This window comes from Lactuca serriola, chromosome 2, assembly GCF_051521515.1.
Source record: "Lactuca serriola cultivar US96UC23 chromosome 2, Lser_US96UC23_V15, whole genome shotgun sequence".
Lineage (NCBI taxonomy): Eukaryota > Viridiplantae > Streptophyta > Magnoliopsida > Asterales > Asteraceae > Lactuca > Lactuca serriola.
In genome coordinates, this window is record NC_136409.1 from 9,210,716 (window position 1) to 9,353,961 (window position 143,246).

At 37.5% G+C, this 143,246-nt stretch overlaps 2 protein-coding genes, 2 long non-coding RNA genes and 2 pseudogenes across 11 annotated transcripts; 2 read left to right on the plus strand and 4 right to left on the minus strand.

Annotated features, from left to right (window-relative positions):
• The first annotated feature begins 1,172 nt into the window (after window positions 1–1,172).
• LOC145085947 (G2/mitotic-specific cyclin-2-like) lies at window positions 1,173–8,269 on the plus strand (annotated as a pseudogene). The gene is made up of 15 exons (XR_013700246.1): window positions 1,173–1,618; window positions 3,258–3,470; window positions 4,075–4,335; window positions 4,991–5,131; window positions 5,491–5,557; window positions 5,679–5,826; window positions 5,947–6,000; window positions 6,088–6,163; window positions 6,399–6,536; window positions 6,628–6,741; window positions 6,863–6,952; window positions 7,017–7,239; window positions 7,336–7,434; window positions 7,582–7,760; window positions 7,906–8,269. The product of XR_013700246.1 is annotated as a G2/mitotic-specific cyclin-2-like (transcript).
• Window positions 8,270–21,164: 12,895 nt separating this feature from the next.
• LOC145085954 (uncharacterized) lies at window positions 21,165–26,843 on the minus strand. Its single transcript, XM_079023657.1, has 6 exons — window positions 26,411–26,843; window positions 24,718–25,383; window positions 23,235–23,909; window positions 21,746–22,579; window positions 21,577–21,619; window positions 21,165–21,437 (listed from the first exon to the last, which is right to left on the minus strand). The coding sequence occupies exons 2-4, from the start codon at window positions 25,303–25,305 to the stop codon at window positions 21,746–21,748; spliced, it is 2,097 nt and encodes a 698-aa protein (XP_078879783.1). The 5' UTR covers window positions 25,306–25,383; window positions 26,411–26,843; the 3' UTR covers window positions 21,165–21,437; window positions 21,577–21,619.
• Window positions 26,844–54,782: 27,939 nt separating this feature from the next.
• On the minus strand, window positions 54,783–72,876 carry LOC145085955 (disease resistance protein At4g27190-like; annotated as a pseudogene). Its single transcript, XR_013700252.1, has 3 exons — window positions 72,213–72,876; window positions 55,787–58,517; window positions 54,783–55,584 (listed from the first exon to the last, which is right to left on the minus strand). The product of XR_013700252.1 is annotated as a disease resistance protein At4g27190-like (transcript).
• Window positions 72,877–73,025: 149 nt separating this feature from the next.
• On the minus strand, window positions 73,026–76,003 carry LOC145085948 (uncharacterized). Of its 3 annotated transcripts, XR_013700249.1 has the most exons (6): window positions 75,636–76,003; window positions 74,951–75,008; window positions 74,585–74,754; window positions 73,662–73,827; window positions 73,320–73,367; window positions 73,026–73,219 (listed from the first exon to the last, which is right to left on the minus strand). It is a non-coding gene; the product is annotated as an uncharacterized LOC145085948 (long non-coding RNA). The 3 variants fall into 3 exon arrangements; XR_013700248.1 differs by lacking the exon at window positions 74,951–75,008 and having other exon boundaries at window positions 75,546–76,003; XR_013700247.1 differs by lacking the exon at window positions 74,951–75,008 and having other exon boundaries at window positions 75,636–76,002.
• Window positions 76,004–82,524: 6,521 nt separating this feature from the next.
• On the minus strand, window positions 82,525–92,709 carry LOC145085949 (uncharacterized). The gene is made up of 2 exons (XR_013700250.1): window positions 92,259–92,709; window positions 82,525–82,852 (listed from the first exon to the last, which is right to left on the minus strand). It is a non-coding gene; the product is annotated as an uncharacterized LOC145085949 (long non-coding RNA).
• A 389-nt stretch (window positions 92,710–93,098) lies between these two features.
• On the plus strand, window positions 93,099–97,570 carry LOC145085950 (cyclin-B2-1-like). 4 transcript variants are annotated; one of them, XM_079023647.1, is made up of 11 exons: window positions 93,099–93,662; window positions 93,773–93,831; window positions 93,905–94,020; window positions 94,445–94,651; window positions 95,631–95,697; window positions 95,866–95,978; window positions 96,099–96,188; window positions 96,279–96,500; window positions 96,597–96,695; window positions 96,883–97,061; window positions 97,207–97,570. In XM_079023647.1, exons 7-11 carry the CDS (start codon window positions 96,126–96,128, stop codon window positions 97,358–97,360), a joined length of 717 nt encoding a protein of 238 aa, XP_078879773.1. In that variant the 5' UTR covers window positions 93,099–93,662; window positions 93,773–93,831; window positions 93,905–94,020; window positions 94,445–94,651; window positions 95,631–95,697; window positions 95,866–95,978; window positions 96,099–96,125; the 3' UTR covers window positions 97,361–97,570. The 4 variants fall into 4 exon arrangements, with proteins under 4 accessions (XP_078879773.1, XP_078879771.1, XP_078879772.1 ...); XM_079023645.1 differs by having other exon boundaries at window positions 94,445–95,697; XM_079023646.1 differs by having other exon boundaries at window positions 93,773–94,020; window positions 94,445–95,697.
• Window positions 97,571–143,246: the final 45,676 nt, after the last annotated feature.

Here is a 143,246-nt window from a genome sequence, read left to right on the forward strand (position 1 = left end):
TTACAATGTACTAAGGCCAATCGTTTTCAAAATGTACAATGTACTACAAGAGCTTTGACTTTTTAAATAAAAAAACCACATACGTATATTACTAGGGAAAAATGCTGAAATAAGAGCTTTGACTTTTTAAATAAAAAAACCACATACACACATTGCTAGTAACTAAATATGTTAAAAAAAATAGAAATTACAATGCACTTCGTATACACTAAACACAGTTACGACAAATCTAAGGAAATTTAGCAATAGCAATTCAAAATATTATAAATTAAAGTCAAAGTACATTGCTATTAACTAAATATGTTAAAACCAAGAGTTATGAGCACATATGTCAAATTAATAGCAATATAATATTGATAGTTAAAAATACTGAAGGGTAAATGGTAATATTCAATCATCAACTACCATGCAATCTAAACAATCTCAGAAAAATTTAATTACGTAAGATACACATACATACATACATACAATTAATCAAAAGTCATTGTGCTTTTCTCATGGGAATTTTATCAAACATGTAGAGTGCAACATCAAATGCAAGGTTAAAAAGACAAAAGTAAAAGTTTGAAAACTAATACTAACATTTATAATCAAGATCATTCATGCATTCAAAGATCACATGCATTCAAAGATCACAGACAAAATACAACACTATTGAGAATAAAAAAATCGAATACAATTAATAAAAATTAAGAACATCATATTAAAAAAGGAATCTGGATGACGAACGTGATGCTGTAAAGGATGATGTTGTTCGAACGTGATACTGCAAAGGGTCTAAAGAAAAAATAATGTACGAACAACAACACATGATTTATATATAACTTTCAACAATGATTATGAAAAATATATCAATTTTTGCATTCTTTGATTCTTTAAAATTGAGCGACAATATCCCGTAATTTTGTAGATACGTTTCATATAATAGATGTGAATTGAAAGAATATACGAAAGGTGACAGCTAAGAACGTGATTTTAATTAGAAAGGAACAAAATTAACTTTCAAATATTATAATGAGGTTTAAATGATTTGAATACGTTCCGATTATAAATTACGTTAACATTAACTAACTTTCAAATTTAATCAATATTAATTCAATTTAATTTAATTTTAAGATGACATCAAAATAAAATAAAGGTGAAGAATTTCCCGTATACCCATGTGAACACAACGTCCCAAGATTCTTCGTTTCCTTTCCCAGGACCCCTCCCCCAATTCTTTCTCTTTCTCCAATTTCATCTCTTCTCTCGTCGCGTTTATTCCCTGCTATTTATTGAATAAAGCACTTTCTTCGTCATTCGTTTCTTTTTTATTAGGGTTCCTTACAAAATATCACTGTTATTGCTCTTTTTCATCTAATTCAAACTAAAGTGTAAACCTTTTGTGGCAGCATTTCAGATAACCCAGCAGCTTGTGGTTTTTTATTTATTTATTTTTTTCTAATTAAAATTCATCGCATATTTATTTGTATTAATCTAACTAATATTGATATATAACGAGTGTATTATATATGTTGTCTACTCATTTTTTTTTTTTTTTTGCAGTTAATTAGGGATGTAATGCTTCTACGGAGATTCGTCTTCAATTTGGGTGAATGGTTTGATGAAGGAAATGCAGGTAATGTAGCTCTGTTGTTGTTGGCATGAAGGTTAAGTGATATATGTAGTCATCTTCCAAAATAGAACAGCTTAAATAGACATGAGCCTTTAATGTGAAATCTTAAATTCTCATAAAAACTATAACTTACTGAGAAAATTCAGTGAAGAGTATCTATACATACCGCTTAGCAAATTTTAAGATTCAAAAGTGAGAATTGACATGTGACAAATGGGTAATTATGGTTCAGTGACGAGTATCTATACATTCCGCTTAGCAAATTTAAAAAAAACTTAATGCATTTCAGATTGATGATTAGATTGTTGCAGTATGGATGTTTGACTTTTTAGTCAAACAGACAAGTTTTGAACAGATATTGCATATGCCCGGCTGTAATTAATTTGAGTAGGAATCATGTATTTCTTTTATCTGAATTTGTAAGAAAATCAGGAGTTGTGCTGTATTTTGCAACTAAACAAGTGCCATGGTACTGTGGCTGTATATGACAAGGCTGTCTCAAAGAACAAAAATGATCTTAGAAATCATTGATATAAGGAAGTTGACAAATGCATATTAATTGATCAACTACTCAAACTCAAGATGATAATAATTGTGATTTACCCTTCTTTGAATCAGTTTCTCTTAAATGAATATCACAATGGACCAAAAAAGTGAGATTTTTTTTTTTTCATTGACCTACAATATCAAGCTTATTTTTGGTACACTAGATACTTTGTCAATGCTTGCATATTTTTTTTACTACATGGTTTGTTAGTGATGGGTTATGGTTCTATCTCGGGTGATAAATCTAATTTCATCTATTTCATGATGTGATGTATTGGTTAATTTTTTTATGGGTCAGGCTATTTTGTGGTAATATGAATTAGGATGGTTACATGTGCGATAAAGATCTACTCCTGTAGAAGCTTATTGTAGTAACTTGTTTTTATTAAGAGAAACAGTAGATGTACAGGCTTTTGATGCATGGGTAAAGAGGTGCTGAAAATGTGATGGTATCCACAAAAGTTGTGTTGCACAAGCTATCTATAAAATCCGATTCTTTTTCAATCCTTTATCACTCGCTCTATGTTCTGTTATTCTTATTTAGATTCAAACATATGTTTAGTTAAAGCAGAGCTTAGCTTATTAACGAATTTAATCCACTAATTAATCATCTTGTTGCTACTTATGTCTTATTTAATTAGAGTAGAGCATGTAATTAAGTAACAAAGGTACTAATCTGCTGTGTGTAAGTAACAACTCAAAGAGCTTCTTTTCCTAAAAAAAAAACAACTCAAAGAGCAGGGAAGTAGTGTCAGTGTAAAAAGTCGTGCAACAATAATCATTTTATGTAAATATTTTAATATATAACTTGTATGTGTAAATTTCCTTGTATAAAAACTATTATGACTAATTTAGTGATGATGTCAAATTTTTAATTTTTTGTGTAAAGTACCAATGGCTGGAAAACATTAAAGTACATTGCTATTAATAGTTAATGTGAGTATGTTGGCATCATGGTAAAAAACTATAAGTATGTTGCTGTTTTTCCTTCTTCAAAAGATTTCCCCCTTTTTGGTGAGTTTTATGTGTAATCTGAATCGAACAAACCAGACCAAACCATATCACTTGTAATTTATTGATGAAATGATTCAAGCAGGGAATGCTCGAAGATAATGGCTAGCTGACACCACAAATCAGGCACAAAGGGAAACTTTTTTCATTTTGATCTGAATCTGATGGAAACTTTCCTTATATTCTAAGGCTTATTCAATCTCATTGTCAGATTCTTGGAATTAATGTCAAACGCTATCAAGGAAGGATGGGAAAGTCAGCTAAATACAGAGCATCTTACTAGCAGGGGGTATTTTGGGTATATATGCTATTTAGTTTGTTACAGGGTACATAGTGCTAAATTATAACAGGGTATCATTATCTTTTGTCAAATCTGGTCTTAGAACCTTTGTGAGAGGCTAGGCTATCATATCTGTAGCAAAATCATTAGGGGTTTCTCTTGTATTTTAGTATCATCAATACATTCAGTGAAGCTTGTATTCCTGTTCTTGTTTGTGATTTTATATTAAAGTCAGTTCTTAGCATTCAATTTATTATATTTTCGGATAAATGCAAGAAGTAGCATCCTATTTTTATTTCTTTCAACTAAAGCATTGTACTTTCAATTATACATTCAGATAAAAGTCAATTGAGCTATATATCTAGAAGTTGCATTGTATTCGTCTAACATTGCTAAATTGGGTGGATATTTCATAGTGTAATATTGTATTTAGAAGAAACATAGGTGGCATACCAAATCGATGGAAGTTCTTAGTTAATTCGTCTATTTAACATTTACACTTTAAGTTGCTGATGATGTCTTTCAAAACGTATTTGGTAATAAACTTATAAAAACATGAAGTCTCTATGTTTATTTTGCAATTATAAAAATAATATTTTAATTACCACTTTCTTCTATGCAGTCCACGAAGCTATCAGTCCATTCAATGAATACGCATCTTCTAAAACTGATTCTTCTGGTTGCAGAGGTTATCACTAACCTCAGGTTAATCCAGTCTCATGTGATTTGTAGGTATTTGATTTTGGGTTTTGGTGACACGCATATAGTTATTTTGGGGTTTGGAGCTGATGATCGTAACAGGAAACATAGAAACCTCGGTGCAGTGCCCACCCTTTTATTCACTCACACCAGGTGTTTGAAATAATGTCTCAGTAAAGTAAAGGTAGATGAGCCAAGGAGTAACGACCCACCCTTTGTTTGACACATATTAGGTGTTTGATTTTATGCCTTAATGAACATATTTGAGAAAGCTAGAATCAATTTTTATTTAGATAATGCGGACTAAATTGGTTACTGTTTTGGCATTTAATTTTCATGAGGAATGAAAATCAACTTTTTGTCATGGCTGATATATGCATTCCACACTTTTAATATCCAACTGGGAAATTGGGTTTTGATATAACACTTATCTTATATTTAACAAACGATGAACTTGATAAACAGAAAAAGAAGAGTAATATTGGGGAAATGCAAACAAACTGCCACATTCAACCACTTGCACTCAGTATATAGAAAGTTAGGTCAAAAATTTAATACCTCAAATCAGAGAAGCCAAATCTATGAAAATTGTGTAGTAGTGCAAAACCTGTGAATTTATTGATCCTCAATGCAGGATGAACTCAACTTGAATAGTTTTATGTATTAATTGGTTAAGTAACATTGTTGTACTTTTTTTTTGTAATTCGTAACTGGATATTCTTAACTGTTACAGTTTGAAACTCTTTCAAACTTGTTGAAGACTATTGAGATGTATTCATTTTCGTATCTCACCATGAACTCTTAAGCACAATTAATCAATCGTCACATTTCTGATGTAGAGCAATCAGGAAAACTTGCAGCAATCTCTTCTATATATTAGGAGGAAAAGATCAGGAATAAGGCTAAAGTTTAATCAGGTTTTTGCAAGTAAGTAGAGTAGCTGAAGATGGCAGAAAATATTCCTTCTACTTGCTTTCATGGTATGTGCTTCAAGGATACCCAATACATATATTTCATCGACCCCTTCGATCGTATTACCATGGAATTATTTTTGTATCGCTTGATTGTCTTTATTTTGTTTCTTGATCGTTGAGTTATGTTCTTCGTGAGTAATTATTTTCACTTTCGTGGGTTTACGATTTCATGAAAACCTGTAGATTTCTCAAGTAATTCAAACACCCAAATTTTTCCAGGGTTTGTTTCTTTTCAATGTCAGTCGATGGATATTGATGGAAACGTTCATTTGATAAATATTTTACAATATGTTCTTCTAACTTTCTATTAAGACTTTTTCAAAGGGTTTTGAATTCGATTCTTTTGGCTTATTGATTCTATGTAGATTGTGAATATGGCTGGTACAAATGAAAATCTTCCAGATGTAATCCGCCCTACAAGAACACAACAAGGTAATTGAAACAAAGATCCACAAGTAGTAGTTCTTTCTACAGTAAATGTAGACGACCTGTTTGATAAAATGTCTGAATAACGAAAAGATTCTTATAACTCTAAAACTTTGATGCTTTACAGGAGGAGGAGGAGGAGGAGGGGGATTAAAGGCAGGATGTGGGAAACCAGTGGCCCCACTTGGTCAAAACAGGAGGGCATTGAGTGATATCAACAAGAACATCATCAGAGCTCCACCAGCATATCCTTATGCTGCTAACGGATTACCAGGGTAATAAAATCAACTCATGTATCTTTGTTATTCACCCATTATTAGCCTCTGTGAACACTAATTAATCTTTTCTTTCCTCAAGTAAACATGTTGATGATATTCTCTATTATTTCTTTCTAGAAAAAAACCAATCGCTACTAAGAAACCTGTTCCAGTTCGTCGACCCATTATTAGGTCTGTTACAGACCTTATTTCTTCATGATTTTGTGGATACAATGTGAACAAAAACACTCATCATTCCCAATTTTACTGTTTCTGCAGGACAATTAGTGCACAAACGACAACCAAACCATCACTTCCCTTGCCCACTGGCAAACCATCATTTCCCTTACCTGAGGTATGCACTTTTTATCTACAAGACTGGGTAAAAATGTCAATAGGGTGCATGTCAAAATAGATCATTCTCAATTAGGATGATAAAATCATAGTTTACTTCATAAATTTGAACATATGGGTTTAAAAGAGATTGTAGGAGTTTGAGTACAGTTTGAGCGACTTTGAGGCCTATTTGATTTGTATTATGTTATATCTAAGTTTTTATAATGTATACATAAACTTCCTTTTGATGACAGGGTAAGAAGCCAAAAGTCCAAATTATCCCTGATGAGATTGACACTGAAGACTTGAACATCATTGATGTTGAAGATGATTTTAATGCACCGATGTTTGTTCAACATACAGAAGCTATGCTGGATGAAATAGACAAGATGGTAATTTGATTTCTCATCTTTTTTTCTAATCTTCTTGTTCTTTGTTTCCTTAAGTTGAAAATAGCTTAAAAGTATTGGATCTTTATTTCAGGATGAAGATGTATACGAGGAGCCTCTTTTGGACATTGACAATGCTGATAAGGGTAATCCTTTGGCAGTGGTTGAGTACATTGATGAAATTTTCGCACACTACCGAAAACAAGAGGTATATTTAATATTTATTTATTCTTTTTTTGTCATTATGATTCTTGTTTTATGTATTCATGTGCATTCACTGATGAAAGATTTGTATTTGAATTCCCATTTCTGATTGACCAAAATTGCAGGTATTGACTTGTGTTTCACCAACATACATGTCACAACAACATGACATAACAGACAGGATGAGAGGCATTCTCATCGATTGGCTAGTTGAGGTAACAACACATTATTACACCAAATGCAAAATTAGAGCAAATACTAATAATAATATGAAAACAGGTTCATTACAAATTTGAACTGATGGAAGAGACGTTATATCTAACGGTCAACCTCATTGACCGATTCCTGGAACGTCAAACCGTGTCAAGGAAGAAACTGCAGCTTGTTGGGGGTGACAGCCATGCTTCTTGCATGCAAATATGAAGAAATCTCAGTCCCTGTTGTTGAGGACTTTATTGTAATTTCAGACAAGGCTTACACTAGATCAGAAGTTCTTGACATGGTAATTAGATTTAGTGATTTACTTTCTGTTACAGGCTATATAAAATATAAAGAAAGTACTTAATTATGATATTTGTTTTTGTTTGATATTTTGCAGGAGAAGGTAATGGTGAATACCCTTCAGTTCAATCTCTCGGTTCCCACTCCATATGTGTTCACTAAAAGATTTCTCAAAGCTGCACAATCTCAGAAAGAGGTTTGTTTTTCTTCTTTGTGTTCATGAAATGTTAATCTTCCATACATACACTATTGCATTTTCAAGTTTCTTTATGCTTTTGTGAAAGAATTAATGTTTTGGGAAAACAAAAGGTTCTTTTTCTTTGATTTTGGTTTTTGAATGTAGTTGGAGCCATTAGCATTCTATTTGATGGATCTGTGTCTTGTGGAGTATGAAATGGTGAAGTTCCCACCTTCTTTACTGGCAGCAGCTGCAGTCTTCACTGCAGAATGCACTCTCAATGGATCAAAGAAATGGACAAAAACAACTCAACTCCATTCACACTATTCTCTGCATCAACTTTTGTATGATCTTTTCTCCCCTCCTTTTTTCAACTTCTGCTCCTATTTTTATCATTTTTTATAAGGAAAATTCTAGGAAATTAGCATAAGATTCTCCTCCTGTTTTGTTTGAAAGGAAATTAACGAAATGAGTTATATATTAATGTAGGGAATGCTCGAAGATGATGGTTAGTTTACACCAAAAATCAGGCACAGGGAAACTTGTTTCAGTGTTCAAGAAATATGGCACTTCCAAATATGGCCATGTGGCACGAACCCAGTCTCCTGCTCACTTCATGTTGGAGCCAAGATTCTGGGATTGATTATGAAAATTTAGGAGTTTGTTGATGTTAAAGAAAAACTGAGGTTTTTGATGTATTCAGAGCAATTTATAGTTGCTCTTAGATTTTTTTAGGAGTTCCTACAACTATTTAGACCCGTTTGTTCTATTTGTGTTTGATGATTTCTTAACTATCTGTGTTTACAATGTTTCTAAGTATTGTTTTAATGCGAGAAGTATATGTTATTATCAATGGTGTTCTTTGTTTGAACTGCATTTTTTTGTGGCCAAACTGAATGTTTGATAGAGAAAAAAACATAATGTTTCAGAATCATGGTCAAAAACATCATAATCCTAAATAAAAAATAGGAAACAGAGACAATCTCAAGAATTTAGAAACATAATTTTTTTTTGAGGCTATAGAAAGAAGAAACACAAAGTAAAGGAGTTTTGTGTGAAGGATGGAAGGGAGGCAACAGACATGGGTGAGGTCAATTTAATGGAAACACTAGATTTATTGGAACTTTTTATTTTCCAACTGAATTGAGTGTGGGTTTGTGGGACCTTTGACTATGGTTGTCGAGGTTTGTGTTTACCAATGCGCCAAACACCTTTGATAGTTGGAAGTTTGGTTCCTATTTCAAACTAAATTAGCATCATTTTTATTCCCTCACACATACACCGTTTGACACGCACCGTTAACCTCCCTCATGCATGCATGTAACATCTTTCCACAACATAACTTGGATACACCTTTTGTTCTTAATTTTCATCAAAACAAAATTACACTCTTTATTAGTCGGGACACAAGATTACGCCCCCTAGCTATCATGATTAACCAAAACAAAGAACAATATAGAATCTAACTAGTACATATCTAACTCTTGTACATGTCCATAGTAGCATCTAACTAGTTGCACGACAACGAAGACACTTACATCGATATATATATATATATATATATATATATATATATATATATATATATATATATATATATATATATATATATATATATGATAAGGCTAGATTGCATATTGTAAAGAAATAGTTTGACTAGGGCTAATCGGGTTTCCATTATTAACTCGAAAATCACTTTAAGAGATTCATTTAAACAAGTTTGGGTTGATTAGTCTAGCCGAGCTAAACCAACTGAATGTTTGAAATGCTACAACTTCCTGGTATACATATGTTTCAGGTTTTGGTTTGCATTTTTATTTTAGAACTTCCTGGTATACATTTGTTCTGGTTCTACGATTTTGGTTTCTAGTATCAATTTTCCAGCAAGGGTTATGATAGGTTGGGTGGTGGTGGTGGAGAAGACGTTGAAGAGAACGTGGAAGGGAAAGGAGAAAGGTGGAAGGATGGTAGGGTGTGGTGGTGTAACGACCCAAAAATCAAGGGTAAAAATTTCATTTTTATTATAGTTAAAACACAGATATCGTTTAATCCAAACATTCCAACAAAATTGCTAATTAAAAACATTTATCAGAGTACTTCCCAAAATCACACATTGTGGAAAACACGGGTGTGTGCGCTGCGATCAAGTCGGGCTTTTTCTTTCCAAACCAATGATACCTAAAACCATTTGGTACATTGAAGTAGTCAGCCACATCATTTACTTCATCCAAGTGCTTGTAGGCATCTTCGTGGTCTTTTCCATAGAAAGGAATTTCCTTGAGTTGAGCGAGGATATGACCCTTTAGCTCAAAAGTAGCGTTAGCGGGAATTGTGGGCTGCACAAGTCCCGGACCAGTGTCATCGCGCATCCTCTTCTTCCATTCCTCTTTGGGGACTTCATCGATATTAGCGATAGTGATAGCTAAATCGTCTTCGAAATCGGATTCGTGCTTGTATGTAGGTTCTTCTTCTTCCTCGGTCTCGTACTCGGTGTCTTCTTTAATTGGGTCTTCGATTGTCAAAGAGGCACTGGATGCTCCTGATTTGCTGCTCCTCTTCTTGCTGAAAACGGATTTGAGGTTCTTTAGTGGCGAATTCTTGGAAGAAGTGGATTCTCCAACGGCTTTTCCTTTGCTCCTCCGTAATGCAGATTTCGGGTCTTCGAAAGGAGGGACCAGAGGTGTATCAGATCCCCGGGTCATGAAACAATTGTAAACAAAACAAAAAAAATACGTGCAAAAAGAACAAAAAATAAATAAAAATTATGACTGTGAACAGCGATGAACTCGTTGAGTCGGCACAAGTGCACTCGGCGAGTTGAAGGCAAAAACAGAAAAAAAAAATCTAATTACTTTTTTAAAAACAGATTTTTATTAAAACTTATACTAATTACTAAATTACCTAAGAGTTAACTTTCTGTTAGATAAATCCCACACAAAGGATCGATTGAACTAGAATTTAGTGCTAATTTAGGACCGCTCCCCGGCAACGGCGCCAAAAACTTGATGTGTGTAAACTCAACTAGTTTTAAACCTACTTTTAACTATAAAATAAACACACAAAGGCAGTGGACCTATCAATTGTGATATAGTTAAATAAGTAGGGTATCGAACACAGTGAACAGTAAATTAAAACTAAAAAACTAATTTTATCTAATTTAGTTAATAAGTAAGGGTTTTCTCTAGTTTTACAAGACTAGAAAACTTACTAACTATCACTTAAACTAAAAGTTAAAAAAAACAAGAATTACTAGATTGAATAATGGGAAGGACTTCTGTTTAGTTCAACTCAATTGATCCTATGGTTGATATTATGGTAATAGTGCAATGGACTAACTCTTTTGTTGGTTACCGATTCAAGTGATTAGATTCGCGTTCACTACACTAACCCTTAGTGAACAAACTACCTCAAACAGTGATTAGTTGTCTAATTTAATTAAATTCACTAGATTAATTATTCGGGTTAATTTAGACTTGCAAAAGTTAACTAATTTGGTCCTTTAGTTAACTTCTTGTTGATGGTCATCACACAAGCTCACACATGAATTTACCTAATTTTCTTATTAATTCTAGTTTCATGTTCATTAATCCTAGACATATGATAAAGTGGTCACATAAACATATGAGGTTGATAATCAAAAGATGTTCATACTATTTAATTACCTTCCGATTAACAGAAAATTAATTATCATTCACACACAAGGTTCTTTAGCAAGCTAAAACTAACAAAAATCACCAACATTGAATTAATCCTACCAATAATCAAACCATAGTCTCAATTTTGTATCCCCAAATAGAAGTTTAAGAGTTTTAGCTCATGATTGAGGTAAATAACAACAAATAAACGAATTCTAATTGTCTAGCCATAATGGAAAACAAAAGATTAAGTAGAATGATGAGAATTTTGCCTCAAATCTCCTTCGGAATTGGATTCTAGTTTGTATCTTCGTTCTCTAGGGTTCTTCTGGCTCTTCAATCGCAGCTAATCTCTCCAGAAGGGTTTTTTGAATTTTTTCTGTCGATTTGAGAAGTTATCTTTATAAATGCGAACCGACTCGTCGAGTCCATTGCCGACTCGTCGAGTCCATCTCTTAATCCCCGTATGCGATAAGTCTCTGAGTCTTTAAGTCTTTATCTTCTCGAATATTCGATCGGACTCGCCGAGTAGTCGACCCTACTCGCCGAGTCGGTGTTGTTTTTGGTGGTTTTCTTCTTTGTTCAATTCCCGAGCTCCCAATCGCTTCTCCTGCTTCCTTTTGCTTCTGAGCTTCACTTTTGGACTGAAAACGTAATTCAAACACTTTTAAGTATCTTTTGTCCATGATATGCGATAATTTAGCTAATAAATGATAAAAAAATCTATACTTAATATGAGCTAAATATGCAAATATCACATACCACATACCACATACCACATAATCAACTAGCATACCAAATAGCAAATAATGGGTCGACGTTGGTGCCTTTGACCCATTGGTATGGTGAGGAGACTCACCCAGAATGCAGAAGCTCCCCGAATGAAATCCTTAGCTACTGCCCCGTCGGCTTCTCGAGCTATCAATACCACTCAATATACCCAATTAGTAATAAGGTCCCATACTATAATCCTTAATCCATACATGGGGTAAAATGATCATTCTACCCCTGGCGCAGTATGATCCAAAACTAAGGCCCAAACCCAAAATAAAAGCCCAACATTATAATGTCCATAAATCCATTAATGGCCCAATTTTCCAAATTGGGCCCATAGCTCTACATGGGTCTTGCCATGAGGCCCAATCCTTCTTTTCAGTCCAACACACTTATATTCTGATGTCCCAATAATAGTCCAAACACTTAAGCCCAAAATGCTAAAAACCACTTGTGGCCAATTGGGCTCAAATCCTTCCGGGACCTTTTCAACATCACTAACAGCCCAAAACCAGATGGCCCAACAGCGCCCAAGACGAACAAGCCCAAAAGCTGGCCCACACCGAAGCCTAATACTCATAATTCCATCTGACTAAGTACGCAGGGTGTACACAGCTATACGCTAAGCGTACAAGCTGTTTGGCTTGCACGCCCAGTGTACTACTCCTTTAAGCCATAGTCTCATTAAGCTCTTAATGCTCGATCCAACAAGTCCAAATCACAGATCTACTTCTAAATGAACGACTAGAACCATAAAGTCACTGACTAGGTGAATTTACATACCGCAAAAAGACCAAATAGCATTCTACTTTCATGGAAATGACTCAAACTCCAACATAGATGGTATTAAACTCTAAAGGTACCAACTTTATGGACCTTGAACCTCAGAAACACTAAGAGGGGCAACTCAAAGCTCCTGGAATGAAATCAAGACCACTAGATCTCATCCTTGGGACCAAAATGAACTAAAACTCACAAATGAGAGATCTAAGATATCAATGATCAAGTTCAAAGCTTTATACCTTCATCAAGTTGACAATGAGTCCCAAAAGCCAGATCCATAAGCTTTTCCTCGATCCCCATCTTTGCATCAAACTCCACCTTCTTGAAAATAGATCATACACTCCAAAAATGGACTTCATAATCTCAAAATGCCACCATGAATGATTAAGGAAGAGTTCTAGGGTTTTAGAGGGTGAGGGATGACTTAGAATGAAGAAAGAGGCTTAACATTATGCTTATATAGGGTACAACCCTTGAATTAGGGTTTTCAACCTGACCCTCGTACGCCCAGCGTACCTTCTCGTACCCCCTACGTACGAGGCTGCGCACCCCGATCCAATCCTCGCATATACGCTACGTGTTCCTCCAGCTACACCCTGCGTAGTTCCTTCTCTTCGGTGCCCCCTACTTACCACTTTGGTACGCCCCGCATACTAGGGCTTTTCCCAAAACCCTAATTCTTCTGAAGGCTATAACTTACTTGATACAACTCCGATTCCAACCATTCATATATCCATAGAAAGGTATTGAGATGCTCAACACTGTTATCGATTCCTGCCTACCATAAATATTCCAAACTAAGATCCACTTTCCACAAAGGTCGGAGTTGATAAATTACCTAAATACCCTTTGGTCCAAAAACTCCAACTGAGTACCCTTGAACAAATGTTCAAGAACGAGAAGGAGTTCGAGGAGTTGTTGTTGTTGGAGTTTGAGCCAGACATCTGAAAATGAAGAACAAGTTTTGATTAGATAGGAAATCCTTAATATAACACCCAAATGAAATATTAAGGCTAGGACCCGACACAATAATTCACAATTCAGAAAAGGGATATCGTAATCCAATTGTAAATTATTTGAAGGTAGGTAAATGACGATTTACCAATTCCACCATGAAAACGAAATTTTAAAATGAATTAGGTTTTGAATGAAATTTCTAGATCTTTTGAGATTCATTGAACTATTTAGTGGCATGTTTAATCTCGATTATGCCCTTCAAATTTGTGACTGTGATACCGAGAATCACAAATAAGGTGTGAATAACCATGAAAATTAGCTTGGTACTCTCGTTGTTATTTACCACCTAATCAATGTGTTGGTTAACAATACATGCTCCATTGATCAGTGATAATTTACGAGTTACCCATTGTCACCTTTTGTTAGTCCAAGTTAGTGTACCGGGTAACCACACACGCTCCACTAACAACTTGCCAAAGTGCAATGTGCAATTTCATGGATTAACATCAAATTCACATTTTCCTAAAGTAACTAAGATTGAGAATTTTATAAAAACATTTAGTTACTTTAAATTTATCATTATACTTATTAATGATGATTTAATGTCTTATCCTACCCGTTCAGCTAACGATCCTCCACTAGTCAAGAGTGTGGTGGGTAAGAGTGGATACCCAATGGCTGTCATTTTATAGGTTGCTTCCTTAAACACCCCTTATAGACCAGCTTCGTGAATGAGGTATACTAACGGTAAGACTAACTTTTCTTATATATATATATATATATATATATATATATATATATATATATATATATATATATATATATATATATATATTAAACTTCTAATTTTATTAATAGTATAAAGATGTATTTTAAACTTTTAAAATACTAGGGTTCTAGAATTTAAGATTTCAAAATTAAACTTTTAGTTAAATTTTAAATTCTTCAACCAAAGGGGTATTATTGAAACTTTTCAAAAAATACAAGATCAAATTTTTAAATAACTAAATTAATCAAATAATTTTTTTCATTATCTTAAAATTTGACCAAATCTCTTAATTTGATAAGGATATACATATATATTTCCAGAAATTCAATTTTAGGCATTAAAAATGAATTTTGGTAATAACCCTAATCAAACCATGATATGGAAATCGAAAAATCAAGGATTTGACAGCCTGACTCGACGAGTTATTACAATGAACTCGTTGAGTAGGCTCAACTCGTCGAGTCCCATGAGGAACTCGTCGAGTCTGATGAACAGAGCGACGAAGCTGTTCCATCCTCCTTTGGACAATTCACAGAAGCATCAAATACAACTAAAAAACAACCTAGGCTCTAATACCACTGAAGCGTTTTGAGCATAACTATGTGTTAATGCAACCCTAATTGCTTTAGATCTATGTTTTTCACTAGTTGAACATGTAATTGAATACCAAAGCAATATAAACCTAGATCTAGCATACAATTTCGAAAAATCATATAACAAAAGGGTATTTGATGATTACCTTAACTTGTTATGTAGATCCTTGACTTCTGAAAGCTTAGTACCAACACCAGAGCTTCGCACAATCTATGGCGAAGGGTCTCGAATGATGCCTGCTGCTCAGGTATCGAATGAGCTTCGCACAATCTCCCTTCCGGGTCAATCTGGTGAGAGGAACCGTAATCTTGGAGAAATCCTTGATAAATCTCGTATAGTATCCAACTAATCCCATAAAACTCCTAATCTCGGATGGGGATCTCGACATCTCCCATCGCATAACTGCCTTAAGTGTTGAGGCGTCCGGTCAGAGAAACTGGTTCGACTGGGATGGCCAAAACCGACCAAGTTGCGGTTCACCCATAGCTATTTGTCATACCCGTTCTTCTTAGGGGATTTCTGGTTTATGATGAATGCATGGCTGTCCCACCGCTAAGAGAACGTATGCACGCCAGACTGGGTAGAGGAGTTGAAGTAGTATTTGAATGCCCAAAACTGAGGAAGCGTGCCCAAAGCTCGACATGCCATCTCGAAACCAACTATTTTGTTGACGACATTCATATTCACACTGATATGTAGACCATATTCATATCTCCATTCGTCTCTCCTTCTACGTTCATCACATCTACCATTTATGGTCATTGTGTTTCTGGTATCACTCTCACTCTCTCGATATCTCTCTCAATTGTGTGTATTTCTATGTTTCCGATTTTGTTAGGTTTAATTCCGATTTTTTTTTTCTTTTATGTGGCTGTGAATCTCTATGATTTGTCTTATGACAGTGAGTTTATTTGTTTTATGTTAGTTCCTCTTGTAATTTATTCTTCAATCAGATAAGGAAATCCATTGTAAATGCTTCCAAATTCATTATCTTAAGGCTAGAGGGAGCGGTAACACTCCTACCATATCACCTTTTTGAGTGCCACATTATTTTTTTTTTGTCTTAGCATTTCATATCTAGTGGTAACACTACTAGCATTTAATGTTTTTTTTATTTTCTTTTTCAAATTTAATTAAAATATATTTTTTTAATACACAAATATTTAATATTACATAATTTTTTTTTAATACACAAGCATTTAATATTACATAAATTCTATTTTTTAAAATACAAACACTTACTATTAAAATAAAAAAAGGTTACACTAATTTAAAATATAATACTAAATAAAAAGGTTTCTATTTTTGGATTTCAAGTTGTTTAAACTTTGGGACAAAAAATACCAAATTACTGAAACTTTAAGGACCATATATGTAAGTTCTTTATCTTTCTTCCCCAATTCTCTCTTTAAACGCACCAAATTTTAGAACAAAAACCAAAGCTTCAACACCTCCCAACAGCCAAAAACGTAGGGATTTTTTTTATGAATTTGTCAAATGTGAAGTGGGATCCGCTAGCACCAATCACTGCAAACCAAACCCTCTCTCTCCTCTCGCTAGACTCCTAGCGACTCATTGGTAGCAAGCCCCTAGCGCACGCTAGGGGGTGGTGTGCAACGTGCTTAGCGAGCACTTAGCGAGCCTTCGTAGCGTCCGACTCCCTCCAGCCTAAATAGTTCCTTAAGCTATCAGACTTGTTATGTATCAATTTAAGAACGTGGTCTATGTTTAGGTCACACACAAAAGCTCAAACTGTTATGATTTGGGTAACCAAAATTTCCCTATTTTGGTATAAATGAATATCATATTCTCTTGCAAAATATCATTTTCATTGGATACATTACCTGTGTATGTAGTTCTACACTTTGTAAACTAAACTGTTTCTGGAAATCTATTTTGGTGGTTGTTGATTGTTTTATTGTTTTTGTCAACTGACGCTTTTATAGATTATGCTATTAACATGTCATTATTCTGAAAACTCTTGTTTCCTCTCTGTTTAGACCAACATAACTTGAAATTATCCGGAGCGATGCCCTTTGCTCAGCTTTAGATTAAGTTATTGCTTATTTTAACAACCCCAACTGAGTTTTCTAAACCATTTTCATTATACATTTTTGCTATTTTCAGGATTTTTTTCTTTTATCTTAGCATATGGAAAAGTCTTGTATGAATATAGTTCGTAGGACAAAGGACCCAAGATTTGAGTTGGGTGTGAATGAATTCCATAATTTTGCATAACATGATAGAGAAGTGTTGTCAATAGTTCCATGTCCTTGCAAAATATGCAATAATTTTCAACATCATAACCAAACAACTTTATTTTCACATTTGATGCAAATGGGAATTGTTGTTAGTTATGTTAGGTGGATATATCATGGTGAGTCATATGATGCGTCCGATGATGATATATCAGTTGATGAAGTTGATGGGGCTAGTGATGACTTAAATGATGATGACCTTGATGAGATGTTAAATAACATAGGTCAACGTAAGTTGTGTGATAAATTGCAAGCTACTGGTGATTCTTCATGTACCTTAGATAAGGATGTAGAAGTCCTCCACAGATTATCTACAAATATGTTTTTCTATTTTCCAGGTTTAAAATCTTTAAATGTTTATCATTGTGCTCGATTATGTTTCTTTTGGAAGCTATGATTTTGGTTCATATTGAAATGAAGACCTAAGAGTTTAACCCGTAAGCATTTTCCATCTATATAATCTTTTATTTGAATATATTTTTCCTTTGAGTTCCCATGTTTGAATTTCTATTTTTTGCTTAGGAGATGCTGAGGTAAAATAGATAAGGTCGACCCTTGGAAGGTAAAAATATTTTATGTTTGATTAAATTTTATGAATTTGTTTATTCCCATTAATTGGAGAAAATTTACAGGAAAAAACCTAGAAATTTCTTTGCCAAAAAACTCACAAGAAAGCAAAGGACATGCCAAGAGTGGGAAATTTGAACGAGCATAATGTTTTTGGCTAGAAAGTAAACAAGAAGTTAAGACCTTTTTTGAAGTTTAAGAAGGTAATAAGTATGAAATTTACTGCAAATGTACTTATGGGGACATCATTAAAGTAGAGTGAAAACTATACATTCTATGTACATATAATATAATAATGGAAAGACGCAATAAATAGCATCACACGTTTGTTTATTTGTGTATTATAGCATTTAGCTTCCATTTCTTTTTCTATAACAACATTGTACTTTCAACCTATTTAAAATGTACCTTGGTGAACAGGACAAATTATTCCGCCTACTGGCAACATACGTGATCAAAATAGGTAACAAATGCATAGTTATAATGTTGTAATATTATAACTATAACAAGATATTAAATATATGATTGTATGAGTTTACATTTTTAAGTTTGCAAAGGATATTGGACGTGTAGATAAAGATATGGGAGGTCAACATGAGTCATCTTCCCTTCGTGATGAAGTAAGTAAGTCTATCTTATAAAATTTAAAAGTTACTTGCACTTTGAATTATTTCTAGGGTATTTTACTTATTGGAAATGTGTATATGCTAGATCATCCAAATCAATATAGCTATATGATATAATGTGGATTTAGGATTTAGTGTAAGTGTATAAAACTTGAGTTAAATGAAGGAAACTTGTTCTATTTGTGTCATCCTTGTTCTTTGGTGCAATTTTGTGGTGTTTAGGTTTACTGGAACAAAGTACAATACCGATGAACGACTTGGTGCGAAAATAAAAACAAAGGGCATTGTTGTCTTTTGTGGGTTACTGTTAAATGCAACATGTATATTCAAGACTGTATAAAACACCGTGACTATTGTTGGCAAGGGATTAGAAAGAGTTGGTTTGTTGTTCTAAAGATCTGGTATAATAAAAATTCCAAGGGGTATTTTGGTCCTTTTTTGGAGTTTAATGGATCTAAGACCTGGTGTAACTATAATTCTAGTCCTCTAGTTGTGTTAATTTTGATTTTGGATGCAGTTTGATGGGGATTGGTTTCATTAGAAAAAAGGGTATCCTTATAGTTTACAAATTTTTTGAGTTTGACATAAGAAAAGTTTATAGAAGATATTTTTTGGGTGAACATGCATTGCACTTCCAATTTTTTTTATAACCATTCTGCCCCTGCTCAGAAATTAACCATTACTTTACTTTCTACTTTCTTTTTTATTAAGGTGTTGTGCTTTAAAAAAAATTAACCAGTAAGGTTAGAAGAAATGTTACTTAAAGCAAAGTGCATGGGTTGAGGCTGAAAAAGCTTATTCAAGCCCACTAGAGGATAATCCACTTAATCATGTGAGATTCTAAATTTACTTAATTAGAATATATATATATATATATATATATATATATATATATATATATATATGGTTCATTCCATTTTAATGAAAAAAACTTGTTGAATGAAAAAACCATTTTGAATTTGCTGACGGAATGGAATGTGAGCATTATAGAGGAAATGTGATTCCTTCGTTTTTGTTATTTTTCAATCCTTATTAGAGGGGGTGATTTCTTTTCATTCCATCATTGAATGGAATGAAAAATTGCAATATAACGAGTTTTAACCGTATAATTTTTAGCGATTTAAATCTTTGTAAAAGAAAATTAATTCTTTTAGCCAAACTATAATTTTTAATTTTTTTTAAACTATAAAAATATTATTTTTGTCATAACTTTATTTAGCTGTTCCGTGTTTGAGAGTGTACAATAGGCAACATGATTCTCCATTTGAATATTATTTTGACATTAATTATTTGTGATGATGATTTTAGCTTGTGGTGGGGTATCAAATACATGTGAATTATCTTATATAGATTGTAGATTGACTTGGGGGGATTGCTTATAGAGGTTGCAAACAGATGAGACACTTCGTCTTGAAGCAAATCATGTTGTTTGAATAACCCGAAGAGTTGAATTTTTTTTTTTTTTCGTTTTTTGTTTATGTAATTTGCTGGAAAGTTGTGTTAAGGTTTTATTGAGGACATTATGTAAGTTTGCATGATAATTGAGACAATGCCAAAGGGAAAATAATTACCCCCAACCTTTCGTTTTTATAATTTGAGGACAAGTTTTATATTTTTAAATTGATCATGGAATATCTTATCATTTACCAAGTTCCATGCTTGTTACTTAAATTGGTTAAATACAAAAAATAACAAAAATCAGTGACGAGTTTTTTTTGTAACTAATTGGATAAATCAATGACGACTTTTTTGGTCACAAGTCGGATAAACTGGTAACAACTTTTTATGGTCACTAATCGAATAAGACAGTGACAACTTTTTATTGTCACTAATTAAGTAAAACATTTCATTGATTAGTGACAACATTAAATGACGAAATAGTTTGTCACATACTTAATGATTAGCATATTGTAGTTGAAGATGGGAATAAACCAGTGTTGAAATAACTCTAAAGCTTAATTAGATTTTTGCAGGCAAGAAATGGAAACTATAAGTAGTTGAAGATGGGAATAAACCAGTGTTGTAAAAATCGGTCTAGACGGCCGATTAATAGGGGATTAATCACTAGGCGGTCTTCAACTGAATAGGATTAAGGCTAATCGGTCGGCTTAATTGGTTTTGGTCAAAAGGGGTCAAAGTCGGAACTAGACGGTTCTAATCGGTCGTAGGCGGCCTAATCGGCCAAATTTTCAAATTTTTAAATATTAAACCAAAATTAAGTTCATAGTATTTTAGTGTTCAACTAATATATAAAAAGTAAAAATTAAAATTTAAAGTTTTTCTCCAAAATTGTCAAAATTTCTATGTTTTCAAATATGCAAATGCCTAAATTTACTTCTTTTGTTAAGATATATTAAAATTTGAATAATTTTTCTTATTAATTGGATGATAAATTGTTGTGTTTGTTAAACTTATTATTAAACTTTTATGCTTATTTATTAATATTCTTATGATTAAAGTTAGATTTATAAATTATTGAATAATTTTCTTAATAATTAATGGTCCCCGATTACTCCCCGCCTAACCGGTTAATCCTAGACCCCAGTCCACCAACTAGCTAACGTCTAACGTTTTCTAGACCCTTGGAATAAACTCTACTTCTAGTTACTCTCATGTCCACCAACTAGCTAACGTCTAACGTTTTCTAGACCCTTCGAATAAACTCTACTTCTAGTTACTCTCATGATATGTGCTTCCAAGATACCCAAACAGTATGTTGCATTTATTTATATACTATAGTTTCATAATATTTTCATTGAAAATCTCAATCCTACTTTTGCATATATTTTTCACAAGTCATTCCTAATTTTCCATATTTGTCCAACATTTACCAACAACATAATTTAGGTTAAGTCACTCATTATCCCATTAACACTATTGATAAGCCCGTATAATGATACCAATGAATTTGAAATATTAAAATCAACATCCTCAACCAACAAACTTAGATCATTAAGCAGCTTGCTACTTGATACATATGTTTTCCCAACATCTTCATAGCATCCATGTTCTTTAATGTCCTTCATATGATGAACAATTCTTCCCTTGAATATTCATCCTGACATAGAGTCAACATTCAACCAAACAATGAATGGGGTATTAGAAGATTCACCTCATCATGAAGAATACATCCAAAAACCATGAACTAAAAGGCCATTAATTAATAGGCAACCAGGAAACATGAAAACTTAATGTACCTTTAATATTTACTTCACATTAATAAGAGTCTTGTTTGAAATCCTGCATAAAGTACATAAATATAAAGTTGTAAATATAGGTTGCGACTTCTGACAAAAACAAAAAAACTTACATGAAACTTTTCAAATGTAGTTTAAGAATTATTAAAGCAACAAAGATCTGATTTACCTATTGTTTGATCTTTATAATAGAGGAGTTGATGTCTTCCCCTGCATAAAACGAGCCAAATCTTGTTTCTATTTCTCTTAGTTGTGGAGTAGCGGAATTTCCCTTGGTGAAGGTGGTTATTGCTGGGCATTTGTAGATTTCCAAAGTATCCAATAATGGGAATGAAAAATCCTCCTTCCCCAAGCTAAACCCCTTAAGACATGGAAGGCATTTTAATTTCAAGGATTTTAGACGAGGTAACACAAGTATCTCCTTATTCGTCTTGCCATCAGATTCTTTCTCTTTGTCTTCTTCAACAGAAACATCTGCATCCTTAACAATCACCTCCTTCATCTGACTGCAGTCCCATATGCGTAGCTCTTGGAGTTGCAATAGGCTACCAACCATGGAACTAGTAAATACATGTTCTAACCTTTCACAGTCCTTAATTGTAACTGTTGTTAGGTTTGGAAACTCAAATGCTGTCCACTGATTGCTCTTCCATATATACCTCAGTCTCCATAGGTTATCTAACTCCAGTTGTGTTAGGTTTGGAAGATTGACAAGAGTAGTAGTAGTTATTTGTGACGATTCATCAAAACCACTTCCACTTCCACTATTTCCATTTCTCCCTGCTGCTTCCAATGCAGTTTCAAATACCTCCTCTACCTTATCACTGTACTCAACATGAATCTTTTCCAGCTTTTGCAGTTGCAGCAACTCACTGGATGGAATAATCTTTTTAACGACAAAATTCCATCCCACATATAATTCGATCATGTTATGAAAAGAGCAAGTTATCCCTTCTGAAGTAGCAGAGCATGAGGTTGCACTGTGTAAACTCGGGAATGGGGTCTGCAAGTTCAATAAAGAAAGCGCCAGCCAGAGGCAAAAATGTGTCAAACAAAAACATTTGAAATGTCATATATTTGCTGTACCAATTTTAATGAATTAATACAAGATATTATAATTATTAATCATAATGGTAATTGTAAAATGGGTTGCTATTTTTGATCTCATAAAGTAGGTTAGTTTTGACCTTTTGCCCTTGTTGAAAATGGAAAAGCTTGATTCAAGTGACAACATGCTATGAAAATAACAATCAAAAGAAGTAACAGATGAGCCAATAACTCACTTAGAACCATGAAGAACAACAATCAAATGGAGTAACAGGGAAAAATTTTGTCATTGAAAATCAAAAGATTAAAAGGGTTTCTTGCTGTTCGAGAGGCTAAGAAAAAATGATTAAGAAACAAGCAAATCAGAATAATAATGCTCCCACACACGATTCCAGGTACTAAAAAGCCTGCAATAACAACTTTTGACAGAAAATACCTAAAATACCCTTTCCACCAAAATACACTATTTTTTCCCTATCTTGCTTTCCCATTTTGGCCTTCCTAGAACAACATAAAATTAGACTGAAACTAGTGTGAATGTGTTTGAAGTAAATTTACTTGGCATGATATCTTTCTTAATTAGATGATGCCAATTAAAGAAATATATATACCTGATGAAAGTTAAGGCTAAATTCTTGATCAAGAGCACGTCTGCCTAATTTTGTGTGTATATAGTTGAGTTGGGGAGCTGTGGACCCACCAGCTGCAAACACCATCATTTTTGGGCATTTGTTGATGATAAGTTTATCTAATGAAGGCAACTGGAACTCATTCATCCCTAAGAAGAAACCCTCCAGCTCTCGTAGACCCACTAGTTCAATGGACTTTAGACGGGGAAAGACCACAACCTCCTTTGATGGTAGATTGAATAATGCATCTTCTTCTTCCTTCTTCACAATCACTTTCATTCCGAAGCAATATCTTACCGTTAACTGTTCCAGCTGTCTCAGGCTTTCAATTGCAGAGAATGTGAATATATGTTCCAAACCCCCACAATTTCTGATTTCTAATATCTTTAGATTGGGAAGCATAATAACATTGTTATTTACTCTTGGAATTCCTTCATCACCTGCACCACTCTTGTTGTTTTTGTTGCTGCTCCTCCCTAATTGAGTTTCAAATACCTCCTTCAAACCATCACAATACTTTACTGTCAGCACTTGAAGCTTTTGCATTTGTCCTGCTGCATAACATGGAATCACACTTGACAATGCATGGCAGTTTTGTATATTTATCTCTCTAGCGAATTGGCATAAGCTCCAAGAAACACCACCTGCTTCAGATAACTGCAACACCACATGGAAAATTGATGTAAAACTAATTAAACTATAAACACAGCTTTTGTATAAGAAAGTTAATTCAAAATCTAGCTTTTTTATATACTAAATGATACCAGCGCTCTCCACATCAAAAATGTACTTCTGTTTTTTTATTAATTAATTTCGGGATTTATTGAAGAGACAATCACTTTACCACCTAAAATATATGAATACAAATTCAATGAAATCAAGAAAGCACATATTTAACAGAACAACCTTTGAAAAAATAGTTTTGGGTAATATTATATACTGTTCTATTCTACAATATCTGTCACCAGATGACCCCTAATGTCTAAAATGTTATATTTAACTAAATTCTGGGTACAATGACCAGATTTTCACAAAAGGTGATATTCTCCCCTCCTACTGGCCACTACTAGCTAAATACTGCTCCAACAGAAATAAAACCTAAATTGCCTATATTACCCATCAAAGATGCCATTATCATTTTATTGAACTTCCATAACTGCCCTTACTAGAGTTTCTGAAGTGTAGCAGTGTCATGGCATCCATCCCTTTAGGTAATTATTATCGTAGTATAGTGGGTATAAAATGCATTATATGCCTCCAAATAAAAGGTAATTGATATGAAAACTTGTTCAAATGAGTGTAACTTTATATGCCTCCAAATCCCATTCTTGAGTCCACATGGGTGTTAAATAAAAGTTTAAATCTCTTATATGTGATTTGGTGATTTTTTTTCATAGAATATTGCAAAGAAAAAAGGAAATTAACAAGGAAATTAAATAAGTAATTGAATACTCACAAAACATACCTTAAACTGATCATGAAAAGTGGTTGTTGTAGTGGTATTGCTGAAAGATATTTCATTGCTCTCCTCATCCTTGGCACCACCTCCACCAATACACTTCAAATTCTTCAGGGTACATAGATCGAGAGAATCAAGATGAGGGAACAAAGTGGTGCTCGTATGGGCAGATGTAAATGTAGTCATTTCCTCATCCTCATCATCTCTGTTTGAAACAACTTCTTCAATACCACTACAGCTATATATCCTGATTGTCTTTAGGTTGGAAAGAAGTTCTGCCATGAGAGGTGAAAACAAGTACTTAATGCTTTTACATTTGTAAATAGTTATGGCTGTGAGGTTGTGGAATGGGGATTCTAATTGTTGTTTTGGGAGAGTGAAGAATTTATTCCAGTTGCTGCACTTCCACACATGACTCATGTTGTCCATATAACATAGAATCAAATGCTGGAGGTTGGGAAGTATAAAAGGCTGTTGTTGGTTATGGTGAGTTGTTACCAATTCTCTACATGTTGGACTCTCTATCTCAAACACTACCTCCACTCCTTCGTAACTACACAATCTAAGCCTATGGAGGTTATGAAAAGAGTGCATGAGACAGGATGGAAATACAAGATTTGAAATACTGCCAGTGGCTTCTTGTAATGTCGCTTTCTCTGATAGAATTTCAATCTGCACAGCAAGAAATGTAATTAGCAATTTGTGTACTTAACTGTGTTAATGATTTATGATTCCACGTCCATTAACAATTCTCTCTTAAAATTTAGGATTTGAAAATGGTTATTTTGATTTTAGGTATTTTTTTTCAAGAAACAGTTGCAAATGATGGAAAATGCCAACAGATTAAAAATAGTTGGATCTTTCACCTTCAAATAAATAATTAAAAGATGCTAAGGATCCTATGCAACAAGATAATACAAACATAAAGATGCAACTTATTTTCAAACAAGAATCAGAATTTAGCTTGAAATCGAGTTAATAAGAAAAAGGTAGGTTAATTGAAGGGTTAATTTTACTAAATTTATCTGCCATCCAAGTCACGGAACTGTTTCCAAACAACCGAAGTCCCTATTTGACTGGTTGGGAATAAGAAGCTGACACTGGTATGGAGGTACCCCTTCTTAAATTAAAAAAATAAATAAATAAATAAATAAATATTAAAAAAAAAAAAAAAAAAAAAGTGTTCGGTTTTGGGCATCACAATTAAAAAACAAAGAGAGTAAACTGTAAAAATGGTCACCATTAAAAGAGGACGCTTAAATACATATAAGATGACCATTTTACCCCTTGTTTTATATATTTATTTGTTTATATAAATGAAACTCGGCCAACCATAAACCATCCTCAACCCCAAGTCACCTCCTCTGTAAATCACATACCCCTTCCCATCGCTCCCAGGTGTAACTTATCCACCCCACATACCATCTTGAACAGATCAAGAAAAAAAGAAATGGGATGAAAGCAAATTTGTTTAAAATAAAAGATTCCTTTACCAGACCCACCAAACGCACCTGGACCTTTTTTTTCAAGCTAATCTAATTATAATGTAGATTTTTATCAATTTGAAGTAGAAAATCATTCCACTTGCTATCAAGATCAAGAAAACAATTGATTAATCCAGAACTTAGGAGTTGTTGGTCAATATTTGATCCAAATCAGGGTGTTTCACACAACTGGATTCTAAAAGATCAAATGGTACCTGGAAGAAACCTTGGCCGTTGGCCGTTGTAAAGAGGCTACGTATATGGATGGATTATAATTCCAAGCATTATAGTAATAATGCATAATCAAGAACCTAAGAGATCTATAATACAACGGTGACACCTCCATTTTATCTTCAACCATGTTTATAACCACCTGCAGACCAACATTCCCGTTCTGCCCAAACCTCCACTCAAATCCATCAACAAAATCAAAAATTTGACAAGATTCGTTCGATTTCACTTCCAAATACTCACCCTTTTGATCAAAAACTTTGAAGTGATCGATAAATTACAAATATATGGATATTCAACTTTTCGTTATTGTAATGAGAAGCAGCAAGGGATCGTAGGCAGTGAGAGAGCGACGTAACGCCATCGTAAGTGAGGACTAGTGAGAGAGAAACTGGGGAGACTCGCAATTTAGGGTTTTGGATTATGTTGTTATTTAATTTTAAATGCATAGATCACAACAAAATATTAAATATTATAAAAAAAAAAAAATTAGATTAACCCTGGTTTGGTTGTCATTCTTTTACTTTTACCGTTCTACTTTAAATTTTGATATGATGTGATACAAATTGTCCATATTTTTTATTAATATTGCTAGATTTTTATGTTAAATCTAATATATAAAAGACTTTTTTTCATATCAAAAATATATAAAACTTATAAACTAAAATGATTAAATATATAAATTACATTAAAAAAATACAATATTTAAGACAGTGTCCCATTTTCCCAATAGAAGTATCACATTCCTCTCTCTCTCTCTCTCTCTCTCTCTCTCTCTCTATATATATATATATATATATATATATATATATATATATATATATATATATATATCGCAAGGGCGGTTCCACCATAGTGCCCATAGTAGCACCGGCAACCCATCTTTTTTCGGACACAATGTAAATTTTTTCGATTTTTTTTACTATTGTGCCACTACGTAAAAGAAAAAAATGTGTCATCGGCAATGTAACATCCTGTTTTGAATCATTTCCTAATTCGGAGTCGCGACCCGAAGATCAGTTATAATAATGTTTTGGGCCTTGGGGAAGGAGAGATTTAGACCCTCTTTGGGTGTGAATAATATAGATTAGGTGATCCAAGAGTTCAGTTAGAGTTTTGGAGCCCAAGGGTATAACCGTAAAGTGATAATTCGGGACTTTTATGAAATTTGGATTAGAGTTCGAAAAGTTTTATGGTAAGAGTGAGTTGATAGAAGTGTAGACTAGGAAGCTTAGATTATGGTTTGGACCCCATTAAGTCATGCAAAGTCACAGGAACTTTATGACTTCAGTAGTGGCGGAACCTCTATAGGGGCCACGGGGTCATGACCACCCTGTTTTCTTGCCTTATTAATACCATGTATACGTGTAACTAAAGCAGACTTCGAAGACAAAGTCTAAAATAAGTGGGGGGGATTTGTAACACCTGGTTCCTGGTATGTATTCAAATTTAAGTAATTGCATGTTTTGCATTGGGACTCGGCGAGTTGGAGGCCCAACTCGTCGAGTAGACTGGATTATGGACGCGGGTTTTAAATGACCTACTCGACGAGTCGGGAGCCCGACTCGATGAGTAGGGCTGCCTGGATGAAACCCTAATATTTAGGGTTTGCCCCCTATTTAAACATTTTTTCTAGTCTTATTTCAGCCTCCATCGTCCCTCTCACTTCTAGAAAGCCCTAACTCGAAACCCTAAAGCTTTTTGAGTGTTCTTGAGCCATTTTTGAGTGTTTAAAGTTGTTTGAAGCTTGAAGGAAGAAGTAGAAGCCTGAGGGTTCTTGAAGAAGCAAGTGTTAACTTCAGATATGGAACCATTGAGGGTTCCCATGGCATAAAGGTGCCAACTTTATGGCCATGGGAGTCCTATGCATCATATAAACCCCATTTTAAGGCCATTTGAGCCAAATCCGCATGGACATCAAGTTCGTAGCTTTACGTGTAATATGGACCCTAGGAGGTCAGATCTATGCTTTGGATGCAATGAGCCCAACGGAAATCAACTGCATGGTCATGGACTTTGGGGGACTCGGCGAGCCAGGTAAGGGTTCCCTAACCTTTTCTGTTTCTAAGGAATCGGGTTGAGTCTAGAAGAGGAATCAACAAGATAGACACGATTATGGACTTGAAGATCGAAGGACTCGATGAGTTCAAGGATGAACTCGACGAGCTCAAGGCAATATCCCAACTGTATGATAATGCACTCGGCGAGTTCAAGGAAGAACTCGAGGAGTCAAGGACTAAACACTCCAACTTGTATGAAGCTGGACTCGACGAGTTCAAGGATGAACTCAGCGAGTCATGAGCAAAAGGTCCCGATTATGTGTAAGGGAAACTCGACGAGTTCTTGAAAGACTCGATGAGTAGGATCAAAGTTCTTGAAGTTTGTGGATTACAGGACTCGACGGGTTGGTGGACCAACTCGGCGAGTTGAGTCAACCAAATGTTGACTTTGACCATGGTTTTGACCTTGACTTTGACTTAGACTTGAGTTGACCCTTGAAAGGGTTATGAGTATGAAATGGTAATTGAGAAATTTTGTTGTGTAGGAATTTGAGGAGTTGAGAAGAGTTGATCCCAGTACCGAGGACAGTGCAGATACTGTTGGATATAGTGTCTAAGTCCATGACTATATTTGGTATGTACTTGACCCGACCCGGCATGGTCCATTTGGTTGCACTTCACCCGAACAATTTATGGAAAATCTTTTGAGAATAGTATAAGTTATGATTTATTAATATATTATAAGTTCTAATATATTAATATAAAATCATATTATTTAATTAGTATTGATCTATAATTAATTTAGAATTAATTTAATGATAAAAAATATGACTAATTAAATATGGGCTCTTGTATTTATATAGTGTGGCTAATGCTTATTTGGAATGGGCTAGGCTTGCAAGTAAAGTCCATGGAGCTTTAACCCATGGATCTCATGGAAATGAAAAGACATGGGTATTAGGGTTTACATGGATGTAACCCTAATCCACAACACTATATAAAGGAAGCTTTGGTTTCTTGAAATTGCACTAGTTGTTGTGTGAGAACTAAGAGGGCCGATTTAAAGAAGATAGTGACTATTCTCTCAAGGGTCCAAGTTTGTGGTGATTTGTGACTTCCATTTGAGGAATCCATATTATTGGTGCTAGGCTCTCAAATTCCAAGCAATCAATCACTACTAAAAGGTAAGTAACTCTACTAGCTTTATTTGATTCAAGTACCCCATGCCATGCTAGTTAGGTTAAGAACCTTGGAAAAATAATTATTTGCATGTATCTTAGTCAAACATAGATCCAAGGTTTCTATGGCTGCATGTACACCATAGGAGTGTTAGAATGCTCAAAACCCATCAGTGGTATCAAAGCCTAGGTTTGTTTACTTGATACTTGATGCAAATAGCTTGAAAATCGAAGTTTTTTGTTCACTGCTCGTATGAACTCGACGAGTCCATGAAGAAAAGCATGCTACTCGTCGAGTTAGTTCATGCACTTGACGAGTAGAGGCTACAGTGTCCAATTTTTCGAGTTTTGCTGCTGGAAATGGACTAGAAACATTACCCTAAACTGTTTTGGTATTATAAAACTTTTTTTAGTTGGTGTGATGTTTATGCTAACTCATTTACAATGGCTATTATCAAAATTACAAGTTTTAGATAAGTTATTTATGATTCTTGAAATTGTTGATAATCATGTACTTGAACTTATGAGTTTAGATGATCATAGGAATTATTTGTAACCTCCTTAGTAGTTTAATTCTTGATTATTATGTGTTTTAATGGAGTCCATAACTTGTCTTCAAGTTATTGATAACCAAAAGTCACACTTTAATAAAAACCCATTATAAGAACACATGGGTTAAAAAAATGAAGAGTCTTCATTTTTAATACTCAACTAACTCATAAGTTATGAGAAATGAAAATTTTTGAAAGTTTACAAAACTTGTCCTCAAGTTTTGGAACAAGTAAAGTCATATTAAAACTTTAGTTCCAACCCTTAGAATTTTAAAAAATTAAAATTCAACCCTTATACTTTGTAATATTATAAATTAATAATATATATATATATATATATATATATATGTATGTATAAGATTAAAACTCGTCTTACCATTAGTAGGCCTCATTCACGAAGTCGGTCTATAAGGGGGGGGGGGGGTATAAGGTTGATGCCTATAAAATGGCAGCTTAATGGGTGTCTATTCTCACCTACTGCTTCCTTGATCGGTGGAGGGTCGTTAGCCAAAAAAAGGTAGGACAAGGACTATAATTCTCATTTAAGTATGATGAATATAGTAAAGTAACTAAACCATTTATTAATTCCCAATCTTGGTTACGTTAGGAAAATGTGAATAAGGTGCTAATCCATGAAATTACACTTTGCACTTTGATTAAGTCGTTAGTGGAGCGTGTGTGGTTAACCGCACACTAACCTGGACTTAACAAGGTAGGCAAAGGGTGACTTAAAGTTTATTATAGATCGGTGGAGCATGTGTGGTTAACCGGCACATCAATTAGGTAATAAACATTAAGGGTACCAAGTAATTTGCATGGTTACTTCACACCTTTTTTGTGATCCTTGGCATCCTAGTCACAAAACTCGAAAGGGCACACTCGAGATTGAAACATGCCATTGAAAAGTTCAATGAATCTCAAAGAATCTAGGAGTTTCTAAACCAATTAAAACCTAATTAAATATTTCGTTTTCATGGTGGAAATTGGTGAATCGTCATTCACCTACCTTCAAATATTTTATAGCTTGGATTACGGCATCCATCTTCTAAGTTATAAATATATTGTGTTGGGTACTAGCCTTAATATTACATTTGGGTGTTTTATTAAGGACTATCTTTATATCTAATCTAAACTTGTCTTTTTTCTTTTCAGATGTCCTCAAACAATGCTTCTGGCTCAAACCCTACTGACTCTTTTTCTCTCATAAATCTTTGTGGGGAGTCATCTTTGATTGTTCCAAATTTATGGATCGGATTCGAAACATCAGGATGGTTACTCATTACGAGGACAAGGAGTATGTCCTTGATAAGGAGCTAAAGGAGATTGATGAGTCTACTGCTACTCCAGAGGAGATCGCTGCATTTTAGGCACAAGAAAGGGATGCTACCAAGGTAGCATGCATCATGATGGTCACCTGACAGCCGAGCTCCAAAAGCCCTATGAGGACCATTACCCTTTTGAGATGTACATGGATTTGATGGACCGCTACCATCAAAGTGCTCGTCAAGAAAAGTATGAAATAATCTCCTCCATGATAACTACCCGAATGAAGGATAGTGAGATCATCACGACCCACATGCAGAAAATGCAAAGGTTTGTGTACCGTTTGAAGAAACTAAATGTTGACTTTCCTGAGGAGATGACAATAGATATCATTTTGCACTCCTTTCCTTCATGTTATGATCAATTTTGAATGACATACCACATGAAAAAAGGAAGAAGTTACTCTTAGTAAACTTCAAGGACTCTTAAAAACTGTAGAAAGTAGTCTTAAGGGTAAGTCGGGTGTTACTACTCTAACTCCTACTACGACTTCTGTCTTGGCAATCGGGCAAGGCAAAGGAAGGAAGAGGAAGAACCCTACTAAGGGTACCAAGGGTAAGACCCTTGAAGGCTCCTCTTCAAGCAAGACCAAGAAAGGTTTTGTCACTCCTTCTGTTAACCCTAATGAGGCTAAATGCTTACATTGTCATGAAAAGTCACACTGGAAGCGAAACTGCCCAAAGTACCAGCAATATGTTAAGGATGGGAAAGTAAAACCCAACCAAGCAGGTATATACACTATATTGTCTAATAACTCACCTCATTCTAAGTCTTGGGTCCTTGATACAGGTTGTGGAATTCACATATGCTCTGATTTGCAGGGACTAAGAAGTGAGAATGTGGAATATGGAAAGATAAACTTGATCATGGGGAACAGGAAAGCTTCAACTGTCACCAAGATAGGAGTTTATTCTTTATTGCTAAGTAGTGAGTTTACTTTAGATTTGAATAAATGTTGTTATTTTCCAGAAATGGCAAGAAATTTTATTTCCTTTCATGCTTTGTACAAAGAAGGTTTTACCTTTTATTTTGATGACAAAAATGGTGGTATTGATGCTTTCTTTAATAATGTTCTTTATTTTAAAGCATTATCTTGTGATGGTGTGTATGAAACTGTATCTGTTGTAGATAACCTAGTAAATAATGTGTTGTGTATTGATTCTTCCACTAGCTTAGATAAAGCATCTTTGTGGCATTGTCGTCTTGGACATGTAAGCAAGAAACGCATAGGCCAACTCCAAAAGGATGTAGTTTTGGAGTCATTCGACCTAAAGTCGGATGATAGTTGTGAATCTTGTTTGCTTGGAAAAATGACAAAGTCACCTTTTACTTGCACTTGTGCTAGGGGTGAAGGTTTGTTGGATCTCATACACACGGATGTGTGTGGACCCTTCAAAACTGCCACAAGAGATGCTAATCGCTTCTATGTGACTTTTACTGATGATTTCAGTAGATATGGATATGTCTACTTAATCAAGCATAAGTCAGAAACCTTTGAAAAGTTCAAAGAGTTTAAGCAAGAAGTGGAGAATTAGCTGGGCAGGAACATTAAGATGCTTCGATCCGATCGAGGTGGTGAGTATCTTAGTACTGAGTTCCTTGACTATCTTAAAGAATATGGGATTGTCTCACAATTGACACCTCCCAGGACACCATGGTTGAATGGTGTAGCTGAGAGGCGCAATCGGACCTTGTTGGACATGGTTCATTCCATGATGAGTCGAGCTTCGCTACCAATCTCATTTTGGGGGTATGCCTTAGAGACTGTCGCCCATATCCTTAATCCAGTCCCTACAAAGAAGGTTGCCAAAACACCTCACGAGATGTGGACTGGAAAATTTCCCAATCTAGACCACATCAAGATTTGGGGTTGTGAGGATTTCGTGAGACGCGAGACTCACGATAATCTTGAACCTCGAAGTGAGAGGTGTATTTTCATCGGCTACCCACATAAATCCTTTGGTTACATCTTCTACAGACCCAATGATAATATGGTCTTTGTAGCAAGAAGAGGAGTCTTTCGTGAGAGAGAATTCATAAGCCAAGGAGACAGTGGGAGGCAAATTGACCTTGAAGAAATTCAAGAGTCAAGTGGTGAAGGAACCTTAAACCCTAGCCCTCAACCTGAGGAGAAAACTCTTGTTGAGCCGACTGAAGAGTCTGTACCTCTGAGGTGTTCCACCAGAGTTAGGAATGCACCTGAGCATTACTATGGTTTCCATATTACTGCAAAGGGTGATACACTTATCAGTGATAACACATTGGTAAATCTGGATGAGCCTAACAACTACACGGAAGCCATGGCAGGCCTTGAGGCTGCTAATTGGAAAGAGGCTATGAACAGCGAGATACAGTCCATGTATGACAATCAAGTTTGGAACTTGGTTGACAATGTACCTGATCGTAAGACAGTTGGGTACAAATGGATCTTCAAGAAGAAGACCAACATGGATAGTAATGTACACAATTATAAGGCGCGACTGATTGCAAAGGGTTATTCTCAAACTCTGGGAGTTGATTATGATGAGACCTTTTCTCCAGTGGCCAAGATTAAGTCTATTAGGGTTATGTTAGCCATTGCTGCATTTCATGATTATGAAATATGGCAAATGGATGTCAAAACCGTTTTCCTTAATGGAAAGTTGGCTGAGGATGTTTACATGGTTCAGCCAGAGGGTTTTGTCAGTACAGAGTACCCTAATAGAGTGTGTAAGCTTGAGAAATCCATATATGGATTGAAACAAGCACCTCGCGGATGGAATCTTTGTTTCGATGAGAAAGTCAAAGAGTTTGGCTTTTCGAGATGCGAAGATGAATCTTGTGTATATGTCAAGGCTAGTGGGAGTATAGTTAGCTTTTTGGTATTGTATGTGGATGACATAATATTCATAGGAAGTGACATCCCAACCTTGTAGGAAGTGAAGTCCTGGCTTAGGAAGTGTTTCGATATGAAGGACCTTGGAGAAGCTGCCTATATCCTAGGGATAAGGATTTTGAGAAACAGAAGTAAAAGACTAATTGGACTTAGTCAAAGCACCTATGTGGACAAAGTGTTGAAAAGTTTCAACATGCATAACTCCAAGAAAAGTGAGTTACCTACCCAGTGTAATGCTAGACTGAGTAAAACTCAGAGCCCGAGTACAGAGGCTGAGATAGCTGAGATGAGTCGAGTACCATATGCTTCCGTTGTAGGCTCGATCATGTATGATATGACTTGTACTCGTCCTGATGTTGCCTTTGCATTGAGCATGGTCAGCAGATATCAGGGGAATCCTGGCAAGGCTCACTGGACTGCGGTAAAGAATATTCTCAAGTACCTATGGAGGACTAAGGACTGGGTCCTTATCCTTGGTGGGAGTGATGAGTTGAAAGTAGCAGGGTATAGTGATGCTAGCTTTCAAACTGATAGGGATAATTTCTGCTCTCAGTCGGGCTAGGTCTTTACCCTAAACGGAGGAGCAATTACTTGGAAAAGTTCCAAGCAAGATACAGTGGTTGATTCAACTTGCGAATCAGAGTACATAGCAGCAAGCGAGGCAACAAAGGAGGCTATATGGCTAAAGAACTTCATCGGAGACCTTGGAGTTATACCAGCTATAAAGGATCCAATGGATATTTTCTGTGACAACAATAGTGCGGTTGCCTTAGCTAAGGAACCAAGAGATCATGGGAGATCCAGACACATTGACAGAAAATATGACTTCATCAGACATCGAATAGAAGAAGGAATCCTCGTGGCAAAGAGAGTATCATCGGATGAGAACCCAGCAGATCCCCTCACGAAGGGACTGAGTAGGGCTAAGCATCTTCAGCATGCAAGGAGCATAGGGCTAAAGGATGATATTAGTTTTTAGAAGTTAGATAATTTTGAAATTTGTAAGGTGTAATTGACATTTGATGATGAATAAAAGTTGTGTTTATTTATGAGTAAAGTGTTACTATCTCTTGTCAGTCGTTTACTATAATTTCTTTTTGCATGTTCTGACTTCCAGAATAATTATGTTATGGTATATATCATATTATTCAAACTCTCCACAGTCGGTCATATGTTGGAAGTAGATATGAATCAAGACTGTCATGGGTTGGCTTGTAGAGGTCCAAGACGTAGGGCAAAGTGGTACTACAACACTCATGAGTGCTCATAAGTTCTGAGTATTGGATTCAACCCACGCTCACTTGCATCACTTCATGGAATTTATCTCGAGTGATCGTGAGACGGTAATATCATATAAGTCTTCAAACTTAGAGACATGATTTGTTGCCTATGAGTTGGTTATACATTCATTTTGCGTAAACGCATTTGTAACTTGATGTTATAAAACGTACCTTTATGTGTAATTCAACAAGTAGTAAAGCAAACATATGAGTCGAAGTTTATCTGTTCCTTCTAGGATTAGAAGCGATATCTGGTCCCCTCGATGATTCTATTTTGACCTATGTACCGGGCCCGGTCAGAACTAAATTGATGTGTTCAGTTAAGTTCTATGTCAAACAAATCGGAAATCGGGAAAAAAATGCTGGACAATAAGCAAGACCATGTTCCATTTATTTGTCCGGCTGGTATCTAGAACAGAGGGTTATATGATCACTTATCTAAAATGACGCTTCATAGTTCAACAGTGTTTTAAAAGCTACAATTGCTGATCGGTTCATGAAGTCATACTTGCAACTATAGTTATTAGACTTATCCAAGTAGGAGATTGTTGGATATAGTGTCTAAGTCCATAACTATATTTGGTATGTACTTGACCCGACCCGGAATGGTCCATTTGGGTTGCACTTCACCCGAACAATTTATGGATAATATTTTGAGAATAGTATAAGTTATGATTTATTAATATATTATAAGTTCTAATATATTAATATAACGTCATATTATTTAATTAGTATTGATCTATAATTACTTTAGAATTAATTTAATGATCAAAAGTATGACTAATTAAATATGGGCTCTTGTATTTCTATAGTGTGGGCTAATGCTTATTTGGAATGGGCTAGGCTTGCAAGGAAAGTCCATGGAGCTTTAACCCATGGATCTCATGGAAATGAAAAGACATGGGTATTAAGATTTACATGGATGTAACCCTAATCCACCATACTATATAAAGGAGGCTTTGGTTCTTGAAATTGCACTAGTTGTTGTGTGAGAACTAAGAGGGTCGATTTCAAGAAGATAGTGACTATTCTCTCAAGGGTCCAAGTTTGTGGTGATTTGTGACTTCCATTTGAGGCATCCACATTATTAGTGCTAGGCTCTCAAACTCCAAGCAATCAATTACTACTAAAAGGTAAGTAACTCTACTAGCTTTATTTGATTCAAGTACCCCATGCCATGCTAGTTAGGTTAAGAGCCTTGGAAAATAATTATTTGCATGTATCTTAGTAAAACATTGATCCAAGGTTTCTGGGGTTGCTTGTACACCATAGGAGTGTTAGAATGCTCAAAACCCATCAGATACTACACGACAATGAGGTGAGTTACCTTCTAGTAGAGGTGGGTCTACGACCACAACGCCGGCCCACCAGGAAGAGTGTTGATAGATGATTGTCTTTGTGATAATTATCTAGGTTTGCTACTACCTGATGTGTCTTATGTGCTAGCATGATATGTTATATGTGATAGTGGTAGTAGGAGGGGAATAGTCCCCAAGTTCGGTCGTTAGGATCGAAGGGTAGGTCGGGCACCCCAGATATGTCTGGCAGTATGATTATGATATGTTGTTGTGTGGTAGTAGTAGGGGTGAAACAGTCCTCGTAGCTGGTTGAGATAGACTGGAGGGTAGGTCGGCACCCCAAAATGGCCTAACATGGGTAGGTCAGCACCCAGAACTGCTTGACATGGGTTGGTCGGCACCCCAAAACTACTTGATATGGGTAGGTCAGCACCCCAGAACTGCTTGACATGGGTAGGTTGGGCACCCCAGAATCGCCCGACAGTATGTATGTTGTATGGTATGTGGTATGATGGGGGGAACTTATTAAGCTTTGTGCTTATGGTTTTCAGTTTTGGTTTCAGGTACTTCTTCGTCAAAAGGGAAAGAGTCGGCAGTGTAGCAGCGCATCGCACACACATGATTTCCTCATTTGAGATCCATGGTGTGACAACCCAAAATTTCCATTCTGTACAAGCCATATCAAGTCAGTAGAAGATTAGAACAGTTACAGTGAATTTTCAGACTTTTGGTTATATGTTTGACAGTTTTTCAGGATTTACACTTAAGGAGATATCAGAAGAGTGGATGCACTAGGGTTTTGTGCAACACTGTTATTCCAAAACTCTATGATATTAGAGTTCATTTCAGGAATAAAATATTTTCTGCCAAAAATCCCAGGACTATATATAGAATTCTGAACCATATTTATTCATTAGTTACATTTCCAACTAGAGAAAAGCCATTTTCTCTCTCACGGATCTTCGATTTTTCATCCTAAATCGTGAGTACCTCTCTCTATTTGTATTATATAGCTTATTAAGTACCTAAAAACATACAAATCATATCAAAACAACAAGATTTGGGAGTTTACCGCCCAAAAACATCTTGGAGAGTAAACTCTTATATAAGGGCCAAAGTGTGCCCAATGTCCCTCCAAGCCTTGGAACTGAAACTAGAAACTACCAATGGCTTGTTTAAACATCAAAAACATTAAGAATCAAGGAAAAAAGGTGAGTTCACGGCCAAGGGTGTTCTTGGGCCGTGAACTCCATTTTTAGGTGCCAAAACACCCTAAAAGCCTTCCTTAAGTCAAGAGACTAGTTTAGACATGTACCCTAATGTGTTTAGGACTAGAAAACACCATTATAACCCCAAGAGTAAGGTGTTCACGGCCCAAGAAGTTCCAGGGCCGTGAACTCCAAACAATAGGGCCAAAAGTGCTATAAACTCTTCTAAAGCCTTGTACACTAGCCTAGTTTAGTTCCTAGTTAAATTAGGGACTTGAAAACACCAAAAACACCCATCCAAGGGAGATTACAGTCGTAATCTCCATGGGATTTGGTCCCAGGGCCGTAAACTCCTAAAAGGAGTTATATAATGCCCTAAATTCTTCCATAGACCAAGCCATGAAGTAGAAATGCTTCTTAGGGTCTTGTAGATCATCAAACACAAAATGGTCACATAAGTATGAGCTTACGGCCGTAAACTCATGAGTTTACAACCGTAAACTCATTTGGTAGTGTCATTAGGGCCGTGAACTTCATGGTGGAGTTTTCCTTGAGCCCTACACACAATAGCTTCCCCTACAAACACTTAGATGCAATCCTAGAGGCTAATAACACTTGATAAAGGTGTTTAGCATGTCCTAGGGTGTCTTGACTTGTTTATTAGCTGTTTATAGACTAATTTGTTACATATATATATGATATTATATGTTTACTAGGATCCTAGAGTGTGTTCAAGACTCCACTTGACACCTAGCAGTCCTACCTCTTCAGTTCATCCGTATCACCCACAACAGTTGAGTTCATACCCCTTAATCAATGTTTTAAATGTTTTATGGGAGGGGGGATACAAGTAGAGTAATGAAGTAGAATCATGCTAGTTATTATATCAATCACATGTGATTAATAAGCAGCATTCAAATGATTTACTACTCATTAGCCGTTTTACCAAACGGATTTCTTCAAATGGTTTTCATAAACGTTTTATATGTTTAAAAGTCCTTATTTTTACATTGTATGTTTCATTTCAAACTCATGTACAATTTTGTTTCCACCAAATGCTTTCTTTATACTAAAACTGTTTATCAAACCTATGTTTTTAACCCGTTTTAATAGATTGACATCAAGTCGATCTTTTCTTAGATAAGAATTATGTTCAAAGGTTTTACAAAACTTAGTTTATGCTTTTATATTATAAATTTCATGCCTATGTATGTATAGTTATATAAGAAATGTTTAAAAGACTTAGGAAGGTCTGCTCGCCCTATTTCCTTTTCGCCGTTGAGATGTGGTCTGGTGGGACATCGGGTATCCGTCCAAAGGTTGTCTAAATATTAGTTATATATCATGTGTACATATATAGTCATAAAGGTTCTTTCAGTTCAATTCAATACCCTTGGGTAGCAAGGGTACACGCCCATGTTCATTTCGTACCAGTTATATTACTAGTAAGCTACCATATGGGTAGTTTAGGAAGATACTAGAACTATTACTAGAATGCGATATCATTCAATGAGTCAGTTCATTCATGAGTCAATACTTGCTAAATAGAGAGAGAACACACATTACATCTAGCACACGCAGAACACACAGCTACATTACTATATTATTACATAGATATGTTTACATGATTACGCTTACATGATTACATTTACATATATACGTTTACATGAGTGTGTTTACATATACGATAATAGGACAGACATCACCAGGTGCTATAGCATAGGAAAAGTTCAGGATCTAACTATACTGATGAATCACAACACATTGTGATAGTTATATCGGGTATACATGATCATAGAAATGTGGATGTTCACGGCTTGCATATATGCAAGGGTCGTGTAAAGGTCCCAAAATCCCTTTGACAGGGGAGCGTTTAGCCTGGGATCTAGCCATCACATTAAGCCTTATCCCTCAAATAAGGCAATAGGAGTACAGAAGTAGTCACTTATTACAAATACTACAGTACTTATAAGAATTACTCTAGACTGAGGGTAATTAGTACGGTTGTAGTTCGACACTACACCATAGTAATATTTCATTTTCCCATTACATTCACTTCATGAACATTCACACGACGCACGGTAATGTAGAAGCTATATTTTGGATAATGATAGTCGGATTTGGGAAAATACACACTCTTACAAGAGACACACACACAGACACTAGATGCCTTGGTAGAAGGATATGATTAGTAGGAAACATAGGGCTTCCTAGGATCATTCAAAACATTTTCAATACTTCAGTTCATATACATTTTCAATACTTACATTTCAAATACATACAAATACTTACATACAAGTTAAGACACTAAAATACTTATGATCTCACCAGCTTTAAAGCTGATACTCTCTTTCAAAATAACTTATATCCTCAGGTCAACCATAGACAGGTACCGATGCAAGGTTTAGAGAAGATGGTGCTCGTTCAAGACTCATCTTTCATTTTGATTTGTACTTTAGTGTTGATCATAATTTTACAGAACACACTTGTATTAAAATTATATTATTAATGCAATGGATGATGTTGTTGCTTGTTTACTACTTTTCATTGTTGTGATACTGTACATGACGTCCTCCGCCCTAGAACGTTTCCACCGTTCATGGTTTTGGGGTGTGACACATGGGATTGTACTCTGACATTATTACTATTTGATGATACGATTTGGATACATGTGACTGTGATTTTATGGTGTGCTATGATATCAATGATGTTTTTCCATGAACTATTTTATAAGTAACATAATTAAAAACAAAATTTTTGGTCTCGATTTTTGGGATGTTACAAGGTGGTATCAGAGCCTTGGTTTGAGGGATTCGGACACACCTTCGGGGGTGTCTGGACTCAAATTGAGGGCTTGAAAGATTTTTACGAGAAAATAGTTTTCTAATATTTAAAAATAAGGAGTTTCGAGAAAGAACAAAGTGTGTGATGCGTGCGAACGGCCGAGCTCAATTAAGTTTTCCCAAGATACCCATACATGTTATGTTATGTTATATTATATTGTATGATTATGAGAACTGCATGCTAGATTAGGGCTAAGGATCTAGGAAGGATGCCTTATATGCCTACTGTATGAGCTTTTTGAGTTGTATGCTAGGGTTGTTTAGTCAGCAGTATGATAGCCTGATTAGGTTATGCTTGGTTATGGTTACTCAATGCACGAATGTTGCTTGCTTTGTGCTTAAAGAGGTTCTAGCTAGCTTTAACTAACTTGTAAACGAATATGTAATAGTATTTGCAATCTAATTATCGAAGGATGTCGGGAACTCCTTGTGCAATTGATGGCGGAGAGTAGGTCGGAAAGTTCCCTAGGACAAGCCTAGGATGAGATTAGCTTGGAGAGCAGTATTAATAGAAGGGACTTGGCGAAGTCGAAGAAATCCTTGAGGAAAGTACGAATAGATGTGGAAGGTAGTATGCGCCCGTACTACTGAAAGTAAAGGATCCATACTCGAGTCAAGGAGGGCTAATATAGAACCAGGGAACTTGGAGAGTGTGTGAGACCTCTCGAGATTATAAATGACCCTGACATTTATGTATTTTGTTTCAGAATGGTGATGATTACGCGTCACGGGGCAGGAGGTTCAGGTTCTGGATCAGGATTAGGTTCAGGCTCGGGTGTGGAATCCGAGCAGGTTGATGACAGACTGCATGAGTTTATTGCGTCAGAGATTATAAAGGGCATCCTTGAGGTGACCCCAATGATTTTCGGGTCGATCAAGGAGGGGATTATTGAGCTGATGGAGGATCGCCTCAGGACGTTCAGGAGTGATATGGCGTCCAGCCAGTCAGGGATGCACACACTGTCCTTCAAGGACTTCAGGGGAAGTAGTGCACCAGACTTTCACGGGGTGAAGGACCCTATTACTGTAGGAGATGGATTGCAAACATCGAGTCTGCACAATTGACGAGTTTCTGCCCGGAGGGGTCGAAGGTCCACTATGCTGCCGGTTGTTTGAGAGACAGAGCTAGAGATTAGTGGGAGTCGGTTGGTGACTCACTGGGAGCCCCAACCCTTGAGGTTATGACTTGGTCAGACTTTGTGACCAGGTTTAGAGCTGATTTTGCGCCAGCCGTAAAGCTTCAGCAGCTGGCCAGGGAGTTTCTTGACATGAGACAGACTACTAAGTCGGTGGCGGAGATTTCCGCTAAGTTCCGAGAGAAGGCCTTATTGGTGCCTCAGTATGTAGGAGATGAGAAGATGCAGAAGACCCACTATCATGACAAGTTGAGGGTTGATATTCGGGAGAATGTCAGCTACTCAGCATGCCCGACCCTAGATTCCATGATTGCCAGGGCAAAGGAGAGGGATATTGACTTAGAGCACCTCAGGAAGAAGAAGGCAGAGACATAGCAAGTTACTGGGGTTTCGAGGAAGAAACCCAAGGGATCCGACACTAGGTCGAAGGGCCAGTCGAGCTAGAGCTGATGTAGGAAATGCAGCAGGTCACATGAGGGAGCTTGTAGCTGCTACACGTACGGCAAGACTGGGCACTTGGCAGGGTTGTACTGCCCCTACCCCCATCGTTCAGACATCAGAACTGATTTGCTTTCATTGCAATTAAAAGGGCCATAAAAAGCTTAACTGCCCTAGATTGTCAACAGTAGCAGCGGCGCCAGCTCTAGCGACCATGCGGATTATGGATGGCTGGAAGGTCAAGTCAGAGGCTCCAGTGGTGAGGAGTCGAGCCTTCCAGTTGACTGCCGAGGAGGCACGCGCCGCACCCGTTGTGCTGACGGGTATGATTTCTTCTCCCTAACTCTTATTATATGTCGCTTGTGATATTGATGTGCCATGTTATATGTTTTGTTTAGGATTGTTCCATGTGAACAGTATCCTAGTTCTGGTATTGTTCGATTCGGGTGCTACCTGATCATTTGTCTCTCTTGCACTTAGCAAGAGGTTCCCTGAGTCTTTGGGCATGTTGGATTGCCCTCTAGAGGTCGAGATTGCGGACGCTCGATCAGTGCGAGCATTAGAGGTTTTCAGAGATTGTGTATTGAGGCTGTACGAGCAGTGCTACTTGGTAGATTTTGTAACATCCCGTTTATCATAAGTTAATTAAATAGTAAACCCGGGACCCCGAGAAGTAATTTCATATTATTATTTCATACTGTTATAGTCTGAAATCAAATAATAATTAGTGGGGTGTTGGCTTCGGGAAGCCAAATGACGAGACTTGAATTTCCGAGGGGTTAAAGCGTAATTTTGGTACTTAATTTGTAAAGATTTTCATAAGTCAAGGGGTGTTTGGTATTATTTGGACTTAAAATGAAAGAATTTATGGAAGCGGGGGCTGAATGGTAACATATGGATTTCATTTGAAATGTAGAAGAGGGGCTGTTTGGTAACTGTTGGACCTAATATGAGAGGAATTGTGGGAACCAGGGTTTAAACAGTAAATAATGGGGTGAATTCGAAATGCTTTTGAGAAGGGAGGGACTATTGTTGTTTTAATGGGAATTAGTTTGTAAGGTACCGGGTATATAACTTCCTTACCCTCTCAAACCCTAACCCTAAACCGGTGGTTATGATACAGCTGTCACCCTCCTTCTTCTCCATCGTTCAACCGCCGCCTCCATTCCTCACCCTGTTGTCCCGATCAACTAGGAGCACCGACGACATCCTCCACGACAGGAAATACCGAAGAGAGACGGGGGAATCACGGGAGAACCGAGAACCACAACGGTTGTTGTCATTTTCCAGTGGAGGCACGACCACTACAACAAAAGATGAAGATTCGCCGACTGCCATCGTTGTTCGCAAAGTCGAGATTGTATCTCCTTCTCCCCGTTCTTTTGTTGTAGCGAAGTCTGGACCACCGCCCCTCTGATCCATTGTGGAAGTTGGGAATCACCAACCCGACGCTGCCATTGTTTCCACCGCCCAACGCCTGCCATACGCCACCATGTCATGGTGGTCGAGTTCATGATTGTTATGCGATGGCGTGTGGGGAAGGGTTCTATTGAGTGAAAGGCGTGAAGAACCACCATGGCAGCTGGCCATGGTGGCTGCCACCGTCAACGCTGTTACTGCCCGCATTGTGGTGTCGCCGTCTGCCGCCATAAACCACCTTGGGTGTGTGTGTGTTATCAGTGAGTGTGTATGTGTTTATTAGTGTGATTGTGTGTGTTGGTTAATTGGGGTTTAGCATTGTAATTGTAAACAAAATAGGAATAATGAAAAGAAGAACCCTAACCACCACCATATGGTGGTGGCTGCCGCCACCGGTCGCCGTGTCGGGTGGCCATGTGCTTGATTGCGTTTGGACCTCGTTTGGGGGATGTTTGGACAATGTGGGACCAATGAAACCCTAATGGGCCCAAAGAAACCCTAGTAGGCCCAATGGAAGTCCTAATTAGCCCAATAAGGCCCAATATGACCTAAAAGCCCAACCAATGAACTAATGGGCTAGTATTGTGTTGGAAAACCCTAATAGCATAAAACCCTAATTTTTGGGAATTGATCGGCACGCACACGAGAATTATTTAATAACTTGAAATAATAAATAATAGTCATTGACAAATTAATTTAAGGCAATAATCGACTTAATAGATTAAATCCTTAATGGGTTAAGTAAGAAACACTTAACCCTAATCATCATTTCATGTGAAAGCTCTAATCTTACTCGGGCCTTGAGTTGGGCCTTACTATTGGGCTTTGGTGATTGGACTAATAATGGGCTTTCCAAGAATAAGTAAATGGACTAAATAATTTTATGGGCTTAAGGACAAGGCCCTTGTGAGAGCCTTGGGCCCAATTTGGAAAATTGGTCCATAGATGGGCCATATTTGGGCCTTTATGAGTATATGATATTTGGCCATGGAAATTGGATTGGAAAAATTAGATGAGCCTTAAGGAAAGACCGTGTAGAGGTTTGGGCCCAATTTGGAAAATTGGGCCATATGTTGTACTTTGGCCCATTACTTGACCTTTTGGGTCTTTGGAGTGTGAGTTGGACATTGGACTTGGAACCAATTATTAATTGGGTGTTGTTTGATGTTGACAGTTTGCGAAGCTGTCAACCAGCAGCTGGAGTTTTATCTACGGGACTTCAGCAGTGCCAGGTGAGTTATCCTCACTATATCAACAAGGTCTACGGCACCAAAGCCGACCCTTTATGAATTACATCCTGGTTTAGGATGGTTGCTATGTTATCGATATGCTAGAGTACATCCTGGTTTAGGATGGTTGCTATGTTATTGATATGCTAGATTATATCCTGGTTTAGGATGGTTGCTATGTTATTGATATGCTAGATTACATCTTGGTTTAGGATGGTTGCTATGTTAATGATATGCTAGAGTACATCCTAGTTTAGGATGGTTGCTATGTTATTGATATGCTAGATTACATCCTGGTTTGGGATGGTTGCTATGTTATTGATATGCTAGATTTCATCCTGGTTTAGGATGGTTGCTATGTTAGATTTCAGATAGATTGGTATCCTGGTTATAGTATGCTTGTAGGCTGTTATGATCAGTTAGATCGGTATCCTGGTAGATAAGATGTTGTTATGCTATTATGATTGTTATATCGGTATCCTGGTATATAGGATGATGCTATATTAGTGACCTGGTTAGGTCAGTATCCTGGTTATATGATGTGGCTATGATTAGTGATCTGTTAGATTGGTATGACTGTTATATATATGCAAGTGTATGACATCTATGTACACATGCTTGTTTGAGTTGGGGTTGGGTTGAGGCAGTCCTGCTTTGTGCTGTAGGCCAACATACCCAAGGCGGTCCGGATAACTTGAAGGCCCTACAAAAGGGATTCAGTCAAACCGAAGGCCCGACGAGCGGTCCGGATAGGCTGTAGGCCCTGCGAGGCGGTCCAGACGTGCCGAAGGCTTGGAGAACAGTCCACATAGACTGAAGGCCTGTGAGGTGGTCGAGTCAAGCTGACGACTTATTATGCATGATGTTATGTATTGGTTATATGATATGGTTATGTTGTATGGTGTTGGTATTTTGGGGTAACTCACTAAGCTCTCGGGCTTACAGTTTCAGTTTATTATTTCAGGTACATCAGATGATCGCAGGAAGGCAAAGGCGTGATCGTACAGCTCCTCATATTTTATGGCCTTATGAATTGATTCTAAGGATACTTTGATGTCTAAACTATTTTGAAAACAAACTATAATAACTTGATGGTTTTAAAATGTATTAGAAAGTTTTAATTTGGCTCAAATTTTATGGGTGTTACAAGTTGGTATCAGACCCTTGGTTTGAGTGAATTGGAGGAACATTCGTGTGAATCCAGTCTCAAATCAAGGAAAGGTTTTCAAAGTGATTTCTAAAATGGTTTTCAAAATAAGTAAATCAGGATGCATAGTGTACGATCAGCCGGAGCCAGCAAGTAGACCCCAAAATACCATACATTTATTTGATTATGTGATATGTTAGAATAACATGCTATTACTAGGCTAGGGATCTTCAGCAATTGCATGCTAGAATTGCATGATTACATGATGCCTGCTAGCCTAGGGTTCCCTTATATGAGATTGACATCATTACTGTAGTTGTTTAGTGTATGCATCACGATTGTACTTAACTAAGATCTTATAGCCCAAGAATGTTTGATTTGGCCTTATGTTCTGGTCTTATTGATTGGGGCTTAGGGTAAGATTGGATATTCTAAAGTCTATAGGATTCAGCATTATGTATGTCTGGCATACACTAGTGCTACAGGGTTGGTGGAAGTTTCATGGATGGGTGGGTTGTGTGGGACCAGTAGACCAGTTATGAGATATTTGGCAGTCCTTTAGGGGTGAGGGTCGAGCGCTCACTATGTTTATGTTTATTGTTAGGGTGTTGTGGTGATACTTGAGACAAATATGGGTAGGTGTGGAAGGTAGTATGGGCTCGTACTACTGAAAGCACAGGACCCATACGTGTAGCAAGGAAGTCACAACCCCTAGGTTTGGTTGGGAGTAGGTCCCCTGTCATTATATAAGTTATCATAGACCTTTTTGGTGTCTTACCAGAATGGTGGCTACAAAACGTCTTGAGACCGGATCCAGGTTAGGATCTCGTATTGTCAGAGGATCGTGTTAGTGAGATCAGGGAGGAGATGACTGAGATTGTCCAGGGACAATTGTTGAAGATTTTGGGCCTATTAAGACTATCATGGTTGAGTATTTCGATGAGCGCTATGCAGCCATTACTGAGACGGCTGCCGCAGTAGCTTCAACACCTGTAACGACGGCAAGAGAGGAGCTGGTCGAGCTTTCCAGTATCGGGACTTGTTATCGGAACATATTTTGGTGAGCAGAGGGCTGCAGTTATCTGGGATCAGGGAGATGTTTTGTACTTGTTACATTCCGCGAGATAAGCGGGAGAGTCTGGCACATGCATACTAGATTGAGGCTTCGGGGGTTTTACTCGAGGCCAGAAGGTGAGTCGCGGGGACTCCAGAAAGGAGTAATGATTATGTTCAGCTGGAGTTATGCAGCTGGATCTAGAATGGTTAATTGATAGGGTTGGAATGTTGTTTTCTAGGGCAAGGAATGTGCCCTTTATGTTTACGAGCTCGAAGGATTGAGCAGGGTTGTGACCCCAGGATCAGGTTGTATTCCAGCTCGGGGTTAATTGGTCGCCAGGATTGGCGATAGTAGTTTAGCGTTGGTAAGCGCGAGTGGGTAGATGTGGCATAAGTATTTTGGAGGTCCATTTCACCTTGGATCTCTTGTATCGGACGACAAGGATTGATTGTGCGATCTATTGCACTTTTGGGATTGGAGACTATGTCTTGGGAGTAGTTGTGGCCCGGTTTAGGGCAAAGGTTGTTTTAGTTACTACAGTTCAGCTGTGGATGATTGAGCTGGTGAGTGAGTCAGGGTGTGAGACCCTGAATGATATGATTTCTAGAATCGAGAGCGGGAGATTTGTTGGAGCACCTTGGGAAGAAGGGTATTATATGGGAGGTTTGCGGACAGGGTCCCACATGAGGATTATTCAGCATTGTCAGGATTCAGTGGTTTTAATAACCGTTATTGATTGGTAGATGAAAGCGCCAAAGGAAGTAGCTCGTTGCTCATGTATTAGTGGGAGTATATGTCTTCTGGTCTTCAAGATTTGAGTGTGGGATCATTCAAGTATCAGGGACTGTCAGTGTCAATAGGATTCAGGAAGTGTTCAGCTAGTTCTTAGAAGTGGGTGATCACTTGTGATTGCCTAGTTTTGGAGCACTAGTTGAAAGGAGTTGGTTGTCATCAGATCGATCATTAGAAAATGAGAAGAACTGGGAATTCTTTGATTTTCATGTGTTGAGAAGACTTAGTTGAATCTAAGTGGGGGAGAATCATCCCGGAATGCAGAAGCAGAATCGGTTTTGAAACTGGGATAAGTTTTGCGTTGTTTCCAGGAAGGAAGACAACCCTAGTGGTTGCTTGGTTTGAGAGTTGTGTGAGTTGGGAGTTCGGTAAAAACCCCCTATCATATGAATCGCGTCTTCTCGGTGCTTGATAGCAGGACTTAGGGAAATCAGGTTGGGATTATAGCCATGAATTAAGTTCAGTGGTGTGTTAGGTCGAGCGCATGTTTGACTGGTATGGAAAGTGTTGTAAGACTATGGGGGTAGCCGTAGCATTCACTAGCGATCATTTAGTATGGAAAGTGTTGTAAGATTGCGGGGGTAGCCGTAGCATTCACTAGCGATCAGGTAGTATGAAAAAAATGTTATAAGACTGCGGGGGTAGCCGTAGCATTCACAAAGTTAGCAAATAGGGCTAGAGTGATGTAATTCTGTGGGGGTGTAGCCGCAACATTTGCTAGGTTGGTAGATAGTATGAGCGCGTTGCTAGGACGTGGAAGGGGCAATAGTAACCACCAGTTCGGGTGTAGCAATGAGGATATGGAAATCCATGGATTGGCTTATGGGTTTTTGCAGAGGGATTAGACCTGGTTAATCCAGTGATAAGACCGTAGGAACGTCACTATAGTTGTGAGATCAAGGAAGCAATAAATTGCTTAAGATTGCTTGTGATATATGGCTACCATTGGTCAGGTAACAATCTTTTTTAGTCGTATATTTGGAAACGACATGATTCGATGCATGGATCCGACTGGTTGGATCAGGAGGTTGTTAAAGTCGCAGTGGCATGATAAACTAGTGGTAGCAAGTTCCAGTGAAGGATTTCGTTCGGAAGTCGTGTGAGGCAACTATGTGGGAGTCCATTAGCTCCGCGATCGGGCCGGAACCTGGTATTTTGGATGATTGGTGAACGAAATGAGACCAGGGAGACCTTGTTAGATTTTGGAAAGCAACCATGTGGCAGCATACTGCTTCAGGCAGATCAGTGTTCAGACAGTTTCTGTGTTTAGGGCAGTATTGACAAATTAGGTCTTCATGTGTATGAGAAGTATCTAGATGATGGAACCCCCAGATATCAGAAGTTGCATAGTTAGATGAGAGACAAGTGGATTAGGCTCAACAATGGTGATTTGGTATAAGAGGTCTGTCAGGGAGCCAGGCCATCTCGAGACCTCAGGTTCGGATCAAGTAAATGTGATCATATTGCAAGGGATTCGTTTATTTTCAGATTTTAGAACCCTTCGAGAGTTAGTTACGTTTGCCTTGGAAAGGCTAGGGTTATGCTCATTGTTGTGGCCGTGTTGCTCAAGTTGTCTGGCGTGTAATGAATGATAAGAAACGATTTCGAGGACGAAATCAAATTTAAGTGGGGGAGAGTTGTAACATCCCGTTTATAATAAGATAATTAAATAATAAACCCGGGACCCCGAGAAGTAATTTCATATTATTATTTCATATTGTTATAGTCTGAAATCAAATAATAATTAGTGGCGTGTAAGCTTCGGGAATCCAAATGACGAGATTTGAATCTCCGAGGGGTTAAAGCGTAATTTTAGTACTTAATTTGTAAAGATTTTCATAAGTCAAGGGGTGTTTGGTATTATTTGGACTTAAAATGAAAGAATTTATGGAAGCGGGGGCTGAATGGTAACATATGGATTTCATTTGAAAACAATTTGTAGAAGAGGGGCTGTTTGGTAACTGTTGGACCTAATATGAGAGGAATTGTGGGAACCAGGGTTTAAACGGTAAATAATGGGGTGAATTCGAAATGCTTTTTAGAAGGGAGGGACTATTGTTCTTATTATGGGAATTAGTTTGTAAGGTACCGGGTATATAACTTCCTTACCCTCTTAAACCCTAACCCTAAACCGATGGTTATGATACAGCTGTCACCCCCTTCTTCTCCATCGTTTAGTCGCCACCTCCATTCCTCACCCTGCTGTCCCGATCAACTAGGAGCACCGACGACATCCTCCACGACAGGAAATACCGAAGAGCGGCGGGGGAATCATGGGAGAACCGAGAACCACAGCGGTTGTTGTCGTTTTCCGGTGGAGGCGCGACCACTGCAACAGAAGATGAAGACTCGCCGACTGCCGCCGCTGTTCGCAAAGTGAGGGTTGTAACCTCTTCTCCCTGTTCTTCTGTTGTAGCGAAGTCCGGACCACCGCCCCTCCGATCCATTGTGGAAGCTGGGAATCACCGACCCGACGTTGCCATTGTTTCCACCGCCCGACGCCTGCCGTACGCCACCATGTCATGGTGGTCGAGTTCGTGGTTGTTATGCGATGGCGTGTGGGGGAGGGTTCTATTGAGTGAAAGGCGTGAAGAACCACCATGGCAGCCGGCCATGGTGGCTGCCACCGTCAACGCTATTGCTGCCCGCCTTGTGGTGTCGCCGCCTGCCGCTATAAACCACCTTGGGTGTGTGTGTGTTATCAGTGAGTGTGTATGTGTTTATTAGTGTGATTGTGTGTGTTGGTTGATTGGGGTTTAGCATTGTAATTGTAACAAAAGAGGAATAATGAAAAGAAGAATCCTAACCACCACCGTATGGTAGTGGCTGCCGCCACCGGTCGCCGTGTCGGGTGGTCGTGTGCTTGATTGCGTTTGGACCTCGTTTGGGGGATGTTTGGACAATGTGGGACCCATGAAACCCTAATGGGCCCAAAGAAACCCTAGTAGGCCCAATGGAAATCCTAATGGGCCCAATAAGGCCCAATGTGACCTAAAAGCCCAATCAATGGACTAATGGGCTAGTATTGTGTTGGAAAACCCTAATAGCATAAAACCCTAATTTTTGGGAATTGATCGGCACGCACACGAGAATTATTTAGTAACTTGAAATATTAAATAATAGTCATTGGCAAATTAATGTAAGGAAATAATGGACTTAATAGATTAAGTCCTTAATGGGTTAAGTAAGAAACACTTAACCCTAATCATCATTTCATGTGAAAACTCTAATCTTACTCGGGCCTTGAGTTGGGCCTTACTATTGGGCTTTGGTGATTGGACTAATAATGGGCTTTCCAAGAATAAGTAAATGGACTAAATAATTGTATGGACTTAAGGACAAGGCCCATGTGAGAGCCTTGGGCCCAATTTGGAAAACTAGGCCATAAATGGGCCATATTTGGGCCTTTATGAGTATGTGATATTTGGCCATGGAAATTAGATTGGAATAATTGGATAAGCCTTAAGGAAAGACCGTGTAGAGGTCTGCACCTAATTTGGAAAATTGGGCCATATGTTGTACTTTGGCCCATTACTTGACCTTTTGGGTCTTTGGAGTGTGAGTTGGACATTGGACTTGGAACCAATTATTAATTGGGTGTTGTTTGATGTTGACAGTTCTGGAAGCTGCCAGACGAGGCCTGATGAGTGTATTCTGTGATGGATGTATTGTATGTGTTTGTATGTATACTGGGCGGGGCCTGATGCCTAACGAGGACTCAAGAGTGTGTTGGGCGGGGAACATCGCATGTTACTAACAGATCTGTGCCGAGCAGGGCCCATTGTGTGTATGATATGTGGTATTTTTAAGGAACTCACTAATCTTTGTGCTTACAGTTTTATGGTTATGGTTTCAGGTACTTCTGGCTCGAAAAGGAAGGGCTCGGCTTGGTCACAGTGTATCCACCCATGTTTCTACAACTTTATGATTTTGGGATTGTACTCTGATAACTATTCTTACTCAGTTATACTTTTGAACGATTGAAAAGGATAAATGGTGTTTATGGTCGATTTAAAAATGAAACTTTTACCCTATAATTTTTGGGGTGTTACAGGCAACACCTATGTGCCACCAGCAACACCTACTATGAAATCCTACATTTTCCCCTGTGTGTGTACAAGAAAAATGGATTGGTCCTCTTTAGTACTTACCTTTGTCACTCACCCTTTATATGTTATTTTTTTGGCTTACTGAATAATGTTTCCATCCCATATTGGTACAAGGAATAAAGGATGGGTGGACTACAAACCTATAAGGGTGGGCAGAGTAGCTCAGGAAGACGGAAAATGGGTAGGCGGTATCAATAGTACCGTCAGGTGCTTGAATGGGAGAACGAGTTATCTCTTTGGCAGGTTATGTAGCCCGTGAGTTTGGTGAAGAATCTCGATGAAAGGTTGCATCAATTGTCCTCTTTGCTCTATTAATAGGTCAAGAGTTAAAAAAATTCTTCTTTTTTTTAAAAACTTTTTACTTATATATTTCTCTCAATTTGTCAATCTAATTTCATCAACTCTTATATTTTCTTAATTCATATATCTTATTCCATTACGCACCCCTTCAATTCCGTTCAATGGATTCCAGAGGAAAATCAAAAAAGACGATCCTGTCAAAAACACAAATCGAAGCATGGCGGTTCAAGTCAAGAAATTCCATTTTATTCTCCAGGATCCCAAAACTACCAACAAAACCCAAACTACAACAATACCCAAACTATCAACAATACCAACACCATCAACAAAATTCAAATTAAACAAAACCCGATGCAACAAAGCTACAACTCATTTCGTCTTACACATGTTAATATGCGTTTTACTCAATACATGCAGTATCATCAAGGGGTTCCTGAAACCAGATTCCAAAGTTCTCCACTCGAGATATCCTATTATCGTGATAATGAAAGCTTAGAATCATTAGATAATAGTGACGATCCCGCTCCCAGACAAGATATCGAGGTGCAGTAACTAGTTATCGGGAACAAACGCGACTACACATAGCGCCAAAAGTAAAAAAAAATGGGTGGAAAAGGAAGAGGTGGCTTCGGCTATGGTGTATGTTGATGTTTTAGAAGATAAAAAGCGCAAAAATCACCAAATTTCGGATGCATTTTAGGAGCGGGTTTTAGAACATTTTAATGTTCAGTTGGGTGGTATGGATCGAACACGACATCAAGTAAACTCAAATTGGAAACATCTTCAAAAAAAATGCAACGATTTCAAATGCATCTTTAATCGTAAGATGAACAGTCTTGCTAGCGGGAGATCCGAGGTAGATGCTCTAAAAGATGCACAAAGCAAGTATCAGAGGCTTAGTAACCAGAAAGCTTTTTTTTGGGAAAAAGCTTGGGATGTTTTGAAATACCATGTAAAATGGTTGCATATACAATGCATAGACGAACCAAAACTTCTTCAAAACGAACAAAAACTTCTTCATCCAATGCATATACAACATCTTCAGATGCACAATTTCCACTAGGGTTCGACCAACAACACCAAAAATTGAACTCACCGCCTCGGAGACAACAAAAAGGAAAGAAAGCAGCATCTGAAGCATCAACACCAAATTTAATCGTTGATCCGGTCAACGAAATTATCGGCATCCACATTGTGAACAAAGTAGAGGTGAAGAGAGAAAACGATATAGGGATGAAAAATTGCATCTTACACGAAAAAAATGAAGAAAAGAAAGCTAAATTGTTGGACCTAAAGATACATGAAAGAGAGATGCAGTTTTTTCTCAACCCGCATGATCACTTGACAGGAGGGATGCTACGAATGGTGTTTGAACGGAAACGACAAATTGCATAAAAATATGGTTAGGGGTTTTAAAATTTTCTTGATTATTATTTAATTTTAATTGTCGCTTTTTTATTTTTAATGCCGCTGTCTTTTTTTTATTATGTTTTTTTTTTCTAATTATGTTTTTTTTTATCGTGTATTTTTATTTGTATTAATGCTTTTTAATTAAAAAATGTTATGTTTTATTTAGTTTTATATTTTCTAATTTAATTAAATTAAAAATAATAATGTGACAGTGAGTTGAGTGTGTTGGAAAAGATGTTATTTTTATTTGTTATGGGTTTGAAAAGATGAAAAAAAGAGGAGAAAGATAAACAGATGTAAAGCTAATGTGACAGTTGGTCTACTAGATTGAGTGGTTTCCACTCCTACCACAACAAATCATTTATAGATACAACTATACATGACTGCAAAAAAATAATATTTTACTATATATCCCTTTGTGATACAAGAATTATAAACTTAATTTCAAATTTTAATTTTGTATAACAGATATAAAAATCTTTTTAGTTTTAATTATTTACAATCTTGTTTAGAAAAAAAATTGCTCTCAGTGAATGTCAAATATTTTCATTTTAGTTATTTCAAAATACGGGCTTTTTCGAACTAAAAAGTTTTATTATTATTATTATTATTATTATTATTATTATTATTATTATTATTATTATTATTATTATTATTATTTATAGGGAATGACATTTTTAGTTGATAATTTATTAAATTTGTTATTATTTACTAAAAAGTAATTAGTGATATTTCTAATGATTTATACATGATCTATAATGAAAAAACATGTTTTGTGTTTATTTTATAAATACTAAAAAGTAATTAGTGACATTTCTAATGATTTATCAACAAAAGTTTGGTGATGAAAAAAATTAGTCACATTTACACATGATCTATAATGAAAAAAAAACATGTTTTGTAGTTATTTTATAAATAAAAAAAAGTTAGTCACTCTTATACATGACTTGTATTGCAACATTTCGTCAAGAAATGGTTTGTACCTTTTTTATTAAAAAAGCAAGGGCTTAATCATTAATTAAGTAAGAGAGTGAAATTGAAATCCATACCTCTTGGTTACTCTCGTCCGATTCATCATTTCGTCTACAATCAATTGAAATCTCCAAAAGTGCCACCAGATCAAAATTGGCGGTGATAGGTGTGAATATATTTCTAAACCTCTTACATCCCAAAATACTTATGCTTTCAACAGCTTCAAAGCCACGGACGAGGGGACGAGAGTTATCTGCACCTTTTATCCTCCACACCTCTCTTAGCTTCACTAAATTCTCCACTTTGATGTTTCTTAAGCTGCTGTTGTTGTCTTCTTCTCCAATTACACCGGCACAATCCAAGTTGATGTTGAACAACTCTTCAATGGAACCACATTTCTTGACTATAAGCTCTTCAAGATGATGCAGCAGAGACATGGGATTATGCGGAAATAGATTCACAAGTTTATCACAATTTCTCACTTTAATCTCTCTCAACTTCACTTTCTCACCTCTACTAAGCTCACTAGGCCATATTTCCTTTAAATTCTCCATGTCATAAATTTCAAGTTTATCCAACTTAGGAATCACAACCTGCTAAATAATCATCCTTTAATAGCCACATCCAAACACTAACACATCATACAATCAAATTACATATATATATATATATATATATATATATATATATATATATATATATATATATATATATATATATATATATATATATTTTCTGAAACTCTTAGTTGAAAAGATTCTTTAAAATGTATTAACATAAACCATATATATGTACCTCTTCCTTCAACAAACTAGATGTTTCCAGCTTGTTTCGCGGATAAATTCTTGTGAAACCCGGAATGCTGTAAAGTTTCATCTCCACAAGTTCTGGTAGCTCAATTGTGTTGACATTAAGACACAAACCCAATAGGTTCGGCAGCCCATGCAAAGATAAAAGCTTCAGCTTGGGGAATGTAATCGTATCTCCTTCACTACCCCCGATATGTATGAGTTCTTCCATATTATCGCATTTGTAGACTTCAAGATGCTCAAGCTTTGACAAAGTGTTTGCAACACCAAGTGTGAAGAGGTGTTTCAGCTTTGCACACTCTGAAACGACAAGGACTCTTAAATTGTAGACCGAAGAGGACTTCACCTCAACATTTGAAAGATCATTCATATCCCCCACACTTAAATAAAGCACCTCTGTTTTCTCAAATAACTCATTCATTCGTGATTCTAATAGTTCGCCTTTGTTAATGACCAACTTCAACGTGTTTTCGTATGAGTGCCTGCTTTTACTGAAATCTCCATGTAAAGAACATCCCACTGAGATCTTGAATCGTTCAAGATTCTCAAAGGATATGTTCTTTGGTTGGGCACTGTTTCCAAAGAACTGAAATTCTAATGCCGAAAGCTTTTTTAACCCTTTGGCCATTTCATTGCAGTTTTCATCAGTGAAGCTAATGGCTTTTCTATTTCGACCACCAACTAACGTATAAAGCTCTTCAAGCTTGACCAAATTTTTTAATACACCATTATCTATACGAAGACCTCTACAATTTGTCAAATCTAGTAGCCTTAGCTTCTTCAAATTTCCAATTGTAGATGGTAACCATTCAATGCCAGAATTAGCAAAGCTGAGCACTTCCATGTTAAGAAGATTACCAATTGAAGAGCAATCAAACATCCTTAATGAACATTCATGGAGATGAAGCACTCGAAGGTTGGTGGAGTATTCAAGTGATGCGGGAAGCAATGGATACATCAATTTATCATATGATATTACCTGAACCTTTTCCATCATTCCATAAAAGTTTTCAGGAAATCTCAACGACTTACCTCCATGCATAAGTTTCAAAATCGAAAGGTTTGGATAGTTGAGGTCTTTAGGAAACTTAGACATACCCTTGCATGTTAATGAAATTCTTTTACAAGAGTTGCTGGTATCATTTTTCTCTGGCCACTCTGACATGTTACCATGGTTGACAATTGAAGCATGCTCGACTTCTGAAAACATATGCAAAACAAAATCACGCACCACATCGTGCATCTTGACGCACCCAAAGTCATCACTTCCAAATAGCAAATTTGTCTCCTTAAGCCGCTCAGTGCAGGTGTTGAGCCTGTTTCTTGCTTCTCTTATAGCTTTTGCTTCTATAAATAATTTCAAGCCCCACCCATACCTCACCAACTCCTCAGTAGGAATATCAAAATCTTCAGGAAATAAAGCACAAAGTAAAAAAATAGATTTAGTTACCTCATCTTGGAGATTGTCGTAGCCAATTTTAAAAACTTCACGCACAACTTCTTCACTACCAATCTTATGGTTCTCCAAACGAGAAAGCGCATGGTCCCACGCAGGCTTGCTTCTACCTTTAAGACTTAAGGCAATGGTTTTGATGGCAATGGGCAAACCTTAACATCTACTTGCAATACTATCTGCTATCCTATTGAAAGCAGGATCCAGGTCATCATCACCCGCATTTTTAGCAAATTGGCGGAACAAACTTTGTCCTTCTACATCTTTTAAAACTTTTATATTAAGAATTGAATTGGCTTCAGCTCCCATCAGAGTGCAAACATGTGAATCTCGTGACGTCAACAAGACCTTGAAGTTGACATCTTTATTTGGTAGAGGACTTAAACCAATATCTTCAAGATCGACAAACTGCCATACATCGTCAAGTATTACAAGGAACTTATTCTTTCCTTCATCGGCTTCGAACCATTTACGAAGCTTATCAGCTCTTGCTTCTTTAGTGTTTTCTTTCAGCTCTATAGAGAGGTAATCTGCTACAGCTTGCTGAATAGCAATAGGGTTTGTCTTCTCTCCTATGACCACTTGAACAATAATATTGAACGTTTTCTTTTGTTCCACAACCTCCTTCAGCTTCTTCATCATCGTGGTCTTCCCCACTCCGCCCATCCCCCATAAGGCTATCATGTGGGATTTTTGGACGGGTTCAAGTGCTTCTAGTGCTTTCCTAAAAATTTGCTCTCTTGAAGGGAAGACATCGTGATGATCACTTGATGCTGCAGAGGTGGATGCAATCATGGAACCAACTCTTCCCAGGGGAACAGGTTCATCAGTCCAGATAATCAGCGAGTTTTGTCTCGTTAGACTTTCGATCTGCTCAGTTATCTTGAAGGCTTTCTGTCCAAGCTTGTGCCTGATCCTGAGACTACAACAACTGATGACATCGCTTGGAAAGTTTTCCACATTTGCTTTGATCTCTTCTACATCGTCCAACCAATCCTTAATTTGAGTTGGAATCTGAAGATTATTTCTTTTGTTTCGGCTAATGTGGTCTTCTACACTGATTCTTGCAGCATTCAACTCTGTCATTTTGGTCCTCATACCCCTTACATGTTTTTTGCAAGAAATCATATAGCCCATGTGGTCAGTGACGGGAACCAAGGCCGTCTGAGCAATTGGGTTAATAATGGCACCAGCAATCCCCAATATTGGGTCCACAACAGAACCAACAATCGACATTGCTCAGTATTTTTACTTTTAGTTGCCCCTACACATATAAAAGCAACCAAATTAGAAAGTGAATTCAATGCAACTTGATACGTGAATCAGAGAAAGTACTAGGGTTCACAATCAAAGCAAAATTAATAGAAATTACTTTAGCAAGCCCAACATCGAACCAACTGATGTATCGAACCAATCAAACCCAACAAGAGAGCATCCATTTCAAGATTGAAAAATAAGATTATTCGTTGATCCCTGTGCTACCGAAAAACGAAAAACGAAAAAAATATATGATATATTATAAGAAACCTGATATCAAATGATTTTACTAAAATGAATCCTCAAATGTAGTTGATCAGGTTACATTTATTCCAGTGTACGATTACATAACTGCCCAGGTTTGACTGTAGTGCTCAACATCCGAAGACTTTTATTATTGTTCTCCTTGTGATAATTTTGTTCGAATGTTTAGGTTCTTGATGTTCTTATACTTTGGTAAAATATGGTTATATTTTAAAGTATAATTCTTGGTCAGAGTGTTTTATCCCTTTTGTATTTATAGGCTGTATATCTTTTATGAATTGATATACTTAGCTCACTATAAACAATGCTCTGATACCAATCTGTCACACCCCAAAACCGGAACGGCGGAAACGTTCTGGGGTGGATGACGTCATGTCAAGTATCACAACACATGCATTATAGTAATCAAAGTACAACAAAACATTGCATTAATAGTAATAGCTTTACATGGTTTACTTTACAATACATCAAGGTAATACAAGCAAATATAATAAGAACAACATGGTACTAAGCTATCTTCACCGACAGCTCTGGGGATGTACCTGTCTAATGCTGACCTGAGAATACAAGTTATTTGAAAAACGAGTATCAACATTTTTACAAATGCTGGTGAGTTCATAAGTATTTAGTGTCATTTTATCCAAATAACTTTAATAAAAGTGGTAGTTTTAGAGTATTCATTACATTAGTGTCTTTTCCAGAAAATCCTATATTTTCTTTAATAAAAGCAGTCTTCTACCAAGACTGGACGGAGTTAGGTGGTAGAAAGTAGTTTTCCCTTAATCGCTATCATCATCAAAATACAGAATTTGATTATTAAAGAAAGCAAGAGAAATCAGGGAAATAACATATGCCTCAGCAGTGAGGACTGCTGACTAAGGCAAAGGAATCATAGACTCCAGGAGAGTATCGAACGAACGACACAACTGGCTCAGTCTAACAAAAGGAGACACAGACCCCATAAAGTACCAAATGAAAGGTACAGCTAGCAAGGTCTAAAAACAAAGAATACAGATCCCAGACAGTATCAAATGAAAGATACAACTAGTAAGGTCTAAAATAGAGAATGCAGACCCCAGACAATATCAAATGAAAGATACAGCTAATAAGGTCTAAAACAGAGGATACAGACCCCAGACAATATCAAATGAAAGATACAACTAGTAAGGTCTAAAACAGAGGATACAAACCCCAGACAGTATCAAATGAAAGATACAGCTAGTAAGGTCTAAAACAGAGGATACAGACCCCAGACAGTATCAAATGAAAGATACAGCTAGTAAGGTCTAAAACAGAGGATACAGACCCCAGACAGTATCAAATGAAAGATACAGGTAGTAAGGTCTAAAACAGAGGATACAGACCCCAGACAGTATCAAATGAAAGATACAGCTAGTAAGGTCTAAAAACAGTGTGACTCTGAAAGTGGGTTCCTAGCATACAATGTAAATTACTGGTAAGATACCGTTACCTTAAGGCCATGAATTATAAGGCAACCTGGGATACTCGTAACCATACTAACCGACACTAGAGTACCAGACGCCCTACAAGCGTCTATAAAATATGACATTTGTCACCCCTTGGCTTGGTAGGCCATGGACTGTAGCTAGCAGTCAGGGTGAGGGGGTGTCAATCCTATATAGATCTATACACACAATGTCCGCTCTCCCTACAGGAGACTCTGGTTACCAACTAGACGACAGAGAAGGCCGTGTCCTGAAGATGCATCCCAAATAGTGGGTAGAGACTTCCAATTAGTGGGTAGTGTGTTTCTAATGTAAGTGTTGAACTAGAGGTAGAGACTCATAACTGGACTAACTAGAGCATACCTGTACGTCCATACTCGTACACATAATATATAACTAATGAATCAAACGACCTTCGGATGGCCATCCGATCCCACCAGACCACATCTCAATGAAGAAAAGGAAATAGGGTGGACGAGCCTTCCTAAGTCTTTCAATCATTATTTATATGTACTTATACAAGCACAGACATACATCTAACTACGACTGAGTGTGTAACAAGTAGGAGTGATTCTTGTGAAGTAAGAGTGTCTAACGAGTGAAGTAAGCGCATTCAACAAGTGAAGTAGGAGTGTCTAACAAGTGGAGTAAGAGCGTTCAACAAGTGAAGTAGGAGTGTCTAACAGGTATAAGCGTATCATGAAGTAGAAGCAACATCAAGTGGAGTAGGAGCGTATCGAGTATAAGTGAAGTAGAAGCGATATCAAGTATAAGTGAAGTAGAAACGTATCACTAAGTAAGAGTGTGAACAAGTATAAGCGTTCATCAGGTATAAGTGTATCACAAAGTGGAAACGTTATCTAAACATAAATAACACAGTGGTATCTTAACCAAGTAGAAGTATAAAAACATAGACGTAAACTTTGGAAAACCTTTATATATTAAGAAAATCACGATTTGGTATTCCTTTGTGAAATAAGTTTGATTTAAAACCTTTAGAAATTCTTTGGAAACCTTTCATAAATCAGTTTGAAGTGAAACTTTGATAAAGCAGTATAAGTAAGAATTTGAACAAATGAAAACCTTTTTGAAAACCATTTATAGTATCCTACTCGGTAAAACAGTGTACAGTGTGGTAAATCCTTGTGCATGCGGGTTATCAATCACATGTGATTGATATGATAACTGGCATGTTTAACTTGTATTCCCCCGTATAAAACATGTAAACACATTTAAAAGGTTCATTCAGGGGTATGAACTCACCTGGTGTAAGTGGATCCGACGGGGGTGCCAGTTGGGTGCTCGGTGTCAAGTAAAGACTTCGACACACTTAGTGACCTATTTAACATATGATAACATATGTTTACATACAATTAGTACATATAATACTAATTAAACAAGTATACGCACCCTAAAGAGCGGAAAACACTTTGGTTAAGTGTTTGGGGTGTCCCGGGTAACAACTAAGGGCTCAAATGGCTTAGGAATGGAGTTTGCTCTCCGAGAGTAAACTCTCTACACTTAGTTTACAGCCCAGGGACAACTCCCCATGAGTTTACGGCCGTAAACTCATGGCGAGGGGTTCTAGTGTGTTTTAAAGGCTCAATCTTGTTCGTGGGATTTTTCTAGGTCCAAAACTTAAAGGTATGAATGAGTTTAAGGTCTTTAAGGGCTCCATTATGGAGTTTACGGCCTATGAACCATCCCTAAGGGAGTTCACGGCCGTGAACTCCTATATCATGGGTTTATTGAAGTTTCAAGCCCCTAATACCCTCCTAGTAATTTATAATGAAGTGTAAGGTCATTTAGGGGAATTAAAACTAACATTTTGGCATGATTGGGGGTGTTTACAGCCTTGACATATGTCTGGGCCATAAACTCCTTTTAACCCCTCAAATCTTTGTGTTTGAATGATCTAAACCCTAAATACCAAGTCCCTAAATTAGGTATGAAGCCTAAGGGTGGTTTAGGAGTGTTTTTGGGGGCATTTTAGCATGGATTAGAGGTGTTTACGGCCTAAGCATGTGCTTGGGCCGTAAACCCTCTTTTATGCCTTAATTTGATTGTTTTAAATGAGCAAACACTCCTAGGATAAATCCTCAATTTATTTCCAAGCTTTTAGGGAGAAGTTTGGGTCTTTTTGGCCTCAAATAAGGTGTTTACGGCCTAAGGAGGATCTTAGGCTGTGAACTCCTTCTCAACAGCTTAAATGGTCAAATTCTAAGCTATAATCACGAGTCATAATGTTTAGAACAAGCTAGGGTAAGTGGACTTACGATTTGGAAGCGTTTGGTTGCGGATTCGGGTCCAAAACGAGTCTAGAGAGAGAGTATAGAGAGAGAGGGTGGAAAAGCTCAAATGGAGTTTACTCCCCCTTAAATATGGGTGGGAGTTGGAGCTCAGTGATATTCTACCCGATACTGTCATTTAACGGGGCTTTTGGTCGCACCCGATTTAGTGGTCGTAATAATAAAAACTAACTTTTTCAACTAAATGGAAATGTGTAATCTGAGTTTTTATTTCTCTTATCACGACTTAACGACATAAATAAATGAAATATTTATTTAATTGGCGACCTCTAATTAACGGAACTTTTTACAAAAATGGAATATTCCGTTAACGGTAACGGGGAAATGTAACGGAACAAACTTGGGTTGTCACACTATTTTAGGAAGTCATTTGTAGTCATGAGTTATAACTGTTTTTCTAATAGATTCATAAACTATTTGCAGTAATGATGAGGTTATAATTGTTTTTCTGTAACTTCCATAGTGTCAGCTAGTCCACATGTAATAGGTATGCGGGTTCATTTGACCACAAATCTGTGAACCAAAAGTTACAACTTTACACACAATAGTTGTGCACCCAGGCACAACAAGTTCGCACCCCAACACCACAACTTCAAGTTTGCAACTATTAGTCTTGGTGTAAGTTCCAACTTTTACACTAACTCACCGCTTCTAAACATGTTTTTCCACCATCAAGGGCTCTACCCCTTGGACCCCGCAAGAAATGGGTCTCGACTCCATATTTAGTTGTACTCACTTTCAAACTCGTAATATACAAGTATACACTTAGAGTATGCTTTTGCTCTTATTTGAAACTAGAGTAAATTCTAGTTACACTTAACTAACAAAGTGATCTAAAATCACCCACATTTTAACCCTGTTCGCAATAATAATTCTAAGTTATATTTCTTTCTTTCTCGTTTTTGTTTTAAACCTTTCTAATTTTAATATGTGAACTTAGGCAAGTTGTTTTTTTATTACAATTTATAGCCAAATAATAAAAGCAATTTTAAGCAATGACCTAAGTTAATGGTCCATTTTTTAAAATATAATTACACTTTTGTAGCAATATACTTTCATATTTTTAGCAAATTAAAATAATATAGAATCGTTTAATAAACTTTTAAAAATATAGTGGTCATCATATAAGTCGTACAAGTTGGTTAGGATGTTTCCCCCTTAGTTATGTCGTATTGATGATAGTTTTGTATGTATTTTTGGGGTTGAAATATTCATAAGATTGGTTACATTAAGGATGTTTAATTTGCCAACGCCATTTTTTAATTAAAATTTTTTTAAAGCTTTTTGTTGTTATATTTGATAAGCCAACAAAATAGTTTATAAAGTAAACTATGGAAATCGTCCCTATGGTTTGGTCAAAATTACATATTTGGTCCTTAACTTTATTTTTTCATTCGGATCGTCATTGTGGTTTTATTTTTTTGTGTTTTTCGTCCTTATTGTTTGGTTAAAATTGCATGTTTGATCCCTAACTTTGTGTATGTAAGGGATAAAAAACGCAACAAAATCAAACTTCATGGACGATCCAAGTGCACAAATAAAATTAGTGACCAAACGTGTAATTTTAACCAAACTATATGGACGATTTCAGTAAAATCAAACTACTCAGCCTAGCTTTTTCAACGAGTGTATGAAACTTTTTGAAAATTCTTCCAAATATAACATTTATGAACTATAAAAAAAATACCCCATTCAAAATACATCCTATATAAATTATAAATAAAGATATTTATGTTTAACCCTACATTTTTAATCAAATATGTCTTCAACATTATATCATTTCTTACTACCCAATGAGTGTTATGTTGAAATTTGAAAAATCTAATGTATTTTTCACAAAGTTTTAAACCTTTTTTAATTTCACAATATTGGTGTTTATATTTTTATTAACGTTATAAAATAACATTTTTATATAGCTTCTAATCATATAAATTAGACCATATAATAAGTTCATACACTAGGTTTTATATCTCTAATCCAAATTTTGAAACATTGTGGATTCCCAAGAAAAATAAGAGTTTAAAGCTTAAACTAATCAAACATATCATTTCAACAACATGCATTAATTATAATCTCATAAAATTAAATTTTATTATTGTTTGATAGTTTTGATTTCATATTTTTTCAAATATATTCTCTATTAATGATTAGAACCATTAATAACATTTAATTTTCACATTCTCAAAAAAAAACTATTTCATGTCTTGTAGTTGTGATATTAGAAGGTGAAGTCTTAAATTAGTAAGATAAGTAGAATATTCTTATAAATAATTCACTTAAACGTAAAATATTATGTTTGTACTAATTTTAATTTAATGAAATATATTATGGGGGTGTTTGAGATTCCTTTTTAAAGCCAAAAATCATTTTTTATAAAAGTTCTTTAATAAGTAAAAGTTAAAAATTTGTTTTAAAAAATGTTTGGATGAAATTTGTTGACTTTGGAATGCTTTTTACCTTTTAAAATGTCAAAAGTCACAAAAAGATACAATTTCATGACTTTTGAAAAGCTCTCTTATCTTCTTTTCTTGCAGCCATCAATGAACATCGATCCTCTCCTTACACCTCGTCGGACTTCCGTCTACCCTCGTCGTACACTGCCACTGTCGCACTCCCCTTCTCCCTCTCACTCATCTCCAATTGAAAAGCTCCGTATGCTTCCCTTTTTGATCTACAACCTTCATGTGCCTCCCTCTCCGATCTATAACCTCCATGTGTGTTCGTCAATTTCAGTCAGAGGAACAATAAGAGGAGAAAGAAAGAGAGCACGACAAAGAGGAAGATCGAAATTTGGGAGGGCTGTAGATAGCAGATAGCAGATGCGACTAAAGGCATTAGGGATGTGGTGATGTTCAGATGGTAATAGGTGGCGTATGGAGCGGAGGATTGTTGGGTTGGCCGGAGTTAACAAGGAACAACTCCCTAATCAAGTTATTGTGTGTGATTGATCATTATGAAGGTAACCTTTCAAACCCTAAAAGATTTGGATTGGGTTTTAAGTGTTGATGTATGAAGAAATTTTGATAAAACATGTTATTAGTAGCATCAAGGTTCTGAAAATCGAGCATCAGCTATATTAGGTAAAGTTTTTCTTTTTTTCTTGTTCTGAAAATCGAATATAAGTTCAAGAATTTCTTTTTTCCCTGTGAAATTCGAGTATAAGAGCTAACTTTTTTTTTTCTGAAATTTGATGACGATCTTGATGCTGAAATGATTTGTTTTTCATGATGTTGGAATATGATGTGGTGATGTTTGGAATTCTTGAAATGATGAAATCATATGTGGTTTTCTTTTGCTTAAAAATATGATCCGGTGGTAATGTGATGATAATGCTTGAAAATTTGATATTATAATGTTTGAAATGCGGAAATCGTATGTGGTTTTCTTTTTCTTGTCTCTGTTTTATTTTGAAATGTATAAGAGCATATGGCATGGGCAACGAGAAGTGGTATTTTTGCTGATGTGGCATTTCATAACATGGTCATAACACCATGAACACCAATTCCCCCTTGGTGTTATGACATATCTTGTTGGCGTTATGGCATATTGAAACGGGAACATTGATTGGCTGCACATTTCTTCTCTCTCTATTTTTCTCCTCTTAACCTCCTCGTAACATGGTCATAACACCATGAACACCATTTCTCCCTTGGTGTATAAGGTGTTATAACACCACCTCAACAGGGCCCATAACTAATGCTCTAATTGACTTGTTATAGAGGTTATTGGTTTTGTTTTTTTGTTTGTCGCTTTTTTTTCCTCAAAATCAGATGCTTTTAAACTCTAATCAGTAGATGTTGGTAAATCCTATGAAATCTTTTATTTTCAGCATAGAGGAAGCGACTTTGAACATGTCAATTGTCATGGCTGCAATGATTTTTGGGTTTTGTAGGCATGTTTTCAATGAGGTTCAAATTGAATTTGGTGTTGAAGTGAATTAGTTAATGAGCTTAAAGTTCAATAAGGAACTATTTTAAACAATGGAACCAAGGAACCAATCTTATCCATAGGTTTTCACTACTTAGGGTGGACATGTCGGATTAATGTCTAAGTCCATAACTATATTTGGTATGTACTTGACCCGACCCGGAATGGTCCATTTCTGTTGCACTTCACCGACACAATTTATATGGATAGTTTTTTGAGAATAGTATATTTATGATTTATATTAATATATTATAAGTTCTAATATATTAATATATAATCATATTACTTAATTAGTATTGATCAAGTATTAATTTATAATTAATTAAATGATCAAAATGAACTAATTAAATATGGACTCTTATATATATGGAATGGGCCAAGTTCATTTAGGTTGGGCTAAGCTTTCATGGATAGTCCATGGGGTGTTTAACCTATGGATCATATGAAATGAAAGGTCATGGGTTTAACCCTAGTCTCCATACTATATAAAGATGTCATTGGTTGGTGAAATTGGCACTAGTATGGGTACACAAAAAAGGGCTAGCCAATTTCACTAGAGAGAACCAAAGTATTCTTATTCTCAAAGTCTTCCAAGGTGTTTTGGTGATTTGTGATTCCACTTGAGGCTTCCACACTATTGGGGCTATGCTCTTAAAGCTTGAAGACATCAAGCTACACCAAAAGGTATGTCATCTAACTAGTCTTTGTAGTATAGTTGTCTCATAGTATGCTAGTTCGGATTAAAGCCTAGGAAAGTTCTTATTTGCATGTATAATAGAGAAAATATAGATCCAATGTTTATAGGGTTGCATGTACACCATAGGAGTGTTAGAATGTTCAAAACCCAACAGGACATGCATTCACCGTATCATAAAAAAAGCCCAATTTTTTTCGCTTTTTTTTTATTTTATGACTAATCTTTTATCGAAAAAAACCGAAGATATACAAATTCATATTTTTTTGATCATCTTTCCATAGATATCTATATTGATATACAAAAAAGTGAGCTTTTTTTTTTCTTCAAAAAAAAAACCCACTTTGTTTTGTAGTTTTTTTAATATTTAAGCTTATTATTTATCGAAAAAAATAAAATAAATATATCATAATTCATAATTTTTGGTACTCTTTAAATAGATATTCTCACGGATGTAAAAAACTTCCAAAAATTTAGCTAAGATTCACGTTGTCAATGCTAAAAACTGAAGTATATATATAGTTCAGATTCATAGTGTGGATAAAAGTAAGTCCTATTCATATATATATATATATATATATATATATATATATATATATATATATATATATATATATATATGTGTGTGTGTGTGTGTGTGCGCGCGCGCGCGCGCGCACGCGTGTGTCCATTAGACCATTTTTCAGTTTTCAAGTTTAGTTTAGAACATGAAATTATGTTCTACTTTTGATGCAAAATACTTTATATCATTTTTGTTTCCAAGACTAAGGGCATTGGTGACGATCTGTTAAATAGATTCTCATTAATTAGTTATGTTAAAAAATGTCTTTGTATTGTGTTGTGGTAGATGCTTAATAGTCCATGTACAAAATATCATTAAAAGGTCTAGGAACCATGGGAAACCAAAAATATTGTCAATGTTCTACGGTTTAACCCCACATTATAAGCTTTGGGAAGAGTCCGACATGGATCACCCAAAGGTTGCAATTTATCTTTATTTTTATTATATTTGTTGTTTTAAAGATGTTATCTTTATTTTCATTGTATTTATTGTTTTGTAAAACTAAATACATAACACTTAGAAAAAACAATGAGCCAAAACAAAAAAAAAAATTATTATATTGAATCCAAATAATCAACATATTAACTTAGTAACATTGGAAATCAACTCAATAAAACACAAAATCAGTAGTCTATTTTCACATTCATACAGGAAAAATTAAATGTAAAACCACAAATATAAACCACTTAGACTCAAAGCAACATGAGTTTTTAGTGAGCTTGTTTGGTTAGAAAATAGTTAGTGATATGGTCATATTTAACTATATATTTTATGTCATTATCCTTAGGGATGACAAAATGCCTCATACCCAATGGGGAACCCGAAACTCGCACCCGTTTTGATTGGGGAATCCCCAAGTTGACCGGGGATGGGGAATCCCCGAATAAAAGAGTGGGGATGGAAATGGGGATACCCCTAATCCCCGACCCTGAACCCGGCCTCGATAGATATTAATATATAAAAATAATACAAAACATATATTTATTATAAAATTTACAATACATAAAATTTGATCCAAGCAACCTAACTCATTAGTAATTACTTGGTTGAAATTATATTTTTTTTCTTTTATCTAACTTAAACTCGTGTAGAATTTTTTTTTTCTATTTGATTTATCTATTTTACCTCAAATCACTCTGATAACTTTTTCTACTTGATTTTCATGTATTTATTTAAATTTGTAGAAAAGTTGTTTATATTTTCTATGCAATCTAAGGATAATTTTATATTTTGGAAAATCTTTAAACTTATGCTAGAAAAACTGAAACTTAGAGTTTTTCTTTACGAAAAAGTTTTCATATTAAAAGATGAAAAGAAATCTATAATTCCCCGTTGGGGATCCCCGGTCCCCATTGGGGGTGGGGATGAGGGTTTATTTATATTCCCCGATGGGGATGGGGATGAGAATGGAGATTAGAATGATAATTCGAGGATGGGAATGGGGATTGGGGTCCCCTGTGTTCCCCGCCCCTGTTGCCATCTCTAATTATCCTAATGTATTTGAGTAAAAATGTTATATTTTAAGATATATAATATTTAATATACTTTGAAATGTTCAGTTGCAATTAACATGAGAGTTGTAATGCAAAAGAGGGAGAAAGGAGCTAAAAAGACGCAAAAAAGATGTTGTTGTCAGCTTGACCCCTCGTCAGTGTTTTAGGCATATCTCATGACTCGTAACTCCGATTAACGAGATTCAAAATGTTTTGAAAACTAGACAAAATTTCGAACAACTTTCGTGTTTTGAGAAAATGTTGATTCCCAGTCACCACGACGTGGTGCATCAGAAAATTTTCGGGGACGGGAAGAAACAATCTACCACGACGTGGTAAACTATCACCACACCATGGCGACGTTAAAAGCTATAAATAGAAACAAAAATTACCCCTAATGATATATCTTCAACCCTAGATCGATTCCTGCAATTATAAACCCCCAAGGAGCCGTTTTGAGGGTCTAAAAGGCGGCCAGAGGGCCGTTAAGCTGATATAGAGTGAAGATCTAAAGGATTCGAGAGCTAATTCATGATATGAATCATTCGGTTTGATGTTCTGGCCATGATTAGCATTCTAACTATTTCTATTTATGTTTTTACTTTCTGAATTCAGGTGTTAAAACCTGTTGCTTTCGTTTATAGTAGATGAAACTCGATTTTATGTGTTGATTTCAATTATTTTGGATTTTATTAGTTTGGTTATTAATTGTGTTTGATTGATCATCCATGATATGCTTTGATTAATTGTCATGACCATTGATTAGAAATCACTAGATCATATCTTTCATATTCCAAATATATTAAATTAACTACGTGTTCACTAATTGCATGATCATTGCGTTAGTTATTCATTAATTATCAGTACTAGAAAATCTGATCATGATAACTAGTCACAAAAAAATTCGGTAACCAACAAATAAATTCATTGCACTATTAACAAAATTAATCATGATTTTGAGAAGTAATTCAATCTAAACTTGAGTACCTGAAGTGATTCGTTTCCAATCAATTTATCTAGTTAGCTTGGTTGCTGATATATTTGAAGTTTAATAATAAAAAACCCCTCTTTTATCACTTTTGTTTATTTAGTATAACCTATAATCAAATATTATAATATTAATTCACAATCGTTCCCTTTATGTTCGACACCCTTGTTTATAAAAACTATTCTATACTCGATCATCAGGTTTCATTGCCTGCAAAGTGTGGTTTAAATGCGATAGACTAGGAAATGTAAATAAAAAACTAGTGCATATAAATAACACATCAATTGGAATCAAGGGAATCTTGATTACTAACATTATTTATTCGAAGTTGCTACACTAACAAACAACAATTCATGTTTTATCTATATGTTTTTTATGAGAATAAAAATAATGATATCAAAGGACATTCACTAATTAATCTATTTATGTACATACTTTACCTTTCTAATGCCAATTTTTGTCACACATCCCGACACATATGAAAACTTAGATTCAAAAAATTAAAAGTAAAAGAAAAGGCAACGGTGAATGGCATAGTTCATTTTAGCATATACCCTTACAACATAAGTATCTAGGTTTACTTTAAAAAAGACTCCCATGTTTCTTTCCGTCACCAATTGTTCTTTCACAAAACCAATATTTAAAAAATCCATGGAAGAAAGTGAAGTAATTTAAATTAGCTGACGAAACCATTAAGCAAGCAAAACAATAACATATATGAATTAAAGTTTTGAAAACAAGAATGCAAAACAAATAACCAAAATAACTCTTTGATTAATCGGAAACTAACTCAAAACCGATGTTTTACAATCTATTCTCATAATCATAAACTCGATTATAGATAGGTATATATAGCCTAACATACCAACTTGTATTAGACTATGAAACTTATGACCAACTTGCCATAAACTAAAATTTCCATAAATTAGATTGCTTGGACCCCAAGACTTAGGATTCCAACAATCACCCCCGAATCTCTAAGTCCTTCTAGAGAATTCTTCAACCCCGATCAAGCTCCGCATTTCCTTGAACTTGGTTCGAGCTAATGGTTTCGTAAGAATATCTGCCCTTTGTTCTTCACCGGGAATGTATTCCACCTCCACTAGTTCCCTTTCGACACAATTACGAATGAAATGAAATCTTGTGTGAATGTGCTTACTCCTTCCATGAAAAACGGGATTCTTAGTTAGTTCGATAGCCGACTTGTTATCTACTTTAAGAATAACTTTCTCTTGTGCTTTGTTCATGATTTCCCCAAGCAAATCTTGAAGCCATATTGCTTGACATGCACTCGCAGTGGCTGCCATGAACTCAGCTTCACAAGATGATAAAGCAACGGTGTCTTGCTTTTGTGAACACCATGTAATTGGTGATGACCCATAGTAGAAAATGTGACCGGTTGTGCTTCTTCCATCATCCGCAAAACGAGCCGAATCAAAGCTACCCGCTTTATGTCTTCACGTTCATTTATTATGTGCCTCCGGTTAGTCTCTCTCTCTCTCTCTCTCTCTCTCTCTCTCTCTCTCTCTCTACTGTAGAACAAGCCCGATCAAGAGAAATCGGAGCTGCTATTGAGATGCTTCAACTCGCGCTCAAAAACAATCCACACCCCCTTAAACCGAACCCAATTTCCGCTGTGTCTGCCCCGCAATGAAAGACTACAGTTTTCTTAAAACCGACTCTCAAACCGGCACCGTCTTAACCTCGCTCTGATACCAATTAAAGTTTTGAAAACAAGAATGCAAAACAAATAACCAAAATAACTCTTTGATTAATCGGAAACTAACTCAAAACCGATGTTTTACAATCTATTCTCATAATCATAAACTCGATTATAGATAGGTATATATAGCCTAACATACCAACTTGTATTAGACTATGAAACTTATGACCAACTTGCCATAAACTAAACTTTCCATAAATTAGATTGCTTGGACCCCAAGACTTAGAATTCCAACAATCACCCCCGAATCTTGTGAATCAATAAATGAAAGAGTACCTGTGTGAACGGTCTCTTCTGATCTTCCCTACAAATATGAGAACTCGAATTTTTTGAGAATAAAACTTTGAATCGTGAAAAAGAAATTAATGTCAAATGGCATGATATATACTAATCTTTTGTGAGGGGAAGGGTATGATTGTAATTCTGAGATGGTCCAAGCTTAGTATTTTCTTTAGAGGGTTAAATACATATTTATAGAATTACTTATCAAATATTTTGATATGAATAGTACTCCTAAAATTTGTAGGTGTAGTATAGCACGATAACTGCTTTTGGAAGAAGGAAAGCATAGCCACTCATTTTGTATATGAAACATAACCATTCAAAAGTCAGTTTTATCATTATGAGGAGTTCCAAAATTAATAATGCCATCTTTTTTAAATGCTATATATCACTTAAGTTAAATCTCCTAGTTCTCATAATCTAATCAGAAAAATGAAAGAAGTTTTTTTCACATTATTATCTCACTTAAACGAAATAAATTTTGTTTCTGAGTAAATTTTTTGTATTTCCTTGCTTTTACATAAGTACTTTGATTCGCAGTGACCCTCCCTATTAAACACAAAAACATAACGTTGGAGTTGATTTGATAACAACTAATACGAATTATGCATTCACGCTTTAATGAATTAATAATGTTATAAGTAAAATATTGTTAACAAAATAATATTTTATGCAAGAATGAAACATAGTTGAATTTCATTTAAAATTCATGTTATATATATATATATATATATATATATATATATATATATATATATATATATATATATATATATTAGAAAAAGGTAAAATGACAATACACAAATATATACTTAAAGAAAATTATTGATATAATAAGGAGACCCCAAGTCGTCGGGGGTGGGGTGCGGGAGAGATGGTGGTCATGCAAGTGGTGAGGTAGCCGACAACAAGGTGGGGACTGGGGAGTGTGATGATATGGATTTGTGTGGCTGTCTTGTGCACATATCAATTACCTCATACCATAAAATATGCTTTCAAAACTACAATAAATATATATATATTATTATCATTGTACATGAAATACAATTTTGTGATTTTTAAATTATGATAATTAAAATATAGTAGCCTCAAGATTTTAACCTGATAACTTCATATAATAACTATCCAAGTATTATTCTTCGTTGTTTCCTGTGTTTTGATAAAAAGTTTTCAGAAACATAAATCACATAGAGTGGACATCGGGGAAAAGACTAAACAAGTTGTCCATATATAGTGAGCCAAAAAAACCTCAATAAGTCTTTACATTTAAAGAGAGTAAAAAGACGAAACAACCCACCTCCTTTTTAACATGTTCTTCAATCACATTCCTTTACCATTTTCAGTTTGTTAAAAAAACTGGAATGCAAATTTTTAACAGGTTTATAAGGGCAATTTGGTCTTCCAATAAAAAACGAATATGGAAATTCCATTCCTAGTTCTTACCACCCATCCCACGAAACATCGATATGCCTACACATGGATTTTGAGGAATCCTCCAAAATCAAATTCCGTTCATTTGGCAACCAAAAACCCAACGGAATGGAATCCAAGATTCCAGTACCTTCGGATTCAATAACCAAACATGCAGATGGTAGATTGGCCACCATAACTGTCAGAATTAAAAATTAGAACATAAGTAAAAATATCAAGGAAGCTTCCAAGAGAGAAAGTATACTTACAATAATGTGAATGTACGGGAAAGTTTAGACACAATTGAAATCACTAGGGCTGAATTTTGACTCTCTAATCTACTAAATGTGAAAATCACTATTCATATTCACATGATAATTCCATAATTTTAAAATCATCTATACTACTTGGATAGTTTATCTTACAGTTAATCTAACAAAATATAATTAAATAATTCTATCAATGAACTAGCTAACTGTTATGACACGTGTTTACCAACCTGAAGCTTTGTAACCATTTTTTGTTGCAAGTTCCAAGTATACCAATCTAAAGATTTTGAATCTATGACACAATTTGATCACATAAGCTTTAACATATATGATCCTTCTGTAGTATGGATGTATTTCATCCTCCACCCATAAAAAAAAAAAAAAAGAACACAGTCTCACTCTCATATGTACAAAAGTCATGAATGCCCAGATCCGTATACATAACATTGGAATAACAGAGACATCATCATATGCATTCACACAAGTTTAGAGTCTCAATCATAGCACTAAATGGAACAATTTTAGTTGGACTAATCAAGCTAGGAAGACGAGAAATTAGGTTTATCCTATAATTTGGATTGACAAATTAGGTTACCCTGGTAGATGTGAAACGAGTTAAAAGATTTCCTTTCAGTAAAAATCAAGATCCAAATCACAATCAATGCCTTCAATTTGTATCCCAGTTACCTTGAACCCGGTTTATAACAGTATCGTTCATGGCCCATAAACTCTATACCCCAGCTTTGTTGCAGCATCAGGACATTAATTTCCCTAATCTTGCATTTACCACTTTGTTTGCTATCAGCATTATATTATGAAGGTCTGACTGGAGTAGTCCAAAATGTTGGGGTTGTTTTCTGAAAAATCATATAATACAGAGGTCAGAGGTCTCATAATCTCTAGAGAATATTTATTTATTCAAAACATGTAAAGGGGCTAGCTAGAGAGTTAATGATTTGGATGGTTGTTAGGAGGATTGTTGGGATTTGGTCAGAAATGGAAGTGCAATAATAATTAGTAATAATCATGATTTGGGAGGATAATGACACACACCTCACATTGCTGCCTAGAATAAACACATGCTCAAGTTGTGGCCTCTAGAATTACTGATCTAGGACATAATTAAGGAAGAAAAATTAGGATTTCATATATATGTCCTCCCCAAAATCCCAAGTGATAAGATCTCTATGGTTTCACCCAAGATAATAGGGTAAGGGTTCAAACTTCACACCCTTTTTTCACCCAACAAAGGTATATATCTTTATTAAATTCTCAAATCATTCAGCTTCTCCTAAATAATAAGTATCCTTACCTATGAAGAATAGGTCCAAGATATCCTCAACAATCACAAATACACCAACAACTAAAGTTCACGCCCAACATAAAATATGATCAGTTGCCATGACAACTTTTATCGTTACTTCCTTTGTTTACTCCTAATGATACTGTTCTGCATCTTGGAGTTATTGTATATAGAAAATGTCAAATCCTAAAGTATACAAACTATTGTTTTTTAAAAAATAAATGTACTAAACTACTCGCACTAATTAAGCCAGTGCCAGGCAGGGGCAGGGGTACAAATATTTATGTCAACCCAAAAATTATCGTCATTTGTAATCAGTAACTATAATTACGAGATACAACTTACCTTACACTGGTTTTGAGCATACTTTTTCCATTCAACAAAACTCCCAATTTGATATATTGGCGTACCAATATTTAGGGTTACGGATTTTACCTCAACAATGGTCTCACACTCTTGATTCCTCATCTTTTAGCTGATTTCTCAACCAGTCGAGCCTCTAACTTGATACTCGATCTTCATTTTTGCTACAATTTGGAAGTTACATTCGATTTTCTTGTCGAAATTAAATCATTTACGCACACACAAACACCGAATTTGGGAGATAGAGGTGAAAATTAGAAAGTTCTTATCCTATTAGTCCCCATCACTGCCCATTTTGCATAAATGTCCCCAAAATTCCTACAGTAAACCAAAATAAACCCTCACCAAAATACAAGCTACTTTCTACATTTGCTTTCTGAGAGCAACTCCAACCATAGCTCCATAAAAACACTAAAATCGTGTTATTTTAATATACAAGTTCAAATTCAACCATCCACTAAAACTTATATATATAATCTTACTTTTATATTTTAATAATTATTTTTAATAAAAACAGTCTTTCTTTCTAGTTCCTTCAGAATCCATTATGGGTTTTCATGCCAAAAAGGGTAATATCACCTACAAAATCCCATATAATATTAATATCTTCATTTTGCCGGAGTGAATAGTAGACTGCCAAATTTGGTGGGTCGCTATTTATTTACACCATTTTGTCGTTCAATTTGCAAGTCGATTGGAGAGATTTTCACCTACAAGACATAATTTTAGTGGTCGATATCCATATTAAATGCATATAGAAGGATAAATAGGAAGATAATGTATGAAGATATTTAATTTTTCAAATATAAGACTAAAACCTAATTTCTCAAATATAAGACTAAAACATAATCGTTCAATCATTCAAATATTCAGGCCGGTTATATCATGTCGTCTCATTTTCTATTATAGTTGTTGATCATTTATATTCCTAGGTTGCATAATATTATAAATATTTTGTCAAGTTTGTTGGCCTAACAAGTTTACAATTTTTCATGAAAAGAATTAGTAAGCTCTAAATTTTGTGTGTATTTTATATATACAAACCATTTTTTGCCGATTGCATCTTGTTGTTGCATGATATTCAAACCCGGCCCATACAGTGAACAATAGTGGTAACCACCTCTAGCCTATCATTTTAAGGGACCCAAATTTTTTGCAAGCCATGTAAATTATAATTAAGTTTTCAAGAAAAATAAGATAAATTATAGTTCAAATGCGTAAACTAGATACGAGATTGGATCCTGGAGCGGAAGGAAGCACACTCGATTATTGTTGATGTCTCATTTTGTGAAAATCCACATCAAAATGTAGGTGGGAGCGACCAAAAATGTGGATTAAGTTATCCAACCTTCGATGTTTAATCCTAAGGTCCGAATGGTTAGAAATTATTAAAAAAAAAAATTGTTAGAAAAGGGTTGAATAACTCTCAAAGTTTATACATCTTAGTTTTAAACTGGTAAGTCAAATATGATTTTCTTAATTGTCTTTGTTTTACAAGGTGCTGGTGCTGGTGATGGTGAAAACGTTACAAAATTTCAAAAGTAAATTGGAAAATTAATCTATTTAACAAATATTGGACCATATATTTCTTTTAATGTTCAAGTTCTTAGTAATATATGCATGCCCAGAAAATCTCATTTGAAAATTACTATTCAGCTTTTACATTATTTGAAATGTAGTCCGATGTTTAGGTGTTTTAATTCCCAAAAATGACGCTCTAGGTTTGACAGTTTGGTTAGATGTTGTTGATTAGGCTAAGGTCCCGTTTGATAGTTGCTGACCGAGAAAGTGCTGACTGAGAAAGATCTGTCTCAGTAAGAAATTCTGACTGAGTAAGAAATCTGACTGAATGTGCTGATTGGTGCAAAATGATCAGTTTACCCCAATGTTCTACACGTTTCTATGCAATATGAGGATGATGATGATGATGATGATGATGATGATGATGATGATGATAATAATAATAATAATAATAACAACATCATCAACAACAACAACAACAACAAAAACAACAATAATAATAACAACAATTACAATAATGATAATAATAATAATGATAATAATAGACATTAATAATAATAATAACAACAACAACAACAACAACAACAACAACAACAACAATAATAATAATAATAATAATAATAATAATAATAATAATAATAATAATAAACTTCCAGCATAATAAACATTAAATATATTATTTTAGAAATAAAACACGAAAATTCATTCATCTTGTTGGTAAACACCATCTCTTCTACAAGGGAGACCTAAGTTCTAATCCTATAACCTTCATTAGCTTCGAATTTTTATCCAAGCCAAGGGTACTATTGGAAACACTCACTTTCTTTCTGGGTCAGCCATCTCCCAACTTCTTTCTCGGTGAGACCTTGCTTTCCGAGTCAGACGTTAAGATTTTGTCTATCAAACACCTTTCGTCTGACCGAAAGCCAAAAATGTTTGTCGGTCAGATGCATATCAAATAGAGCCTAATGTCTTGAACTCTTGATACTAGCCACTTAGTTATTGGTTTGCAGTGTTTTCTTTCTTTCTTTTTTTTTTTTTTTTTGGGGGGGGGGGGGGGGGACCACTCATTTACCGGAAAACCAATCCAAAGACAGTTACCAGGTCTTCTATTGAGGCCGGATATCATGCTCTTTTACCATTGACTTATGAGGTTCTTTGGATTTTAAAAATTATGCAAGATTTAAATATTAAAAATTTGTTCTTTGTTACTCTTTTTTGTGATAATTGTTTGGTTGTCTTCATTTCATCCAATCTCGTGCTTCACGAGAGGACGAAACATCTTGATATTTGCATTCATCTGGAAAGATACCAAATGTTTGATGGTATGAAAGTGGAGCAGGTGGAGTCATTGTGCCAAGTCGTTGATATCTTTATAAAGCCACTTGGGCCCGAACAACATAATCTTTTATGCTCTAGATTATGTCTTTTTAATGTTTTCCATATGTCATTTGAGGGGGATGTTGAAAATATGCTCTTTAGTGTCACACTAAATTTAAAAATCATTGTTGGTTGATAAATTTCTAACTTATATAGTTTTGTGTTTATTCAGTAACTTTAGAGATAGTTGGCGGGGTTGGTCTAGATGTTATTTCAGAGTGAAGTTGTTGTAAAGGACAATTGCTCTAAGTTGATAGGTCATATTCACATTTGTCTGTAGGTCTTTCTTAGGTGAGGGGTTAGCTAATATTTTTTTGGTATAGGTATTTGAAGGAGAAATCAAAGATTGAACTTTCTTAATAATTCTCTTTTGTCCACAAAAAACATTTTCTCTTTTTTTTAACATCAAGAAAGAAATGTTATTAAAAACTGTTGAGTCATGTTTTGTTGTGATATGTCGAATACGTAGTTATCTCATTGTCGAATAGTCTATAAATAACGAGTGTTCTCAAGTCGTTATTATGTAATGTATTTACTAGGCACTTTGTAGATTCGCAATGTAATGTCGAGTCCTATTATTTTTTTTGTTTCTGTGAGTACCCTATAAATAGGGTAAGTACATTAGAGAGTCACAACATCTTTGACACACTTGTACGCTTAGAGAATTCTCTCTTGTACTCTCTCCATAATATATTTCAGCTCAAACCATATCTTATTTAGATTATCGTGTCATCATGTTCATCTTACTCTGATTTTACTATTGATTGATCAAAACTTATTTCAAACAACTTTACAATTGGTATCAAAGTAGAAATCATTATATCGATTGAAGAATTCCATTTGTGTTTTCACTTTATTGAGTCGATTGTTCCAATTCAATATTTCCGCAAAGTGAAGTAATAATTATTTGATTAATCATTGTGATTGATCGATTTTGTGTTTTTTTTGTTAGTCGCTTAGTTCTTGAATTCAATTTTCTAGATTTTATCCTCTTTTCATACCTTGATTCAAATCAAATTTGCGATTCAATGGCAAATATGAATGTTAACACCATGATGAACTTCATGAACTTGCTTAGATCTGCTACAAAAGTTCCAATGTTGATTCCAGATTCCAGACTACTACGATTAATGGGCGGATCTTATGGAAGACTATCTCAATCGAATTAATGAAGATCTTTGGCGATCTGTTGTATGTGGACGTTGGAGAGATGATCATGTTCAAGTTGTTGGAAATGTTTGTGTTGTTGAAGATATGATCACACAAAACAAGAAGAAGGGGAATGACAAAATATATCTCTGTAAAGTGCGACGAGCTCTTTCACCGGTTTTTTACAACTATGTTCGAGGTTGCAATTTAGTAAAAGCAATTTGGGATTTTAACATCTAAAAATTTCAAACCAATTTAAACTTTTTATACATATCAAGTTCATCAAAAACATTACAACTTCGTTTTCAAAACATTAGTTATCAGAGTTTTTCCCAGAAACATAAATATAATAGGAGGAGTTGTATGATCACGCCTTCTCCTTGCCGCAATCCCCTGATATACCTGAAACAATAAACTGAAACTGTAAGCCTGAAAGCTTAGTGAGTTACCCCCAAAATACGGATACACATACAGTTCACATAGCAATATCAACATTAGCATATTATACCAATAAAACAGAACAACACATAACGGGTCCTCATCTCTACAGAATGAAATACCCTTGGGCCCACAGTGTGAGTCTGGAATGCCTGTTGAGCCCTCATCTCACATCTAGATTGCCACCAAGACCTCAGTATGAGTCTGGAATGCCTCCCAGGCCCTCACCTCGTATCTGGAATGCTCCTGAGTCCTCAATATGAGTCTGGAATACCTACCGGGCCCTCAGCTCATATCTGGCATACTCCCGAGTCCTCGGTATGAGTCTGGAATGCCTACCGGTCCCTCAGCTCATATCTGGAATACTCTAGGGTTTTTTGGCTACCGCATGGAGCAGTGCAACCTCAACCCAACCCACATAACATATAATCATAACTACTGGGCATGCAATAATCATATAACATTACAGGTAGTCCTACAGGTCTACCTAACTGGCATAACCACTAGCATGCAACACTACTAGGATAACATATCCAATGGGCCGGCCTTGGTGCCTTATACCCCTTTAGTATAGTGAGGATAACTCACCTCGCAACTGCTGACTGAAAAGATAAGGTCACGCTGCTCCCACCTCCAATACGAACTCCACCACTTATCAATACCAAAAGGCTGAACTCAATAGATACCAATAATTACCAAAATACCCCTGGAAGTCAACTGGTCAACTCATAGTCAAAGTCAAAGTCCTCAGTCAAAGTCAAACTTCCTGACTAACTCAACTCGCCTAGTCAGCCCGCTGACTTGTCGAGTCCCTATGCTCTGAAAACTCCCATATCGCGACCCAACTCGCCGAGTCGCCCCAAGACTCTCCGAGTCTCACGAACTCTGAGTCCCTTCATGCTTAATGATGGGTTTTGAGCATTCTAACACTTTCTAAGTGTACATGCAACCCTAATAACCTTGAATCTATGTTTTCTCTATATACATGCAAATTTCTTTTTCAAGGTTATTTCCTAACTAGCATGGCATGGGGAATATATGAAACATAAAAACTAGTAGAAATACATACCTTGTTGTTGCTTGGATTCCTTCAAGACTTTGTGAGCCTAGCACCCCAAATGTTGTGCCTCAAATGCTTCACACAACACCACAAAACTTGGAATAACTTGAGAGAATACTTCTTGCACTCAAAATCGGTTATGCCCTCTCTAGTAACCCTCTAGGTTCGATTTTGCTAGCCAAAGGGTTCCTTTTATAGTGTTGTCACAATTAGGGTTTTCACATGAATACTCTTAATTGTCATGACTCTTCATTTCTCATGACCCATGGATTTGTAACTCCCATGGACTATCCATGGAGCTCCAAGTGGTTACATCCATAACCCATAAACCATGGATCATTAATCCACCATATAAGAATTGATGATTGTCATAATCAACCCTATATATTTAATTAGTCTCACTTTGATCACCAAATTAATACTAGATTAATACTTGATCAAATACTAATTAAATAATACTATTATTAATATATTAGAACTTATAATATATTAATAATCATAAGTGCCTTATTCTCTCATTTAGTCTATCCAAGTATTGCAATGTTGTGCAACCCAAATGGACCATGTCGGGTCGGTTCAAGTTCATGCCAAATAAAGTTATGGACTTAGACACTATATCCAACAGTCTCCCACTTGGATAAGTCTAATAACTATATTTGGAAATATGACTTCAAAATCCGACTAGCAATCATAGGTCTTTCAAAGTCTCTCGGAACTGAGATGATGATGATACGCCATTTAAGATAAGTGATCATATAATCCTCTGCTCTCATGATATCAGCCGGACAAACACATGGAACATGGTCTTACTTATTGTCCAGCATTTGTTTCTCGATCTCCGATTTGTTTCGACGTAGAACTAAATTGAACACATCAATTAGGTTCTAACCGGGCCCGGTACATAGGTCAAAACCAAATCATCGAGGGGCCCAGATATCACTTCTATTTCTAGAAGGAACATATAAACTTCGACTGATATGCTTGTACTAACTACTTGTTGAATTATTCACAAAGGCACGTTTTATAACATCGAGTTACCAATGTGTTTTCGTACAATCAATGAATAACCAACTCATAGTCAACAACTCATATCTCTAGGTTTAAAGATTTATATGATATTACCGTCTCACGATCACTCGAGATAAATTCCATGAAGTGATGCAAGTGAGCGTGGGTTGAATCCAATACTCAGCCCTTATGAGTACTCATGAATGTTGTAGCAACCATTGCATTGTCTAAAGCACTTTAGACAATTCATACAAGCCAAATTCATGACAATCTTAAATCAATACTTACTTCCAAAGTTTGACTGGCTGTGGATGGTTTGAATAATAACATGATTATTCTAGAAGTAAAAACATGAAAAGTTGAAACATAGTAAACAATCAACACAAGATAGTAACACCTTACTCATAAATAAATAACAACTTTTATTTATCATCAAATTTCAATTACATTTTACAAGTTTCAGGAATCTAATTATTGAAACTAATATCATCCTTTAGCCCAATGCGCCTCGCATGCTGTAAATGCTTAACCCTGCTCAATCCCTTTGTGAGGGGATCTGCTCAAACTTTTCATCGAGGCCATATTCTTTGTCCTCGTAGCGTGTGATTATGCGAATATACCTCATCCACTCGTTGAAGTTTGAACCATCAAATCTCACTTTCTGACACAAGTTCATCAACGAGAATGACCCAGAAGCGTTGTTGTTGTTGTTGTTGTTGTTGTTTGCAGACATCTGAAAAAGAAAGGAACAAAATTTGATTAGAAATGAATCCCTAATTAAACACCCAAATGAGAAATTAGGGCTACAATCCAACAACATTATTTACAACTTAGAAAGGGATACCATACTCTAAAAGTAAATAATTTGAAGGTAAGTGAATGACGATTCACTAATTTTCACCATGAAAAACGAAAAAGGCAATTTAGGTTTTAAATGTATTGAAAACTCCTAGATCTTTGAGATTCATTAAACTTTTCAATGGCTTGTTTAAATCTCGATATGCATTTCAAATTTGTGACTGAGATACCGAGGATCGCAAATAAATTTGTGAATAACCAAGCGAATCAACGTGGTGCACTCAATGTCTTTATCACCTAATCAATGTGCCGGTAAACCACACACGCTCCATTGATCTATGACAAGCATCGAGTCACCCTTCGCTACCAATGTCATCCCCAAATTGATGTGCCGGTTAACCACACACGCTCCATCAACGTTTGACAAGGGTACGAAGTGTAATTCCATGGATTAGCATCATTTTTACATTTTACCCTAAAGTAACTAGGAATGAGAATTTATAACACATGTAGTTACTTTATATTTAACATTATACTTTTAATGAGGAGAGGGTTGCCCTATCCTACCCGTTCGGCTAACGACCCTCCACCAGTTAAGCAAGCAGTAGGTGTGAGTGTACACCCATTAAGCGCCATTTTATAATAAGCAACCTTATACCCACCTTATAGACCGACTTCGTGAATGAGGCCTACTAACGGTAAGACTAGCATTTTAAGTTATACATACATATATATATATATATATATATATATATATATATATATATATATATATATATATATATATATATTAATTAAACTTGTAATAATATATAATAGTATAGGGTTGAATTTTAAACTTGTAAAATTCTAAGGGTTTGAAATTTAAATTACTCAAAATTAAACTTTTAATCATAAATTCAAATTTCAAAACTTGAGGGAAAGATTTTTTGAACTTTTCAAAAAACAAGGGATCAAATAACAAATAATTCAAATTAACCAATTAATTTCATAATTATCTATATTTGACCTAATCTTATTTTAGTCATTAGATAATTACCAAATAACTTTAAATAATCCATATTTATCATATAAACAACTAAAATTTAAAAGATTTGAAATTATCTATTGTTTTGGCAAGGATAATCACTTAATTTAGATAAAATTCAAATTTTAACTTCATAAAACAATTTAAGCATCAAAACCAAGTCAAAACAGCAGCTAAAACCCGAAATACCCTCTGCCTGACGAACTGACTCGCTGAGTCAGACTTGGACTCACCGAGTAGGGGCCAACTCGCCGAGTCCAGATACTGACTCGCCGAGTTGAGTCGGGAAGAGGCCAAAAACTCGATTTTCAGCAAATAAAATAGTTAAGCATCATATACAACTGAAACCAATCAAAGCTTTGATACCATTGATGGGTTTTATGCATAAGAAGCATTCCTATGTGCTCATACAAACCCTAATGCTTGGATCTAGGTTTCTCTATTGAACATGCTTTGATTCCAAGACTTACAAACCCTAATCTAGCATACAAATAACAAAAATAACATATAGAATCAGATCTAGATGTTTACCTCTTCAATTGTTGTCTTAGATCTTCTTTTTCTTCTTCTCTTGAGCTTAGAGTCACAAATGCAACTCCTCTAATGGTTCACAAACCCCACAAGCAAGAAGGCAATATGAGAGAGGGAGAGAGAGGCTAGAAATCGGCCTAGGGATCTCTTAGAATCAAGTGGTAGCCGAATTCAATGCCCTAGGGGTCTTATTTATACTTACAGGTTACTAGGGTTTCAGTCTAAACCCTAATGGACAGCTTAGCCACCAAGCAGCCCAAGGAACCTTCTGGAATAAGGCCTTGGACGAAAATATGATGGATACCCATCATAATTTCATTCCCCCTTAAGCCCATTAGGTTTCCTTAACCTAAAACTCAACTATCATACATTTGACAGTTTATACCCCTTTATTCAATTAATCTCTTTTGATCACCAAATTAATTCCTAATTAATTTATGACCAATACTAATTAAATAAATATGATTTCTCCTTTAATATATTATTCTTATAATATATCAATAAATCATAATACTCTCTCTTTCTCCTTAAATTACCTTGTCAAGTTGCTTTGGAGAAGGCAACCCAAAAGGACCATGCACAACCGGGTCAAGTACATACCAAATATAGTTACGGGCTTAGACACCATTCCAACAGTATATAACTAGAATTTCGCTAGACGACAGATTAAGGCGAACAGCCTTTTCATAACATATGATGTCGGCACGATGTAGACTTAACCAATCCATGCCGATAATGACGTCGAAACTTTTAATTGAGACCGGCATAAGGTCGATTGAAAATGAATGACTATCTAGAGTTAGAGTAAATCTTATGTATATACTGCTAGTGCTCTCAATCTTTCCGTTAGCCATTTCTACAGTGAATGGTTCTTTAATTGCTAGTGATTTTTTCTTAAGTAAGTGAGCAAATTTTGGTTCACGAAACTCCTCTCCACTCCACTATCAAATAGTATACATGCATAAGAGTTATCGAGGAGAAATGTACCAGTGGCCACTGTGGGGTCGGCAACTGCTTCCTTGTGGCCTATAGCCAGAACCCTTCCTACTCCACCGGAATGCCCTGCCTTAGGGTAGTTCCTTTTGTAGTGGCCCACCTCGCCACAACCGTAGCAAGCCTGGCCCACACCAGCGCCGGGGACTTGGTTGATTGGCCTTGCCGAAGCTTTGTAGAAACGGGCAGTGTGCCCCTTTCTGTTTCAGTTAGAGCACTGCATTTCCCGACAAGGTCCATTGTGGTGGAAGTTGCATTTGTTGCACTTCGGCAAACTTCCAGCATACTGCTTTACCGGTGCAGTAGCGTTAGGTGCTATCGCAGCATGAACCACTACGACATGCTGCTTTTTGGCAACTTTCTGCGCATCGTTCTTCTTCTTGGCATCCCATAATTTCCACTTGTTATCAGCAGCTTTAGAGGGTTCTGAGATGGCTAGGGTTGTTGCGGTTGAGGGGGTACGGACCCTATGGTCAATGAGTCATTGTGCCAATCGCTTGGCACTATCGAAGGTAGCGGGGTTTGAAGCTAGAACATTCCCCTGAAATGGTATTGCTTCAGAAGGGACCATTCCCGGACATCGTGCTACCAGATCGTTGAATTTGGCAGTGTAGGAGACTATGTCGGAGCCCTTCATGGTTAAGCTCTAGAGTTCTTGCTCCAACTTCTGAACTTTGCCCCTTGGGCAATACTCTTCGATCATGAGCTCCTTCAGAGCTTCTTAGCAGATAGCATTTGCCACTATAAGAGATAGTGACTTGACATGGCTATTCCACCATGTCAGGGATCGGTCCGCGAAGGTGCAAGTGGAAAATTTACTTTGCTCCCTTCCGGACAGGAGCAGATCTCAAAGATCGACTCCGTTTTCTCGAACCATTGCGAGAGGGAAATGATTCTGCCAGTTCCATTGAAGGCTCTAGGTTTGCAGCTGGTGAAGTCTTTATACGAGCACTCCCCAACACGTACTGGAGCATTGCCCTGAGCAGACTGGGCAGTTGCACCACCACCACTAGTGCCGCTATTGATGAATTGCGCTAAGGCTGTCGCAACAGCCGTGGATACTGCAACTTGGAGGGCTGCAAAATCGTATTGTGGAGGAGCTAGTGGTTGAGTTGGAGTTATCGAAGTAGTGTGCCTCGTTGATCGAAGATGAGGCATCTTGTAGCTATAAAATCACAAAGATGAAGATATTGGTTAAGAATTTAATAGAGAGAGTTATTAGAGTGACTCATGGACTAACTCTCCATTGCCTAACAACACAATGAAAGTATTACTGAATGTAGATCTAGTACTAGAAAGATGAAAGCACTTGGATAATAATTTCCATGAGACTAGATATCTGTCAATAATATTGGTATTACAGATGTAGCAAGTTCGGGAAAAATGACCTAGGAGTAGGTCCTACATCACACCAAGATAGGAAAATTTTGACAGAACTAAGACCTAACAAGACTTAACAATTTCAAAGTCTTATCATAGATAGGAAACTAAAACTAGAGTTTTTACATAGACTTAAGTTATATCCAAAAGAGAAAGTTGAGTAGGCTCTATCTACGACGAGAACCACTATAATGAGTCCTTGTTCTGACAGATGGCGCTCCATGTCTCTCATGCGCCTTTCATATGTTGCTTGATGAGCTCGAAGTTCCCTGATTTTAGCTTGGGTTGCAGTAAGATCTCTCTGCAGGGCCGCATTTTGGTTCCAAGTCCTTTCATAAGCAGACTCTAGATGGCGAATGCGAATGGTATCGACTCCTGCATCGGCATCAACTTCTATGATTCGGTGGATGGCCGCTCTACCTTGCTCATCATTTCGAGCAATCCTCCAGACCAGAATAGGCAGGACTCTGTCCGTTGAGCCTCCCTCGCTCAAGTTATAGAAGCTTCGGTCTCCGTTGTAAGGTAAGGGTTGTCCCTGTTCGTGGCTCCTTCTGTTCAAGTTATAGCCTACAGAGGTGTGGGGCCTTGAAATGCTGGACGAGGGTTAGGGTTCGGGATTTGAGCCACTGGAGGTAGGTTATTGAGTTCGGGTTCGGAGTTAGAATCCTCTGAAAAGTTCTCTGTGAAGTTGTCATCCAGGGGGATTGGATGATTCTCTTTTGGCTCTGCATCGAGCCATCCTCCATTACCTTGGATGGGAAAGTACGGATCGTCGTGGGGATGGAATCCTGCCATGTTATCTACGCGAGACTTGGGATAAAAGAAATAATTAGTAGACGTACTAATTAAGATATTTATAGGATGATCCTTATCAGTTACTTCAATAATTGCATCGTTCATACAAATCACATGTAATCAAAACAGGATTGACTTTCGAATAAGTAACCCTAACTCCAAATCCACAACCAAACAAGGAACATGAAATAAAGCAAAGATCACAGATGCTAAGCCTATGACACCTTAATCACATATAACCTAAGCGTATCCACCAAGCAACTATTGACCTACCAATAAAGACCTTTAGTTCTCAAATAAGAATTATAGTAACACATAATACTCCTATAGTATTTTAAGTTTATGTTCTGTTCTAATGTTTTCATTGTAGTGGTGTTGGTAAGTTTTTAGACTTGCTGCAACACCACAACCATTCCTAGGCACATGCTAATCACTTCTCGGAAAGACATGGTTGATCAGGCTATATCACTCCCAGATCTGATTATATGTCCCTAAGCCTAGTTGCGCTGTCCAACAACCGTAATACTTTTGTTCTTTCCTAGTGACACTGATTTTAATATGAATGCATGTATGTTACTTAGTTAAATATTTTATTATTTAAAAGTATAAACTCTTGGTCAGAGTATTTTAATCCCGTTAGTGTTTATAGTTTGTATATCTTTTATGGGTTGATATACTCGATTCACTATAAATAGAGCTCTGATTCTGTCACACCCCAAAACCTAAACGGCGGAAACGTTCGGGGGTGGAGGACGTCATGTACAATATTACAACAATGCATAATAGTAAACATGCAACAACATCATCCATTGCATTAATAATATAATTTTAATACAAGTGTGTTCTGTATAGCTTATAACACACCAAAAATGTGAATCAAAAGAAGAGATGAGTCTTGAACGTGCTCCATCTTCTCAAAACTTGGTCATCGGTACCTGTCTACTGGTGACCTGAGAATACAAGTTATTTTGAAAGCGTAGATCAGCATTAAAGCCGGTGAGTTCATAAATATTTTAGTGTCGTTGCTTGTATGAAAGTGTTTGTAAATGTTTGATGTAAATGTTTGTATCTCCTATAAAATCCTATATTTCCTACTAAAAGTAACCTTCTACCAAGGCCCAAATGTTCTGTGTGTTGTGTTGTTTGTAAAAGCTTGTATCTTTCCCAAGTATGATTATCATTACCAAAATATAGTTTACAATACTGTTTATGTGAGAAGATCACAATGTGAATGCAATGGGAAAATAACAGTGTACAGTAGTATTGTATGTAAGTAACTACCAATGTACTAACTACCTTAAACAAGTTTGTTAATTAAGGAAAATGTGATATGATTATAACCATACTTGATAGACTAGTATAACACAACACTCTAAGGCATCAAAATGGTATGACATTAGTCACCCGTAGACCTGCAGGTCCCACTGTAGCTAGCAACAAGGTGTAGGATAGTCAATCCTGTATAGATCTATACACCAATTCACGCTCTCCCTCCAGGAGACTCTGGTTGCAAAACGTGACACAACAATAGATTACCATGCCATGAAGTAGTGGCTCACATTAATGTTATAGTGTTCTAGTGTTTGTAGAGTATGTTCTAGTGTATTGTATGTTCTCTCTGTACTAGTGTATTGTATGTTCTCTTGGTTTCTCATAATAGTATGTTGTCTTTGTTTCTCATCATAGTATGTTCTCTCTGTTTCTCATCATAGTATGTTCTCATAATAGTATATTCTCTTTGTTTCTCATAATAGTATATTCTCTATGTTTCTCCTAATAGTATATATGTATTGACTCAGGAATGAACTGACTCTTGTATGTTTCATTGTTCTAGTAATAGTAAGTAGTGACTTCATAAACTATACCTATTATAGTTTACTAGTAATGTTGTTTGTACGAATGAACATGTTTTCACACCTTTGCTACTCAAAGGTATTGAACTGAATGAATAACTTTAATATCTATATACATACACATAATATATAGCTAAAGATTCAAACGACCTTCGGACAAACAACCTATACCCTAAGTCTACAACCAAACAAAGAACATGAAATAAGGCGAGTTATCAGTCCTAAGTCTTTTCAATCCTACTTATATAACTATATCTATATAGACATGATTTGATAAAGTATAAGATTAAAAGAGTTTAAATAAAGTATTGAATATGTAAAAGAGTTTGTAAAACTATTTAAAGCAATTTGTTTTGGAAACACAGGTTGAAGTATAAGAAATCTGTCTGTTCGATAGTTATTAATCACATGTGATGGATATAATAACCATATTGTTTCTACTTGTACCCCCCACCGTAAAAGCATTTAAAATCATTTAAAAGATAAGTTAAGGGGTATGAACTCACCTGCAGTGAGTAATACGAATGAAAGATCGGTTTGTAGGATGCTAAGTGTCAAGTGAAGACTTGAGCACACACATCCTATTAAGAATATAATGAAACATATATGTACATAATTAGTGTTTATACAACTAAAAATGAAAGGAAAACACTCTAGGGCTTAGGAAACATTTAGATTGAAATGTTAGAAGTACAAAGGGTTGTATAAAATGGGTGTACGACCACACAAGTGTGTGTACGACCACTTGGGTGTACGGCCTGGTGTGTACGCCCATGGAGTGTACGGCCGTACACACCTTCAAGAAATGGTCAAAAAGTGTATTCCAAGGCTATAACTTGCATCCTCTAAGTGTTCTTGATCATGTGCTAGCATAGAACATGAGTTTGAAGCCAATAAGCACTTATCAAAGGGGTGTACAGCCACATGGGGTGCGTACGGCCATACACTCCTTGATGATCATGGTTTGGACGATTTCTAAGGAGCATATCTAGTAAGTAACAAGCATAAGAAGGAGTACTTACAATATAGAAGCCTTTTAGGGGTGTTTGAGGTCCAAAAACTTAGTAGGTGTTCTTGGTGAACACTTCAAGATCTACCAAAATGAAGATTTCATGGATGAAATCAATGATGCATACAAGATAGTGAAAGGAATCAACAATCCAAGGGAAGAAACACTTACAACTTGAAGATCTAGATGAAAAATCGGATGATACTTGAGAGAGAAGTCGGTTTCTTGGCTTAGGAGTCTGAAAAGAGGTAAATGAAGGCTAAGTCTCTCATTTATACATCAGAGTGTACGGTCTGGGGTGTACGGCCGCACACCCAAGTGTACGGCCGTACACTCCTCATGTTGGAGTGTTTGGCCGTTTTGGGAAGTGGTGAACTTGTATAACCCAATTCTAAACCCCAACTTTGAAGGTACTAGGCTTAGAACACTCTAATTGACTCTAAACAATGCTAGAAGATAGCAAAAACAAGTCTGACCTTGATTGATATGAATAATTGTACAAGATAGAAATTTCGGGTTGTCACAAGGAAGGTATGTCTCCTTGTTCACCAAAAATCTGAAGTCTCTCTTCATGAATTTTCAAACGACCCACAACCTCCTCCATAGTCATGTTTTTTAAGTCTCCAAATTATTCAATAAATGTCATAATTTGCATAAATCGTGATGGGACGGCTCGTAGAAATTTATTCACCACCACAAATTGCTCAATTTTTTCGTCTAGAGATTGAATACAAATCACAATGATATTTAATCTCATGAAAAATCATACGCCCATTCACCATCTTTCATCCGGATAACCTTGAAGTCACTTCTCAAGGCTTGTACTTTAGCCGCTTTTCCTCGATCGACGCCCATGTGCATCATTTTAAGTGTATCTGGTGCTTTTTTAGTTGTGTCCTTCTTAGCTAACGTAAGTAGCACATCTTCTGGAATTGCTTGATAGACAACAACTAGAGCCATTCGATCTTTCTGTTCTTTTACATCTTTATTTTCAATTGCATTCCACACTGCTTTGCTTGCAAATTTACTCACATTTTTATAGCCCACAGAGTAATTTAACTTCGTAAGCATTGGATAGTGTAACGTAACACTATTATTCTTCCCAGATTTTTGAGCACCTTCATAGTTGTCTGCCATCACTAACCTTGGCATATACTTTGGCATACAGTACCCTGGCTCTTATACCACTTGTTGGAAAATGAGGATATGATTGTATGAAATATTAAAGGTGTTTTCATCGTTCACAACATTGACTAATAAAATGCATAGAGGCGGAAGAGAAGGCAAGGCAAAGTATTATAAGCTTAAAGCTTAAGTCTTTATTGGAAGAAAAACAGACAGTTACAATTGGAAAAAAAATAAGGAGCAGCTGACCACCATACATATTTATAGCCTAACAAAACTAATATAATAATAAGAGAAATCTCAGAAATCATTGAAGGTAAAGTTTTACCTGATAATCAAACCATAAAAGAATTGTACCCTACAATTGTATATTAACAAGAAAAGATACGCAGGGAAAGAGAATCCACTTTTCTATCTTACTCTTGCTTTTTCTATTCTTCTGCTGAGAGAAAGAAACCTACTCTTCCTTTCTATTCTTCCATAAAGCTATCCATCAATTCTTTGATTGTGAAATATATGTATTCTTGATGGAACAATAGACATGATCGGTAATCACATATAAAATCACAATTGTGTATCATTCAAATCATAGTTGGATAGAAGCAGAAAATAGTTGTCAAAGACGAACCTGAGATGAAGTGTTGCTGGACAAAAGAAATGAACCAGAGCCGGACCAGAGAAGACGAACCAGAAGCTTAAAGAAGAATGAGTCGAATGGCAAATAACGATCTATGGGATATATAATCGATGGGGGCAAGTACGTAATTGTAGAAGGAATATTGCTAATCGTTAATTTGATTGAGTTTTAATTTCAAGAAAGCGCATCAGTTGTAAGGATACAAGGGCAAATTTGTCAACTTTGTTATTCATAAGGAATGGAATCAAGTTTCACGCTATTTACCTAAAGAATTGAAAATCATTTACCTGCCGATTTTAAAAAGGACGCTTGAAAATTTAGGTCATCCAAACACATTTAAGGGATGAATTTATTTTCCAATTCCTCCTACTTCATCCGGAATCTAGTGAACCAAAGGAGGCCTAACTGATGAGAGTGATTACTGATATTTTAATCAAATGAATTTTTTTTACCCAACTATAGCAGTAGGAATTGCATTGTATTTACATTATTATAATGGCATTATGAGACAAACAAAGGACATGCTGATATCCTTCTTAATAAATGAAGGTTTTTTTTTTGCCACATGTCAATCTCTTATAAATTTTGACACTTATCATTTTGTGGTATTTTTTGAAATAAATACTATCCACTTGTCAGTTTTTGGTTTTTTCAATTTTTATAATTAAAGTCATATACTTATATATGTAAAGTATTGAATATCATATATATATATATATATATATATATATATATATATATATTAAATTGTAATAAATATATTTCATCATTTCTTATTTTAAAGTTGTACATTAAAAAATATTTTATGTTACACTTTAATGTTTAATCTTTTTTTAAATCAACCCGTATAATATACGGGTCTCACACCTAGTTCGTAATATGCTGCAATTATTGGTAAAACAGTACCAAGGAAGGATGGGAAACTCAACAAAATACAGAGCATCTTATTAGTGGGGGGTATTTTGGGTATATATGCTATTTACTTTGTTACAGCATATATAGTGCTTATAAGAGGGTATCATTATCTTTTGTCAAATCTGGTCTTAGAACCTTTGGGAGAGGCTAGGCTCTCGAATCTCTTGCAAAATCATTAATTAGGGATTTCTCTTGTAAATTTCAGTATCATCAATACATTACATTCAGTGAAGCTTTTATTTCTGTTCTTGTTTGTGATTTTATATTAAAGTCAGTTCTTAGCATTATAACTTGCAAATACAAAGAAATCTTTGTATGCCCACTGTTGGTAATTTCAGACTATGATGCATATACAAGAAATGAAATTCTTGGTTCCGACTACATATCTTCGGATAGCAGCAATTTCTCAAAACTGCTCAATCTCATAGTGGTGCGCCCTTCATTTTGAGCTAGAGTTAATGATTTTGGACAAAAAATTAGGTAAATATGTTTTTTTTCATGCATGTTCAAGAAATGTAATCACTCTTTCAATTTATTATATCTTTGGATAAAAGCAAGAAGTATCATTCTACTTTTATTTCTTTCAACAGAAGCATTGTATTTTCAATTATTCTTCGATCAAGGCATTATACATTCAGTGAAAGATCTAGTAAGCTTTATATGTGGAATTTGCATTGTATTAGTCTAACACTTCAAGTGAATGATGATGTCTTTCAATGTAGTTGGAATTACTCTTGTTCTTACTTGATGGATATGTGCCGCATGCTAAAGTTTCCACCTCAGAATGTTCTGAACATTACTTTTTTATAAGATTTCTCTCTTCTGATGATTTTTATGAGTAAGTGAATGCAAACAAACTATTCAATTTGGTTTCAGAAACGACCCGGTCTCTTTATTTGGTAATACACTTATAAAAACATGAACTCTATGTTTATTTTGCAATTATAAATATAGTGTGGTTACCCCTGATCTAATAATATTTTAGATACCACTCTCTTCTACACAGTCCACGAGGCTATCAGTATAGGTTGTTAGCAATGCAGTTTGTCATGATATTATATATATATATATATATATATATATATATATATATATATATATATATATATATATATATATATATATATATATATATATATATATTGTAGTGTTGTAAGGAAGGGATGGGAATGAATACGTATTTTCTTTACTCTGTTCTTCATTAATGTGTTCTCTCTTAATTTCAAGAATCATTTTTCTAAAATTGATTCTTCTTGTTGCAGAGATTATCACAAACTGCTGCCCAATTTTAGTGTCATGTGATTAGTAGGCATTTGGTTTTGGGTTTTGGTGAAACACATAGAGTTATTTTGGGGTTTGGAGCTGATGATCGTAACAGAAAGCAGAGAAACCTCAGTGTAGTTGGATTCTCACCCTTTTATTCACTCACACCAGGTGTTTGATATAATGACTCAGTAATGTAATGGCAGGTGAGTGAAGGAGTTACTACCCACCCTTTGTTTGACGCATATTAGGTGTTTGATTTTATGCCTTAATGAACATATTTGAGAAAACGAGAAACCATTTTTATTTAGATAATGTGGACTAAACTGGTTATTGTTTTTGCATTTGATTTTCATGAAGAATGAAAATAACTCTGTCGTATTACTAAGTGACATTTTGATTAACCATTTTAATATCCAAGTGGGAAAATTGGGGTTCATTATAACACTTATCTTATCTTAAAGAAATGATGAACCGGATAAACAGAGAAAGAAGAGTAATATTGGGGAAATGCAAACAAAATGCCACGTTCAACAACTTGCACTCAATATATAGAAAGTTAGGTCAAAAACTTAATACCTCAGATCAGAGAAGCAAAATCAATAAAATTTGTGTAGTAGTGCAAAACCTGTGAATTTATTGATCCTCAATGCAAGATGAACTCAGCTTGAATAGTTTTATATATTATAATACAATTATAGTTTGATTGAGCAATCAGGAATATTTGCAGCAATCTCTTCTCTTGGGTGGAAAAGATTAGGAATAAGGTTAAAGTTTAATTAGATTTTTGCAGATAAGTAGCTGAAGATGGCAGAAAATTCTGCTTCTACTTGCTTTCATGGTATTTTCTTCAAGGATACCTAAGATTATTTCATCGACCCCTTCAATTGTATTTCCATGGAATTATTCTGTTAATCTCTCTCTTTTGATAGCTGTGTTATGTCCTTCATGGGTAATTATGTTCACTTTCGTGGGTTTACGATTTCATAAAATTCTGCAGATTTCTCAAGTAATTCAAATAGCCAATTATTTCCAGGGTTTGTTTCTTTTCAATATCATTCGATGGATATTGATGGAAACGTTTAATTCTTGCTCATGTAGATCGATAAGTATTTTACAATATGTTCTTCTAACTTTCTATTAGGACTTTTTCAACGATTCATTTGGCTTATTGTTTCTATGTAGATTGTGAATATGGTTGGTACAAATGAAAATCTTCGAGATGTAATCCGCCCTACAAGAACACAACAAGGTAATTGAAACAAAGATCCACAAGTAGTAGTTCTTTCTTCAGTAAATGTAGGCGACCTGTTTGATAAAATGTCTGAATAACGAAAAGATTCTTATAACTCTAAAACTTTGATGTTCTTTTCTTCTTCAAAGTTGAAGATAGCTTAAGAGTATTGGATCTTTATTTCAGGATGAAGAAGTATACGAGGAGCCAGTTTTGGACATTGACAATGCTGATAAGGGTAATCCCTTGCTGTGGTTGAGTACATTGATGAAATTTTTGCCCACTACTGAAAACAAGAGGTATATTTAATATTTATTTATTCTTTTTTGTCATTATGATTCTTGTTTTATGTATTCATGTGCATTCACTGATGAAAGATTTGTATTTGAATTCCCATTTCTGATTGACCAAAATTGCAGGTATTGACTTGTGTTTCACCAACATACATGTCACAACAACATGACATAACAGACAGGATGAGAGGCATTCTCATTGATTGGCTAGTTGAGGTAACAACACATTATTACACAACTATTTACTTATATTTATTTACACCAAATGCAAAATTAGAGCAAATACTAATAATAATATGAAAACAGGTTCATTACAAATTTGAACTGATGGAAGAGACGTTATATCTAACGGTCAACCTCATTGACCGATTCCTGGAACGTCAGACCGTGTCAAGGAAGAAGCTCCAGCTTGTTGGGGTGACAGCCATGCTTCTTGCATGCAAATATGAAGAAATCTCAGTCCCTGTTGTTGAGGACTTTATTGTAATTTCAGACAAGGCTTACACTAGATCAGAAGTTCTTGACATGGTAATTAGATTTAGTGATTTACTTTCTGTTACAGGCTATATAAAATATAAAGAAAGTCCTTAATTATGATATTTGTTTTTGTTTGATATTTTGCAGGAGAAGGTAATGGTGAATACCCTTCAGTTCAATCTCTCCGTTCCCACTCCATATGTGTTTACTAAAAGATTTCTCAAAGCTGCACAATCTCAGAAAGAGGTTTGTTTTTCTTCTTTGTGTTCATGAAATGTTAATCTTCCATACATACACTATTCAATTTTCAAGTTTCTTTATACTTTTGTGAAAGAATTAATGATTTTGGGAAAAAAAAAAGGTTCTTTTTCATTGATTTTGGTTTTTGTTTTTAATTTTTTTTTTCTGATGTATGTGGTGTTTTTGAATGTAGTTGGAGCCATTAGCATTCTATTTGATGGATCTGTGTCTTGTGGAGTATGAAATGGTGAAATTCCCACCTTCTTTACTGGCAGCAGCTGCAGTTTTCACTGCAGAATGCACTCTCAATGGCTCAAAGAAATGGACAAAAACAACTCAACTTCATTCACACTATTCTCTGCATCAACTTTTGTATGATCTTTTCTCCCCTCCTTTTTTCAACTTCTGCTCCTATTTTTATCATTTTTTATAAGGAAAATTCCAGGAAATTAGCATAAGATTCTCCTCCTGTTTTGTTTGAAAGGAAATTAACGAAATGAGTTATATATTAATGTAGGGAATGCTCGAAGATGATGGTTAGTTTACACCAAAAATCAGGCACAGGGAAACTTGTTTCAGTGTTCAAGAAATATGGCACTTCCAAATATGGCCATGTGGCACGAACCCAGTCTCCTGCTCACTTCATGTTGGAGCCAAGATTCTGGGATTGATTATGAAAATTTAGGAGTTTGTTGATGTTAAAGAAAAACAGAGGTTTTTGATGTATTCAGAGCAATTTATAGTTGCTCTTAGGTTTTTTTAGGAGTTCCTACAACTATTTAGACCCGTTTGTTCTATTTGTGTTTGATGATTTCTTAACTATCTGTGTTTACAATGTTTCTAAGTATTGTTTTAATGCGACAAGTATATGTTATTATTAATGTTGTTCTTTGTTTGAACTGCATTTTTTATTGTGGCTAGTTGAATGTTTGAGGGAAGGATGGAAGGGAGGCAACAGACACGGGTGTGAGGTCAATATAATCGAAACACTAGATTTATTTTGGGAACTTTTTATTTTCCAACTGAATTGAGTGTGGATTTGTGGGACACGTTTTGACTATGGTTGTAGAGGTTTGTGTTTACCAATTCGACACACACCTTTGATAGTTGGAAGTTTGGTTCCTATTTCAAACTAAATTAGCATCATTTTTATTCCCTCACACATACACCGTTTGACACGCACCGTTAACCTCCCTCATGCATGCATGTAACGTCTTTCCACAACATAACTTGGATACACCTTTTGTTCTTAATTTTCATCAAAACAAAATTACACTCTTATTAGTTGGGTTGATTAGTCTAGCCGAGCTAAACCAACTGAATGTTTGAAATGCTACAACTTCCTGGTATACATATGTTTCAGGTTTTGGTTTGCATTTTTATTTTAGAACTTCCTGGTTCTACGATTTTGGTTTCTAGTATCAATTTTCCAGCAAGGGTTATGATAGGTTGGGTGGTGGTGGTGGAGAAGACGTTGAAGAGAACGTGGAAGGGAAAGGAGAGAGGTGGAAGGATGGTAGGGTGTGGTGGTGTAACGACCCAAAAATCAAGGGTAAAAGTTTTGTTTTCAGTATAGTTAAAACACAGATATCGTTTAATCCAAACATTCCAACAAAATTGGTAATTAAAAACAATTATTAGAGTACTTCCCAAAATCACACATTGTGGAAAACACGGGTGTGTGCGCTACGATCAAGTCGGACTTTTTCTTTCCAAACCAATGATACCTAAAACCATAAATAAAACTGTAAGCACGAAAGTTAGTGAGTTCCCCAGAGAATACTCTACATAATCACATAAGCCATGCATATAAACATATAAGGAAGTCGTGGAAACCCTCCAAGGTCTTAATTCAGGTGCCATAGGAACCCCCACATGGTCTTAACCCAACTACCATATAAACCATACATACAAACATATAAGGATGCCCTGGAAACCCTTCGGGGTTTTACTTCGGGTGTCATGGGAACCCCCACATGGTCTTAGCCCAATGCATCGGGAACCCCCTGAGATATTAACTAAGGATGCCATGGAAACCCTCCAAGGTATTACACCCTAGTGCCTCAGGAACCCCCCGAGGTCTTTACTTAGGATGCTATGAACTCTTCTTTCAATCCTGTAAGTCCCTAAACTGCCCGTGTATCAGTCAGATCCGTTTGATGGTGCGGAATCCCAATCAAACGGATGATGCAAAATAAAATAGAAGAGAAGAAGAAGAAGAATATGATGAATCTATGTATGAATTGATATGAATTAAGATCCGAATACAAAAGATTCACATACAATGCTTTCTAGTTCTCTCTGGCCGTAAGCTCTCTAGTTCACCAATCATCAATCTTTACTCCTCACCCTAACACCTCTATTTATACATGTTGGATATGGGTCGGAAACATATGGGCCGTAAATGAGTTTACGGCCGTAAGGTGTTTACGGCCGTAAACTAGACCGAAAACTCCATAATTATTACACAAAAATACAATGCCCAGAAAAGTAAAGTATAAACCATATTTTTGACCCAACAATCTCCCCCTTGGTTTATAGCTTTCTTTTCTTAATGACCTAACAAGCTCCCCCTAAAAAGTAGCTGGCTCTTCTTGTCAATCTTCAATGGGAGCTTGGCTTCAGCTTTAACCTTCGATTTCTTCACAGCATTAGGATGAACATATGAATCTTCAAAGAATGACTTCATCTTGAGCACTTGAGGTTTTCTTCAGAATTTGGCATTGAACGCACATTGGGTGAGGAGGCTTGACGTACTGATTCTTGAAAGATGGCGCATTCAGCTTGAGAATCTTCAGAGAGAAAATCAGAGAGAACAAATCTTCTAGATCACTTCAGCAGGTACAACAATAGCAGCAGACTGATTGAGGAGGCTTCAATGCAATCCGTCACATATTCTTCAATTTCAGCTTCACCTTGCTTTTGGGGTTGAAGGATTGAATGTTGAAAGAATAATCTTCATTTCCTGCTCCTTCGAATGAGAATTCTTCGATGCTCACGGATGAAGCTTTTGCTCATAAATCTTCAACACAAACTCCATAAGCTTTACCTATACCTGAAATCATTATTCAAGACAAAAACAAAACTAAAAGAAAACTTAGCACACAAATTAAAACAGAAACAAAAATATTTTTGGATTTTTTTATTTTCTGAAAAAGAAATAAAACAGAAATAACACTATTTTTGGATTTTTAATTTTTTTTTATTATTTTTAATTTTTAATTCTCCCCTAATATTTAAATTAGAAGAAACTGTAATACATTTAACAAAAATAAAAATGATATATAACTTTAAGAGTGATTTGGGATCAAAGTTTTTAGACAACCTTTATCCACTTGTCGGTACCTTCCATATTCACATCTTTGTCTGGTCGATCGTCGGTATTGTTGTCCACTTAAACACGAAAAATTTGTGACTTATTTAGGACATACTACTTGTTACAAGACAAAGTGAACTTAAGTTCCTAAAAATTATATTTGATCCTAATTCCTTAGATACTATATCTTAAGGACCATTCATCTGACGACGACCAGGGATATTGTTGTCCACCTAAATTGAGCAGCGAGATCTACAGACAATCTGTATGAGTTCAATTTTTAGGTGTACTGGAACGTGTTTCCCGCTTCCTGATATGCCCCAGCCATCAAGAACTTCCAGAGTACTCCTTACACCGGGTGAGCAGACAACCATTCAGAGAGAGAAGAGATTCAGAATTCTATTGCTAACTACTTCAGAGGGGTTGAGAAGAAGAAGGTTGCATATGCTGTGTACCAGGTCGGATTAGAAGTCGCGCAAAGGAGACAGCATATGGCTAACAGATGAGAAGTATTTCACACATACATTTCACACATATATATATCTTGCAGAGAAATAGAGTTGCATATGTTGTGTACCAGATCGGATTGGAAGTCACGCAAAGGAGACAACATATGACTAACAGAAAGAAAGAAAGAAAATGATTTTCTACAGACCTAATTTATCGGAATTTACCAGTCGCCCCATCCAACCGGAATTAAGGACAGAATCCACACATCGAGGAAAAGTTAAACCACGGTTCCAAATACGGGTTCAATTAATGTGACGAGTAAATTCCCATATATATCTCCCTGCTCAATCTATCCGAGCGTCGTATTGTCAGGCTGAATGGATCTAACTAGGTCAAGATTTGTCAAGTCTATAAATTTCCTAAGTTCAATTCTCCCTAGTCAAGTCCATTTAAAAATTTTCGTGCCTACCGACGCATCAAGTCAGAGCATAGACCCTTCAACTTCGGGTACGTTACGCAGACTCAGGTTGCCTGTTATCACTTGATAATATCACTTCCCAGAACATCTCCCTCAAGCAGATTTCATAACCAACATTTTCTTTTTCTGATTTTCTAATGTTTTTGGATTTTTTTAAATTTTCTAATTTTTGTTTTGTTTTTATTTCTCCCCCTAAATTTGTGCATAGGAGAGAAACGAAAGTAAATGCGCAAATTTAAACTATCCTAAAACAAAAATTAGTCTTTAAAGTGAATCAACTTCAGAAAAACTCAGGAGTATAGAGAAGAAAACGCAAACCGTAAGTCACCGATTGAATTTGCATCCAAAAGGTCTGAGAACAACACACGTAATCTCAGAACAGATCCGAAAATTCTTCATGTCGTTAAGCACTAACCCCATGTGATCCCTTCTTTTCTTCCTTTCCCGCAAAAGGACACATACTCTCAAACAAAGGTCTGAATGTTGTACAGTTGAGAGATGTCCCCAATCATATGCCAGGAGCAGTCATTACCAACAAACCGAAGTCTGATGATATGCCTCCATAGCTGCTCCGACACAAAGCGGGATCAGTTGGTCTTTGGAACCCAGTCCATTTTGAAACTGGGTCGACCTTTGTCATCCTTGCACAATACTCTCTCCCATGACATGTCCTGCTTATCACAAACAGAAGATGTAGAAACGTTTGAAGCATTAGGAGATTTGGGAGTTTGAGCCTTCGGAACCCATTTGTAGTTGGGTTTAACCCATTTCTTTTTCGATCCGATGGGTGCCTCGGCACTTGATTTGGCACTTGAAGCCGATCTTCGAGATGACTTTGACCTAGCCGATCTTGGTTTTGTTGGGGCATCTCTTGGATTGGACTTCTTGGTCGGCATTCCCTCTTTGCCCTTGGGATTCGGATTCTTGGCCTTGGGAGTTGAATTCTTGGCCTTCTTGGCATTCCAGTCATCAATTTCTGAGCGTGACCTTGAGGGGTTTCTTTTGGAGTATCTCCCTCTTGGCGTGTTCTGCCATCCTTGTGCGTAGTAGGGAACATACTCGCGATTAGGACAATTTTTGGCAATGTGTCCAGGTGTTCCACAATGAAAACATGTCCTTTTCTTCACTGGGGAGTTGTCTCTTCCTGCCCCTGGTGGCATATCCTTGCCTTGTCTCTTACTTTTCCCACACGCACAGTTGCAACAGGCACTATGTTTAGCTTGAAATGGTGGCCTATATTTACCAATGGGAGGTTGATTAGATGCAACAGATTCAGAGTTCAGGGGGTCGTTTGTTTGTTTAGAAGAACTCTCTTTGTTCTCATCCTCTGCTACTTTACCTGCACATGTAACAGAAGCATCAATATTTTCAACATTAATAACTCCTCCTGACACAAATCCAGCTGGTTTTCCGTATTTAAGATGTGCCTCCCTGTCAATTTCTTCTTGTTTCATAGGGATGGATGTGTAGTTATGATTGTAAGGAGGAGGTACACTATCATACCCTAGACCCTTGTGTTGATTCCTTTTAAACTGCATGCTTTGGTCTATCATATTTGCAACCACCTCACTTGAGAAATCATATTTTCTAACATCAAGTTTGGCAGTTTCAAACTTTCCTTTCAAAGATTCAACTTCAGCCACTAGCTCAGCATTTTGTTTGACTACATAATCATAGTTTTCACATTTGTTACTGTAGTCTTCCTGAAGTTTCCTAAAGTCCTTGGTTTTAGCTTCTAATTCAGCCTTCAGGGGTTTCTGTCCTTTCCTGAGTTGATATCCTTCATATCTCAAGTCCTCAACTTCTCTTTTAAATACATCAATTTGTTCTCGAAGAACTTTAATCGTATCTTCACATGACTGAGAAGATGAAACTTCACATGAATGAGAACATGACACTTCATTGACCGGAAGGTTTACAGAACTCTTTAAAGCGTCAAGCTCTTCAATTACTTCAACAATACTAAGACGATTGAGATCTTTTGTCTTCTTGATGATAGCCACGTTCATATCCCACGATTTCAGAAGTGAATTTAGCAACTTTTTGTTTATCTCGGACTTAGTCAAGAAGATCCCGGCTATATTCATCTCAGTAGTAAGTGTAGTAAATCGCTGCAACTGAGCTTCCAAGGTTTCTCCAGGGATAAAATCGAAAAAGTTGAAATTTTGTCTTAACATATCCTGACGACTTTCTTTCATGTTTTCAAACCCCTTGTAGACTTTAAAATCAATTAATTAAAAAACAACTAGAAGCAAACGACAAATTTAAAATGCCTCTTTTTTTTTTTTTTTTTTTTTTTTTTTTTTTTTTTTTTTAAGTCAACCTTAAAAGTCAAATTTTAAAAATTAAACTCAAAAGTCTAAACTTTAAAAGTCAAACTTAAAAGTCAAACCGAAAAGTAGAATTTGAAATTTTAAAGGTTAAACGAAAAAGTCAAGTTTTAAAATCAAAGGTCAAACTTGAAAGTCAAAATCAAAATTTAAAATAATAAGTCAAAAATAAAGAAAAAAATAAAAACAATTTATTATTATTATTATTATTTATTAATTTTTTTTTTAATATGAAAGAGGAATTTAAAATTAAAAGAAATTGAGTTTTGGGGTAAAAAGTGTTAAAAATGTGAAATTGATACCGATAAAAATGGCTTATATTTTAGTTTTCGAAGTAATGGAACAAACAATCAGTTGGTCGACTTGGTTAAGTGGCTGCCTTGTGAACTAGAAGTACCGGGTTCGAACCCCGGCAACCCCCAAAACCCTTTCGATTTTTAAGGCGCTAACGCGAGCTGCTGAGCTGAGCCCTCTTCTACCGAGCCGCGATTCACCAAGCCGATATCCGTAAGCCGCCTATTCGCAAGCCGCTGCCGAGCCGAGATCTCCGCAGACAAGCCGACCGCAAACCCTGAGCCGCAAGCTCGGAAACCCTAGCCGCAAACACCAATGCCGCCGCCGGCCGTAAACAGTTTCCGGCCGTAAACAGTTTCCGGTTACGTGAAAATTCGACTTTGAAGCTCCAAAACTCGATCAAAAATCTCTTTTTATGAAAAACACAAAGAACAAACCCCCTTTATTTTTGCGAGATCTATCCAAAAACGCAAAAATATTTCGAAAATAAGATCAAATAATGCCCCAAATAGAGTTTACGGCCCAAGAACTCGGTGTTTACGGCCGTAAGCTTGGACCGTAAACACAGAATATTCGATTTTTGGATGAAATAATGAACCTTTAGACTGATACAACCTTGCTCTGATACCAACTGTAAGTCCCTAAACTGCCCGTGTATCAGTCAGATCCGTTTGATGGTGCGGAATCCCAATCAAACGGATGATGCAAAATAAAATAGAAGAGAAGAAGAAGAAGAATATGATGAATCTATGTATGAATTGATATGAATTAAGATCCGGATACAAAAGATTCACATACAATGCTTTCTAGTTCTCTCTGGCCGTAAGCTCTCTAGTTCACCAATCATCAATCTTTACTCCTCACCCTAACACCTCTATTTATACATGTTGGATATGGGCCGGAAACATATGGGCCGTAAATGAGTTTACGGCCGTAAGGTGTTTATGGCCGTAAACTAGACCGAAAACTCCATAATTATTACACAAAAATACAATGCCCAGAAAAGTAAAGTATAAACCATATTTTTGACCCAACAAATCCTTTGCAGCACCCTTGAATGTGACTGGAAGCATGCGAAGTAGCTGGGTCTCGCGTGGCACATTTGGTACATTGAAGTAGTCAGCCACATCATTTACTTCATCCAAGTGCTTGTAGGCATCTTCGTGGTCTTTTCCATAGAAAGAAATTTCCTTGAGTTGAGAGAGGATATGACCCTTTAGCTCGAAAGTAGCGTTAGCGGGAATTGTGGGCTGCACAAGTCCCGGGCCAGTGTCATTGCGCATCCTCTTCTTCGATTCCCCCATGGGGACTTCATCGATATTAGCCATAGTGATAGCTAAATCGTCTTCGAAATCGGATTCGTCCTCGTATGTAGGTTCTTCTTCTTCCTCGGTCTCGTACTCGGTGTCTTCTTTAATTGGGTCTTCGATTGTCAAAGAGGCACTGGATGCTCCTGATTTGCTGCTCCTCTTCTTGCTGAAAACGGATTTGAGGTTCTTTAGTGGCGAATTCTTGGAAGAAGTGGATTCTCCAACGGCTTTTCCTTTGCTCCTCCGTAATGCGGATTCCGGGTCTTCGAGAGGAGGGACCAGAGGTGTATCAGATCCCCGGTTCATGAAACAATTGTAAACAAAAGAAAAAAAAATACGTGTAAAAAGAACAAAAAATAAATAAAAATTAAGACTGTGAACAGCGATGAACTCGTCGAGTCGGCACAAGTGCACTCGGCGAGTTGAAGGCAAAAACAAAAAAAAAACCTAATTACTTTTTTAAAAACAGATTGCTATTAAAACTTATACTAATTACTAAATTACCTAAGAATTAACTTTCTATAAGATAAATCCCACACAAAGGATCGATTGAACTAGAATTTAGTGTTAATTTAGGACCGTTCCCCGGCAACGGCGTCAAAAACTTGATGTGTGTAAACTCAACTAGTTTTAAACCTACTTTTAATTATAAAATAAACACACAAAGGCAGTGGACCTATCAATTGTGGTATAGTTAAATAAGTAGGTTATCGAACACAGGGAACGGTAAATTAAAACTAAAAAACAATTTTTATATAATTTAATTAATAAGTAAGGGTTTTCTCTAGTTTTACAAGAGTAGAAAACTTACTAACTATCACTTAAACTAAAAGCTAAAAAACAAAAACAAGAATTACTAGATTCAATAATGGGAAGGACTTCTGTTTAGTTCAACTCAATTGATCCTATGGTTGATATTATGGTAATAGTGCAATGGACTATCTCTTTTGTTGGTTACTAATTCAAGTGATTAGATTCGCATTCACTACACTAACCCTTAGTGAACAAACTAACTCAAACAGTGATCAGTTGTCTAATTTAATTAAATTCACTAGATTAATTATTTGGGTTAATTTAGACTTGCAATAGTTAACTAATTTGGTCCTTTAGTTAACTACTTGTTAATGGTCATCACACAAGCTCACACATGAATTTACCTAATTTTCTTATTAATTCTAGTTTCATGTTCATTAATCCTAGACATATGATAAAGTGGTCACATAAACATATGAGGTTGATAATCAAAAGATGTTCATACTATTTAATTACCTTCTTATTAACAGAAAATTAATTATCATTCACACACAAGGTTCTTTAGCAAGCTAAAACTAACAAAAATCACCAACATTGAATTAATCCTACCAATAATCAAACCATAGTCTCAATTTTGTATCCCCAAATAGAAGTTTAAGAGTTTTAGCTCATGATTGAGGTAAATAACAACAAATAAACGAATTCTAATTGTCTAGCCATAATGGAAAACAAAAGATTAAGTAGAATGATGAGAATTTTGCCTCAAATCTCCTTCGGAATTGGATTCTAGTTTGTATCTTCGTTCTCTAGGGTTCTTCTGGCTCTTCAATCGCAGCTAATCTCTCCAGAAGGGTTTTTTGAATTTTTTCTGTCGATCTGAGAAGTTATCTTTATAAATTCGAACCCAATCGTCGAGTCCATTGCCGACTCGCCGAGTCCATCTCTTAATCCCTGTATGCGATAAGTCTTTGAGTCTTTAAGTCTTTATCTTCTTGAATATTCGATCGGACTCGCCGAGTAGTCGACCCTACTTGCTGAGTCGGTGTTGTTTTTGGTGGTTTTCTTCTTTGTTCAATTCCCGAGCTCCCAATTGCTTCTCCTGCTTCCTTTTGCTTCCGAGCTTCACTTTTGGACTGAAAACGTAATTCAAACACTTTTAAGTATCTTTTGTCCATGATATGCGATAATTTAGCTAATAAATGATAAAAAAAATCTATACTTAATATGAGCTAAATATGCAAATATCACATACCACATACCACATAATCAACTAGCATACCAAATAGCAAATAATGGGCTGACGTTGGTGCCTTTGACCCATTGGTATGGTGAGGAGACTCACCTCGAATGCAGAAGCTCCCCGGATGAAATCCTTAGCTACTACCCCGTCAGCTTCCCGAGCTATCAATACCACTCAATATACCCAATTAGTAATAAGGTCCCATACTATAATCCTTAATCCATACATGGGGTAAAATGATCATTCTACCCCTGGCCTAGTATGATCCAAAACTAAGGCCCAAACCCAAAATAAAGGCCCAACATTATAATGTCCATAAATCTATTAATGGCCCAATTTTCCAAATTGGGCCCACACCTCTACATGGGTCTTGCCATGAGGCCCAATCCTTCTTTTCAGTCCAACACACTTATATTCTGATGTCCCAATAATAGTCTAAACACTTAAGCCCAAAATGCTAAAAACCACTTGTAGCCAATTGGGCTCAAATCCTTCCGGGACCTTTTCAACATCACTAACAACCCAAAACTAGATGGCCCAACAGGGCCTAAGACGTACAAGCCCAAAAGTTGGCCCACACCGAAGCCTAATACTCATAATTCCATCTGAATAAGTACGCAGGGTGTACTCAGCTGTACGCTAAGCGTACAAGCTGTTTGGCTTGCATGCCCAGTGTACTACTCCTTTAAGCCAAAGTCTCATTAAGCTCTTAATGCTCGATCCTACAAGTCCAAATCACAGATCTACGTCTAAATGAACGACTAGAACCATAAAATCACTGACTTGGTGAATTTACATACCGCAAAAAGACCAAGAAGCATTCTACTTTCATGGAAATGACTCAAACTCCAACATAGATGGTATTAAACTCTAAAGGTACCAACTTTATGGACCTTGAACATCAGAAACACTAAGAGGGGCAACTCAAAGCTCCTGGAATGAAATCAAGACCACTAGATCTCATCCTTGGGACCAAAATGAACTAAAACTCACAAATGAGAGATCTAAGATATCAATGATCAAGTTCAGAGCTTTATACCTTCATCGAGCTGACAATGAGTCCCAAAATCCAGATCCATAAGCTTTTCCTCGATCCCTATCTTTGCATCAAACTCCACCTTCTTGAAAATAGATCAAACACTCCAAAAATGGACTTCATAATCTCAAAATGCCACCATGAATGATTAAGGACGAGTTTTAGGGCTTTAGAGGGTAAGGGTTGACTTAGAATGAAGAAAGAGGCTTAACATTATGCTTATATAGGGTACAACCCTTGAATTAGGGTTTTCAACCTGACCCTCGTACACCCAGCATACCTTCTCGTACCCCCTGCGTACGAGGTTGCGCACCCCGATCCAATCCTCGCATATACGCTACACGTGTTCCTCCAGCTACACCCCACGTAGTTCCTTCTCTTCGGTACCCCCTACGTACCACTTTGGTACGCCCCGCGTACTAGGGCTTTTCCCAAAACCCTAATTCTTCTGAAGGCTATAACTTACTCGATACAACTCCGATTCCAACCATTCATATATCCATAGAAAGGTATTAAGATGCTCAACACTGTTATCAATTCCTGCCTACCATAAATATTCCGAACTAAGATCCACTTTCCACAAAGGTCGGAGTTGATAAATTACCGAAATACCCTTTGGTCCAAAAACTCCAACTGAGTACCCTTGAACAAATGTTCAAGAACGAGAAGGAGTTCGAGGAGTTGTTGTTTGAGTTTGAGCCAGACATCTGAAAATGAAGAACAAGTTTTGATTAGATAGGAAATCCTTAATATAACACCCAAATGAAATATTAAGGCTAGGACCCGACACAATAATTCACAATTCAGAAAAGGGATGTCGTAATCCAATTGTAAATTATTTGAAGGTAGGTAAATGACGATTTACCAATTCCACCATGAAAACGAATTTTTAAAATGAATTAGGTTTTGAATGAAATTTCTAGATCTTTTGAGATTCATTGAACTATTTAGTGGCATGTTTAATCTTGATTATGCCCTTTAAATTTGTGACTGTGATACCGAAGATCACAAATAAGGTGTGAATAACCATGAAAATTAGCTTCGTACTCTCGTTGTTAATTACCACCTAATCAATGTGTCGGTTAACAATACACGCTCCATTGATCAGTGATAATTTACGAGTTACCCATTGTCACCCTTTGTTAGTCCAAGTTAGTGTACCGGGTAACCACACACGCTCCACTAACAACTTGCCAAAGTGCAATGTGCAATTTCATGGATTAACATCAAATTCACATTTTCCTAAAGTAACTAAGATTGAGAATTTTATAAAAACATTTAGTTACTTTATATTTATCATTATACTTATTAATGAGGATTTAATGTCTTATGCTACCCATTCGGCTAACGACCCTCCACTAGTCAAGAGTGTGGTGGGTAAGAGTGGATACCCAATGGCTGTCATTTTATAGGTCACTTCCTTGAACACCCCTTATAGACCAGCTTCGTGAATGAGGTCTACTAACGGTAAGACTAACTTTTCTTATATATATATATATATATATATATATATATATATATATATATATATATATATATATATATATATTAAACTTCTAATTTTATAATAGTATAAAGGTGTATTTTAAACTTTTAAAATACTAGGGTTCTAGAATTTAAGATTTCAAAATTAAACTTTAAATTCTTCAACCAAAGGGGTATTATTGAAACTTTTCAAAAAATACAAGATCAAATTTTTAAATAACTAAATTAATCAAATAATTTTTTTCATTATCTTAAAATTTGACCAAATCTCTTAATTTGATAAGGATATACATATATATATATATATATATATATATATATATATATATATATATATATATTTCCAGAAATTCAATTTTAGGCATTAAAAACGAATTTTGGTAATAACCCTAATCAAACCATGATATGGAAATCGAAAAATCAGGGATTTGACAGCCCGACTCGACGAGTTATTGCAATGAACTCATTGAGTAGGCTCAACTCGTCGAGTCTGATGAACAGAGCGACGAATCTGTTCCATCCTCCTTTGGACAATTCACAGAAGCATCAAATACAACTAAAAAACATCCTAGGCTCTAATACCACTGAAGCGTTTTGAGCATAACTATGTGTTAATGCAGCCCTAATTGCTTTAGATCTAAATTTTTCACTAGTTGAACATGTAATTGAATACCAAAGCAATATAAATCTAGATCTAGCATACAATTTCGAAAAATCATATAACAAAAGGGTATTTGATGATTACCTTAACTTGTTATGTAGATCCTTGACTTCTGAAAGCTTAGTGCCTCAAATGTTGCACCTCTAATGGCTTGCAAACACCATTAGAAAAAGGATGAGATGAGAGAGGAGGGAAGGCTCTTAGATTTTCAGCTAGGGTTTCTTATTAGCAAGCATTGGCCGAAAATCCCAAGCCTAGGGGTTCCTTATATAGCTGAAGGCTGCTAGGGTTTCTGGAGGAAACCCTAATTTCCTGCTTAGGACTTAAGCAACCCATGGACCCTTTCCAATAGGCCTTGAACGAAATCTATAGGGCCTCCCTATACGATTTCGTCTATTCCTAATTAAGGAGTCCATCAACCCAGTTTCACAACTATCAATGATTTCCAAAACAACCCCTATTCCTTTAATCAATTCTTTTAATCCCGAAATTAATTCCAAATTAATTTTTGATTAAATACTAATTAAATTACATGATTTCTAATTAATATATTATTTTCATAATACATTAATAAATCAATTTATTAATCCAAATAGTAAATTTAACCTTTCTCTCCAAAAATCATCATGTCAAGTTGTTAAGGTGAAGGCAACCCAAAAGGACCATGCTACTATCAAATCAAGTACATACCATATATAGTTATAGTCTTAGACACCTAATCCACAACAACAGCCTTGGAACCTGCCTCGCAGGACCATATCGAAAGGAATGATCCTCTCGCGACCTGTAACAAAAAAACAAATCATATATAAGGGGATCGGTAAAGCCCTGACTTCACCCTATCGAGATTTATGTACAAAGGGGGGGGATATGCAGACTCACAATCCTTCTCTACAAAGAACCGAGGCATCATCTGTAGCACCGTAAATTTTCAACCAAAATTTTCATTTTTAGAATCTCATAAATCCCATGAAACACAAGTTAAGAAAATCCCAAAATGTCAAATTATCAAAACATGGGATCATAATTTATTTAAAGACCCTCCGGGATCCCCAACATAAGTGTGTTGTATGTGTACAATCAATCCGATGCCTTCCTATGATCCGGAGAAGTACGTGAAACACATAACACGGTAAGCACGGAGCTTAGTGAGTTCCCCAAAATACCACACTTTAACTCATTAGCCTCTCATGGCCACGATCGAATAAGAACCTTCGGTCAATGTGTCTTAGTGGGACCCTCCAGTCCTACAACTCGGGTGGACCCTCTGGTCCTAACTCAACAGGCTTAGAATAATAGATAGCATAAATTACAAGACATAAAGCAGGATATCACAATACTCAATATAACACATATGACCCTTAGTTCACACAAGGATTACCACTCTAGGTAAGTATAGTTAGAAGACTCACGTCGTAAGCAAGCTAGCAAATAAACCCGAACACGAATCCCGAACTAGCCTCCACCTAACACATAGGGTAAATATCTCTAGTTAATACTCTATTCACGACTCTAAACAAACCCAAGTTATTCTCTCCATCTCTCTAATTCTTGGAGTGAGTAAAAGACCATTTTACCCCTCCATGCTCTCCATTCCTCATATTTGACAAAACCCTAAAGTTAACAGAAGTCAAACTCGAGTCAACAGTCAAAATTGTCCCCACTCGTCGAGTACACTCATGAAACTCGTTGAGTCCCCTCGTTTCCTCAGAAGTCTCATGAACGTCCATCTCAGCTCGTCGAGTTGATCTCCCAACTCGTTGAGTTATCGCATAAAAAGGCTTATCAGGATAAACTTTAACCGACTCGTCGAGTCGGTTCATCGACTCATCGAGTCCTTTCAGACTCTTTTCTTATTCAGACGTTTTTAAGGCAGAAAGCAACCCCAAACTCTAGATCTAACCTCTTAAGGATCAATTATCACGTAAAGCCACAAGCTTTACGTCCATGCATGGCACTTAGGACTTAGAATGCCCAAAAACATGATCTAATAAGGGTTTTCACTAATGAGCTCTATTATGGATGAATAAAGCTGGGACTTTTGGACTCTTGGGACCTCACAAGGTCTAGATCTAAAGTCCAAACCTCTAGATGAATCGAAAACACTCAAAGCCCCAAAATAATGGATGGAAAAAGCCCTAAACTCCATAAACACGAGATCTATCCAAAATAATGAGAAAGGTGTCGACTTAGTACCTCTTATAGAAGCTCTGGACGAAACAAAAACATATATGAAAGCCCCTTCTCGTTCTTTTCTTGAAATGATGCCCTTCTCTTCAAAAGATGCACTAAAACACCCAATGTTTATCTCAATAACTTTCTTAGCTCACTACCAACGATTAGGGTTTCTCTCAAGGGTGAAGGGTTGTAGTGACAAAGAACATGGTTTGGCATGCGGAATTAAAGCTTGCACAATTGAACATGGTGATTTGGGTGTTTAAGAGATATATTGAATGTATATGGTGTTACTAAAAAGAACTAGATCTAGACTACATAATTAACACACACTTACACACTCACTTCTACATCTCTCAAAGCACACCTCTACAAGTGAACAAACCCACTATTTATAGAGGTGTTTACATGTCTCTCTCTCACTCTAACTACCAAATGGGTCTAAAGGCTAAAGCACCACATGCAAGTGGGTTTTACAAAAGTCAAACATTTACAAAGTCATGAATGAAGAACTTTGCACCCCAACATTCCCCCCCTCAAAGTTAGGAATGAATGACCCACTTCAAATCTTCCAAAATCAAGCACTACGCGGTTCGAGCCTCAAAGGTGACACATGTCGAAACGAACTTCAATCTTCAATTCTTCCATAACTCTTCAATTTGGGCTCTAGGATGTGAGACCATACAATCCGAGCAGCAACGAATGATTAAGAGTATTCCAAACTCCAAATAATCACCCAATAGTTGCGCATAAAAACACACCCCAAAAATCTTCAATAAATCCAAACCCATTTCGAATACATCACTTCCGAACTTCCAATTGCATCATCTCGTGGCTTCAAAACTTCAAGATCACTTCGGTCTTCAAATCCGCGTAATATGAAAAATTCAAGTTCGAATTTCCATATAAAACTTCTCCCCCTTTTTATAATCGAAGTTTGATTATAAAACTCCAAAGGAAAAAGAATGTGCTCTATTCAGAATTTTTCGTGTCAAAACTCCCCCTTAACATGTGGCATAAACTTTGTGCTTCAATCCGGAAAACCCAAAAAATATTCAATTTTTATTGTCGTTCACGGATCGCCTTTGACAAAATTTCTCAAAAATGGGTAGAAATTGTCAATTTCAAAATTCTGCAGTGACCCGTTGCGCCCAAAACAGCAAAATATGCAAAACTCTCCCCCTTTTTCAAAGCTGGGTATAAAGCGTCAATTTGCACAAACTGTAGGGGCCTGAAATGCACAATCTTCAATTTTCAGCAAAAAATAATTCTTTTTCGAATTTGGGTGAAAACTGCCAAAAAATCGAATTTTCAGGGACTATCTTCGTAAATTCTACCCTTGTGCACCAAACATACGAAGATCATGCCCAAAAATGCGAAGGACCAAAAAATTTTCGAAGTTGGGCGAAAAGTGTCAAACATACGAAACTTGCTTTAATTTTCGAAGTGTCAAAAATTCGAAGGTTCAGGGGCTGTTTTCGAAAATTATGCCATTTGAGTGCCAAACATACGAAGCATTCCCAAACATTCGAAGCCTTTTCTAAATTGTCAACCATTCGAAATTATAAGGACCAGTTTTGAAAATTTGCCTTTCACTTCACCCCTTCGTAAACAATCAACAATTAACACCCTTCGTTCAATCAGAGACCCTTCGTATGAAGTCACAACACCTCTTCGTATGTTCACAATCCAAATAACCTTAACTCCTTAAGTCACAAAAAAAAACCTTCGTATATTCACCCCAAAACAAACACCCCTTCGAATCATTCACAAACACAGACTTCGTTAATCAACATCACTCGTTTCTTACAACTCTTCGTTCCTTACAGTTCATACCAAATCATCGATTAAAATCGATATAAACGACTCTAATACAACAATCGACACCACTACAAAATTTCCCAGACTTCGTTTCTTTTTCAAACATCGACATCCCAAAGACTTCGATCGAACAAGTTTCAGTTCATCAACATCAATCTATCAAATACTGATTCCCAAGTCGTTCCAACTATGAGCCACAATACTTCGATTTTTCAATCACATAATTCATTAATGCGGCCATAACTCCAAAATTGAATCCTTCCAATTCTAAATCTGTATCAACTCAAAATCATCGATTTCCCATACTTTGTTTCTCAAAATCAATGAACGAACCAAATTCAAAACCTTCGATTATTCATCTCATTCCATTAACAGTTGAGTATTGAAAGAAACTCAAGGCTTTGTTGGCAAAACCATCGACATTAAACACCGTCTTCAAAATCAATACCAAATCATCAACAGTAAACTTCCAAAAATCGATTAACCTAGTTGATATTAAGCAATAAACCAACACCGACCCTTCTTCCTTCATTACTCAGCAACGAGACTCAAATTCAAGCATTCGATTTCAACAAATTCATACAAGTTCTACTCATATGTTCGAACTTCAGTCGATTTCAGTTCTAATTTCTCAAGAACAATAAATTTTGACTTTAAAAAGTCAACTCAAATAGAAACAGCATGCCTTCGATTTTAAGAGACTTTTCAGTCGAGTATAGCTTCTAAATCACCAATCGATCTTATAATCAATATTCATAGATCGTTAAGAAATAAGAATCATGAGAAGAAAACAAGATGAATAAGAATATGAAAAAGAACATCAATCAATTTTGAATTTCGGTTTTGTGAGTATTTTTCTTGAATCGAACGAGAAGGTAGACAAACAGATCAAGAATAATCGAGATGTATGACCAAAAGAAAAATCGGAGCACCTTTTCACGAATTGGACTTTAGATGAATAGTATTGGAAATTTTTTATGGGCCAAAAAAAATCATGAACAATAACACGATTCAAACAAATTTGGGCTTATAATGAGATTTGATCTTTGAATAAATCGGAAATGAACAGTACATCATTATTTTTGATTGGATTTGATCTTTTTAAAAAAAATATTGAATCAACAATGGGGTTTTTCAAGAAAAATTTGATCCAATGAGTCAAATCGATCAAAATTCAAAAACGCTACACACGATTCAACACGATTAAGAAAAGATCATAGAGAGAGACTCACCAAAATTGATCAAATTGCGACAAAAATTTGCCAAACCAAGAATCGTTCTTCAAAAATCACCTTGATCTTGAAGACCCGCTCTGATACCAATTGTAGTGACAAAGAACATGGTTTGGCATGCGGAATTAAAGCTTGCACAATTGAACATGGTGATTTGGGTGTTTAAGAGATATATTGAATGTATATGGTGTTACAAAAAAGAACTAGATCTAGACTACATAATTAACACACACTTACACACTCACTTCTACATCTCTCAAAGCACACCTCTACAAGTGAACAAACCCACTATTTATAGAGGTGTTTACATGTCTCTCTCTCTCACTCTAACTACCAAATGGGTCTAAAGGCCAAAGCACCACATGCAAGTGGGTTTTACAAAAGTCAAACATTTACAAAGTCATGAATGAAGAACTTTGCACCCCAACAAGGGTGACTGGTGAGGCGGAAATGAGGATATAAGACCCCTTAAATAGGCCCCAACCTCGGGGATTTAGGGTTTCACCACACATCACCAACTCGGCGAGTCGGCTCTTTGACTCGTTGAGTCAGCTCATTAAATCCTGAGGTTAAAACGACTCCACTCGACGAGTTGGGCTCACAACTCGTCGAGTCACTCAAAAATTCTCAAAAATAAATACATAAATAATATACCTGGGAGCCCAGATGTTACAATTCTCCCCCACTAGAATCGGAATTCGCCCTCGAAGTCATGCTCTGGAAATAACTCCGGATACTGCTTGCGCATCTCGTACTTCGGCTCCTACGTCCACTCGGATCCCTTCCGATGTTTCCATTGGACCTGAAACAAGGGCGCCACCTTGTTTCTCAACACCTCCACCTTTCGGTCTAAAATCACTATCGGCCTCTCAATGTAATTCAGGCTTGCATCCACCTGAATGTTCTCTAGGGATACCACTGCTGTCTCATCGGCTACACAGTTCCTCAACTGAGACACATGGAAGGTGTTATGGATCTGGCTCAACTCTGCTGGTAGCTCTAATCGGTAGGCTACTCTACCTACTATGGTGATCACCATGAAAGGAACAATGTATCGGGGCCCCAGCTTGCCCCGTTTCCTGAATCGGATCACCTGTGACATCCCCAAAATCTCGGCCAGAAAAGACCGATTTTCATTTATGCTTTTAAAATAATTTCAGAGTAAATCCTTTTGATTTGAAAGAGTTTCGGAATTTGTTCCTAAAAACAAAGTATTATAAAATAATATTTATCAAAGCATTTCATCAAGAAATGTATTTTCATTATATAATCAAAACTCGGGATGTCATGTTCCGATACAGACCATAAAGCATAAACGATAACATTACAAGTCGTTCAACAAATACATACATATACGGACTTGTAAATAAAACAACTTGATGATTCATCCATCTTATGACCTTGTGCCACTTCCTGTAATACAAATAAAACTGAGTGGGTCAGGCTTGGGAGCCTGGTGAGCATATAGGGTTTTCAACCCACAATAAATATTTATATTTATGTAACACCCCGTTCTTTAAGTGTTTAATTATGAGTCCCTGAGATTTTAGAGGAAGGGTAATTCTGGTCCTTTTTCGGGAAATGGATTCTATCCAAGAAGGTTTCGGGCTGGTGTATGTGTTAGAAGCATTTGGGCTTCCGTCACCCCCGTATGAATGTAAAGTTATTTGGGAGCGGGTTTAGATTAGAAGAGTTGTGGTGTTTCGAAGTTGATCATTGTTGTAGCTCTTTGTGGAATAAGAAGGAAATGGTCCCATGCATGCATGTTTTTAATTTTGAAGTCTGGCTGGGTATGCCCAGCGTAATTTGGTGAATGATGCGAGTTGGCCGGGTGAGTACGCCCAACGTACTCTCAGAAACTCCAAACCCTAATTTAGGGTCAGCCACTATATAAGGAACATGTTGGTTCACCCCTTAGCCTCCTTATACTCATCCTTAACCTCAGAAAACCCTAGAAGACTCGTATTCCTCCATTGTTGGGTGTGTTTGACCTTGGAAAACTCTTTTTGGCAAAGGAAAGGCTTGAAGGAGAAAAGAGAAGTTGTCAAAGAAGAAGAAGAACGTGTGGGGCTTGTAGATCTGAAGAGATACCACCCTTTGGAGCTTGTTTGAGGTATAAAGCTTCTTGCTTGACCTTCATATTGCATAGATCTATGTATTTTGAAGCTTTGTCACCATTCTTGTCCAAAAAGTCCTCACCTTGTGGCATATTTCGATTTGGTCAAGATTATCTGTCCTTTCAGACCTTTGGAGAGGTCTTGAGTGATAAAAATGAGGTTCCAAGGGCTGTAGTTGTTCCATGTATGAGATATATAGGTCTTAATGGATTAATACCTTGGATTAAGAGTTTAAGGACGTCCCAAGTGATAAAGTCTGAGACTTTATGAATTCTAATCATATTTGACCTATGGATCTGAAGTTTGGGCTTAAGAGCTTAAGCCATTAAGAGGTTAGAAAGACTTAATGGATCTCGTAGTTACGCCCCGCGTAGCGGGCCAGTACCCCGTTTTCTGTTGGTGATCATTGCAGTACGCCCAGCGTACTCCTCCTGTGGACTTTTATTTTGGGCCTTTTGAGTTTGGGCCATTTGTGGGTTGTTGGTGTTTGGGCCAAGTCTGGAAATTATGAATAGAGTATTTTGGGCCCAATTAATGTTATGGACATTGGATCTAGGCCCATTTGGTGAGGTGGGCCTAATTTAGTAAATTGGGCTAATGTTGGACTTTGTGTGAGATTTGGACTTTGGTCTTGGCCCGATAAGTGGAAGTATGTTTGACCTAATGCTTATGCTTGTTATGTTGGTTAGTTCGGGATTTGCAGTGAGTTGGTGGTTCGAGAGTCTGCTTCTTCAGTTCAGAGTATCGGCATTCGCGAGGTGAGTTATCCTCACTATATCGACAGGGTCTAAGGCACCAAGGCCTTTATTGGATTGAGATCCGGATATGGTTGTTATGTTATTGCTTGATATGTCAGCATCCTGGTAGCTAGGATGGTATATGCTAGAGACCTGGTTAAGGTCGATTTCCCGATATGTAGAGTGATGCTATGCTAGTGACCGGTTAGGTCGGTATCCTGGTTAGGGTAATGATATGTTATGTGATCTGCTTGATTGGTTTGTGGACTATGAACTGTTATATGATTGTATGTTATGTGCACATGGTTGTTTGGACTAGAGTTGGGTTGAGGTGGGTCCTGCTTTGTGTTGTAGGCCAAGATACCCAGGGCGGACCGGTTGTTCCGAAGGCCCAGCGAGCGGTCCGGATAGGCTATAGGCCCTACGAGGGCGGACCAGACGTGCCGAGGCTCGGAGAGTGGACCAGGCCGACTGAAGGCCCAATGCGGGCGGACCAGTCATACTGTAGACTTAGAGAGTGGACCAGGTGGGTTGAAGGCCCGGTGCGGGTGGACCAACCACACTGCAGACTCGAAGGACATGACTAGACACGGAGGGTGGACTGAAGGCCGATACGGCGGACTAGTCACACAGTAGACCGATATGCATGGTTATTCTATGTTTTGTTATGTTATGTATGTTATTTATGTTATGGGCCGGAAGGCAATATGTTTTGGACCAGAAGGTCGTAGCCTAGAAGGGCGTATATGTGGTTGGTATTTTGGGGGTATCTCACTAAGCTTTCGGGCTTACAGTTGTGATTTAAATGTTTTTCAGGTTCTTCAGGAGACCGTGGCAAGGCGAAGGCGTGATCGTACCGCTCCTCGTGTTTATGTTTATGGCACGATTCTGGGAATACTCTGATAATAAATGTGTTGAAAACCTTTTTGTAATAACGTTATTAAAATGGATTGTTTTTTAAAAGTTTAAATTGTGTTGAAATTTTTGGTTGTTACAATTTAATTCCACCAACCAACAATAATCCAATTACCCATTCTCGTTATTCTCACTTTACATCCCTAAAACAACTAACATAAGGGACCTAGTCTTAGAATATTTCATCGGGGCGACAACACATGCATTCGGGGGTTTCCCGGCAATATATGTCAAATAAGGCAATCATGAGGGGGATGGAGTACAACGAATGAACACCCAAGTTCATTAACACCTACAGGTGGCGAACCTGCTAGCGTTCCACAAGACTATCTAGAAAAGTCTGTGGTCGTCATCTAAACTCCGCTAGATGGCTGAATCAAAACAACATCGAGGCCTCTCATCTACTTATCACACAACTATCTACCCATGTTCTACCCAGCATAGAAGTAGATAAAAATATATATTTTTATACATAGTTTAAAACCTGTATAGCATTCTCATTCAATACATATTCCAAATAACAGATGAGACACATACACATAACACGTATTTCATAGAGAATACATCATATCTATGAGATAGAAGAAAGTGAATATACATTCACGCATATAACAACAAAATATACACATAACACGTATTTCGTATAAAATACTTCATAATTATGTGTTAGAAGAAAGTAACTACACACTCACTTGATCAGAAGATGATCGGACAGCACTATGGCTTGTAGAAGTAGTATTCTTCGGTAGATCTGGAAGATCTTCACAAAAAATCGGACTCATCGCAGGCAGAGCTTTGGCTCAGGAATTGCACTTCTCGGGATCTTCGGGGCTTTGGAACTTGCTTTGGGACTCGGGATTAATACCGGGGCTTCGGGATACTTCTGGCATGCAAAACGATGCAAAACGGGAGAGAGAGAGAGAGAGAAGAGAAAAAGAGCAAAACTCTCGGCTGCCCTCGCAAGCCTTTTATAGGATGTTGAGGCCTCGCATTACACTGGGCGTAATGCCTCGGAAACGTCACTGCATGCGTCATCGAAGCACTCGAGTCCGAGGCGGTGCATGCATCGGGGTACGCTGGGCGTACTCAAATACGCTGGGCGTAGTTCGGATCGGATCGATGACTCCCCCCCTCCTTCAAATAATATCGGGATTTAATAATTAAATTTTAATTTTAATTATTTAATAAACTTCGAAAATTTATATCTTCTTCATACGAACTTCGTTTTCGACGTTCTTTATATCCACGCGTAGGTGAGACTACGCTCTACAGCTTTCGTTTAGACTCTGTCGGCTAATTTTGAATTTTATTTTTATTATTTATTTTTAGTAGACCGGGACAGGAAAACTCCGTTATAAATTCATAACTTCTTCATCCGACATCCGTTTTCACCAATCTTTTCATAGTTTCACTACAATTAACGAGATCTTCGATACTCTGTTTCGGCTAAAAAACGCTCGGTCTCAAATCGAGTATTTGGGTTGCATACTGCTAAGTCGAAACTTCGAAAAATCGTAACTTTCTCATACGAAGTCAGATTTGGGTGTTATTTTTACGCACGCTCTCGGTTTAACGAACTCTATGACTTTTGTTTAGATCACTAAGGCTGAATATCTCTCTAACGTAAATTTCACTTTTTACGTCATTCAACTTTGCCAGTTGTGTCGCGAAACTTCGACAGGTCATAACTTCTTCGTTATAACTCGGATTTCGGCATTCTTTATATCTTCGGAATCCTTGTTTCAACCACTACATCTCTATGCAAAGATATCGGGATTATCCCACACTTCAAATTTGACGCTTATTTTATTCTTAATTCATTAAATTATAATAATTAAGAAAATAAACACATAATTCACATAATACTCAAATATTTCATCATTAATACTCCAAAAAGAGTTACAAGGGTTAACCTAGACTATTACATCAACGATAGTGCCTAGCCTGGAAATGTGGGCGTTACATCACCCCTTTCCAAGGGGATACCTTCAGGAGAAAAAAATCTCCAACCTGGAGCTCTAGCTCGGATCGTCGGCGATCCGTGTAATTCTTTTGGCGACTCTGGACTGTCAGAAACCTCTGCCTGACCTGTTGAATCTTCTTGGTCGTCTTCAACACTATCTCAGTGCCACCCCATTACTCATTGCCCTACTTCTCCCCAACAAATGGGAGTCCGACACCTCCTCCCATAAAGAAGCTCAAAGAGAGGCATACCGATACTCGCATGATGGTTGTTGTTGTAAGAAAACTTAGCCAAGGGCAAATAAGTGTCCCAACTTCCTCTGAAGTCCATAACACATGCACGCAACATGTCCTCAAGCGTCTGAATCATCTACTCACTCTGCACGTCTGTTTGTGGATGGTATGCAGTACTGAAATACAACCGGGTACCCAGCTCGTCATGAAATTTCTTGCAGAACCTAGAAGTAAAACACATGTCTCGATCTGATACTATCGAGGTTGGCACTCCATGCCGTGACACCACCTATCGAACATAGATCTTGGCCAATTTCTCTACAAACGAACTCTCGCTGATAGCGAGGAAATGAGCACTCTTCGTTAGCCGATCTATAATCACCCATATCACGTCTACTCCACGCGCGGTCCTCGGAAGCTTGGTGATGAAATCCATGGTGATTTGTTCCCACTTCCACCAGGGAATCTCTAAAGGTTGTAACGGACCATGTGGACGTTGGTGCTCAGCCTTAACTCAGCAACAGGTCAAGTACCTCTTAACTACGCATGCCACATCCTTCGCCATGCAGGGCCACCAATAGTCTCTCTTCAGGTCCAAATACATCTTGGTGGCACCTGGATGGATTGAAAACTTCGATCTATGTGCCTCCTCCATTAGAATACGGCAAGCCCCACTGATATAGGGCACCCAAATCCGCTCATGGAAAGTCATAAGCCCATGACTGTCCGTCACAAACTCGAAAACTTGCCCAATCACACGCTCTCTCTTGAGGTTCTCCGATCTCGTAGTCTCCACCTGAGCCCCTCAGATGGTATCTAAGGCTGGAGTCATAACTGTCATCATCATACACACGTCCTGGATCGGAGCGCTCTCGCTTCTGTCACTCAAGGCATCGGCTACCACATTAGCCTTTCCTGGGTGATATAAGATCTCACAGTTGTAGTCTTTCACTACATCCAACCATCTCCTATGTCTCATATTCAGGTTGGGCTGGTCAATCAGGTACTTCAAGCTCTTATGGTTCGTGTATATAGTACACCAGACACCATAAAGGTAGTGGCGCCAGATCTTGAGGGCGAACACCACCGCCCCTAACTCCAAATCATGGGTGGGATACCTCGTCTCATGAGGCTTCAGCTACCTCGACGTATATGCTATCACGTGACCCATCTGCATCAACACTGCACCTATCCCTGAAATAGACGCATCGCAATAGACTATGAAGTCCTCCACTCCCTCCGGAAGGTCCAACACCAGAGCTTCACACAATCTCTGGCGAAGGGTCTCGAATGATTCCTGCTGCTCAGGTCTCGAATGAGCTTCGCACAATCTCCCTTCCGAGTCAATCTGGTGAGAGGAACCGCAATCTTGGAGAAATCCTTGATAAATCTCGTATAGTATCCAACTAATCCCATAAAACTCCTAATCTCGGATGGGGATCTCGGCATATCCCATCGCATAACTACCTTAAGTGTTGAGGCGTCCGGTCAGAGAAACTGGTTCGATTGGGATAGCCAAAACCGACCAAGTTGCGGTTCACCCATAGCTATTTGTCACAACTATAAATTTTTGTGCCTTGTAACTACAACACTTAAGTCAAATTATGAATCAAAGACATGAAAGCATGCATAATACTTACTCTATGACAACAATATTTCAATCAAACACTTCATACAAGCACTACAAATAGTCAACAAGCAATTGGAAACCCTAGAAGTTCTTGTTTAGGTCCATTTTGGACTAGGACTTCCTTATTGGGCCCAATGGACCAATAAGCTTCCAATTTGACTATATTGGGCTTAAAACTCTTTAATGGGCCCTAATTGGACCCACTTTCATTTATTTCAATATTTTGGGCCATATTGGGCCTAGAATGAAATAAATTAATTATATGAACCATTTTGGGCCATAATTAACCTAACTTAGCCCTAATAGGTCATAAAAAGTATAATTTGATTTAATTGAGTCAAACATCATCTAACTTAACTATAATATGGTCTTAGGGGCAAAAAGCCCAAAAATCTCCTCTTTCCCCTCTCCATTCTCGGCCCAAGCCCACAAAGAGGAAGAGTTGACTTTGTTGGGTGCCACCTCACAATTATTCAAGGGATTTCCATTCATTTCCCATATTTCCATGCAATACCCTCTTCTTCTCCCTCTCTCTCTCTCTTGCTCTCGGCCGATTCCAAGCACACACACACACACATTTCACTCACTATTCTCTCAAGAAACTCTCTCATTTCTCCTCCATATTTTCGAGATCTAAGAAGAGTTCAAGGGCTTCTTCCATAAAAATAATCATCTAAGGTAAGAAATTTCTTAGATCCATAAGCTAGTTACTTCATTTCATCCAAAAAATCACCTCTTAATTCATTCAAACTCATGATCTAGCACCTAAGAAGCATCCAAGTTCGAGATCTTCCAAGGAAGGTTGCTAGGATCGAATTTCTTCTCATTTTTCTTTCCAAAACCGAAACCACACGCAAGGTGAGCTTCATATCCCCTCTTTTTCGGTTTTTATAAGTTTTGTGGGGGAGAATTCAAGCAAATATGTAGATCAATGAGTAAATGTATGCCTTATGTGATTTTTATGCTTATATGTATGATCTTATGTGATTTGTGATGTTTATGTTAGCCAAAAGAAATAAGTATAACTTATACCATTTCACACTAATCAAGTTTAGAAAAATAGTTTAGTTGGTTAGAATGAACATTTTTGGACTTAAAACCCATTTTTGGACTCAAAATGTCAAAAATACAAAACTAAGGGGCCCAAAACGAAAAAAGATAATTTCTAAAGTTTGAAATGAGTCTAAACAGTTTCTAGTATATATTTTCTAAATATCAACACTTTTGAAGGGTTAAAAATGTGAATTTTGAACATAATGGGCTAAAATGGGCTTTTCGGCCCAATAACGCCCCAATTTGTTAGATTTTTGAAATTTAGGGGTTGAAAATGCACATTTCTATAAAACAGGGGATTACAAGTATACTGAAACCATTTCAAAGGCCAAAAATGCTTTTCAAATTAAAAAGGGACTAAAAATGCGAAAATTTTCCATTTTGGGCCAAAATTGTAAAAGTTGAAAAAATGGGGGTTTCAACCAAGAAATTTTCATTTTTAAGGTACTTAAACTGTTTATCAAGTAAATCTGGGCTGAAAATGTCTTTTCAACAAGTTTTGATACTAAAGTGTCAAGAAAAATGGTTTAAGGACTAAAATGGAAATTCTTTTACATAAAGGGTTAAAAGTGTAAATTTTATCCAAGAAGGGGCATAAGAAGGAAAACTCTAATGTTTAAAACAATAAATCCCTTAAGATAAAATATGAGTACCACGGCTACCGACGAAACGTAATAGCAAATACACTTTCAACACCAATATATCGTTGCCAAACGAATTGATTCGGTCTCGAATCAATAACGAATCAAAAATCAATAAACAATAGTACTTCAATACACACGCGAAAATTTACGAGAAGTCAATATTCAATCTTTGGGCTTGGAAGTTTCAAATCGTGCTTGTTGGGCCTAGCTAGCCCAATGACATGATCTTTAGGCCCGAAGGGAACGCGCTTACATGTTATTGGGCCTTCTATGACCTAATTCCATGTAAAACGACTTTCAATAGCTTTATTGTGCTATTGGGCCCCAAGGGCCCATTGGTACTGCTAGCAAAGTCGAGAAGTCAAATGCGATTCGGGCCTAGTGCCTTTCGCATTCACGATAGCCTTGAACGACTTATGGAAATAACGAGGGCTTCATACTCTCTTTTCTCCTCAGTTGTGGGGCTATGAGAAGTCAGGGTGATTAGATTAAGTGAGTTTTACGGACGACGCCAAAAGGATCGTTTGTAATTGGTAGTTATAAACTAGTTATTTTCATTAATGCGTGATTATAACGACTCACAACCCATAATTAATCCAATGTCACCTGGAATTATCGGAAACAAACGTCGTATCGGTATAACAATAAATAAGACATGTAATTTGATGTATTAGGAAAACATCGGGTTTTCCTAGGGAATTCAACACTTTCACCTATGTGATGCATACAAAGTCTAACAATTATTCACGTTTACAGAAATCAACAAGCATACTTACGGATCTTCACACTTTTTCTTATATACAATACTCTTTTCAGAAAATATCGGATTTTTGGGTGGTTTTCAAAATAATACAAATCATTAACTTTCAAACATTACTTATGAACTCACCAACATTTCATATGTTGACGTTTTTCCAAAATACTTGTATTCTCAGGTAACAGGTAAGTCGAAGAAAATGTATCCAGTGATATCATGATGTTTTGTTTAATTAATATCGAACGGTTTATGTTTTAGAAATGTAATGTTTTAAAACAATGTATTGAATGTAAACAATATCGGTTGTAATATTTCAATGCATGGTGATGAATGATGTTATGATTCATGTATAATCATTGTGATGGTATTCAACTAAGTCACAATAGCCCTCGGATGTTTCCGCCGTCTGGTTCGGGGTGTGACACTATTTGTCATACCCATTTTTCTTAGGGGCTTTCTGGTTTATGATGAATGCATGGATGCCCCACCGCTAAGAGAACGTATGCACGCCAGACTGGGTAGAGGAGTTGAAGTAGTATTTGAAAGCCCAAAACTGAGGAAGCGTGCCCAAAGCTCGACAGGCCATCTCAAAACCAACTATTTTGTTGACGACATTCATATTCACACTGATATGTAGACCATATTCATATCTCCATTCCTCTCTCCTTCTACGTTCATCACATCTACCATTTATGGTCATTGTGTTTCTGGTATCCCTCTCACTCTCTCGATATCTCTCTTAATTGTGTGTATTTCTATGTTTCCGATTTTGTTAGGTTTAATTCCGATTTTTTTTTCTTTTTAAGTGGCTGTGAATCTCTATGATTTGTCTTTTGACAGTGAGTTTATTTGTTTTATGTTAGTTCCTCTTGTAATTTATTCTTCAATCAAATAAGGAAATCCATTGTAAATGCTTCCAAATTTATTATCTTCAGGCTAGAGGGAGCGGTAGCACTCTTACCATATCACCTTTTTGAGTGCCACATTATTTTTTTTTTGTCTTAGCATTTAATTCTTAGCATTTCATATCTAGTGGTAACACTACTAGCATTTCATGTTTTTTTTATTTTCTTTTTCAAATTTAATTAAATTATATTTTTTTAATACACAAATATTTAATATTACATATATTCTTTTTTTTAATACACAAGCATTATTCTATTTTTTAAAATACAAAAACTTACTATTAAAATAAAAAAAGGTTACACTAATTTAAAATATAATACTAAATAAAAAGGTTTCTATTTTTGGATATCAAGTTGTTTAAACTTTGGGATAAAAAATACCAAATTACTGAAACTTTAAGGACCATATATGTAAGTTCTTTATCTTTCTTCCCCAATTCTCTGTTTAAACCGCACTAAATTTTAGAACAAAAATCAAAGCTTCGACACCTCCCAACATCCAAAAACGGAGGGATTTTTTTTATGAATTTGTCAAATGTGAAGTGGGATCCGCTAGCACCAATCACTGCAAACCAAACCCTCTCTCTCTCCTCTCGCTATACTCCTAGCGACTCATCGGTAGCAAGCCCGTAGCGCATGCTAGGGGGTGGTGTGCAACGTGCTTAGCGAGCACTTGGCGAGCATTCATAGCAGCCGACTCCCTCCAACCTAAATAGTTCCTTAAGCTATCAGACTTGTTATGTATCAATTTAAGAACGTGATCTATGTTTAGGTCACATACAAAAGCTAGCTCAAACTATTATGATTTGGGTAACCAAAATTTCCCTATTTTGGTATAAATGAAAATCATATTCTCTTGCAAAATATCATTTTCATTGGATACATTACCTGTGTATGTAGTTCTACACTTTGTAAACTAAACTGTTTCTGGAAATCTATTTTGGTGGTTATTGATTGTTTTATTGTTTTTGTCAACTGATGCTTTTATAGATTATGCTATTAACATGTCATTATTCTGAAAACTCTTGTTTCCTCTCTGTTTAGACCAACATAACTTTAAATTATCCAGAGCAATTCCCTTTGCTCAACTTTAGATTAAGTTATTGCTTATTTTAACAACCCCAACTGAGTTTTCTATACCATTTTCATTATACATTTGTGCTATTTTCAAGATTTTTTTTTTCTTTTATCGTAGCATATGGAAAAGTCTTGTATGAATATAGTTCGTAGGACAAAGAACCCACGATTTGAGTTGGGTGTGAATGAATTCCATAATTTTGCATAACATGATAGAGAAGTGTTTTCAAAAGTTCCATGTCCTTGCAAAATATGCAATAATTTTCAACATCATAACCAAACAACTTTATTTTCACATTTGATGCAAATGGGAATTGTAGTTAGTTATGTTAGGTGGATATATCATGGTAAGTCATATGATGCGTCCGATGATGATATATCAGTTGATGAAGTTGATGGGGCTAGTGATGACTTAAATGATGATGACCTTGATGAGATGTTAAATAACATAGGTCAACATAAGTGGTGTGATAATTTGCAAGCTAGTGGTGATTCTTCATGTACCTTAGACAAGGATTTTGAAGCCCTCCGAAGATTAATGGATGAATCACCCCATGAACTTTATGAAGGATGTCAAATGAAGACCATGGTTTGAACCCATAAGCATTTTTCGTAACTATATAGTTTTTTGATTCTTGAAATGATGAAGAAACATCAAGACCTGCAAGTATGTTTTTTTTTTTCTATTTTACAAGTTTAAAATCTTTAAATGTTCATCGTTGCACTCAATTATGTTTCTTTTGGAAGCTATGATTTTAGTTCATATTGAAATGAAGACCTAAGAGTTTAAACCGTAAGCATTTTCCATCTATATAATATTTTATTTGAATCTATTTTTCCTTTGATTTCCCATGTTTGAATTTGTATTTTTTGCTTAGGAGATGCTGAAGTAAAATAGATAAGGACGACCCCTGGAAGGTAAAAATATTTTATGTTTGATTGAATTTTATGAATTTGTTTATTCCCATTAATTGGAGAAATTTTACAGGAAAAAACCTAGAAATTTCTTTGCCAAAAAACTCACAAGAAAGCAAAGGACATGCCAAGAGTGGGAAATTTGACCGAGCATAATGTTTTTGGCTAGAAACTCAACAAGAAGTTAAGAGCTTTTTGAAGTTTGAAAAGGTAATAAGTATGAAATTTACTGCAAATGTACTTATGGGGACATCACTAAAGTAGAGCAAAAACTATACATTCTATGTACATGTAATATAAAAAGGGAAAGATTCAATATGTAACGACCAAAAATTTCAACAAAATTTAAACTTTTCAAAAACATCCCAATTCATTAAGTTATTACAAAAAGGTTTTCAATACATTTATTATCAGAGTATTCTCAGGTCCATATCATAAAACATAAACACGAGGAGCGGTACGATCACGCCTTTGCCTTGCCACGATCTCCTGAAGAACCTGAAAAACATTAAACCACAACTGTAAGCCCGAAAGCTTAGTGAGATACCCCCAAAATACCAACCACATATACCATACACATAACATGCTATATCATAACGAATCACAGAACAACCATGCATATCGGGTCTGCTGTGTGATTGGTCCGCCGCACCGGCCAACAGTCCACCTGGTCCACCCTCCGCGACTAGCCATATACATCGAGTCTGCATGGTGGTTGGTCCGCCCGCACCGGGCCTTCAATCCACCTGGTCCACTCTCTGAGTCTATAGTATGACTGGTCCGCCCGCACCGGGCCTTCAGTCGGCCTGGTCCACTCTCCGAGCCTCGGCACGTCTGGTCCGCCCTCGTGGGGCCAACAGCCTATCCAGACCGCTTGTTGGGCCTTCGGAACAACCGGTACACCCTAGGTATGTTGGCCTACAGCACAAAGCAGGTCCCGCCTTAACCCAACCTCGGTCAAACAACCATGTGCACATAAACATACAATCATATAACAATTCATATTTAGTCAAACCGATCTAGCAGATCACATAACACAACATACTCTAGGCAGGATACCGACCTAACCGGTCACTAGCATAGCATCATCCTATATACCAGAATACCGACCTTAACCAGGTCTCTAACGAATACCATCCTAACTACCAGGATGCAAACATAGTAAAACAGCAACATAACAACAATACCCGGATTACAATCCGATAAAGGGTCGGCCTTGGTGCCTTAGACCCTGTTGATATAGTGAGGATAACTCACCTCGCAACTTCTGACTCAAAAGGATAAGATCACGCTGCTGCAACCTCCGACCCGAACTCCACCACTGTCAATACCCAAAGACTGAATCCAATAAATATCAATAATTACCAAATTACTGTAACACTGAAAATTTTAAAATTTATTTAAAAAAAATTTATAAAAGCATTTCTCTCTTAATTTCATAAAACATCAAATTTCAATTTCCAATATGTATCATACGAATCCCAAGATCACATAATTATATTAAATTCCTCTACGTGTGTACAGATCAAGCCGGCGCCTTCCCACGGTCATCGCTAGTACCTGAAACAACAACACTAACACTGTAAGCACAAAGCTTAGTGAGTTCCCCAAAATACCACACATAAACACATATTAGCCACTCGAGGCTATAACTCTATGGGTCCGTGCACCCAAACTCTGCGAACCCTCAGGTTCTAACTCTAGGAACCTTCCGGTTCCAACTCTATAAGCATGCACAACATAAATCACATAGACATCATGCAGTACAACACATAGCATACACATAACATACACATACTCTATCACATGACTCTGGTTACCTACTCGAGGTAAAGTATAGTGAGAAGACTCACCTCGCGTGTCTCAGTATCTCACGATCTCTGGAAATCCCTCGTACTCGATCCTCCGAGCTCTACTCCTCCTATAACATCACAAGGCTCTAATTAACACTTTTATCTCTAAGGTTGACTATCCCTAAGAAGTCAACACAGGTCAACGGTCAACGGTCAACTTTGACCGGACTCGGCGAGTGCCCGCGGCAACTCGGCGAGTCTAGACGTTCTCACCAACCCTCTAGGATTCCATTTCTACACGTCGAGTACTCCCCCTGACTCGACGAGTTCCACCTGGAAGAATCGCGGGACCACCCCGACTCAACTCGCCGAGTCTCAAGAACGACTCGGCGAGTCCCAGCTCGACTCAGATCACATGACAATCCTCTCTAACTCGCCCTGACTCACTGGGTCAACTCCTGACTCGTCTGGACCACTCTCTGGCCGGTCCAAGGCAATCTTCAAGCTACTCGCCGAGTCTGCTCATCGGACTCGGCGAGTCCATTTCATGCAATCACTCAAACTTGCTTCTAAGGTCAGATCTACTCCAACAATTCATAGATCTGGCCCTCCTAGACTGATTCATCACGTAAAGTTCTAGCCTTGATGCATTAACAACCTCTATATGGCTAATTATGAAGAATCTTCAACAAATCTCACTACACAAGGTCATGACCTCCATTGTTCTCTATAAAGCTTGAAGAATGAGACTCTCTGGACCTCTATGGATCCAGATCCGGAGTCTCATCACTAGCATGGGACTATTTGGCCATCAAATCTACTCAACAAGGCCACAAGAAACCCTAAAATTGGTTATACTTCACAAAACAGGAGATGAGTCGAAATTATACCTTTAGATTGAAGGGTCAAGCTTCCAATCCACCAAATAGCAGCCCCCTTTGCCTCCTCTTGGCTAGAGCCTCCTTCTTCTTTGCTAAACAACACACAAATGCTAAGAAATGCCTCCTTTCACTCTCAAATCGCTAAAGCACTTTTAGGGTCTCTCTCTATGGACTGATGGATGCAAATGACGGCCATAAGGCCATTTAAATAGGTCCCAAACCCGAGAAATTAGGGTTTCATTAAACAGCGTGGACTCGCCGAGTCCATAACCTGGACTCGCCGAGTCCGAACGAATCCCGCGTCCAGAATCGCGACCCTACTCGGCGAGTCTGAGCTCCAACTCGCCGAGTCCCTTCTCAAAACTCAAAAATATTAAAACAATAAGATACCTGGAGATCCGGGCTGTTACAATTCTCCCCCACTAGGATTAGACTTCGCCCTCGAAGTCTCGCTCTAAAATAGCTCCGGATGCTGAGCCCGCATCTCGCGCTCCGGCTCCCAGGTCATCTCTGATCCCTTCCGGTGTTGCCACTGAACCAACACCAAAGGTACCTCCTTGTTCCTCAGAACCTTGATCTTCCGATCTCTAATGGCTACTGGTCTCTCGGCGTAATTCAGGCTCGCATCCACCTGAATATCCTCTAATGGAACTACTGCCGACTCATCGGCAATACATTTCCTCAATTGCGACACATGGAAAGTGTCGTGGATTTGCCCCAACTCTGCTGGCAATTCTAAACGATAGGCTACCCGGCCTACCCTCGCAATCACGCGAAATGGCCCAATATACCGGGGCCCCAACTTGCCCCTCTTCCTGAATCGAATCACCCCTTTCCAAGGAGAGACCTTCAGGAGAACGAAGTCACCGACCTGAAACTCAAGCTCGGACCGGCGTCTGTCTGCATAACTCTTCTGTCGACTCTGGGCGGTCAACAACCTCTGTCTGACCTGCTGAATCTGCTCTGTCGTCTGAAGCACGATCTCGGTACTGCCCATCACTCTCTGCCCGACCTCTCCCCAGCAAATGGGGGTCCGACACCTCCTACCATACAACAGCTCAAAGGGTGGCATACCAATGCTCGAATGATGGCTGTTGTTGTAGGAAAACTCTGCCAAAGGTAGATACGCATCCCAGCTACCCCCAAAATCCAACACACATGCTCGAAGCATGTCCTCAAGCGTCTGAATCGTCCGCTCACTCTGACCGTCTGTCTGGGGATGATATGCGGTACTAAAATGCAATCTAGTACCCAACTCCTCATGAAATTTCTTCCAGAATCTGGAAGTAAAGCGCACATCACGGTCTGAAACAATCGAGATCGGCACCCCATGCCGAGATACCACTTCTCTCACATATAACTCTGCCAACTTCTCTGCTGAAGAACTCTCACTGATGGCAAGGAAGTGAGCGCTCTTCGTCAACCTATCCACAATCACCCAAATTGCATCAACTCCCCTGGCAGTTCTTGGCAATTTGGTGATGAAATCCATAGTGATCTGTTCCCATTTCCATTCGGGAACCTCCAATGGCTGCAACTTGCCATGCGGTCTCTGGTGCTCGGCCTTAACCCTACGGCAGGTCAAGCACCTCTCAACGAACCACGCGACGTCCCTCTTCATACAGGGCCACCAATACTCTCTCCTCAAATCCAAATACATCTTCGTAGCCCCCGGATGGATCGAAAATTTCGACCGATGAGCCTCCTCCATCAAGGAAGTGCGCGTACCACCCACGAACGGTACCCAAATCCGACCCTGAAAAGTCATAAGCCCTCGCCCATCCGTAACGAATTCTGAAACCAAACCAACGACCCGTTCCCTCTTCTGCATCTCCGGCTGCACAGCCTCGGCCTGTGCCCCACAAATGGCATCCAATACCGGAGCTATCAAGGTCAATCTCAAACATACATCTCGCAATGGAGTGCTTTCCGCCCTGCGGCTCAACGCATCGGCCACCACGTTGGCCTTGCCCGGGTGGTACAGGATCTCACAATCATAATCCTTGACCACATCTAACCACCTCCTCTGACGCATGTTTAGATTGGGCTGATCCATCAAGTACTTCAAGCTCTTATGGTCCGTATATATCGTACATCGAACCCCATATAAGTAGTGGCGCCAAATCTTGAGGGCGAACACTACTGCCCCCAACTCTAGATCATGCGTGGGATATCTTGTCTCATGAGGCTTCAGCTGCCTCGATGCATATGCTATCACATGACCCCTCTGCATCAACACCGCACCCAACCCCAAAATCGATGCATCGCAATATACTACAAAATCCTCCATCCCTTCCGGGAGAGCTAATACCGGGGCTTCGCACAATCTCGGGCGAAGTGTCTCAAAGGAGGTCTGCTGCTCGGGACCCCATGAGAATGCAACACCCTTCCGGGTCAACCTGGTGAGCGGCACTGCGATCTTGGAGAAATCCTTGATAAATCTCCGATAATACCCTGCTAATCCAAGGAAGCTCCTGATCTCAGAGGGTGACTTTGGCACCTCCCAACCCATCACCGCCTCAACCTTGGCCGGATCAACCAGAATCCCTTCCTGGTTAACGAGATGTCCTAGGAACTGGACCTCCCGTAACCAGAAATCACACTTGGAGAACTTTGCATAAAGCTTCTCCGATCTCAGTACCCCAAGGACCTCCCTCAAATGTTCCTCATGCTGCTCCCTAGACCTCGAATACACCAGAATATCATCGATAAATACAATCACCGACCGATCCAACATCGGTCTACATACCCTGTTCATGAGATCCATGAACACCGCCGGGGCATTGGTGAGCCCAAAAGGCATCACCACAAACTCATAATGCCCATAACGCGTCCTGAAAGCTGTCTTCTGGACGTCCCCGTCTCGCACCCTCACCTGATGATATCCCGACCTCAAATCGATCTTGGAAAACCAAGATGCTCCCTGCAACTGATCAAATAAATCGTCGATCCTTGGCAACGGGTAACGGTTCTTGACCGTCAGCTTGTTCAACTCCCGGTAATCAATACACATCCGGTGTGAACCATCCTTCTTCTTGACAAACAGAATAGGTGCTCCCCACGGCGAGCTGCTCGGCCGAATAAATCCCTTCCCCAGCAACTCCTGCAGCTGCGAGGATAACTCTTGCATCTCTGGAGGTGCAAGACGATAAGGCACCTTAGCTATAGGCGCAGCCCCCGGAACCAAATCAATACCAAACTCTACTTGCCTCACAGGAGGTACTCCCGGCAGCTCCTCGGGAAAGACATCTGGAAACTCACATACCACCGGTACCTCCCAAACTGAACTCGGTCTCTCGGAAGTTGCTCGCATATCCATCACATACGCCACAAAACCCTTACAGCCCTGCTGTAGACACTGTCTCGCCCTGGCGGCCGAACAGAAGGCTGATCCCGAACGTGTACCCTCACCGTACACCGAAATAACTCCCCCACTAGGGTCTCGTATGGTCACCAGCTGACGCTCACAGTCGATAATCGCGCCGAATCGGCTCAACCAGTCCATGCCCACAATGACACAAACATCGCCCATCGCAATAGGAATCAGATCAATCGGAAACTCAATCCCGAAGATCTCTAACACACATCCCCGGAAAACCTCTGTGGCACAAATCACTCTATCATCAGCTATGGAGACTCTCAGAGGCCGACTCAGTGCCTCACGACTAGCACTGATATGCTGGCTAAAGGCCAAAGATACAAAAGACCGACTCGCACCCGAGTCAAATAACACTAAAGCAGGTACGGAATTCACAAGAAAAGTACCTACACATAACATAATATAAGCATAACATCATATGCCAAAATAAATACACGAAAGGAAACATACCAGCCACAACATCGGGCGCAGCGCGGACCTCCTCCGCAGTCAGCTGGAAGGCTCTCCCTCGAGCTCTCGGCGTCTCAGCCTTCACAGGCCGACTCTCTGTAACTCTGGTGGCGGCAGGAGCAGACCCCTGAGATGCTCCGCGCAACTGCGGACACTCGGCCTTCCGGTGTCCGGTCTGGTTGCAGTGAAAGCAAACTGCAAACCCCTTGGGGCAGTCCTTGGCCATGTGCCCCTCCTTACCACATTTGTAGCAAGACCCTGCTCGGCAAACTCCGTCATGACCCTTGCCGCACTTTCCGCAAGTGCGGCCCTTCTGGCTCCCCGGTCTGGGATCAGCAGGCTTGGCCCGCTTGGCGGCCGGCTGCGACAACGCCGGTCGCCGATCCCTCCCCTGAGACTCTGCCTCCTCCCTGGCCTGGGTCTCAAGCTCAATCTCCCTCTTCCGGGCATTTGCCTGAAGCTCGGCAAATGTCCGGTACGAGGAGTTCGCAGCGAACTCCCGAATATCCCTCCTCAAAATGCTCAAGTAGCGGCTCATACGTGCCTGCTCAGTGGACACGTGCTCAGGGCAGAACATCGCCCTCTCGTGGAACATCCTCGTGATCGCTGTGACAGACTTAGTACCCTGCTTGAGGGTCAGAAACTCCTGTGCTAAACGCTCCCTCTCCACCTGGGGAACGTACTCATCCCGAAACATAGTGGTGAACCTCTCCCAGGTCACCGCAGAAAGCTCAGCAGGCGAATAATGCGCTGTCACAAACTTCCACCAGTCCTTCGCTCCCAAGCGAAGCTGGTTCAGCGCGAACCGTACCTTCAAATGCTCAGGAGACGAGCAAGTGAAGAAACACCCCTCAATATCAGATATCCACCTCATAGCTGCCACCGGATCCTGAGTACCATCAAACTCTGGTGGCTTTGTGTTGCTGAACTCACGGAACAGCAACGCATCCCCACCCTGCGGCCTCGCAGCAGCAATCGCTGCGGTAGCCGCTGCAGCAGCAGCCTCAGAAAGAGCGGCATAACGCTCATCAAACGTCTCAATCAAGGTGGTCTTTATAGACCCAAACATCTCCGGTATCTCTGCCCTGATGGCCGCAGCCACCTCCTCCTGAATGATCCGGCGGATCTCCTCCTCACTAGTACCACTGCTCTCGGGCATCAAACGTGTCCTCACCATGATCTATCTCTGAAATACGACATACGATAAATTAGAATCCACACGAGTATGCTCATACTCGACAACTCTTTTCTCCTTGATTCTTGGCATTCCAAAGATTCTAACTTAGGCTGCACACTGCTCCGGTGCTTCCAGTAGTACGGGCCCAATACTACTGTCCGCACCGCACCAGAATACACTCCAAGTCCTTCTCTTTGGATCCCAGGGCTCAAGTACTCTATCATGCATAGACTATTCTCTAATAGATTTCTCATAAGTCCCTTGCTGCTACCTACTCACTCTCAAGCATCTCATAGCAGCTCACCTCTCTCTAGGCTAAGGCATCACACATCAGGCCATTCTAGTCCTAATAGCAATACTTAGCCTACTCTAGCATGCGGATACATCATATCAATATCAATATCACACAATATATATAAAGGTATTTTGGGAAATCACCGTTCGGGCGCTGACTGATCGTACACACATCTCTTGCTCTGCGTTTTTCGAAAATCTTTTACTCTTTTGAAATTACATCTTAAATCCTCAGTTTGAGTTCAAATACGCCCGAAGGTGTACTCGAATCCCTCAAACCAAGGCTCTGATACCAACTTGTAACACTGAAAATTTTAAAATTTATTTAAAAAAAATTTATAAAAGCATTTCTCTCTTAATTTCATAAAACATCAAATTTCAATTTCCAATATGTATCATACGAATCCCAAGATCACATAATTATATTAAATTCCTCTACGTGTGTACAGATCAAGCCGGCGCCTTCCCACGGTCATCGCTAGTACCTGAAACAACAACACTAACACTGTAAGCACAAAGCTTAGTGAGTTCCCCAAAATACCACACATAAACACATATTAGCCACTCGAGGCTATAACTCTATGGGTCCGTGCACCCAAACTCTGCGAACCCTCAGGTTCTAACTCTAGGAACCTTCCGGTTCCAACTCTATAAGCATGCACAACATAAATCACATAGACATCATGCAGTACAACACATAGCATACACATAACATACACATACTCTATCACATGACTCTGGTTACCTACTCGAGGTAAAGTATAGTGAGAAGACTCACCTCGCGTGTCTCAGTATCTCACGATCTCTGGAAATCCCTCGTACTCGATCCTCCGAGCTCTACTCCTCCTATAACATCACAAGGCTCTAATTAACACTTTTATCTCTAAGGTTGACTATCCCTAAGAAGTCAACACAGGTCAACGGTCAACGGTCAACTTTGACCGGACTCGGCGAGTGCCCGCGGCAACTCGGCGAGTCTAGACGTTCTCACCAACCCTCTAGGATTCCATTTCTACACGTCGAGTACTCCCCCTGACTCGACGAGTTCCACCTGGAAGAATCGCGGGACCACCCCGACTCAACTCGCCGAGTCTCAAGAACGACTCGGCGAGTCCCAGCTCGACTCAGATCACATGACAATCCTCTCTAACTCGCCCTGACTCACTGGGTCAACTCCTGACTCGTCTGGACCACTCTCTGGCCGGTCCAAGGCAATCTTCAAGCTACTCGCCGAGTCTGCTCATCGGACTCGGCGAGTCCATTTCATGCAATCACTCAAACTTGCTTCTAAGGTCAGATCTACTCCAACAATTCATAGATCTGGCCCTCCTAGACTGATTCATCACGTAAAGTTCTAGCCTTGATGCATTAACAACCTCTATATGGCTAATTATGAAGAATCTTCAACAAATCTCACTACACAAGGTCATGACCTCCATTGTTCTCTATAAAGCTTGAAGAATGAGACTCTCTGGACCTCTATGGATCCAGATCCGGAGTCTCATCACTAGCATGGGACTATTTGGCCATCAAATCTACTCAACAAGGCCACAAGAAACCCTAAAATTGGTTATACTTCACAAAACAGGAGATGAGTCGAAATTATACCTTTAGATTGAAGGGTCAAGCTTCCAATCCACCAAATAGCAGCCCCCTTTGCCTCCTCTTGGCTAGAGCCTCCTTCTTCTTTGCTAAACAACACACAAATGCTAAGAAATGCCTCCTTTCACTCTCAAATCGCTAAAGCACTTTTAGGGTCTCTCTCTATGGACTGATGGATGCAAATGACGGCCATAAGGCCATTTAAATAGGTCCCAAACCCGAGAAATTAGGGTTTCATTAAACAGCGTGGACTCGCCGAGTCCATAACCTGGACTCGCCGAGTCCGAACGAATCCCGCGTCCAGAATCGCAACCCTACTCGGCGAGTCTGAGCTCCAACTCGCCGAGTCCCTTCTCAAAACTCAAAAATATTAAAACAATAAGATACCTGGAGATCCGGGCTGTTACAATTACCCCTGGAAGTCAACTGGTCAACCCTTGGTCAAAGTCAAAGTGAAAGTCAACCTCCTGACTGACTCTACTTGCCGACTCAACCCAATGACTCGTCGAGTCCCCATGCTTAGAACTTCCCCAATCCGCGACTCAACTCGCCGAGTCACCCCGAGACTCGCCGAGTCTCGTAACTCTGAGTCCCCTCACACTCAACTCACCGAGTCCTCACTTGACTCGCCAATTCATGACTCAACCAGAAGAATATTAGGACCTCACGACCAGACTCGCCGAGTCCAAGAACAGACTCGCCGAGTCCGAGGCTATCTTCAACCTACTCGTCGAGTTGTTCTTCCAACTCGTCGAGTTCCAGTCCATCTTCAAGCAACTCGCCGAGTACACCTTTGTGACTCGCCGAGTACCGCTGGATCTTAACCCATGCAAAAGCTTTCCAGGCCATGCAGATGATCCAAAACATAGATCTACCCTTCTACAACCCATCTATCACGTAAAGTGGCAAACTTTACGTGAATCCAAAGAGATCTAGGCATTTTACACTCTAGGCTAGGGTTTGGGACAAGATGGCTTCACCAATCACTCATTAACAGGGACTTTAATGCACTCTAGACCTTCTCCATTCTAGATCTGAGGTAGCAACCTCAGATCTAACCTTCAAACTCCATATACCACAAGCCAAACTTCCCATATAACCCAAAATGATGAATCTAAAAGAATAGCAGCCCAAAGAACGAGATATTACCTCAAAATGAATCCCCCCAACAGCAAGGAATCTGAATCTAAGCGAAGCCCCTTGCTCCAAGCCTCCTAACTCTCCAAGATCTTCTTCTAACTTCCTTCTCCAAGGCTCAAATGCACTCAAAACCTTCACAAACGCGTATCTAGGGTTTTTGGACTTCAAGGGAAGGTAAGGAGGCTGGGGAGAGGGTATAACGTCCTTTATATAAGGCTCATCCCCCAAATTTAGGGTTTTCTTCGCACAGCGCCTACTCGCCGAGTCCAGCTTTGGACTCGCCGAGTTGGCCACTTAACACGCGACCTGAGTCGCGACCCTACTCGCCGAGTTGCCCTTCAAATTTACACTTTTAGCCCTTCAACTCTACTCTTGATATTCCGGGATGTTACAATTCTCCCCCACTTAAATTAGGCTTCATCCTCGAAGCCTGCGACAACTCAACTCTAGAAATTCTCTCGCATTACAACTCCTGGCATTAACCCAACCATGTTCCTCAAAGCACAACCATCACTCGACCCATATGAGCTATAAATAACCATGCACCACCGGGTTCCCAATCCGAGTCCAACTCTATCCATTCCATGCTGACAGAAAGACACATTCTTCAGAGCAACTCCCATGAGTTATCCTCTTGCAATCACATGCACATGCTGAACTAGCTCTAGCACCCTCGGGTTAGGAAAACCCATCACACTGACGACCCTCAAAACATCCCTCAGGATGAACCACTACTACACAATTCCTTCACCGAAATCGAGCTGGGAATCCAAGACTCCATCCCTGCATCCCTTCCGAGCCTCTTGACTTTACACCCTTGGAATTTCTTCCGTAACCTCGGCAGACATCCAAACCGGATGTGATTCTATATTTAAGCCGCTCACACTGCGCAATAACCATAATTGAAACACTTCAGTCATAACTTCGCACTACTGATTTCACTTCCGTGACTTACACTCCCTCTCGGAGCTACATTCCTTTCCTTTTCCTTACCAAGGAGATCCACTTGGCTGCCTTGACACTACCACAAGTGCCCTATGACATCCCCAAAATCACGGCCTGAAAAGACCGGTTTTTGTTTATACTTTATTTCAAAATCAGAGTTATCTTTTAATAAAAGGGTTGCGGAATTTGTCCCAAAACAATAATATGATAAAGATTTATCAAAAGCATTTCCATATAAATGTATTTCATTAAAAGACTTGGGATGTCATGTTCGTACAGATCAAAAGTATAAACAGTACAATATAAGCCTTACTACATTATTTCATATCTACAGGCCTATATCCGTAATCCCTCGTCCAAAACATCACACCTATGCTCATGGGTCACTACCTGTAATACATAAAACTGAGTGGGTCAGGCTTGGGAGCCTGGTGAGCACATAGGGTTTTCAACCCACAATAAATAAGTTTATTAATTTCATCAATCAACAATAACCCGATTACCCGTTCCTGTTATCCTCACCTTACGTCCCTAAACACCTATCATAAGGGACCTAGCCTAAGGATCATCATCAGGACGGACAATACTACAAAGGGGATTCCTCAGCAATAAATGTCCTAATAGGCAACCATGTGGGGGATGGAGTACACCGGTGAACACATCGTTCACAACACCTACAGGTTGCGAGCCTGCTAGTGTTCCACTGGACTGTCTAGAAAAGTCTGTGGTCGTCATCTATACTCCGCTAGATGACTGGCTCAACAACAACAACATCGAGGCCTCTCATCATTTTATCACACATCACCTATTACATCTACCCATGTTTTACCCCAACATTTTCGTAGATATAAAATACATATACAGTTTAAATCATTGAAAACATGTATAACAACGTTCATCTAGCATAGATAGCAAGTATTCAGATAATATGCACACATAGCACGTAATTTATATAAAATACTTCATATCTATGTGTAAGTTGAAAGTAACTATGCACTCACCTGATTAGGTGATGACTTAGCACTCGGACAGCGCTTCGATACTCTCAAAATGATATTCCTTCGATAAAACCTAGTATCGATACCACTAGGGTTTAGTCTAATGATAACCGCGACAAATTAATTATCTGACTATTATTATTATTATATAAGCGTTAATAACACTCAATATAACTCATAATAATAGCCCAAATAATTATTTTAAGGACCTAATAACATTCCTATAATTATTTGAAAGCTATATTAAAAATTGCGTAAGCGTAGCATACTTACAGCGAATTTGATCGAAAACCGGAACTTAATTGGAGCAGCGTTTCGAAACCGAAAAACTCCTTTTTCTCGGGACTCCGGGAGCCTCGGGGCTTCCTTAGGGTGCTAGGGGTTCACCTAGACTTTAGGGAGGGTTCAAAACCCTAGAGAGAGAAAGTAGTGAGAGAAGAAATGAAGAAAGGTGTGAATTTTTCGAAAGGGTTAGCACCCCCTTTTATAGGCCAACATCCTTGGATTTACGCTGGGCGTTCGGTGGTGCTACGCGGGGCGTAGCTCGGAGGTGGTTGCCAGCTTGCAACAGCTGGCTCGCACTCAGACTCGGACGGATAAGGCTGGAGGTACGTAGGGCGTAATGCGAAGGGTGCGTGTCTCAATCCGAAGCGAAGATCGTGGGCCGCAAGAGATGGCTGGGATTGTGCCACGTCATCAGCTTCGCAACAGGTTTCGTATTTTCATGCTTCAACTTTAAAAATTCGTAACTTTCGCATACAAGCTCCGTTTTCGACGTTCTTTATATCCACGCGAAGGTGGGAACGTACTCTACAACTTTCGTTTAGACTTCGTCGGCTAATTTTGGCTCGATTTTAAATTTTATATTATCAACGGGCCGGGATAGGATTGGTCTGTTAAATCCTCATAACTTCTTCATCCGACATCCGTTTTCGCCCATCTTTTTCTCGTTACGCTACTCTTAACGAGATCTTCGATTCTCGTTTAGGTCGTGTCGGCTAAAAATCACTCGATCTAATATTCGAATTTCGGGTTGTACACTGCTATTCCGAAACTTCGAAAAATCGTAACTTCTTCATACGAAGTCAGATTTGGGCGTTCTTTTTATCGATGTTCTTAGTTTAACATATTCTACGACTTTTGTTTAGATTGATAAGGCTAAATAGTCTTCTATCGTAAATTCACTATTTACGTCTCCCGGTGCCGTGCCGGTTTTGCTGTAAAACTTCGGCGGGCCATAACTTCTTCGTTATAGCTCGGATTTCGGCATTCTTTATATGTACGGAAACCTTGAGACATATTCTACAACTTTATGTAGAGATATCGGGATTATCTCACACTTTAATTTTGACGCTCATTTTTATTCTTTATTAATTATACATTTATAATTAAATAATAAACACATAAACACACATAATTCACATAATACTCAAATATTTCATCTTTATTACTTCAAAAAGAGTTACAATAGTTGATCTAGACTATTACATTGACAAAATGCTTAGCCCTGAAACCCGGGCGTTACATGCCCCGGTGCTCACCCAACACTACACCATTTCCTTATGGCATAGCCACTATCCCATGCACCATTCATACTCTGAATCCACTCGCGAAGACTCTCAAGTCCATGCACTACCTCCACTGATCGTGATCAATATCTGGGGCCAGACCTTACAACGCTAACATATCGCGACATACTCAATCCATTTCCTCGCACCAATCTAACGACACATGCAGAGTCTTCAGCATGACTGGACCGCCTTACCAGGCCTTCAACCAAACTGGACCACTCTCATAACCTTCAGCAGACCTGGACCGCCCTCAAGGGCCTTCAGTCTGGCTGGACCGTTCCCCGAGCCTTCGGCCTGACTAGTACGCCTACCGGCCTTCATTCTATCCGGATATTGTGTTGGGTCCTAGCCTTGGAATTTCATTTGGGTGATTTACCAAGGACTCAATCAATCAACTAACTTGAATTCGTTTTTCTCCCGATGTCAAAGTTCGACAACTATGGTCTTCTCAAATCCCGTGGAATAAGCATTCCACATGAAGATGATATTCTACGATTCGATCGAGGAACAAGAAATCATGCTTCACTTCCTCCTCCTCCTCCAATTATTCTCCCTAACCCATAAGATTGTTAAATTGAAAGGTTCAATATCACTCAAGCCCTTTTGGCAAGTAAACATAAAGAGGGCAAGTCGGTGTGTGCACACGTCTTAGGGATGAAGTCACACATTGATAGATTAAGAATGATGGGATCCATTGTCGGTGAAGCGATGGCTGTTGATTGGGTTCTTCAGTCACTTCCTAACTCGTATAGTGAGTTCGTAAGAGAGTACTATATGATGAACCACGACGTGACACTTAT

Bases quoted from the DNA above. Each gene is read 5' to 3' on its own strand.
- LOC145085950 (XM_079023646.1), top strand. From the start codon at position 96,126: ATGTCACAACAACATGACATAACAGACAGGATGAGAGGCATTCTCATT. The intron at 96,696-96,882 runs GTTTGTTTTTCT...TTTTGAATGTAG, and splicing joins CTGCACAATCTCAGAAAGAG to TTGGAGCCATTAGCATTCTA. The intron at 97,062-97,206 runs GTATGATCTTTT...ATATTAATGTAG, and splicing joins TATTCTCTGCATCAACTTTT to GGAATGCTCGAAGATGATGG.
- LOC145085954 (XM_079023657.1), bottom strand. From the start codon at position 25,305: ATGCACTCTTTTCATAACCTCCATAGGCTTAGATTGTGTAGTTACGAA. The intron at 23,910-24,717 runs GTATGTTTTGTG...GTGGTGTTGCAG, and splicing joins CTTTTCATGATCAGTTTAAG to TTATCTGAAGCAGGTGGTGT. The intron at 22,580-23,234 runs GTATATATATTT...TTGAACTTGCAG, and splicing joins TTAGCCTTAACTTTCATCAG to ACCCCATTCCCGAGTTTACA.